This window comes from Balaenoptera borealis, assembly GCF_965194805.1.
Source record: "Balaenoptera borealis genome assembly, chromosome: 19".
NCBI classification, from domain to species: Eukaryota; Metazoa; Chordata; class Mammalia; order Artiodactyla; family Balaenopteridae; genus Balaenoptera; species Balaenoptera borealis.
In genome coordinates, this window is record NC_138878.1 from 65,855,169 (window position 1) to 65,961,883 (window position 106,715).

Here is a 106,715-nt window from a genome sequence, read left to right on the forward strand (position 1 = left end):
CACAGTATTTTAGAGCACCTCCCTGCTGAGCTGGAATCAACTTCACCTGTTTCCTGGAAGAGGAACTAATTCCTATCACGTGAGTCGTTACACTTTTGGGTCTATTGGCCGTAATAGTTACACAGCTGAAACGCACAGTGAGACGGCCTCCGCCCGGGTAAGGGCTTACCCTGCCTTCGCTGCGCAGAAAGCAGAGCCCCACACCTGCCTAAGTCTGCTCTTCATCTTCTGTTCCAGGTGCACAATGTCAGTCCGCCCAGCGTCCTCTGAATTCCACACCTGGGAGACCTCATACCTCTCTCCCTGACCCCGCCCCGCTCCATCACTGACACGTGGGCGGGCCTCATGGACCTGTTATATGAACAGATATAACCAAATATATTCTTTCCTAATGTCAGTTCACACAGATTTAGGTCCGTCCACAATTGCCCACTTGAGCCTTGTTGCTGAAGCTACAGGGCTTCTAAACAAGGCCACTCCGTGCTGTCTCAACATGGAAACACTTGGGATCTGCACGACCACGTCTCCGGAGCGGGACCAGCTGCGCCGCCAAGGACGTGGGGTCACCGGGAGCCCCTCGCCCGGAGAGCCCCGATCCCGCTGTGAGTGGGACATGTAGGTGCTCACCGCCCTACTTATGGGCTCAGACCTGCGGTTCCCACTCGGATTAAAACGAAACGTTACCCTGAAGACCCGCTAGGGGCCGCCAGCATCCAGTTCTCAATTTTTGCGTCTTGTATATTTTTTTGATAGAAACAGAAGAAACCTGCTTGCCTGTTACAGGCCTGGTATTTGAAATGTTCTTATATATCTTAAGAATATTTTAAAACTTCAGCCAGCTCTTACAATGGTGAAATGGCTATTTTAGTTCTATGCAAACATTAGCATACTTAAACTTTGTACAAATCCTCCACAGAATGCCCTATTCTTTTCCTTACTTTTTTTTTTTTTTTTAAGAAACTAGGGACTAAAACATTAGTTAACCTGCCCAAGGTCGGCCAGCTCTGAGTGACGGGGGCTGCAGGCCCATGTGGGCACCTGACTCACTGCTCTGACCTCAGGACCAGCTGCATCTCACCAGCTGGGAGGTTTCTGTCCTGGCTCAGAGGGGGCCCAGCCTTCCAACTCAGTTTTCATTAGTACTGATCTTTAATTTCCTATTTGTACTCAAGGTTAGTTTCCTCCAGAGATCTGCTTCCTAACTCAAGTCTTCATCATTGTTTCCTTGGTTCCATTCTGGGCTGAATTTCTCTGTTTCAGTCTCTCTCTCTCTCATTTTCCCACTATTACTGTATTATTCAGGATTCTCCAGATACATGGAACTGATAGGTTGTTACATAGGTTGTAAGGGTATCTGAAAGAGGAGATTTATCATGTGAACAAGCTCACGGGGTTAAGGAGGTGGAGAAGTCCCATGACCTGCCATCTGGAGCTGCAGACCCGGGAGAGCCGGTGATAGAATTCAGGGTGGGTGTGAAGGCCGAGACCTGGAGTGTGGCTGGTGTAATCCCAGCATCCGGAGGCCCGAGAACTAGGGGCTCTGAAGTCTGAGGGCAGATGCTGGACGTCCCAGCTCAAGAAGAGAAAGGGGATTCACCACCCTTGCCCTTCTTGTTCTATTGGGGCCCCCAGGAAATGGGATGGAGCTGCCCACATTGTGAGGGTGGATCTCTTCACTTGGCCACTAAACCGAAGCTAATCTCTTCTAGAATCTCCTTCACGGACACGCCCAGAAATAGTGTTTTACCAGCTCTTGGGGGTCCCTTAGCCCAGGCAGGTTGACGCATAATTTCACCATCACAGTTGGAATGGTGCATTTCCCCTAAAATCTGGCCTGACTCTGACCCCAGGTAGACCGGTGAACAGGTGGGCACGTGGCAAAAAGCAGTGTGGAGAGCTGGCGTTCCTGGAGAGGATTTCTCATTACTCTACCCCCTGGAGCACGGATGGCTGGCCAGGTCCAGCGTCTGCTCCACTGAAAAGGATCCCTATGAGTCCGGGCAGTGAGGCCACCGTGGGGAGCAGACAGGGTTTGGGGGCAAGTAAAACAAAAAGAAAAGAAAAACCTTTCCCATCTCGGGGTATCGGTGGGAAGAGGAGGAGGGCCCAGGGAGAGGACGGGAAACGGGACGCCAGGACTAGTTTCTTCTTCCTGACCCTCTGACCCAGCGGACACAGAGCACAAGCTCAGGGCCCTGGGGTGTAGGGACTTGCCTGCATGGAAGGACATCCTCTCTGCTCTGAGGTCCCCAAGTGCCAGCTGGAGGACAGCCACGTGGTGGCGCTGCGTGGCCAGGGAGGGAGGGTCTACCTTGCGCTTGGACACCTCACCCCCCAGGTGTGTCCAGGGGGGCGACCACCGGGGGGTCACAGTGGGTCCTGTCGTGGTGGGAGGAGAGATCCCACCCGGACCAGATGGGGCAGAAGCAGATGCTCAGACACTGAACCCCTGGACACAGTGGACACTGGGACGACCTGAAGGGTCCCCAAGCCCTTAGGGAGCACAGCGAGGAGGGACCCCCTGCCCACTGGGCCCAGACGTCAGCAGGGCCTCCAGCCACCCAGCGAGCAGACCCCACAGACCCAGTCAGCTCCGCCCTGGGGCCTCAACAGTGCCATCGGACAACTGCTGCCTCTACCCTGGACACCATCCTGGGAGGAGTGTGGACAGGGGGACGCTGAGACGGAGTAAATGCCAGCGAGGCTGTTTATAATGATTGGGAGGGGCTAAGTATCAAACTCCAGTACTGTGTGTGTGTGGGTGTGTGTAGGTGTGTGTGTATGTGTGTGTTGCCATTAAGTGGGGGCAGCTCCTGAGACCAGATCACTGACAAAGACTTTTCATTTCTTCTGCTGAACTGCCTTGCATCATGATCTTCTACACACACACATGCACACACACGTACACACCCATGCACACAAATACATGCACACACAGGCACATGTGCTTGCACACATACACACAAATCTAATTCATACCAATGACAGTATGTTCATTTATATGCAGTACCATCTAACTTCTCCACATTTTAATTTCCTAAGGAATGACATACACCGTGTAGGGCTTTTTTTTTTTTTTTTTTTTTTTTTTTTATAAATTTATTTATTTTTGGCTGTGTTGGGTCTTCGTTTCTGTGCAAGGGCTTTCTCCAGTTGCGGCGAGTGGGGGCCACCCTTCATCGCGGTGCGCGGGCCTCTCACTATCGCGGCCTCTCCCGTTGCGGAGCACAGGCTCCAGACGCGCAGGCTCAGTAGTTGTGGCTCACGGGCCTAGTTGCTCCGCGGCATGTGGGATCTTCCCGGACCAGGGCTCGAACCCGTGTCCCCTGCATTGGCAGGTGGATTCCTAACCACTGCGCCACCAGGGAAGCCCCCGTGTAGGGCTTTTAATGGTGCTTTGATAACACAAAACAGAGTCCTGTCAATGAGAAATCAGTGGTTCCAAGAAGGTGGTACGTTGTTTCATAATATAATAAAAAAAGATTAAATGATCAAAACAAATGATTTTTCTGAATTATAGAAAGGATTCAACAACAATATAAAATGGTATAAAATCCCTATTTCAGATGATTGTGCATTTTGTTCTGATGGCATCAAGTACCATCAGCACTCAGTAACAGAACCTCTTCCCCAAACCTGGAGCTTCTTGATAAAGAGTTAGTGATTAGGGGAAGGAGGGATAAATTAGGAGTTTGGGGTTAACAGATACACACTGCTATATAAAAAACAGATAAACAACAAGGACCTACTGTATAGCACAGGGAACTATATTCAATATCTTATAATAACCTATAATGGAAAAAATCTGAAAAAGAATATATGTATATATATATATATATATATATATATATATATAAAACACACACACATCTGAATCACTTTGCTGTACAACTGAAACTAACACAACATTGTAAATCAACTATACGTCAATTAAAAAAATTTGTTAAAGAGTTAGTGATTAATGGTTCGTTTAAATCAAATTATTCAAAATCTGAATAACTCAAATAAAAGATGCCCAGTTTGAATAATAAATGTGACACCATTGTTCTAACAGGGCTTGTTGAATAAGAGACCATGTTGTCTGAACTCTCTGAGGTCCTGGAGAAGAGAACCAATACTGAAGGTCCAGGGGCAGAACGTGAGTGAGAGTGAGGTTGGGTCGCTCTCTGAGTCTGAAACCGAACTGGACAACAGAGTGAGTAAAGAAAACGATATTCAGACAAAAAAGAAAAAGAAAAAGAGCTAGACAAATGAACACTTGTTATTATTTCTCCCAGTTTTTTTTTTTTTTGAGTGTACATATCATTGTTTTCTTTCCCACCAAGAAAAATAACTGAGAGGCCACTTTTACTGCTTTTTCACTTAAAAATCCATCCACGGCGCCCTTGCCTGTGTGCTGCTTCCATGACAGCACTCGTAGGTTTGGGGCAGGTTCCATGGAGTACGGCCCTCTGTCAGTAACGTCCCCCTGCCCCTCTCCCACCAGCCTTCCTACCTGGGGTGACATCATATCAAAATGAGTGACGGGGCTTCCCTGGTGGCGCAGTGGTTGAGAATCTGCCTGCCAATGCAGGGGACACGGGTTCGAGCCCTGGTCTGGGAAGATCCCACACGCCGCGGAGCAACTAGGCCCGTGAGCCACAACTACTGAGCCTGCGCGTCTGGAGCCTGTGCTCCGCAACAAGAGAGGCCGCGATGGTGAGAGGCCCGCGCACCACGATGAAGAGTGGCCCCCGCTTGCCGCAACTAGAGAAAGCCCTCGCACAGAAATGAAGACCCAACACAGCCAAAAATAAATAAATAAATAAATAAATAAATAAATAAATAAATAAATGCCTGTAAAAAGTGTGTAAACAAAAAAAATATATATATATATAGCAGTGTGTACATGTCAATCCCAAACTCCCTGACTATCCCTTCCCCCCATCCTTCCCCCCGGTAACCCTAAGTTCATTCTGCAAGTCTGTGAGTCTGTTTCTGTTTTGTTAATAAGTTCATTTGTATCATTTCTTTTTAGATTCCGCATATAAGGGATATCATACGATATTTCACTTTCTCTGTCTGACTTACTTCACTCCGTATGCCAATCTGCAGGTCCATCCATGTTGCTCCAAATGGCATTATTTCATTCTTTTTAATGGCTGAGCAATATTCCACTGTATATATGTATTACGTCTTCTTTATCCATTCCTCTGTCGATGGACATTTAGGTTGCTTCCAGGTCTTGGCTACTGTAAACAGTGCTGCAATGAACACTGGGGTGCAAGTATCCTTTTGGACCATGTTTTTCTCAGGGTATACGCCCAGGAGTGGGATTGCTGGATCAGATGGTAGCTCTATTTTTAGCTTTCTAAGGAACCTCTATACTGTTCTCCATAGTGGCTGCACCAATTTACATTCCCACCAACAGTGCAAGGGGGTTCCCTTCTCTCCACACCCTCTCCAGCATTTATTGTTTGTGGATTTTTTGATGATGGCCATTCTGACTGGTGTGAGGTGATACCTCATTGTAGTTCTGATTTGCATTTCTCTAATAATTAGTGATGTTGAACATCCTTTCATGTGCTTCTTGGCCATCTGTATATCTTCTTCGGAGAAACGTCTATTTAGGTCTTCTGCCCATTTTTTGATTGGGTTGTTTGTTTTGATGACATTAAGCCTCATGAGCTGTTTGTAAATTTTGGAGACTAATCCCTTGTCAGTCACACCATCTGCAAATATTTTCTCCCAATCCGTGGGGTGTCTTTTTGTTTTGTTTATGGTTTCCTTTGCTGTGCAAAAGCTTTTGAGTTTAACAAGCTTTTCTTCTGGAACTAGACAAGCTGATACTAAGCTCCATATGGAAAAATAAAAATGTAAGAATACCTAGGAAAACACACAAAGAGAAGAGCTATGCGGGTAGCGGGGACAAGCTCAACCAGAAATTAAAACACACCATACAGCCTCTGAGTCATGAGGAAATAAGAAAGCCTAGATGCGTCTGCTTATTATGACAGAAGAAACACAAGAAGGATTGGCCGTATTTTACAGGCATTTAAAAGTAGTGGGATATTATAAACCATGTGATTTCCATGTGAATGGGTGCATTTGGGAGAAGAGAAGCTTTTGCTATGGCATAGGGTCAGTAGCTGCTAAACTTATACAGTGAAAATTTAATAAGGAGCATGATATGTACAAACTCTCAAAGTACCTCCCCACAAACCAGTGATTAATTACAAAGGGCAAATAACAGCTTTACTCTGGAGAAACCTGGGGCATGCCGAATTAACCAAGTTAGGAAAGCCCAAATCACCAAAAAGGAGAAACAAGGACAATATGGCTTGAGTGGTATTCCACCCCAAAATGTACAGCTTGCATCTAACCAGGAAGTGGTTTGGGCAAACCTCCTATTCTGTGTGTACCACGCTTCCTTTCTCTGCAGGGTCCCCCCTTCCTCAGGAGCCCTCAGTCACCTCTCTCATCAATCCCAGTATGACCAAAGCTGTAAAGGAAGGAACCCAACATCTCCATTCGTGCGCTTGTTTTAAATCTCATTAATCCAAACAGGACTCCGTGATCTAGGAGCATTTGGAGATGAACACGAACCACTTAAGTGTGGGGAGAGGAAACACCTTGGGCAGGAACCATTGATCTTCTGACCGTCCAGCTCGAAACCCAGCATCGGGCTCTCGGCACTTGACGGCATATCTGGACCGTGTCTGGAGCACACATCTGGGGTTTATGACGGGCAGAAATTGTTTTCTAAAAAAGGAGACGTCATGCGTCTTATTTGGGATGGCAACAGAGACTGACGTGTAGGGAAATAGCTGTTCTGCTTCCTGTGAAACCTTTAGTGTTGAAACCCGCGCTGGGGGTGATGGGCACTTGCCCGGGGCGTCCTCTTAGTCGGCGTGGCCTCCCAGGCTCTGTCTTCTTGTCCCTCTACTCAGCCGGGGTGGGCAGGAAAGTCTTCGCGATTTCGAAACTCACCACCTGCTCTACCTTACTCCGCGAGGAAGGATACTGAGTCCTATTTGTAGTACTATCATTTTGTACTCTTAGGATGAGCCTTGAATTTCCCTTTAAGATCCCCCCAAGGCACCTTCTAAGTGGTGGGGATGGGGAGACGGTCCTGGATTACCCGGGGGGGGGGGCCCATGTTACCACCAAGGTCCTGATGAGTGAAAGAGCGAGGCAGAGGGGCCAGAGCCAAGGTCGATGGGACTCGGAAGCAGAAGTTGGAGAGACGTGCCTGCTGGCTTGGAAGATGGGAGGGTTTGAGTCAAGGGACATGGCAGCCTGCAGAAGCTTGAACACGTGAGGGAATGAATTCCACCCCAGAGCTCTCAGGAGCAACACAGCCTGACAACAACTTGACTTTAACACAAGGGTTTCCATTTGGACTTCTGACCTCCAGAATGTAAAGGTAATAAATCTGTGTTGCTTTAACCCATGGACTTGTAGTGGTTGCCACGGCAGCAACAGGAAACAAATACACTGAATATTTCTGGGGTTGTTTGCTGGTGGTCGTTGTTCAGTTGTTCGTTTGTTTGCCAATCTGAGCTCTGCAAGCTCAGGGTTTGAATCTGTCATGTCCAAGGATGTACTTCTAAGCCAGGCACATTGCAAATACCCAATAAATATGTGTTGATGCTTGGGTCAAAAAGGACTTCAGGCCACGAAGGCAGCAGCTTATGGGTCAAGTGAGGCCTCAGACGTGGTCAGATATGTCTGCAGAAGCCTGCTGCCCACTCCAGCCTGAGCCCTGCGGAAACGAGGGCCAGGCTCCTGGGGAGGGGCAGTTCCCCTTCCTGTGGGGCTGCTGACGTGACAGCCCCGTGACGGGGAGGACCAGCCTCCTGGTGGACACACCCTCGGGTCTCCGTCCTGAGGGCACCGTGGTCTCCTCCATCTGCACCGCCTGGACCACAGGGACGAGACGCCATGACCCCCAGCCTCACGGTCCTGCTCTGCCTCGGTGAGATGGAGGAGGGGGAGGGGAAGCCCTAGGCACGGAGGGACCCCCCCCACAGCCAGGCTGCTCTGTCAGGAGCCCCCAGGACTCAGGAGGCTCACGGGGAGGAGAGGCGCTGCTCAGGGTTCAGGGCAAATCTCTCACAGGGGTCTCTCTTCCAGGGCTGCGTGTGGGCCTGAGGACCCACGTGCAGGCAGGTGAGTCTGTCCCCAGGTGTCCCAGCTCCCTCCTGCTCATGCGGACAAGGGGCCACCCCCAGGCAACGGGGATGGGGAACAGCGGTTCTGGGCTGAAGGAGGGGGAGTCTGGGAGGTTTGGGGCTGAGAGCTGGGGACCTGGGGGTGAGGATGCCTTGTGACCCAGCCTCTGACGTCCTTCCAGGAACCCTCCCCAAACCCACCATCTGGGCTGAGCCAGGCTCTGTGATCCCCTCGGGGAGCCCCGTGACCATCTGGTGTCAGGGGACCCTGGGGGCCCAGGAGTTCCGTCTGAATAAAGAGGGAAGCTCAGCTCCCTGGGACAGACAGCCCCCACTGGAGCCCAGGGACAAGGGCAAGTTCTCCATCCCACACATGACACCGCCCTACGCAGGGAGATATCACTGTTACTATCGCAACCCCACTGGCTGGTCAGAGCGCAGTGACCCCCTGGAGCTGGTGGTGACAGGTGAGAGGACACTCGGGGGTCCCGGCCTCAGGCTCCGCCCTCAGGAAGGGGGTCTGCTCTCAGGGGTGTGTCCCTCTCACAGCCCAGCCCTGGGGGAGGGAAGGGGGGTGTGAGTGCCATTTCACAAGCTCCCTCCTTCTCTCCTAGGGGTCCACAGCAAACCCACCCTCTCAGCCCTGCCGAGCCCTGTGGTGACCTCGGAAGGGAACGTGACCCTCCAGTGTAGCTCATGGCAGGGATTGGACGGGTTCATTCTGACTAAGGAAGGAGAACACAAGTCCTCCTGGACCCTAGATGCACAGCGACGCCCCTATGGACAGACCCAGGCCCTGCTCCCCGTGGGTCCCGTGACCCCCAGCCACAGGTGGACGCTCAGATGTCACGGCTTTAACAGGGACACCCCCCACGTGTGGTCAGCACCCAGTGACCCCCTGGAGCTCCTGGTCCCAGGTGAGGAAGTCCCACCCTGGCCTCACGCACTTTTTGAGGCACGAGACAGATTATTAGATGCTTTGCTCCCAGGATTGTCCCAGATGAGAGGGTGGGGTGAGGGGGGAATGGGGCTCACAGGACAGAGACACAGAGTGTGAGCGACAGTGAGGCCTGTGGACCAGGATGGGAGAAGGGGCTTCACGGGAGGAACCAGCCCCTACAGCCCAGGGCTGGTCTTCCCCCAGGTGTGTCTGGGAAGCCCTCCCTCCTGACCCCGCAGGGCCCTGTCGTGGCCTCTGGACAGAGCCTGACCCTCCAGTGTCGCTCTGACGTCGGCTACGACAGATTCGCTCTGTCCCAGGAGGGGGGACAGGCCCTCCCCCAGCGCCCTGGCCGGCAGCCCCAGGCTGGGCTCTCGCAGGCCGACTTCCCCCTGGGCCCGGTGACCAGCAGCCACGGGGGCCGGTACAGATGCTACGGTGGGCACAACCTCTCCTCCGAGTGGTCGGCCCCCAGTGACCCCCTGGACGTCCTGGTGGCAGGTGAGGAGCCAGCGGGTCGGTCAGGGACCCAGACTCTGCACAGGCCCTGCCGGGGGAGCCCCAAGTGGTGATGCTGGGACCAGGCGTGCGGAGTCCCCAGGGAGGGAGAGAGACAGAGAGAGACGGGGGTGGGCAGGGAGAGGGAGAGACTCAGAGAAAACAGAGACAGACAGCGATGAGGGGCCTCAGGGAGGCCCTGCTGAGTCGCAGTTCAGCACCAGGGGGGCGGGCAGCCCCTCACCCCCCTTCCTCTCTCTAGGATGGTTCCCTGACACGCCCTCCCTCTCGGTGCAGCCGGGCCCCGTGGTGGCCTCAGGAGAGAACGTGACCCTGCTGTGTCAGTCAGGGAGCACAAAGGAAACTTTCCTTCTGTCCAAGGAGGGGTCAGCCCGTCCCCCACTGCGTCTTAGATCAAAGTACCAAGGTCGGCATTTCCAGGCCGAATTCTCCATGAGTCCTGTGACCTCAGCCCACAATGGGACCTACAGGTGCTACAGCTCACTCAGCAGTAACCCCTACCTGCTGTCACACGCCAGTGCCCCCCTGGAGCTCGTGGTCTCAGGTGAGGGGCCCTGACCCTGTCCCTTCAGACTCAGTCAGCTCAGGGATCTGTCCCCAGAAATGTCTGAGGTAGTAATGAATGAGGGGACACAGGGGGGCTCCAGAGAGGAGGACATTCAATGCCCCTGACTCCAAACTCTCATCACTGGATCCTGGGTCCTCAGCTGTTGAATCAGTGGGAACTCCCAGAAGTAGGAGAATAAGATTACAGGGTCTTCAATCTCAGACTGAACACAGGACACACAGCACTCAATTATTTCTGCATTAAGAGACCACTTCTCTCACTAATCCTGAGCACCGGGGGCACAGCCAACTCGGTTCCAGAGTGATTCAAAAGCAGGTTCTGAGTTCAAAGAACACAGGGAGGCTGAGAGAATGCAATGAGGAGGGCAGAGGGGACCTGGCGCATTAGAGGAAGGGTTCATTAAGGAACTGCGTAGGAGCTGTAATATGAGAACTGGGGGCACTGAGCACACAGAACCTGGGAGAAGGGCTCGTGTCTCCCCAGTTCCTCACTCACACCCTCACTTTGTGCTTCTCAGGAGCAGCTGACGCCATCCACCCATCACAAAACACGTCAGATCCCACGAGAGGCGAAATCACTCAGATATGGGGCTGGGCTCCGAGCGTCATGTCCTGTCAAGGGGAGGCGGGTTCCCTGGGTGGACATCCAGGATTCTGGGGTGATTCAGATCTGCTCTGACCTCTGTGACCTCTTTGTCCACAAATCCTAGCCTCACACCCCCAAGACTACACAGTGGAGAATCTCATCCGGATGGGCGTGGCTGGCTTGATCCTGCTGGGCCTCGGGATTCTGCTCTTTCAGGCTCCACACGGCCACGGAGGAACCCAAGATGCAGCCAGGAGCTGAACACAAGAGGGAACCATGCACCGTCCCGAGTGGCGGAGCCCTGGACATGACCTTACGTGCCCAGGAGGTTCTGGAAGAGAATCTGCAGCACGTGTTGTGTGAACTGTCTGACCGGGGAGGGAGAGACACGGTGTGGGTGCAGGAGAAGGTGTGGGAGTCCCTGTGGAGGCCTGGGCCTCGGTTAACCGTGGTGCCTTCCCTCCCCACCAGTGGTGACTCTCGCTGACTGCCCCGTCCCCTCTCACCCCTGTGCCGTGAGGCGCATCCCACATGGCAGGTCTGCGTCCACACCTTACGCACCTTCATGCTCTGGCCCACTTTCATGTAATACATTTGTTTATTTTTAAATTCCACCTTCGCTGGTGTGTGCTACTGACCTCCATCTCTTCACTCAGAAACAGAATATTGGACTTCCCTGGTGGCGCAGTGGTTAAGAATCCGCCTGCCAATGCAGGGGACACGGGTTCGAGCCCTGGTCTGGGAAGATCCCACATGCTGCGCAGCAACTAAGCCCGTGCGCCACAACTACTGAGCCTGCGCTCTAGAGCCCGCGAGCGACAACTACTGAGCCTGTGCTCTAGAGCCCGCGAGCGACAACTACTGAAGCCCACATGCCTAGAGCCCGTGCTCCACAACAAGAGAAGCCACTGCAATGAGAAGCCCACGCACCGCAACACTGAGCAGCCCCCACTCGCCGCAACTAGAGAAAGCCCGCGTGCAGCAACGAAGACCCAACACAGCCAAAAATAAATAAATAAAACTAAATTAATTTTTAAAAAAAGAAACAGAATATCGTTTAAAAGCTGAATGAATGGGTGAAATTGGGGCCAAATTTGGAACAGGTAAATCAAAAAGTCTTCCCTAAAACCCTCTCTTGACCCTTCAAGCCCTTCTCTCCTCGTCAGATGACACCTGGTATAGTTTCTCCAGAAACACCATCAGTGTGAAGGAACAAGGTGTCGTTTGAAGTGACAGCCAGCTGCTGTGATATTAAACAGGCTTAGGAATATACCACTTTGTAAAAAGCCCAGATTCATGACATGTCTTTCTTTAGCGTAAATACTCTCTTTGCGGCCAACCTCATGGTACCTGTGTGAATGCGCTGAAGGCAGAGTGGGGAAGTAATGAGTAGAATTCTCTTTCCCAGAGAACTGAGTCTGATCCAGCTGGAGCACAGCTCAATGTTGACCCCGATGCACACAGATGAGTCCTTTATATAAAGCATCATGATTAAATCATTTCCACGTCAGTTTGATGCCCTGGTTTCCATGAAATTATGATGCCAAACTCCTAGTCCATCCACATGAGAGGCAAAAGAGAAAACAATGGAAATCTCAGCTGTGGGAGAAACACTGAGCACTTTGAATCCCAGTACATTATTGGTAGGTGTACTACTTGCCTCAGTCAATTTGGAGAGTAAATAAGAATCATCGGTTAAAAGGAAGAGACACGCAGCTCTGACCCACAGTTATATAACCTAGAGGAACATGTGTACATAACCATGAGTATACATTCAGGAGAACTTTGACAGAGGGGTCGTTCATATTAGACGAAATCATAGAAACAAATCTCACCAAAAATTAATGGTTTGGTGTATATACTCATGTATGCAACTGAATTTTATATGACAGAAAAATACACAAAGTTAAACTGATACAATAATACGGATCAATTTTCAAGCATGACAGTGAATAAGTGAAGAAAAACTATAACGGTATATTTCATTACATCAAATTCAAAAGCACACAATCTGGGACCCGACTAAACCAAATAAGAATATGCAAGAGGAAAAATAACAATCTACCCCAAAGAAATACAAAAAAATCATAAGCTAATACTATAAACAGTTCTATTCCTACACATTGGACAACCTAGAAGAAATGGACACGTTTTAGGAACATACAGCCCACCAAAATGGAATCAAGAAGAAATAGATAACTTTGAACATACTGATCACTAGACGTGAAATAGAATCTGTAATTTAAAAAAACTAAAAAACTCCCTGCAAACACACGTCCAGGAGCAGATGACTTCACGGGAGAATCCTGCCAAACATACAAAGAAGGATTTACACCGATCCTTCTCAAATGTGTCCAAAAGATTAAAGAGGAGGAAACAGTCCCAAAGTCGTTGTATGAAGCCACCATCACTCTGATACCCAAAACCAGACACATACACCACCAAAAAAGAAAATCACAGGCCAATACTGTTGATGAATATAGATGCAAAAATGGTCCACAAAATATTAGCAAACCGAATCCAACAACACATCAAAAAGACCATACACCGTAAGCAAGTTGGATTCATGCCAGGGTCACAAGGATGGCTCAACATACACAGATCAATCAGTGTGATACACCACATCAACAAAAGAAAAGACAAAACCACATGACCATCTCAACAGATGCAGAAAAAGCATCTGACAAAAGTCAACACCCAATCATGATAAAAACTCTCACCAAAGTGAGTACAGAGGGAACATATCTCAACGTAATAAATGCTATTTATGACAAACCCACAGCCAACATACTACTCAATGGTGAAAAGCTGAAAGTCTTCCCGCTAAATTCTGGAACAAGACAAGGATGCCCACTCTCACCACTTCTGTTCGACATAGTATTGGAAGTGCTAGCCACAGCAATCAGACAAGAAAAAAGAAAAAGGTATTCAAGTCGGAAGGAAAGAGGTAAAATTGTCATTGCATGCAGATGGCATGATACTCCATATAGAAAACACTGAAGACTCCACACAACAACTATTAGAACTGATAAACGAATTCAGCAAGGTAGCAGGATACAAGATTCACATAGGGAAATCTGTTGCATTTCTTTACACTAACAATGAAATACCAAAAAGAAAATATAAAATCAATTTCTTAAAATTGCATCAAAAATAAACTACCTAGGAGTAAACCTGATGAAGGAGGTGAAAAACTTATACACTGAGAACTATGAAACACTGATAAAGGAAATTGAAGATGATGCAAAGAAATGGAAAGATATCCCATGCTCTTGGATTGGAAGAATTAATATAGTTAAAATGGCCATACTACCCAAAGCAGCCTACAGATTTAATGCGATCCCATGTCAAACTACCCATGACATTTTTCACAGAAATAGAATAAAAAATCCTAAAAATTTATATGGAACCACAAAAGACCCAGAATGGCCAAAGCAATCCTGAGGAAAAAAAACAAAGCTGGGGGCATAACCCTCCCAGACTTCAGACAATACTACAAAGCTACAGTAATCAAAACAGAATGATACTGCCACAAAAACAGACATATGGATCAATGGAACAGAACAGAGAGCCCAGAAATAAATTCACACACCTACGGTCCATTAATCTCCAACAAAGGAGACAAGAATATTCAATACAGAAAAGACAGTCTCTTCAATAAGTTGTGCTGGGCAAACCGGACAGCTCCATATAAAAGAATGAAATAGAACATTCTCTAACACCATATACAAAAATAAACTCAAAATTGATTAAAGACCTAAATGTAAGACTGGATAGGATAAAAACTCCTAGAGGAAAACATAGGCAGAATACTCTTTGACATAAATTGCAGCAATATTTTTTTTTTGGATCCGTCTCCTAGAGTAATGGAAATAAAAACAGAAATAAACAAATGGGGCCTAATTAAACTTAAAAGCTTTTGCACAGCAAAGGAAACTATAAACAAAATGAAAAGACAACCTACAACTGAGAGAAAATATCTGCAAACGATGGAATCAACAACGGATTCATTTCCAAAATATAAAAAACAGCTCATGGAGCTCAATATCAAAAAAACAAAAAAACTACCCAGTCAAAAAATGGACAGAAAACCTAAATAGACATTTCTCCAAAGAAGACATACAGATGGCCACCAGGCACACGAAAAGATGCTCAACATCACTAACGTTAGAGAAATACAAATCAAAACCACAGTGAGGCACCAGCTCGCTCCATTCAGAATGGCCATCAAAGGGTCTACAATTAATAAATGCTGGAGAGGGTGTGGAGAGAAGGGAACCCGCCTACACTGCTGGTGGGAATGTAAATTGGTGCAGCCACTATGGAGAACAGTATGGAGATCCTTTAAAAACTAAAAATAGAGTTACCATATGACCCTGCAATCCCACTCCAGGGTATATATCTGGAGAAAACTCTTATGAAAAAAGATACGTGCACCTCAATGTTCAGAGTAGCAGTATTCACGACAGCCAAGACATGGAAGCAGCCTAAATGTCCAGTGACAGAGGAATGGATAAAGAAGCTGTGGTGTACATATACAATGGAGTATTACCCATAAAAAATGAAATAATACCATTTGCAGCAACATGGTCAGACCTAGAGATTATCATACTAAGAGACAGACAAATATCTTATGATATCACTTACATGTGGAAGCTAAAATACGATACAAATGAACTTATTTACAAAGCAGAAAGAGACTGACAGACACAGAAAACAAACTTCCACAAAGTGGAAGAAGGGGGAGGGATAAATTAGGAGTTTGGAATTAACATATACACACTACTATATATAAAATAAACAACAAGGACCTACTGTATAGCACAGGGAACTATATTAATATTTTGTAGTAACCTATAATGGAAAGCATCTGCAAAAGAATATATATATATATGTATAGCTGAATCACTTTGCTGTACACCTAACACGACATTGTAAATCAACTGTACTTTAATTAGAAGGGAGACAACATGTATTATTTAGGGAGGCAAAACTTTAGTCTTATAAAGAGAGGAAGGAAAACTCCCATGTGATCCCTGCGGTCGTTACGCACCAGGTGAGGTGGGGCGTGCTGTCAGGTGGAAAGCGCAGGGGCTAGAACACGGGGCACGTCCTTCTTGGCTCTCCCGTAGTGACTCACGTCTACTCCTCATTATTGGTAAGTGGTGCACTTTGCTCTGTGACCTCTCGTTATTTGCATACAATTTAGTGAGGTGGGGATGAAGCAGGGTGGGGAAAGCCACACCCTACACTAGGGACCGAATTTATAACAAAATGGCCATCGATCAGTCACAGCAAACACTTTACACACTAGCCTTGTGTTTTCCACACAACATGACCAGCTGCTGCCCAGGTGAGAAGCTGGGCCTCTGAACACTTGGCCCAACTCCAGACGACATGCAATGCAGCCCTGAGCATGTGACCATCCAGGCCTGGGCGAAGAGGGACGCTCTGAGCTCCAGCAGAAACAGGCACCCTGACATCCCCGCAGGGGACGGCTGCAGGCGTACAGTGACCGAGGGCACTGCAAGTGCCCCCAAGGGAAAGTCTCACTGGAGGGGGCGCGGCCAGGGCAGGGGCGTCCATAGCCCACTCCCCCACTCTCTGCTCCTGTCCTCAGGCTGGACATGGGCCTGTGTCCCCCCAGGGACCCCATCCATACCAGGTCCCCTAAAGGGACGGTAGGGACCAGCACTGGGTCACCCTGCTGCTGAGCCTCACGTGTCCCCACAGAAGTGTCCCCATAGCAATGTTCCATCCTTCACATACCAAGGGGACATGCAGTGGTGTGGAGTTTTAAGGGCAATGGATAATTTGCTCCCCTCATAAGCCTCAGGAAGACATTACTACTATCATCCATGTGTCCACTTGAGGAAGGTAAGTTCAGAGACCAGGCCACAGGCTCCGAGTTACAGAGGGGAGAAGATCCAGACATGAGCCCAGCCTGCTGACAGCAGAGCCCCATCTTGCAAATACTACGCGTTTCCTCCTTGTATTAGTTTCCTAGGCCTGCCGTAACATTTCCACAATATGAGGAGACTAAAACAACAGACACGTGTTGTCTTTCAATGCTGGACGAGAACTCCACAATGAGGGTGTTCCTTTGAAGGTTCTGGGGGAGAATCCTTCCTGCCTCTTCCTAGTGACTGCTGGCCAAGGTACCTCCTCGTTTGTGGCAGGTACAACTCCACGCTCTCCCCCAGCTCCACAGGGCTGACATCTCCTTGTGTATCTCTGTCGTCACCTGGCATTCCTCTCCATGTGCCTCTTCTCTTCATCAGATCAGAATGCCAAAATCACTGGGTGAGAAACCCCCACCCCCCATCTCAGTACGATCTTCTCTTCACTTGATGACTCGGCAAAGACCATTTCCAGAAAGTCACATTCACAGGATCTGGGGCTGGTGATTTCAACACAGCAACTGAGGTGAAAAATAACAGCATCCGAAAGAAAAATATAGATAGGAATGAATTTATCAAAGGAGGCGCAATCGTTATACACTGTAGTTGTTTTTAATCTGATGAGGAAAATTTGAAAAGAGCTAAATTAATGGGAAGACATCCCAGGATCACGGCTTGGAAGATTAATGTTGTAAAGATGACAATACTCTCAAGGCAACCCCTATCAGAATCCCAAAGTCTATTTCTGCAGGAAAAAAGCCATTTCTCTGAACTCAAGGTAATTGCAAAAGACCCACAATAGCCAAGAAATCTTGAAAAACAACAACAAGGTTGGACACCACACACTTCCTGATTTCAACACTTACTACAAAGTTCCACTCATCAAAACTGTGGTGCTGGCATGAGAAGAGATATATCGATGCTTGGAATAAAGGTGAAGGCCAACATATAAACCCATATATAGGATCAGCTGATTTCTCACAAGGGTGCCACGACTATTCAATGGGGAAGGAACAGTCTCTTCAACAAATGGACTTGGGAAAGCTGGATATCCACATGCAGAAGAATGAAGCTGGACCCTTACGCACACCATATACAAAAATTAGCTCAAAATGGATCAGTTTAAGAGTTAAAATTATAAATCCCTTAGAGAAAAACATGAAGCAAATCATCTTAATTTCGAACTTGACAATAGTTCCTTTGATATGACACTAAATGGACCCGAACAAAAGAAAAAAATAGATGAATAGAATTTCATCAAAGTTTAAAGTGTGTGCCTCAAAAACCACTATCAAGAGTGTAAAAGACAACCTACAAAATTTGAAGAAATATTTGCACATCATCTATCTAATCAGAGGATAGTCTCCTGATCTGTAAAGATACCTTTAACTCGACAACAAGAAATGACCATATTTTTAAAAAATTGTCAAAGGCGTGCATAGACGTTTCTACACAAAGAAGAGATACAAATAGACAGCTAGCACATGAAAAGATGTTCAATTCATTAGTCATTAGGAAAATGAAAACAAAACCACAATGAGATACCACTCGATACCATCTAGATTGGCCAAAATTTGAAAAAAAATCAAGTGGTGTTGAGGATGTGGAGAAATCTGAACAAACATACATTGCTGATGGGAATGTGAAATGGTTCTGCCACTGTGGAAAGCAACTGGAAGTTCCTGAAAAAGTCAAACCAGAAATTCTACTTCTAGGTGGAGATTCAATTATTCAAGGTTAATAAATCCTGAAGATCTGCTGTACCACTATGTGCCTATCACTTACAATATCATACTGTGCAGGGAAATGGGTAAGGAGTGTATATCTCATTTTAAGTGCTCTTACCACGATGAAAACAAGAAAAGAAAAATAATTGCAAAAAAGCTATGCAAAGAAACTTCTACGCAAGTGTGTTCACAGAATTATTCAGAGTAGACACAAAGTGACAACAATCCAAAAGTCCATCACTGATAAACGGATAAACAACAACAACAACACACTGTTTATTGTCTCCAAATGGGGTTTTACCCAAAGCACAGAGACACCGTCCACAGCATCAGATGAGGCTTACTGTCTGGGGGACAAGAGGTGGGGAGGCGCGGAAACGACTCGGAGGTCTGGATGCAGAGGAATGACCAGAGGTGCTGCTGTGGATAGAAACAAGGAAGTCAGAGACAGGAAGGGTTTGGGAGAAACAAAACCGCGTTCCCAGTGCAGGAGGGAGGTGGCGGTTCCTCCGTGTGTCAGTGGACAGGATTAGAAGCATCTCCCCGAGCCTCCTTCTCCCCTGGCGTCATCCGTTCTGTGACAGCCCCACCGGCTCCGCTAGACAAGCAAGGCAGACGGTGGAGGAGCCCTCAGTGCTTCACCCGCTTCCACCTCACGTACAATGAACCCATCCCACAGCCCTGGCCCCGAGCCCCGCGAATCCAGGACCCTGGTCCAGCACCACAGTCAAGCTCGGCGGCAGACTCAGGAGGACTGGCTAGTGCAACCCAGCACCACCTTCCCGGCTCTTCCACCCCAGGGCCTCACTCCCAGCTGAGGAATTCGATTCTCATGGCCCCAACCTGATCTACTGCAGGACCCTCCCCTAAAACTAATTCTTCCGGGGTCTCCACCTGCCTTCAAGTAAATTCCAAGCATCTCCAGCTGACACTCCCTGAGGCTGATGCAGAAGGAGCTGACCTCTCAGGACCAGCAAAGCTAACTCCTACCTCAAAGCAAGCTCAGCCCACTTAACCACCGCCCCTCCCCAGACACACACACCTGCGTTATCACCACACTTGCGTCTCCTCAAGGGGTCATCTTTGAGCCGATTATGAAAACCAGAGACCCTTTCCAAACCACCTAGAAGTCTTCCTGATTCATCCCACTCAACTGCGAAGGTATTCTGTTGCAGGATTTGTGGAAGGGTTACATGAGGAAACCTCATAAACCACGGAGGTACTGATCCACTCCTCACCTAGTGGTCACACTGGTGCCGGGGCTGCATCACTCTTTATCACCGTCACAGCCCTGCTACAGTCCAGTCCCTGCAGAGCGGCGACCATCTCAGCACGGCTGTGTGTTCATACCTTCCTTTCCTGAAAATTACCCCCTTGTCTTAAGGATAAAACCCAGGCACGCTTGCAGCGTGCACTAGACCCTGTGTGAGCAGGGCCCAGCACCCCCTGAACTCCAGCGCTCGGAATAGCTCCCCTCTTCCCGGCCCAGGGTGCCGGCCCCTCACCACTCCTGCGCTAACCTCTATCAGCCCGGGTCTCTCCTTCGCCAGAAGGTCCCCACGCTCCCATCACAAGGCTGCTGGGCTTCCACCTGTCACTGTGCCTCACTGTTTTTCTCCTTCTGGACAACTGAACGAAAAACTAGACCCAAATTATTTATTGTCTAAATATGTGTATTGTCTGCTGTCATCATCAGAGCTCCATGAGTCCAGGGCAAGAATCGGTCACCTTCACCAATGAATCTCATGTCTGGATATAGTAACTGCTCAATAAACATTGGAAGGAAGGAACACATTCTGCATTTTCAGCGTCTCGGGAAAGGGAACGGGCTTCTCCAAGGTCACACAGGTTCTATGAAAAGCAAAATGAGAACTGGAACCAAGCAGTGCGCTGGGCGGTACCACGCACGTGTCTCTCGCTTCCACGGCGCTTGGACAGGACAGACCCAGGGACGCCCCTTCCTCCAGACTCTGACCACCCTCCAAGCTCTTCTCCAGTCACAACCTTGAACCACCCACTCAGCTCTCCTCGGCCTCCGGGACCAGCCCACACCATTTTCTGAGCTTGGCTCCGTACTGCCGACCAAGCATGAGCTCCCACATTCGTCACCATTACTCCGCCGGGTGGAGGCCGCCGTCACCCGCCTGGTAACGCGCATCTGCCGCTCTCCCACACCTACCCGTCTCTGCGCTTCTCTTTCCACCCGACGCGGCGGCTCGCGAGGGCGTGAGACAGCGTTCCGCGAACTGGCCGAGGAGAAGCCGGAGGGCCCGAGCTCACCGGAAAAGGCGGAAGCAGCGCTGTGGCCGCGCCCGCTTCCAGGACGTGCCGAAGCCGTCCCAGCAGCAGTGGGTGAAGCCCAGGACGCCACGGAAGCCGCCCGGCGGACGGAGAAGCACCCGCACCAGGCCCTGTGGCTCCGCAGGCCCGGGGCTCTCCCCGCGCAGACCCCACCTCTGGACTTCCTGGAGCCACTTCCTGGAAGAGCAGGTGAAACTCATGCAGGAGATGGGCGACCACCTGACCAACCTCCGCAGGCTGCCCGGCCCCCAGGCTGCGCTGGGCGAGCGTCTCTCCCAAAGGCTCGGCCTCAAGCACCACTAGGAGGCCCCGGAGCCCAGCGGCCTGTGAGGAGCCCCTCTGGGGTCAGGGCTCCTCCCTGAAGCCTCTCTCTGCAGCCACTGGGCAGCTTGTTAACCACCCTGGAGCCCTCGCCAAGCCTTGGGCCAAAGGGAAACAGGAAAGCTTTCTGCAGCAAAAAAAAAAAAAAAGAATCGGAGCCCAAACTGGGCTGTTCCTAGGCCCCGCCCTGCAACCTCAACTTTCTGTCCTGGCACGAGTGTCACTCTCTGTCTTTGGGTTTGGCCCGAGGGGAGGCAGAGTGCGTGGGGTCTGCTGAGACCCAGATGTGGTCTGGAAGGTCCCAGAGCCTGCTGTCTCCTGGGCCCCATCCTGCAGGGAGCGCAGCGTGAGGCCCTGGGGGGCTGTTCCTCTTTCTGAGCGGCTGCTATGAAGGGACCGGTAACGTGCAACACAGAGCCCGCACCTTGTCACCCCCCGTGCATCTGTCTGTCCTGCTGCCTCTGTGGACTCTGTAAGCCACCAGCACGGCTGGGGACCATGGGAGGCACAGCCACAACCCCGACCCTCACTGCCCTTCTCTGCCTCGGTGGGCTTTGGGGAAGGGAGGGGGGAAGGGGCCCCTCTCCTCCCAGGTCTGAAGCTGAGAGACCCCAGGTCTAAGAAGGCTCAGGGGGGGCAGAACTTGGTGGGGGAGGAAGGATGTGCTCAGCCTCAGATCTGACCCCAGCGCTCAGGGCCCAGACCAGGCCTGGAGCATCTGTGTGTGCTGGAGGATGGGCGCTCACAGGGAACTCTCTCCCAGGGCTGAGCCCGGACCCATGGGACCAGGTCCAGGCAGGTGAGCCCCCCCAAGACCTGCTTCAATCCCACAAGCCCCTGGTCATCTGAGGGGAGCACAGCAGGTCTGGGATGATGGTGACCAGTCTGGAAGGGGTCTGGGGGTGACAGCTGGGGAAACTGAGGAGAGAAAGGCACCCCTGACACTTCGGGTCTGATTCCTTTCCAGGAATCCACCTGAAACCCTCCATCTGGGCTGACCTAGGCCCCATGGTCACCAAGGGAAGCCCTGTGACCATCTGGTGTCCGGGGTCTCTGAGGGCAGATGTCCACCGTCTGTATAGAGAGAGGCCCTCTGGACTCTGGGAGGCTGAGGCCCCACGGGACTCCAGTAACAAGGCCAGTTTCCCCTTTGAATCCTCGAGCTCAAGCCCTGCAGGGCGGTATCAGTGTGTCTCTCGCAGCAGGAAAGACAGGTAGAGCGGAGTGACCCCCTGCCCCTGGTGGAGACAGGCGGGAGGGAGGACCCGTGTCCCCTCCCACTGCGGCGGCGTCCTCACAGGCAGAGGGAGCAGAGTGTGGGCGCCGGGGGACGGACGTCTCCCCTCGCAGCCCACACCTGCGGTGAGCGGGGTGACGCTCCCCCTTTAACCCAGCCCCTCCCCCTCCCTCAGGGGTGCACAGAGCCCCCCCCTCAGCCCAGCCACGCCCTGTGGTGGCCTCAGGAGGGAGCGTGTCCCTGGCACGCAGCTCACAGTCTGCAGCGGGCACTTTGCACCTGCTGAAGGAGGGAGGTGCTGACCCGCCCGACACAGGACATCGAGGACCCATGGGAGGGGACAGGCCGTGTGCCCTGTGGGCCCCGTGAACTCCTCCCGTGGGGGGACCTGCGGATGCTATGATTCTCCCAGCTCCCTCCGCGTGTGTGGTCACACCCCAGTGACCCTCTGCATCGCCAGGTCACAGGTGAGGGCCCCCAGCCCCATCGTTTCCTGGACCCCTGACCTGAGCCTTGTGCCCAGTGAGCCCTGGGGTGATGGGGGTCAGTGATACTGCCCTCCTGGGGCAGAACCACTAGCGAGAGGCTTGGCAGGACCCGGGAGAGCTCTGACTGCAGCTCCGGTGAGCACTGCGGGGTGAGCGTCCCCCTCGGTGCCACTGCCCCTCTCTGCAGGCGTGCACAGGGGGCCCTCCCTCTCAGCCCAGCCGGGCTCGCTCGTGCTCCGTGGAGACAGCCTGGTGCTGGTGGGGAGCCCCTGTCCTGCCCCACGTCCTGACTGTGTGCTCAGCGTGCTGGGCCCAGAGTCACCCCTGGTGGGGATGGGGTGCTGGGAGGGGGTCCTAGAGCAGACACTGAGATAGGGCAGTGGTCCAGGGAGAGTGAGTGAGAAAAATGGAGCGGGTGCCGGGAGATAAGAGAGACCCACACAGGGGGGCTGAGAGCAGCTGAGAGGGGTCACAGACAGGGTCCCTGGAGAGAGGATGGTGGTCCCTCAGCTCAGGGTCAAGGGTGTGTTGGGGGTGGCTCTCTACACATCATGACCTTCCTCGCCCCCAGGAATGTACAGGAAGCCCTCCCTCTGAGCCCAGCCGGGACCTTCAGTGCCCTGGGGAGAGAACACGACCCTGCAGCGTGGCTCTGAGATCTGGTCCGATCCCCTCCATCTGTCCAAGGAGGGGTCACTCACTCCTCCCCAGAACCTTCGTCTGCAGGACACGGCTCCACCCTTTCAGGCTAGCTTCACCTTGAGTGCTGTGACCTCAGCCCACAGTGGGACCTACACGTGCTACAGCTCACTCAGCACCTCCCCCTCCCTGATGTCACAGCCCAGCGACCCCTGGAGCCCCTGCTCTCAGGTGAGGAGCCCCCTCCCCATATCCATTGAGGAGCCAGACCCTCGGCTCACAGCCCTGTCCCAGGAGGGCTCTGAGCTGGAGGAGGAGAAGAGAGACACAGGGACGCCAGCCACAGGTGGCCCCACCCCACGGAGGGACGGACAGTACAGGGGGAGCCCCTGTCCCTCTACTCCACTCACCCCACCGCAGGGTCCAGGCCGTGCTAGGTGTATGCAGAAGGGAGGCGGGAGGGCGGAAGGTCGGAACTTTGAGGGCAGACACGGAGCTGAGAACAACATGAAGATGCAGACACGCCTCACCCTCCCTCTGTCCTTGTTCCAGGCAGCACTGGGGCTGCAGACTCTCACCCACAGGCACGAGCGCCGTGTCTGCTGGGTAACAGCGTCCTCTTAGCCTAGAGGAGACACCGTCTCCCCAGTCCTGGGCTGAGCTTCTGTTAGCCCTTCCCCACTAAACCTTTACAGAAGGGTCGCTTCCCACCGGACCTGGGGGTGGGAGTGGAGATGAAGGAAGGGGGCTTCATGTCTCAAGTATAACTGAGGTCACTGGCGCCTACTGGGTGGTCATAGTGAGGAGAAATGCATGAAGGGAAGATGCCCAGCTGAGAGAGGGGGAAAGAGCAGGTGCTCTCCTCGCCTCTGTCTGGGTGCTGATTTCTAGGAGCCCTTAGAGTCGTCACGACACCTATGGAATCAGCCCCACGATATGAAGGGCAGAGTGAAGGTGGCCTCTCATTTTCACGTCAAGGAGGTGGTGGGATCCACTGGAGAGCTACATGTAAGTCATCAAATTAGAACACTCCCTCACACCATATACAAAAAAGACTCAAAATGGTTTAAAGACCTAAATGTAAGATATGACACTATAGGACTTCCCTGGTGGCGCAGTGGTTAAGAATCTGCCTGCCAATGCAGGGGACACGGGTTCAAGCCCTGGTCCGGGAAGATCCCACATGCCACGGAGCAAGTTAGCCTGTGCGCCACAACTACTGAGCCTGCGCTCTAGAGCCCGCGAGCCACAACTACTGAAGCCCGTGCGCCTAGAGCCTGTGCTCCACAACAAGAGAAGCCACTGCAATGAGAAGCCCGCGCACCGCAAGGAAGAGTAGCTCCCGCTCGCCGCAACTAGAGAAAGCTCGCGCACGGCAATGAAGACCCAGTGCAGCCAAAAATAAATAAATTAAATAAGTTAATTTTAAAAAAAGATAACAGGTGTTGGCAAAACTGTGGAGAAAAGAGAACCCTATGCATTGTTGGTGGGAATGCAAATCGGTTCAGCCACTGTGGAAAACAGTATGAAGTTTCCTCAAAAAATTAAAAATAGAACTACCTACCATAACATCCAGCAATTCCACTTCCGGGTATATATCCAAAGCAGATGAAACCAGGACCTCAGAGAGATATCTGCACTCCTATGTTCACTGCAGCATTATTCACATTAGCCAGGATATGGATACAACCTCAATGCCTGTCGAAAGATGAAGAGATAAAGAAAACGTGAGATACGCACACGCACGCACACACACACACTGGAATATTACTCAGCCTTTAAAAAGAAGGGAATCCTTCCGTTTGGGAAACGTGGATGAAGCTGGAGGACATTATGTGAAGTAAAATAAGCCAGACACAGAAAGACAAATACAGCCCGAGCGCACTTCCCTGGGGTATCTAAAATAGTCAGACTCTTAGAAACACAGGAGAATGGTAGTTGCCAGAGGCTGGGGAGATGCTGGTCACGGGGAACAACGTTTCAGTTACGCAGTCGAGTAACTTCTGGAGATGTGATGTACAGTGATGCGACTAGAGTTCACAGTATTCCATCGTAGACTTGAAATTTGCTTACAGGATAGACCTTAAGTGTTCTCACCACACACACACTCACACACAAATGTTCAGTATGTGAGGTCATGGATATGTTAATTAGCTTAATTGTGGTGATTCTTTCACAAGGTAAGTGTATATAAAAACATCAAGTGGGACTTTCCTGGTGGTCTGGTGGTTAAGAGTCCACCTTCCAATGCTTGGGACGCAGGTTGGATCTCTGGTCAGGGAACTAAGATCCCACATGCCACGGGGCAACTAAGCCCATGAGCTGCAACTACTGAGCCCGTGCACTCTGGAGCCTGCAAACGCAACGAAAGATCCCGCCTGCCACAGCGAAGATCCTGCGTGCCACAACTAAGACCCAACGCAGCCAAATAAATAAATAAATAAATGAATAAATGAATGAATGAATAAATGTTTTTTTAAAAAATAAAAACATTAAGTTGTACATCTTAAATATATACAATTTTTGTTACTTATATGTCAACAAAGCTGAAAATTTTTTCTTTCATTTAATTACACCAAGCACCTTGGTAGTTATTCCATTTCTAATTTTAGGCAGTTACTCCATGTTAACACATGTATTTACATTTTTATTTCTAAACAACTATGCATTCTCCTCCTCCATTAGAGAAGACAAGGTTCTCATTGTGCTTTACCTGAAATATGGGTACTCTATATACGTGTATGTGCGTGTGCACATGTGTGTCTGTGTGCACACGTGTGGGTGCATCTGTGGGTGTGTGTACAAGTTGTGTTTGTTAATTTTTCGGTGCTTTTTTTACCATTTTTTTCTCATGTTACATCTCACTTTCTCCATTACATCTTTAGTATTCCTTTCACTGAGTGTGAAAATAGTAAAATATCTAAGAACTTGCATCTCTGGAAATGCCTTCTTTCACTCTCATTCTCTCTTTATCAAGTTACTTGAAAACATTTCTTATTTCAAACTAAGTGTGTGATTCAGCTACGAGGAGAGGAACATACATGTGATGGGTAAGGGATCCATCCCCCCGCAGAACCCTCCTTATCTCTCAGGAAGACGCAGCCTGACGTGGTGGGCTTAGCGGAATGGACGCAGCTCCCACAGGTCAGACGTGGTGCCTGGAATCTCCTCGTATTTAGGGATTTACCCTCTGATGAGCCTTTCACTTTTGTCCCTTAAAAATAATTTGGCTCAGTGTAAAATTCTTCCCAATTAATTCCCTGAAGGGATTTCTCCAATATCTTCTGGCATCGCCTTTTGGTAGGGGGTAGTCTGGTCCCAATGAGCTTGTCATTCTCTTAATGGTAATTTGTATTTTCTACAGGAAGTACTTTCAGGACATTTGTAGGGCCCCAGGACAGTCGTCCTTGATTTTTTTCAGTTGAAATTTACACAAAATAGAATTAACCGTTTCGAAGTGTACAATTCAGTCTGAGATACTTTTTTTTTTTTAATTTAACCTTCATTTTCTTAATTGACCAAGAAGGGTCAAGATACAGATGTCACTTTAAATACATGCGTCCTAGCACTTAGCTGGCCTGTCCTCATCTCTGAAAAATGTTCAATTCTTTATTTCTTTGGCTGTTGTTGTATGTCATGACCTTTCCTTCTGACACTTACAACAGATATGACGTTGGCCCTCCTCATTCTATTCCCCAAGTATCTTGAATTTCCATTTCTGGTCTCTCTAACCTTCATTCTGGAATATTTCCTCAATACTGTATTCAGTTTCATAATGGGTCCCTCAGCTGTCTTGTCCTTGATGGGATGACATTTTTTAATGTGTTGATTCTACTGGATTTTTCATCTCTACCTTTTCTAACTCTTTTCAATAACTGCCAGTTCTTCTATAAAATAATCCAAATGGCTGCCTCCCTTTCTTTTTCAGATATTTAAACACGCTTAATTTAAATCGACTGTCATATTTTCCTACTGATTCTTTTTTTTCATATTTTTATTTCAGCAAAGTCACTCATTGTGTTGTTATACAATCAAGATATTCACATCAAGTATGTTCTATATATTTTTTTCACCTCTTTATTGGCTTCCTACTGACTCTACTTCCTTGCCTAGGACACCCCCATGCGTCAGCAGACGGCTGTCCGTAGCACTGTCATCGTTACTGGGTCACTGTGATGTCCATTCCTGTTAAAGGCGCTCCCCTCACACCCCCGATCTTTCCTAGAAGGCTTCTCCCAGGGCTGTCCTGGGCGTCAGGAGACCAGGGGAGACAGCTGCAGCCGCTCCTGCCCCGGGCTCTCCACCGTCTCAGACTTAGCACCTGCTCACGGCTGTGCCCTCGGGGATGGTCCAATGGGACCCTCACACTCCCACGAGGGGACGCCCATGGCTGACAATCCCGGACTGAGTCTGTTTCATGCCACACAGGGGAGGTGGCTTAATGCTGACCACGGGCCTGGGGCAGGGAGCAGAGCCAACCCAGTGCCCGTCCAGAAACGCGGGGAAGGGGGGCCGCAGCTTCAGCCTTCACCTGGAGCCCTGACCCCTCCCCGCCTGTGAGGCCCTGGGTCCCTCTCTCTGTCCACACAGGTGGGAACCTCCTCCCTATGACCCCCTGGTGATCCCGGCCAGCGGGGGCCACTCAGCCTAGTTCCCTCGTCTTTGCTCTGGTTCCCTCTCCATTTGGGGAACTTTCTTTCTCTTTTTCTGCATGTGTCTGTGGGTACGTGTTTCAGAAATATTCAAAATAGCATTTCTCAGTGTTAGGAGCAAGGAGGGCTCTTGGGTGGGCACCACAATCACCCACTTTGCCGTGGAGTCTGAGCCCAGGGTCCTTTCCTGTCCCACCCACTCCTGTTGTCACCTGCTCTGGAAATTAACAATGACGATCCTGCAGTGAACCTGACACCACTGAGCTCACAGCCACTCCGAGGAGTGGGGCTCGTGACAACACGCAGAGGAGGAAACTCAGGCTCAGAAAGGGCACTGCCCTCAAGGTTACAAGAGCAGTGGGGACAGATTGAAATAGAGATGTTTTCCTTCAAAGTGAGACCTCTAACTCAAATCAACGTCCCCTAAGCTTCCAGGCAGGATGACAGGACGGGGAGGAGAGCCCTGTCCAAGGATCAAGGGCCACCAAGCAGGCAGGAACGACTCAGGGGCTTGTTCCCAGGAAGGTGGGGCGGACGCTGTTTCAAGAAAAAGGGAGAAGTCCCTGAAGGGGGCTGAGATAGAAAGCAAACCCACACCCCGGGGCCAGGGGAGGAGGCATGTTTCCTTCCTTATTTCCCTGAATTTCTCATCTGTGCTCATTGCCAGGTCGACCTCCACTGAGCTGTAGGTAGATGTTAAACGTGCGTCTCTGCTGATCTGAGCTCTGCGGGGCAGCAGGAACCTGCATCCTCCCTGAAGCATCTCCAGGGCCTGGGTGACCCCTGTCCATGGTGAGGCCCCCACAGGGACGTGCTGATGGACGGGCTGAGGATGAAGGAGACCCCACGGCGAGGCTCTGAGAGGGAAGGACGCGCCCGGGTCACCCTCACCTGGAAGGGGCGTCTCAGGAAGACACCGGGTCTGTCATGGGAATGAGAGCCAGGCTGTCAAGCAGGGGCAGTTCCCCTTCCTGTGGGGCTGCTGACGTGACAGCCCCATGATGGGGAGGACCAGCCTCCCGGGGGACACACCCTCGGGTCTCCGTCCTGAGGGCACCGTGGTCTCCTCCATCTGCACCGCCTGGACCACAGGGACGAGACGCCATGACCCCCAGCCTCACGGCCCTGCTCTGCCTCGGTGAGATGGAGGAGGGGGAGGGGAAGCCCTAGTCACGGAGGGACCCCCCCCCACAGCCAGGCTGCTCTGTCAGAAGCCCCCAGGACTCAGGAGGCTCACGGGGAGGAGAGGCGCTGCTCAGGGTTCAGGGCAAATCTCTCACCGGGGTCTCTCTTCCAGGGCTGCGTGTGGGCCTGAGGACCCACGTGCAGGCAGGTGAGTCTGTCCCCAGGTGTCCCAGCTCCCTCCTGCTCATGGGGACAAGGGGCCACCCCCAGGCAACGGGGATGGGGAACAGCGGTTCTGGGCTGAAGGAGGGGGAGTCTGGGAGGTTTGGGGCTGAGAGCTGGGGACCTGGGGATGAGGATGTCTTGTGACCCAGCCTCTGACGTCCTTCCAGGAACCCTCCCCAAACCCACCATCTGGGCTGAGCCAGGCTCTGTGATCCCCTCGGGGAGCCCCGTGACCATCTGGTGTCAGGGGACCCTGGGGGCCCGGGAGTTCCATCTGAATAAAGAGGGAAGCTCAGGTCCCTGGGACAGACAGCCCCCACTGGAGCCCAGGGACAAGGGCAAGTTCTCCATCCCACACATGACATCGCCCGACGCAGGGAGATACCACTGTTATTATCTCAGCCCCACTGGCTGGTCAGAGCGCAGTGACCCCTTGGAGCTGGTGGTGACAGGTGAGAGGACACTCGGGGGTCCCGGCCTCAGGCTCTGCCCTCAGGAAGGGGGTCTGCTCTCAGGGGTGTGTCCCTCTCACAGCCCAGCCCTGGGGGAGGCAAGGGGGGTGTGAGCCCCATTTCACAAGCTCCCTCCTTCTCTCCTAGGGGTCCACAGCAAACCCACCCTCTCAGCCCTGCCGAGCCCTGTGGTGACCTCGGAAGGGAACGTGACCCTCCAGTGTAGCTCATGGCAGGGATTGGACGGGTTCATTCTGACTAAGGAAGGAGAACACAAGTCCTCTGGGACCCTGGATGTACAGCGACGCCCCTATGGGCAGACCCAGGCCCTGCTCCCTGTGGGTCCCGTGACCCCCAGCCACAGGTGGACGTTCAGATGCCACGGCTTTAACAGGGACACCCCCCACGTGTGGTCAGCACCCAGTGACCCCCTGGAGCTCCTGGTCCCAGGTGAGGAAGTCCCACCCTGGCCTCACGCACTTTTTGAGGCACGAGACAGATTATTAGATGCTTTTCTCCCAGGATTGTCCCAGATGAGAGGGTGAGGTGAGGGGGGAGTGGGGCGCACAGGACAGAGACACAGAGTGTGCGCGACAGTGAGGCCTGGGGACCAGGACGGGAGAAGGGGCTTCACGGGAGGAACCAGCCCCTACAGCCCAGGGCTGGTCTTCCCCCAGGTGTGTCTGGGAAGCCCTCCCTCCTGACCCCGCAGGGCCCTGTCGTGGCCTCTGGACAGAACCTGACCCTCCAGTGTCGCTCTGACGTCGGCTATGACAGATTCGCTCTGTCCCAGGAGGGGGGACAGGACCTCCCCCAGCACCCTGGCCGGCAGCCCCAGGCTGGGCTCTCGCAGGCCGACTTCCCCCTGGGCCCGGTGACCAGCACCCACGGGGGCCGGTACAGATGCTACGGTGGGCACAACCTCTCCTCCGAGTGGTCGGCGCCCAGTGACCCCCTGGACGTCCTGGTGGCAGGTGAGGAGCCAGCGGGTCGGTCAGGGACCCAGACTCTGCACAGGCCCTGCCGGGGGAGCCCCAGGTGGTGATGCTGGGACCAGGCGTGCGGGGTCCCCAGGGAGGGAGAGAGACAGAGAGAGACGGGGGTGGGCAGGGAGAGGGAGAGACTCAGAGAAAACAGAGACAGACAGCGATGAGGGGCCTCAGGGAGGCCCTGCTGAGTCGCAGTTCAGCACCAGGGGGGCGGGCAGCCCCTCACCCCCCTTCCTCTCTCTAGGATGGTTCCCTGACACGCCCTCCCTCTCGGTGCAGCCGGGCCCCGTGGTGGCCTCAGGAGAGAACGTGACCCTGCTGTGTCAGTCAGGGAGCACAAAGGAAACTTTCCTTCTGTCCAAGGAGGGGTCAGCCCGTCCCCCACTGCGTCTTAGATCAAAGTACCGAGATCCGCATTTCCAGGCCGAATTCTCCATGAGTCCTGTGACCTCAGCCCACAGTGGGACCTACAGGTGCTACAGCTCACTCAGCAGTAACCCCTACCTGCTGTCACACGCCAGTGCCCCCCTGGAGCTCGCGGTCTCAGGTGAGGGGCCCTGACCCTGTCCCTTCACACTCAGTCAGCTCAGGGCTCTGTCCCCAGAAATGTCTGAGGTAGTAATGAATGAGGGGACACAGGGGGGCTCCAGAGAGGAGGACAGTCAATGTCCCTGACTCCAAACTCTCATCACTGGATCCTGGGTCCTCAGCTGTTGAATCAGTGGGAACTCCCAGAAGTAGGAGAATAAGATTACAGGGTCTTCAATCTCAGACTGAACACAGGACACACAGCACTCAATTATTTCTGCATTAAGAGACCACTTCTCTCACTAATCCTGAGCACCGGGGGCACAGCCAACTCGGTTCCAGAGTGATTCAAAAGCAGGTTCTGAGTTCAAAGAACACAGGGAGGCTGAGAGAATGCAATGAGGAGGGCAGAGGGGACCTGGCGCATTAGAGGAAGGGTTCATTAAGGAACTGCATAGGAGCTGTAATATGAGAACTGGGGGCACTGAGCACACAGAACCTGGGAGAAGGGCTCGTGTCTCCCCAGTTCCTCACTCACACCCTCACTTTATGCTTCTCAGGAGCAGCTGACGCCATCCACCCATCACAAAACACGTCAGATCCCACGAGAGGCGAAATCACTCAGATATGGGGCTGGGCTCCAAGCGTCATGTCCTGTCAAGGGGAGGCGGGTTCCCTGGGTGAACATCCAGGATTCTGGGGTGATTCAGATCTGCTCTGACCTCTGTGACCTCTTTGTCCACAAATCCTAGCCTCACACCCCCAAGACTACACAGTGGAGAATCTCATCCGGATGGGCGTGGCTGGCTTGATCCTGCTGGGCCTCGGGATTCTGCTCTTTCAGGCTCCACACGGCCACGGAGGAACCCAAGATGCAGCCAGGAGCTGAACACAAGAGGGAATCATGCACCGTCCCGAGTGGCGGGGCCCTGGACATGACCTTACGTGCCCAGGAGGTTCTGGAAGAGAATCTGCAGCACGTGTTGTGTGAACTGTCTGACCGGGGAGGGAGAGACACGGTGTGGGTGCAGGAGAAGGTGTGGGAGTCCCTGTGGAGGCCTGGGCCTCGGTTAACCGTGGTGCCTTCCCTCCCCACCAGTGGTGACTCTCGCTGACTGCCCCGTCCCCTCTCACCCCTGTGCCGTGAGGCGCATCCCACATGGCAGGTCTGGTCCTTACCTTTATACATATTCATGTTCTGTTTCACTTATCATGAAACACATGTTTCTTTATTTTTAATTTCCACATTCGCTAATGTGTGTCATTGACCCTTATTCGTTCATCCCAGAACACAGACTCTGTTTTAATAACTGAATAAATGGGTGAAAACAGTCTCCAGTTTGGAACAGGTAAATCCAAAACTATTCCCTAAAACTTTTCCTGGACCCATCAATCTATTCCCTCCTCATGAGACAACACCTAGTACAGTTTCTCCAGAAACACGAGGTGTCTGAATGAGCACAATGGTATTTGAAGTGACAGCCAGTGGGTGTGCTGCTAAAATGGCTCTAAAAATGTATCACTTTTTCAAAAGCCCTAACTGTGGCAATCGTCTGTTTCTTTGGTGCAAATACTCTCTTTTTGGTCAACTTCAAGGTGCCACTGGGAATGCAGTGTTTGCAGAGCTGGAAGGTGCAAGTGAGTATAAACCAGCTGCAGCACACTCACCGATGATCTCAGTGTACACATAGGTCGTCTTCTATTTTAAAATTTAGGGCTCCCCTGGTGGCGCAGTGGTTAAGAATCCGCCTGCCCATGCAGGGGACACGGGTTTGAGCCCTGGTCCGGGAAGATCCCACATGCCGCGGAGCAACTAAGTCCGTGCACCACAACTACTGAGCCTGCACTCTTGAGCCTGCAAGCTACAACTACTGAGCCCACGTGCCACAACTACTGAAGTCCGCACGCCTAGAGCCCGTGCTCCGCAACGAGAGAAGGCTCCGCAATGAGAAGCCCGCGCACCGCAACAAAGAGTAGCCCCCGCTCGCTGCAACTAGAGAAAGCCCAGGCGCAGCAACAAAGACCCAACACGGCCAAAACAAAAAAAAAAAATTAATTAATTTAAAAAAAGAAAGTTTAAAATTTATGGTAATTTCCACCTCAAGGTCATGCCACAGTGACAGTGAAAGCATGATGCCAAAATCCTATTACATCCACATTAAAGGTAAATAGAAAACAATGGCAATGTTAATTGTGGGAAAAAATATTGAGTGCCTAGAATCCCAATATGTAACTGGTGAGAGTTCAAAGTGTTAACAGTCAATGAGGAAGGTAGACAACAATTATCCATTAAAAGGAAGAGACACGCATCTCTAGCCCATTACTGTGTACCCTAGAGGAAAGTGTGTGCATATGCATATGATATGTTTGTAACAGAGAAGAACAAACCTGACTCCATATTGGACCTATTCCTTTAGCTCCAACCCTTGTGCTGTGTTGCCTGTGCTCAATCATGCACCTTTGCAAAAGAACGTTGCCTATAGCTTGAAATATACAGAATAGCCCATTCTCAAGGCTCTGACCTTTAAAGGTTTATCACTTCATACATACAGAGATAAAAAGTTGCAGAACAGAGAGCAACCTTTTCTTGTTGGAGGTTTAAAGGAACATTATGACCAGAGCTACATGGACAGCTGCAAGAACAAAGGATTCCAGCATCAAAAAGTGTTCAACAACCAGCCACACCTCCTCTGCTTTGTGTGTGTGTGTGTGTGTGTGAGAAAGTGTGAATGCACAGGTGGGTATTTAATCTGTATTATTCTCTGTTCTCCCTGGAATTTTCTTCCCCATGGGGCAAGGGCTACTTTACATTTAATAAACACTGTTTGATGCCCCCCCCCCAAAAAACCCATCTAACTCGGGTAAGAAGGTTCTTTGGGGCACTAGTCCGCCATCTTCTAGATCTGCTGGCTTTCTGAATAAAGTCACTATTCGTTGCCCCAGCACTTCATCTCTCTGTCCTATGGCAAGCAGTATGAGCTTGGACACAGAGCACATTCATGAGAATAGTGGCAGAGGTGTCATTCATTTTAGACAAAAACCATAGACATCAATGTCACAATTAATATTTGTGGTTTAACAGAAGACATACAGATGGCATATGAAAAGATAATCAACACTGCTAACTAGTAGAGAAATGCAAATCAAAACTACAATGAGGTACCACCTCACACCGGTCAGAACGGCCATCATTAAAAAGTCTACAAACAATAGATGCTGAAGAGGGTGTGGAGAAAAGGGAACCCTCTTACACTGTTGGTGGGAATGTAAATTGGTGCAGCCACTATGGGGAACAGTATGGAGGTTCCTCAAAAAACTAAAAATAGAGTTGCCATGTAATCCAGCAATCCCACTCCTGGGCATATATCCAGACAAAGCTGTAATTCAAAAAGATACATGTACACCTATATTCATAGCAGCACTATATACAATAGTTAAGACATGGAAACAACCTAAATGTCCACTGACAGATGAATGGATAAAGATGTCGTATGTGTGTGTATACATATACACACACACGCACACACACACATACACACAATGGAATACTACTCAGACATAAAAAACTGAAAAAGGGTGGGAAAGGGAGGATGGGAGGGAGGTTCAATAGGGAGGGGATATGGGGACGTGTGTATGCATATGGCTGATTCGTTTTGTTGTGCAACAGAAACTAACACAATAATTAGTGAAGCAATTATATTCCCATAAAGATCTATTTAAAAAACTGAAAGAAAAAAAATGAAATAATGCCACTTGCAGCAATGTGGATGGACCTAGAGATTATCATACTAAGTGAAGTAAGACAGAAAGAGAAAGACAAATACCATATGCTATCACTTACATGTGGAATCTAAAAAATGACACAAGGGACTTCCCTAGTGGTCCAGTGGCTAAGACTCCACGCACCCAATGCAGGGGGTCCAGGTCTGAACCCTGATCAGGAAACTAGATCCCACATGCTGCAACTCAGAGTTTGCATGCCGCAACTAAAGATCCTGCATGCCGCAAAGAAGATCCCGCATGCGGCAGTGAAGATCCCATGTGCCACAACTAAGGCCAGGCGCATCCAAATAAATAAATAAATACAACACAAATGAACAAATCTATGAAACAGTAACAGACTCACAGACATAGAGAACAGACTTGCGGTTGCCAATGGGGAGGGAGGTATTGGGAGTTTGGGATTAGCAGATACAAACTATTTATATATAAGATGGATAAATGACAAGGTCCTACTGTATAGCACAGGGAACTATATTCAATATCCTGTGATAAACCATAATGGAAAAGAATATATATAGGTACAACTGAATCATTTTGCTGTACAGCAGAAATTGACATATTGTAAATCAACTATACTTCAATAAAATTTTTTGTTAATTTTTAAAAATTTGTGGTTTATATATATGCAATGGAATATTATATGGCAGTAAAAATTCACAAACTGAAACTACAGACAGAATACAGATCAATTTTGAAACATGGTATTAAATAAATAAAAGAAAATTTTAAGAAGCATGACTGTAATATTATTCCATTAAATATATAATGTTCAAGAGGAGACAAGATTTACTATTTAGGGAGGCATAACTAATCTTGACCCTATAGTAAAAGAAGGAAACGATTTCCATGTAATTCATTAGGGTGGTAATCTGTATGGTGATGCTGGAAGCTTTAGTTCAAGATGGAAGCCACAGGGTCTTCTGGAAAACTGGTAATTTCTCACTGAATTTCTTTCTTATTGCTTTATAATTAACATACAATATTATACTAGTTTCAGGTGTACAACATAGTGATTTGATATTTTCAAACATTATGAAATGATCACCACAATAAAACCAGTTACAATCTGTCACCACACAAAGTTGTTACAGTATTATTGACTATATTCCTTATGTGTACATTACATCCCCATGACTTATTTCTTTTACAGCTGGAAGTTTGTACTTCTTAATCCCCTTTACATATTTCATCCTTCCCCCCTCCCATCCTCCCCTATGTCAACCACCAGTTTGTTCTCTGTACCTATGAGTCTGTTTCTGTTTTGTTTTGTTTGTTCTTTCGTGTTGTTTATTTTTGCTTTTGTTGCCCTTGCCTAAGGAGACATATCCAAAAAAATACTGCTTTCTTCAACGCCTTATAGATTTAAGAACACAGCTTTTTCACCTCCTCGGTTAAATTTATTCCTAGGTATTTTATTCTTTTTGAAGTAATTTTAAACAGGATTGCTTTCTTGATATTCTTTCTGATAGTTCATTTTTAAGGTATAGAAAAGCGGAAGATTTCTGTGTATTAATTTTGTACACTTTACTGCAACTTTACTGAATTCATTTATTAGTTTTAATAGGTTTTGGTGGAGTAATTAGAGTTTTCTATGTATAGTATCATGCCATCTGCAAATAGTTACTTCTTCATGTTCAGTTTAGATGCGTTTTATTTCTTTTCCTTGACTAATTGCTGTGGCTAGGACTTCTACTACTATGTTGAATAAAAATGGGGAAAGGGAGAATCTTCTCTTGTTCCTGATCTTAGAGGAAAAGATTTCAGCTCTTCACCATTCAGTATAATGTTACACTAAAGGACTTTACATCATGATCCAGTGAGATTCATTCCAAGGATGCAAGGATGGTTTAACATCCACAATCCAACCAATGTGATACAGCAGATTCACAAAATGAAGGACAAAAACTATACGATCATCTCAATAGATGTAGAAAAAAACATTTGACAAGATTCAACACCCATTTATGACAGAAACTCTCACTCAAGTGGGTATAGAAGGAACTTACTGCAACACAATATAGGCCATAATGACAAGCCCACAGGTAACGTCATACTCAATGGTGAAAAACTGAAAGCAAACCCTATAAAATCAGGAATAAGACAAGGATGCACACTCTCACCACTCTTCTTCAACATAGTATTGGAAGTCCTAGACAAAACAATTAGGCAAGACAATGAAATAAAAGCCATCCACATTTGACAGAAAGAAGTAAAACTTGTCACTGTTTCTGGTTGACTTGATTTTATATATAGAAAACCCTAAAAACTCCAACAAAAAAACTATTAGAAATTATAAACAAATACAGTAAAGTTGCAGGATACAAAATCAATATACAAAAATCTGTTGCATTTTTATTCACTAAAAATGAGCTAGCAGAAAGAGAAATTAAGAAAACAATCCCATTTACAATTGCAATAAAAATAATAAAATACCTAGGAGTAAATTTAACTAAAGAGGTGAAAGACCTGCACATTGAAAATTATGAGACATTGTTGAAAGGAATTGAAGACACAAATAAATGGCAAGCTATTCTGTGCTTATGTGTTGAAGAATATAACATTGTCAAAATGTCCATATTACCTAAAGCAATCTATAGATTCAGTGTAATCCCTATCAAAATCCCAAGCACATTTTCCACAGAAATAGGACAAAAAAAATTCTAAAATTCCCATGGAACCAGAAAAGACCACAAAGAGCCAAAGCAAGCTTAAGAAAAAAGAACAAAGCTGGAGGTATCACATTCCCTGATTTCAAACTATATCACAAACCATAGAAATCTAAACTGTATCACAGTGGCAGAAAATCAGATACATAGATCAAAGAACAGAATTGAGAGCCCAGAAATAAACTCACACATATATGAACAATTAATTTACAACAAAGGAGCAAAGAACATACACTAGAGAAGGAATAGTCTCTTCAGTAGATGGTGTTGGGGGACTTCCCTGGCGGTCCGGTGGTTAGGACCCCATGCTTCCAATGCAGGAGGCGCGGGTTCAATCCCTGGTCGGGGAACTAAGATCACACATGCCGCATGGCATGGCCAAAAATAATAAATAAACAAACAAACTAATAAATAAATAAATGGTGTTGGGAAAACTGGACAGCCACATGAAAAATAAAAATAAAAATAGACCACTATCTCATACCACACACAAAAATCAACTCAAAATCCATTAAAGACTTGAATGTAAGGCTAGAAACGTTAAACTCTTAGAACAAAACAGAGTACGCTCTTTGACACTGATGTTAACAATATCTTTCTAAATCTGTCTCCTCAGGCAAGGAAACAAAGGCAAAAATAAACAAATGGGATTACATCAATCTAAAATCTTTTGCACAGTGAAGGAAACAATTGACAAAATGAAAAGACAACCTATGGAATGCGAAGCGAGAGTTTCCAATCATGTATCTGATAAGGGGTTAATGACAAAAATATACTTAAAAAACTCATACAACTCAACAACAAAAATACAAACAACCTGATTTTAAAATGAGCAGAGGAAGGGAATAGACAATGTTTCAAAGAAGACATACAGAAGGCCAACGGGCATGTTGAAAACATGCTCAACGTCACTAATTATTAGGGAAATGCAAGTCCAAACCACTATGAGACCTCGCCTCTGTTGGAATGGCTATTATCAAAAAGGCAAGAAATAAAAAGTGTTGGTGAGGATGTGGGGAAAAGCTATTCTTCAAACACTGTTGGTGGGAATGGAAACTGGTGCCACCACTGTGGAAACCAGTATGGAGGCTCCTTGTAAAATTAAAAATAGAACTACCATATACTCTAGGTATTCCACTTCTGGGTATTTATCGATGGAATAGAAAAACACTAATTTGAAAAGATATATGCACCCCGGTGTTCATCACGGCATTATTTATGATAAACAAGACATGGAAGCAACCTAAGTGCCCATCAATAGATGAATGGATAAAGAAGATATGATCCATCAGGACTCCCCTGGTGGTGCAGTGGTTAAGAATCTGCCTGCCAATGCAGGAGACATCGGTCCGAGCCCTGGTCCAGGAGGGTCCCACATGCCGTGGAGCAACTAAGCCCGTGCGCCACAACTACTGAGCCTGCGCTCTAGAGCCTGCGAGCCACAACTACTGAGCCCGCACGCCCAGAGCCCGTGCTCCGCAACAAGAGAAGCCACCGCAATGAGAAGCCAGCGCACCACAACGAAGAGTAGCCCCCGCTCACCACAACTAGAGAAAGCCCACGTGCAGCAACGAAGACCCAACACAGCCAAAAATAAATAAATAATAAATAAATAAATTCATTATTGCGTTTTCATTTCCTGTAGGTTAAACTGTGATTTTTGCTGTTGAGACCCTTGATGGAACATCTTCCAGAGACCCATGGAACCCCTCCTTTCTTTCAACCTACAACCATCCCTCCTTCTCCCCTATATGCTCCTCAGTGCTGGGGAATCTCCTAACTTGCAGAAGAGGATGGTCTATAACAGAAGATGTAGGATGGGATCCATGGGTTTGTACAGGATCCAGAGACAGACAGTGTACGCCTGGGGTTGTATATGGGATGGTTTTTTGACTTAGTGGGGTAGACAGGCTGAGCAACCTCGGGCACACCACTACCTTTTTCTGGCTTTGGTGTCCCTGTCAAAGATGTGGGGATCTGGAAGAATCCCCCCAAAAGCCTTGACTCTCTTCCATTTGCAGATGTTGCCATTGTGGAACCAGAGCCCATGGAAGACCGAATGATGAACGGCGAGGTGAATCCTCCCAGCCCAAACCCTCACCATAACTTGAGCCCTTCCACGTATCCAATGCTCCTGCCTTCAGAGATCATGTCTCAGTACATCATTCTTACCCTTCTCCTCTCAGGACCCTACAGCAGAAGACACACAGGATGTGACATATGCCCACATGAACCGCTGCACCCTCTCAGAGAGAATATTCACTCCCATTTCCCTGAGCCCTACGTCCTCCTCTGCTGAGTCCAGTATCTAAATGGAACTCAATGTAAACCAAGACCATGCTGAGACCTGACCTGGCCCCAGGCTCTGAGCACACAGAGTGTTACAAAGCAAGGACCTGGACCTCTTTTTAAAGGGGTGTCTCCATGGACACTCTTCCTTCTCCTCAAACCCAGCCCGCCAGCTCTGAAGCTAACAGTGGAGTCTCAAGACTTGTAGGATGGTCTTCAAAATCCCACAACCACCTAGTAATCTCCCAGCTATTCTAGGACTCTATTGTAACTATCCAGCCATTTCCGGAGATTTTATTGTACTCACCCGCACATACTGGATAGCAAATCATTATCATCCTTTTTCTGAAATTCCACTGAAGCAAATCTAGAAAATCTGCCAGTTGATACTTCAAACTATTCAGTTAAAACAACGACAGCAACAACAACTATTCTGTAAAATTTTACAAAGATGAAGTATAAAATGAACTTATTTACAAAACAGAAACAGACTCACAGAATTAGAGAACAAACTTATGGTTACCAGGGGGGCAGCGTTGAGGGAGGGATAGATTGGGAGTTTGGGATTGACATGTACACACTGCTATATTTAAAATAAAATGCCTCAGACCCTTTTTTTTTTTTTTTTTTTTAGATTCCATACATATGTGTTAGCATACAGGGGCAGGACAGGAATAAAGATGCAGACGTAGAGAATGGACTTGACATGGGGAAGGGGAAGATGGGACGAAGTGAGAGAGTGGCATGGACATAATATATACTACCAAATGTAAAACAGATAGCTAGTGGGAAGCAGCCACATAGCACAGGGAGATCAGCTCGGTGCTTTGTGACCACCTAGAGGGGTGGGATAGGAGGAGTGGGAGGGAGACGCAAGAGGGAGATGGGGGTATATGGGGATATGAGGACAAGGCAATAACTCAAGTTCTCCAGCAGTTCCATGAGGGTAGGCGTTGCAGAGTACTACTGCTGCTGTCCTGCTTTCAGAAGAGGGGGAGAACCGTATACCATGCCCCTGAGATTCCAGCATGTTCTGTTGTAGGCTCCATCGTGTCATGTGTTTCTCGTGTGAGCTGACATCATTTCACTCAACGCAGGTTATTCTTCTATTCATTGTCTACTCTGTCTTGTTTTACGCAACTAATTTTACATTATCAACATCTAGTAAGAGTCCGCTAGTCGGCACTTGCTCAAAGTTCTGAGCAGATGTTTTTCTTGTAGGAGATGCCATGTCTCTGTGGCGCAGGAATCTCCATGGGGCCTGGGTTCCCCTGGTTTGGAAAGGAGCCTTAGAGATGTGGGAAGGAGGAGGAACCTCTGAGCACAGGGAGGGGAAGGGGCTCCCCATTTTCCTCTCTAAGCTGGGCCTCCTTCTCCCCCAGGTGGTCAGGACAAGCCCTCCCTGTCAGCCTGGCCAAACCCCGTGGTTCCTCAAGGACAGCATGTGACTCTTCAGTAGACTCCCATCTCGGGTTTGACAGGTTCAGCCTGTACCAGGATGATGGAGCCCATGTCCCTGGGCTCCCAGACATACTATTTCAGAACAGCTTCCTCGTGGGCCCTGTGACCTCAGCACATGCAGGGACCTACAGATGTCATGGTTATTACAGTCACTTCCCCTGTGTGGTCAGCACCCAGCGAGCCCCTGGAGATTGTGGTCACAGGTCAGAGAGCTCTTGTCTGGAATGGCTACCCATTGAGCCAATCTTCCTAATCCCAAAGTTTTCTGGTGGAAGTGTCAGTCAGGGTCCAGTCAGAACAACAGGAAATGCACCAAGTATTTTAGATAAAAGAGTATTTAATACAGGAAATTGGGTGCTATAGTGGGCAGAATAATTGTACCCCATGATGTCCACATCGTAATACTCCAAATCTATGAATGTGTCATGTTACATTCCAAGGGAAACAAAATTGGATATGGAACTAAGGTTGGTAAGCAGGTGACCTTGAGATGGGGAGAGTATCCTGGATTATCCAGGCGGGCTCAGTGTCATCACAAGGGTCCATATAAGAGAAGGAAGGAAGCAGGAGACTGAGCATCAGAGTAAGAGCGCGTAAGAAAGACTCCGCCAACCAGCGCTGCCTTTGAAGACAGACGACAGGGTCATGAAGCAAGGAGTTCGAGCTGCCTCTCAAAGCTGGAAAAGGCACAGGAACTGATTCTCCCCTAGAGCTCCAGAAGGAACACAGCCCTGCTGACACCTCGATTTTAACCCAGTGAAACCTGTGTCAGACTTCTGACTCCAAAACTACAAAATAATAGATTTGTGTTCTTTTCAGCCGCCATGTTTGTGGCAATTTCTAACAGCAGCAATAGGTAACCAGTACAGGTATCCAGGTGAAGGATAAGTTAGGAAACCAGACAGGGGAAGTGAGACTACCCAGCAATAGGTAAGGGCAGGATGCTGGTGCCACCACTAGGCTGGAGTGACATAAGGAGGGGGCGGTGTTCACAGTGCCAGTCTCAGGGGTGCCGCATGGAAGCAGGGACCACGGAAAAGGCACGGACATGGCAGGAGATGAGCCCCTGCCCTGCCCCCCATCCACAGGTACAGGCTGGATGGACACTGAGAAGTGCTGTAGTCCCTGCCTTACTGCTTAATTTTTACCTCCTACCAGGGGTTCTGATTTGTCAAAAAGAACATGAGCCTGGGGGCTTCCCTGGGGGCTTCCCTGGTGGTGCAGTGGTTAGGAATCCGCCTGCCAATGAAGGGGACGCGGGTTCGAGCCCTGGTCCAGGAAGATACCACATGCCGCGGAGCAACTACGCCCGTGCGCCGCAACTACTGAAGCCGTGCACCTAGAGCCCGTGCTCGGCAACAAGGGAAGCCACTGCAGTAAGAAGCCCGTGCACTGCAACGAACAGTAGCCGCCGCTCACCGCAACTAGAGAAAGCCCGTGCACAGCAAGAGACCCAACACAGCCAAAAATCAATAAATAAAATAAATAAATTTATTTTAAAAAAAGATAAATAATTTCTAAGGCTCCAATGTATAGCATGGTGAGTATAATTAACGATACTGTATTCTATACTTAAAAGTTGCTGAGAGAGTAGATCTAACCACAAAAAAAAAAAAAAAAAAAAAGAAATGGCAATTATGTGAGGTGGTGGAGGCATTAGCTAATGCCACAGTGGACCTCATTTTGCGGCACCGAAGTGTATCAAATCAACATATTGTGCACCTAAACTTACACAATGTTATGTCAATTATATCTCCATAAAGTTGAAAAAAAGAGTGATGCCTTGCAATGAAAATGAGACAGCCAGTAGAAAGTTTGATGTGAAATATTTGACTTCTCATACTTGAAGAACTAGTGATAGCCAGCTATCTGTAACCAAATTTATCTGTCTGTATATCTGTCTGTCCACCTGTCTATCTACCTACCTACCTACCTACCTATCTACCTATCTATCTAATCTATATTCTCTATCAATCCATCATCTATCTATAGATTACAGGTTTAAATATAGATACAGATATAGATATAGGAGGTTCTTTCTTTAGAGATGGTGAATACCTCCTGAAAAAAAATCCCTCTGCATGCCGGCATGGAGATAATCCCAAGCATAAGAGTACACTGCCTGCCTGATTGAGCCCAAACTTGGTCCATGAATTCCGGGGAGGACATGTGGGTCCATAACAGCCAAGGCCACTTGGCTTTTGACTGATGGATCAATGAAGAAATCTCTCTGTCTGTATGGCACCCATCTAATATCCTGTCCCAAGCTCTTCCATTTAGATGTGGGATCTTGTCCAAAGAAGGATTTGAGCCCCATTAGACATTGGTTAAGGAAAACACTCACTTCTCATCTGAAACATAAACAGGAAGATTGATCTCCTCTTAGACACCACCCAAGAGCTCCCCAGGATGAAGTTCTTTTGGAAGGAACCATTCCTGTGGAGAAATAGATGTAGAAATTCTCTGATGAGGAACTCTGCTCTCATACTTCCTGTGGCTCTTACTGTCTCATGAGAATCTGTCATCTGCTGATGTGCACCAACAAGAGGCTGACTGGGGTGAGGCTGGCTGTGTCAGGACCATGGCCCCCAGAGACATCACCCTCTTCTGCCTCGGTGAGTTCTCAAATGCAAGTGGGTTAGAGGGAAAGATGGGGGGGATCCCAAAATAGTCAAGGTCTCTCTTAACATGAGAACTCAGTGATTTTAGGAGCTGCCGAGAAGATTCTTATCTCCTTAGTGGAGAGATGCTCTTTGCCCAGGTATCTGTAACTGCATCTGCCCAAGTCCCAACTCCATGCTAGCCTGTAAGGCTCCATGATCAAGTGGTCAAGTTGACCTTGTGGGGTTCATTCAACCCATGCCATGCTGTCTGGAGACCCATGATGGTTCCAGAGTTCCTACAGATGAGCGTCTCAGGGCTGGAATCTGGAGGATAAAACTAAAAGATGAGTCTTGTTTACTATTTCTGCTGTAGAAGAAAGAAATGTCACCTGTGGGACTTCCCTGGCAGTCCAGTGGTTAAGAATCCACGCTTCCACTGCAGGGGGTGTGGGTTCGATCCCTGGTCAGGGAAATGAGATCCCGCATGCCCCGTGGTGTGGCCAAAAAATAAAATCATTTTAAAAAAATGACAACTGTATGTCATTATGTTGGGTGATTTATAATAAAGACTGGAAATTCGCGGATTGAGTTTTCATGAATGTCTCTCTTCCAGTGCTCTGTCTTGGCCAGAAGATTCAGGCACAAGATGGTAAGTGTTCCCCTAAGTCTCCCCCAGTCCCCCTATATCCTCATGGCAGCTCCAGGATAGAAGAGCAGGAGAAATAGTCTAGAGTCCAGATGAATACCAATTTTATTCTTTGCTCCAGCTGTCTCCACTGTGCTTCCCTTGCATAACTTCTACCTCACTTTGGTATCTTGGGAATCCCTCAAACTCATCACGTTCAGACCTGGATTTGGCCTTTGCCTCTGTTAGGCTGACTGTCCATCAGAGGTGTGCATCTTACTGAATGTTCACGACTGCACGGATGAGAAAGTCGGGAACCATCTTCCATTGTCCAACAGCCTCCCTATATCAAATGTACTTGCTTTCACAACCTAACTCTCCCCAGTTCTATCCACTTTGCTTCATTTAAAGGGACACTGCCTTAGAGAACTTTACGCAAGTAGCTTCAACTCTCAGAACCAATTTCTTTATCTATAGAAGAGAAATAAAAATAATAATGGAATCTATTTCATTGGATCATTGAGAGGCTTAATCGAGATAAACCACGTAAATAAAGTAAGTTATGTATTTGGTAAGTGTGTTACCTGTGATGATGAGGATGAAGGTGATCATGGGGGAAAAAAAGGTATTTGGACTCTATATGAAGGGCCCACCCAGTCTCCACTTTCCTTGATTCATTACTTTTTTTTTTTTTTGGTTGAGTTGGGTCTTTGTTGCTGCGCGCAGGCTTTCTCTAGTTGTGGTGAGCGGGGGCTACTCTTCATCGCGGTGCGCGGGCTTCTCATTGCCGTGGCTTCTCCTGTTGTGCAGCACGGGCTCTAGGCGTCTGGGCTTCAGTAGTTGTGGCACGTGAGCTCAGTAGTTGTGGCTCGCGAGCTCTAGAGCCCAGGCTCAGTAGTTGTGGCGCACGGGCTTTGTTGCTCCGCGGCATGTGGGATCCTCCCAGACCAGGGCTCAAACCCATGTCCCCTGCACTGACAGGCGGACTCCTAACCACTGCGCCACCAGGGAAGTCCTGATTCATTACTTTTTAACGCTAATTAATGATACAACATAAGGTTTTCTGAGAAGACGTACTTATTTTATTTACTCTCCTATCTTCCACAATGAGTAAGCCAAGTTCTATCTACAATGGATGCTTAAATTATAAATAAAAATGTGACTTTGGGCTACAAAATAAAAATAAAGGGACACTGCCTTAGTCCAACCCTCCTGCAGAATTTGCATATTCCTCTGTACTACTACAGTACCAAGCACTAAGCAGTACTAAATTGCTACTGTATATTCTGTCACCCCAACTACCTTGTCCTCCTAAGGGGTGTAACCCCTCGTCCATCCATGTCTTCTTTCTTCCAGTTCCTTCTAAAGACTGTAGCCTGGATTATTTGTGTCTTTAAAATACGAATATATTTACCTCCCTCTTACAGGTCCTCAGTAGTCAATCTTCAGATAAACCTACCCACTTGCCCAGGTCTCTCAAGCTCTGCCCACCTGGCTTGTGACCACCTGTCCAGCTCACCTTCCACTCTCCCTCTGACTCTCTCTGCTCCTCACCCGTGCTGACCTTAATCTAGCTTCTCCTTCACTCATTGCACCTTATTAACTCGGAGATGTCTCCCATTGTCCTTCTATCTATCTGCAATGCTCCAAAGCCTCCTATCCACGTTGCCTAGGCAATTCTTTTTTTTTTTTTAATTTAGGCTGCACCGGGTCTTAGTTGCAGCATTCTGACTTCTTAGTTGTGGCATGTGGGCTTCTTAGTTGCAGCATGCATGCAGGATTTAGTTCCCTGACCAGGGATCGAACCTGGGCCCCCTGCACTGGGAGCGCAGAGTCTTACCTACTGCGCCACCAGGGAAGTCCCTGCCTGGGCAATTCTTACTCATCCTCACATAGCAGCTGAACCCTCAAGTCTGTTATCAGATCTCCAAGTTCTACACCTTAAGAACTGCAGACCATATATCATGACCTACAATTGCATCCTTGTGTATTTTTTAAATTAATATCTGACTTTTTTCTACATCATCGTTCTTAAAGGTAGGGGTCTGTTTAGGTCAGCATTTCTCAACCTCAGTACTATTGACATTTGAGACTGGATAATCCTGTTTTAGGGGCAGTCCTGTGAAGTATAGGATATTAAGCACCATCCTTGGCCTCTACCCGCTACATGCCAGTAGTATCTTCCACCACAACTGTGACAGCCAAAGATGTCTCCAGATATTGACAGATTGTCCCCTGGAAGGGAAAACTGTCTGTCTCCTGTTGAGCACCACCGGTTTAAGCCATGATAGTAGATAAACAATGTGCTGAGTTAATGGAGGTATCTCTCTGTGTATCTCGGAATAACAAATACATGGAGGTATTGGTGAGTGAACGATACTGAACTAAGGAAGTCCTGCAGGGCTCGTCTTGCTTCACAACAATCCTGCTGAGGATGGCAAGCTCCCTTGTTTCCCCCTTCACAGAGCTGCAGTTTAGCACATCACTATCAGGTCTAAAATAGATGATACACCTTGACAAAGGGAACCAGCAGATTCTGAGCGTCCCTCCCCCTGTTTGCTAGTTTCTGTATAGGGGTTAAAGCCAAGGACAGAAGTCTTCAACATGCAAAATCACTCGCTTAAAGCCACTCCGTATGAATGCATTGGTGCCAAGAAGCTAACCAGCACCTTCGGGTCCCCCAAAACATTTCCAAATCCCGTTCCATCCTAAATGCCACTCCCGGAGCGGGAGTTTCCAAGTCCCAGCCTTCCCGCCCTCTCTCACAGAACTAATCATCATATCCGTCACACACTTGTTGGCTGTCCCCCACACTGCATTCTCTAACTGCTGCAGGAGAGAGAGCTCTCCCCCATCTGCAGAGGAAAGAGCAGAGAAGCTGGAGTGAGATAGTCCTAGTTTCCAAACTAGATTGCACCACTCTTCAGTTTGTGGTCTTGAGCAATGGGCACAGTTTCTCCAAGCTTCAGCACCCTTACGTTAGAGTGAAGCACAGAACTGCATGTTCATAAGGATTACCACGGCGACCAAACACCAAGCAAACTGCTGGCAGACTAGCGGTTGCTAGGGCTGCAGAGAGGGTAGGATTAATGTGTATGGGGTCTCCTTTGCGGGGCAATGAAAATGGAACTAGACAGAGGTGATGATTGCACGACGCTGTGAATGTACTAAACGCCACTGAATTGCATACGTTAGAAGTGGTTAATTTTACGTTATGTAAATTTCACCTGAATAAAAAATATATATAAAAAGGAAGGAATTCAGTTCCTCAAAAAATCCTTCAGTTCTTAAAAACTAAATATCCAATCCAGCAATTCCACTTGCATATATATAACAAAAGAAACTGAAAGCAGGGATTCTAGCAAGATATTTATACACCCATGTTCATAGCAACATTATTCACAATAGCCAGAAGGTGGAAACAACCCAAATAGCCATTGACATGAATGTATAAATAAAATGTGGTCTATACAAACAGTAGAATATTATTCAGCCATAAAAAGGAAAGATATTCTGACATGGGCTACAACATGGATGGATCTTGATGACACCACACGAAGTAAAATATGCCAGACACAGAAAGACAAATATTGTGTTATTCCACTGACACAAGGTATGTAGGATAGGGAAATTCATAGAGACAGAAAGTTAATTAGAAGTGACCAGGGCCTAAGGAAAGAGAGAGTGGAGAGTTGCTGCTTAATGGTTGTAGGGTTTTTGTTTGAAATCATGAAAAAGTCCTGAAAATAGATGGTCGTGATGGTTGCACGATATGGTGAGTGTAATTAATGCCACTGAGCTGTGCACTTAAAATTGGTTTACTGCTGCTTCCCACTAGCTATCTATTTTACATTTGGTGGTGTGTATGTGTCAATGCTACTCTCACTTCGCCCCAGCTTCCCCCTCCCTTGCCAAAAAAATGGTTTAAATAGTAAATTTTATGTTTATGTAACACATTTTATTTTACCACAATTAGAAAATACTAAGAAAATATTTTAAAGGCAGGAAATATAAGTCCATCACACCTTAATTTATTTGTTCCCCCCATAGTGAAAGAAAGAAGTACGGTTTCTCCATGGCAGGCCACCTGAGTCTGGGCTCTATTTTCTTCTAGGGAATCTTCCTAGTCCTACCATATCTGCCACGCCTGGTTCTCTGATTCCCTGGAATGAGTCTGTGAAGATCCTGTGCAGGGGAACTCCTGAGTCTTACCTGTACCAACTGGAGATCCTGGGAAACTCCACATACAAAGTGGTGGACAAGAAATTGGGATTTCAGAAGACGGCTGAGTTTGTCATTAAACACATGGATACAAATACTGCAGGACGTTATCAGTGCCGATACATGAAACAGCACCACTGGTCAGGGTACAGTGAAGCCCTGGAGCTGGTGGTGACAGGTGAGGCCACGTCCACGGTCTCTGACCCTCAGGTCTTTTTCCTTTCTTATTTTTTCAGAGATGCTATTTTTAGAACAGTTTCAGATTTCCAGGGAAATGGAGGAGATACAACAGAGCGTTCCCATATACCCAGCACCCAGTTGCGAATATTTTCCTTTAGTATGATACACCCCTTACCATTAATGAACCAATATTGATACATTATAATGAGCCGAAGTTCGTTGAGATTTCCTTAGTGTCTACCCAACATCCTTCATCTATTCTGGGATCCCATCCCACATTGCATTTAGTTGTCATGTCTCTTTAGTTTCTTCTTGGCTGTGGAAGTTTCTCGGACTTTCCTTGTTTTCGATGACCTCGACAGTTTTGAGGGGTGCTGCTCTGGTATTTTGCAGGATGCCCCACTATCGGAAGTTGTCTGATGTTTTACTCATGATAAGACAGGGGCTATGGATCACGGTGAAGACCACCAAGGCCCAGTGCCATTTTTAATCATATCACAGTAAGCGTACGTACTATACCAATGAATATGGCTGTTGATGTTGAGCTCGCGTGCCTGGCTGAGACAGTGTTTGTCAGGTTTCTCCACTGTAACATGACTCTTCCTCCCACCCTCCCTTTCCATCTGGAAGGAAATCACTACACGCAGCTCATACCTAAAGAGTGGGGAGTTACGCTCCTGCTGCATGCATCCAGCCCTCAGTTTGAAGCTCTGTCCTCAGGGTGGCCTAACCCTGTGTTTCTAGAAGGTTGCACCCTGAATTTCCAGGTTCTTCTACCTATTCTTTTTTATTTTTTTAAATGAGGAAACTTTTTTTAATTAATTTATTTATGGCTGTGTTGGGTCTTCGTTTCTGTGCGAGGGCTCTCTCTGGTTGTGGCAAGCGGGGGCCACTCTTCATCGCGGTGTGCGGGCCTCTCGCTGTCGCGGCCTCTCCTGTTGCGGAGCACGGGCTCCAGACGCGCAGGCTCAGTAGTTGTGGCTCACGGGCCTAGTTGCTCCGCGGCATGTGGGATCTTCCCAGACCAGGGCTCGAACCCGTGTCCCCTGCATTGGCAGGCAGATTCTCAACCACTGTGCCACCAGGGAAGCCCCCTACCTATTCTTTTTATACAAAGAATAAAAAGAATATCCTTCAGCCCCTGCCATAGCTCCTCAAAGTCTCTGGATACCATTCCCTCTCTTCCCCAACATATGGCTTGTGATATTGTGACTTATAATAAGAAACATATATTTGGTCTTCATCCTCGTTCCTGACACAGAGCTCCCCAAACCCTTGGGATTCCCTAAGCGATGAGCAATAAAGGTGTCTTCATTTTCATAAGAAATCCCTTTCAACCACACCTGAGTTTATGTTAATGAGGTGACTTTTGGAAAGCACCTAAGGATGGGGGCTGGTTGCCAGGGGAACTAACCAAGTCATGGGAGAGTTGCAACTTTCAGCCCCACCCACCTCTCACCTGACCTCCAGGGAGGGCAGAGAGGCTGGAGGTTGAATCAATCACCAATGGCCAATGACTTAATCAGTCTTGCCTGTGTAATGAAGCCCTATGCATCTCTTCCATCTGGCTGTTCCTGACACATGCTTTCATAATAAACCAGAAATCTAGTAAGTAAACTGCTTTCCTGAGTTCTGTAAGCCACCCTAGCAAATAAATTGAACCCAAGAACTGGGTCCTGGGAACTTCTGATTTATAGCCATTGAGTCAGAAGCACAGGTGACAACCTAGATTTCTGATTGGCATCTGAAGTGGGGGCGGTCTTGTAGGACTGAGCTCTTAACCTGGAGCCCTAAACCTGGGAGATCTGCCGTTATTGCCAGGGAGAGAGGGTCAGAATTGAGTTGACTTGTGGGACGCCCAGCTGGGGTCTCAGAATTGCTCGGCGGTGTGGGGAGAAACCCACACATTGCAATTGGGAACAGAATCGTGTGGCACTTCTGGCTTTAGAGACTAGCTCGCTATCTCTCGAAGATGGCATCTCATCTGATTGTTTGCTCAGCTCTATCTACAGTAACTGGGGACAGAGTATAGATCCTGTAGTAGTGAAATGGGATGTTACCACCTCCCATTCCATTGCAGCAGGAAATGTCAGCTTCTTCGCTTCTCTTAGCATGGATCCAACATGAGTGGCGGGGATACAGGGGAATGACACAAAATCTTGCTAACAGCTCACTCTCTGCTCTTTTAGGCTTGTATGACAAACCCTCCATCTCCACTGACGGGTGCCTTGTGGTGATGCCAGGAGAGAGTGTTTCCCTCCGGTGCAGCTCAGCACACATCTCGTTCAATGGATTTTCACTGAGCAAGGAGGGAAGGGCCGTTCTGTCACAGCACCAAAATGGGGGACGCTGGGGTGACTTCATTCTGGGTCCTGTGAACCTCAGCTTCTCAGGGATCTACACATGCTACAGTTGGTACAGTGGCAGCCCTTATGTCTGGTCAGCCCCCAGTGACGCCCTGGAGCTTGTGGTCACAGGTAAGTGCACCCCCACCCAGACGTATGTCCTCCTCCTCAGGGCTCTGGCTGGCTATCCAGGGCCTTGGCATCAGGCAGGAATACAAAGAGATGCACTGAGAAAGAACACTGGGGCAGCAGACAGTCACTACTCAGAGGACCACAAAGAGAGAAGAAGCACTTCTCTATCCATTCTTCTGTGGATGGACATTTAGGTCGCTTCCATGTCTTGGCTATTGTAAAAGCACTGCAATGAACACCGGGGTGGGTGCATGTATCCTTTCGGACCATGTCTTTCTCCAGATATATGTCCAGGAGTGGGATTGAAGGATCATATGGTAGCTCTATTTTTAGTTTTTTAAGGAACTTCCATACTGTTCTCCATAGTGGCTGCACCAATTTACATTCCCACCAACAGCGTAGGAGGGTTCCCTTCTCTCCACACCCTCTCCAGCAGAAGATGTGGTATATATATACAATGGAATATTACTCAGCCATAAAAAAGAATGAAATAATGCTATTTGCAGCAACACGGATGGACCTAGAGATTGTCATACTGAGTGAAGTAAGTCAGACAGAGAAAGAGAAATATCGTATGATATCGCTTATATGCGGAATCTTTTTCTTAAAAAAATGACACAAATGAACTTATTTACGAAACAGAAACAGACTCACAGACTTAGAGAACGAACTTATGGTTACCATGGGGGAAGGGTGGGGGGGGGATAGTTAGGGAGTTTGGGATTGACAGGTACATACTGCTATATTTAAAATGAATAACCAACAAGGACCTACTGTACAGCACAGAGAACTCTGCTCAATACTATGTAACAACCTAAATGGGAAAAGAATTTGAAAAGAATAGATACATGTATATGTATAACTGAATCACTTTGCTGTACATCTGAAACTAACACATTATTAATCGACTGTATTCCAATATAAAATAAATATTTTAAAAAATGAGAGAGAGAGAAGAAGCACTTCTCACCCACATCACATTTGACTTTCACATCCTCTCCTTGAGTTCTCCAGTGTCCTTTGAAAACACGTGGCCTGTTGAGAAAGGAGAGGCCAACGTTTGGAGTCACATTAAGGGGTGTTGTTGAGATAGGAGATGCCAGACACAACCTTTGACGAATCCACTTCCTTTTTCACATGCTTAGTTGCAGCTGAGAATCCTGAAACTAACCTATAATACTAGAATCCACTCGGAGTGGGTGACTGAGGAGGACTCTAAAAAAACTCTATCAAGGGACTTCCCTGGTGGTCCAGTGGTTAAGACTCGGTGCTTCCACTGCAGAGGGCACGGGTTCCATCCCTAGTCGGGAAACCAGATCCCACAAGCCGTGCTGTGCAGCCAAAAAAAAAAAAAAAAAAAAAAAAAAAGCCTCTATCAAGAGCTTCATTTTTGGGAATTCACTAGTGGTCCAGTGGTTAAGACTCGGGGCTTTCACTGCCATGGGTCCAGGTTCAATCCCTGGCTGGGTAACTAAGATCCCGCAAGCCACGCGGCATGGTCAAAAAAAAAAAAAAAAGAAAAAAGAATTTCATTTTTATATTGTTTGCACGCATCACTCTGCCCAGGGGGAGAAAACAAAGAGTTATAGCAGAGGAAAGCAACTGCTGATTGCTGAGTGGGATGACCACATTTGTCTCTCTTATGTACCTTGTCCAGTCATTCCACAAGCTAAGCAAATATGATAGTCATGGCACTGTAAGATCATACAGACAGAATGGTCTTTTCAATGAATGTTGCAGGGACAATTGGGCAACAGTGGAGGAGGGGTGAATTTATTAGCCTTTTCCTTTAGAGTAGATAATCAATGTATCTTGTTTTAGAAATCACCTCCTATCCGACATCAAGGTGGTCCTCTTCTGTATTATCTTCCCACACTTGAAACATTTTGCACTTTGCAATTAGGAATTCCAAATCCACTTAGAATTGATTTCTGTATTTTAACAGGAGAGAGTTACTAGGATTTCTGAGCATCGTAATTTCACAGTATTTTATTACATCCTTGAGAGGAATAGAGGCCCATGAAGTCCATAAAACAAATGGAGAAATCTTTTTAAAGGTTCAGTGAAAAGAAACGTCTAGTGAAAGGTCACACAATAGTGGAGATAAATTTTCCCTAAGTTGTTGCGTTCTGTTTTTTTGTTTTGTTTTGTTTTTGTTTTTTTGTTTCTTCGGTGGCATGGCATGCGGGATCCTGGTTCCCTGAGCAGGGATCAAACCCGTGTCCCCTACAGTGGAAGCACAGAGTCTTACCCCCTGGATGGCCAGGGAAGTCCCAAATTTTCCCTAAGCTTATCTGAAATGTTTCTCCTACTTGCTTCCCAGATACCAGCCATCCTGTACCCTTTGTCATGTATGAGAAAGGAATATACATTGTTATGTGGGGTGAAGATGACATGGAGGAGAGACTTTCAGGCTCTGGATCCATGAAGATGTTGCAGGGATATGATTAGACAGTCAGTGACACTGCCACGTGAGGAGGGAGTGAAAAGCAAACACAGCATGCCCATACTCACCTCCTCCCCCTTTTACAAGACTCCCCAGGGAACCACACCCTTGGACCTACGTTTAATATGAAGTACGGTGCTCATGAATGCATGCACGTGTGGAGGAGGGGGTCCCGGTGAGACCACAAATAGGGAAATGCGCTCCCTTTCCAGGGCTCTTGGGATGGGACGGAAGGCAACATGACCAGTGATCATTCATCTCTTCTAATTATGTCTCTAGATACCACAAACCAAGATTACACAACGGAGAACTTGATTCGAATGGGCATGGCAGGGCTGCCCCTGCTGGCTCTCTTGGCCATTCTGGCTGAAAATTGGCTTGGCCATCAGGTGCCACACGAGGAAGACCAGCAAGATTTGCCTGAACTGAGCTGCAGTAGACAGAAAACTCAGACAGAATGGACCTTTGGACTAACTCCAAAGGGTCACCAGGTAGACACCAGGCACTGAATACAAGAGCCAGCACTTGTGAAATCCTGGAAAGCTACGTGGAGAACACAAGGGAGAACGAGGTACTAACAGGCTTGGATCCCTTTGCAAACCAATCAAATGGTATTTTCTTATATGAATCTGACATATTTACAGCCCACCCTGCTAGACTTTGGTGATAAAATTCTCAGTATAGGGACTTCCCTGGTGGGGTAGTGGATAAGACTCCACGCTCCCAATGCAGGGGGCCCTGGTTCAATCCCTGGTCAGGGAACTAGATCCCACATGCATCCCGCAACTAAGAGTTTGCATGCCACAGCTAAGGAGCCCGCCTGCCGCAACTAAGGACCCCACGTGGTGCGACTAAGGAGCCAGCAAGCTGCAAGTAAGGAGCGCACCTGCTGCAACTAAGACCTGGTGCAACCAAATAAATATTTTTCAAAAGAATTATCAGTATAATCTTTGCTTAACACTTCCTGTGATAAAAAAAAATAATGCGAAGCATTCTCAATTCTCCTTGCTGACTGTTTTTCACCCCTCCTCCACAGAAGTTCTGGCTCATACATTCATTTTGTCTTGAACTTATCAGCAAAACCAAATACCGTTACATCCTCCTGATAGAAGACCTTAACACCTAGAATTCCATTAATTACGAATGCTAATAATTAATTATGAATACTGTCCACTCAACATAGCATATATTCCACGACATAACTGTGCTTCTAGCTTTCCCTACAGTAACATTTGTGCGTTAACACATGCTTTTCCGACTCTTAAGAAGGCTCTCCTGTTCTTATGAAACTAACCCACTTCAAAATGTCTCATGCCTCCAATGCAAAGTAAACAGACTTGTGAAAGCAGCCGAACAAGCATCTCCTTTGGATCATCTCAGCACTTTAAGCTACTTAGTCTATCGATTCATCTTTCTGTAGTATGCATCATGAGGTCTAGAAAACATGAAGTATTGGATATATTTATTGAGATCATGAATAAATAAGTTAGTGACTGAGCCAGATAAACAAGGAAATGTTAGTGACTGAGCCAAATATACAACAGGGAAGTGCCACAGTTGCAGAGGAGGACTAATGAGAGTCTTTATATCAGATCCAAATCGACCAGAGAAATGCAATGCAGTTTGTTTCCAAGAGAGGGAAAAGATTAGCTTCACATACGTGGTTTTGTCTATGGCAGGGCCTCGTTTGGAAAAGGGGTTCTGAGAATAAAAGGGTCCTGCACTCCTGGGAAAATGATTGATTTTTCTGTAGCCACGATGACAAGTAGCCACTAGAATGGGTTTATAACCCATCGTCAATGGCCACTCACGTTGACCATTCCACCAATCAGACAGCTCCCTGCTTCTAAATGTCAGCCAATCAGAAACAGGTTCACTCCAGTAACCACACCGGTGAGAGACAGCCAATCAAAATAGACTCCCTCGAACAAACATGCTTTTACGGATAACGTTCAAACCAGAAGAGCCCCTGAAAATCCACATTTCCCAAAAACCCTGTATAGGGTCAGCGGTAGGCTCTGCTCAGAGACACTGTGTCTGGCCAGCATAACTCTCCCTTACTATAGTAATAATAAATTCGGCTTCGCCTTTTTATTTCAGACATTGAGTGGTGAGTGCATTAGCCTTTGACAGTTTATGTGTTAGATTGATTTAAGTTAAGTATAAGCCCCTTGCTTAAGGGCAAGGTGTATGGCGGCTTATAATCCATGACTTTAAGGTTTTTTTTAAAAATTTTTATCGGAGTATAGTTGATTTACAATGTTGTGCTAGTTTCTGCTGTACAGCAAAGTGAATCAGTTATACATATACAGATATCCACTCTTTTTTAGATTATTTTCCCAGATACATGACTTTCAGTTCTACGTTAGGCATTATGCTGGTCGTTTCATTTACATGAGCGAGCATACTGTAACGCTGTGAATTTTAATTGAATCAATTTTAATTCAATCAATCATGTGACAGTCATGTCACACGAGCAAACAGAGGCTCAGAAATGGTATGATTTGGATAATGATATGATTATGTGGATACAGAGTTTCAGTTTCGGAAGATGAAAAAATTCTAGAGATGGGTGGTGGTGATGATTGCATGATGATGTACATGTCCTAGTTGCCACTGAGCTGTACACTTAAAAATGGTAAAGGCGGTAAGTTTCATGTATGTGGAGGTTTTTTACCATAATAAAAAAAAACTTTGAAAAATGGTTAAAATGGTAAATTTTGTGTTATGTATGTTTTGCCACAATTTTTTAAAAGTTCTTTGTGGTCTAGAAACTGAAAGTAGATTAGTGATTGCCCAAAGCTGGGAGAGTGAGGGGGTATTGGGCAGTGAGTGCTAGTGGGTATTGGAGGGGTTTATTTTTTTTGCGGGGGGGTGATTAAAAAGTTCTGAAATTAGATTATGATGATGGTTGAGCAACTCTGTGAATATAATAAAAACCACTGAATTCTACACTTTAAATGGTAAATTGTATAGTATGTAAATTATATCTCAATCAAGTTGAGTTTCTTCAAGTATCAAAAATGATTAAGTTATTAGTAACACCCTCAGTGGTTGAGTCATGACTTGAAATCCATCATCTCCAACAGGGCTTATAGTGTGCATACGGGGATAGTCCTAGGAGCACAGGTGTGAGCTTAAGGTGAAAACTGGGGCTGGACTAAATAGATACAGAGAAGTACCTGAGAAACCAGAGACAAACTTAGGGAGAATGGATGGCATGATTGCCCTTAGTATGTGGTGTCCAGGGAAGACACTCCAGGTTCAGAACATATTCCCCTAAGATGATCACCCAACCCCTCTAATGAGCTGGATAAAACATGGCATTTATTTAACTTATTTGTGCTTCAGTTCCTTATCTGGAAACGGTGGAGTAAATGCTATCAACTTCATCAGGTTATCATGAGAATTCAATGAATGAGTGATGACAGCCACTCAAAACAGTGCCTACACATAGGAAATGTTTTTCAAGTCTGGTTACCAGAAACCTTGCCTCTCAAGATGATTTTATCTTCAGATCTTTGCACACTGCTGGAATAAACTGTTCCACTCTGAGTTGGTGAGCTCCGTAGCAGAAAATAGAGAAGGAAAGTATCATTACTATTATGTGATGCGAGGGTAGCACTTGCCCCCATTTCCATACCAACTTCAAGAATTACTATAAATAACCAAGAGAGTGTGTTGTTGACCAAAAAAATAGACAAATAGATCAATAGAATGGAATAGATAGCTCAGAAATAGACCTATATAAATACAGTCAACTGATTTTTCACAAAGAAACAAGAGCAATACAGTGGAGCAAAGATACTCTCTTCAACAAATGGGGCTGGAATAACCGGACATCCACATGCAAAAAAATGAATCTAGACACAGACCTTACACCCTTCACAAAAGTGAACTCAAAATGGATCACAGACCTAAATGTAAAACGAAAACTACAAAACTCTTAGAAAAAAACATAGATGCTCTTGGGTTTTGTGATGCCTTTTTAGACACAACACCAAAGACATGATCCATGAGAGGAAAAATCGATAAGCTGGGATTGATTAAAATTTAAAAATTCTACTCTGTGATAGACAGTATCAAGAGAAATGAAAAGCCACAGACTGGAAGAAAACATCTGTGAAAGAATGAAATTCGACCCTTTTTTACACCACACATAAAAGTTAACTTAAAATGGGTTAAAGACTTAAACATAGGGACTTCCCTGGTGGCGCAGTGGTTAAGAATCCGCCTGCCAATGCAGGGTACACAGGTTCAAGCCCTGGTCAGGGAAGATCCCACATGCCACGGAGCAACTAAGCCCGTGGGCCACAACTACTGAGCCTGCGTGCCACAACTACTGAAGCCCATGCATCTAGAGCCCATGCTCCTCAACAAGAGAAGCCACTGCAATGGGAAGCCTGCGCCCCCGCTCGCCGCAACTAGAGAAAGCCCGCATGCAGTAACGAAGACCGAATGCAGCCAAAAAATATATATATATAAATAAATAAATTTATTTTTTTAAAAAAAGACTTAAACATAAAACCCAAAACACTAACACTCCCAGTAGAAAACATAAGAAAAAATGTACCTCAACATTGATCTTGTCAATAATTTTTTTGGATATGACACCAAAAGCACAGGTAACAAAAGCAAAAATAAACAAGTGGGACTACATAAAACTAAAAAGATTCTGCACAGCAAAGGAAACCATCCACAGTGGGACACCACCAGCCCCAGGATCCCTGGGGTCCCACAAGAAGCCACCCTGGGACCTGGGCCCACCCACCAGTGGGTAAGCAACCACCACACGAGGCAGGGCCTGGCAGTCAAACAGGCGAGGGTCCACACCACCTACCGGTGCACCATAGATACAGGGCAGACGACACACAGATGGCCAACAGGCACATGAAAAGATGCTCAACATCTCTAATTATCAGAGAGATGCAAATCAAAACAACACTGAGATATCCCCTCACACCTGTCAGAATGGCCACCATCCAAAAGTCTACAAATAATAAATGCTGGAGAGGGTGGGGAGAAAAGGGAACCCTCCTACACTGTTGGTGGGAATGTAAATTGGGGTAGGCACTATGGAAAACAGCATGGAGGATCCTCAAAAAATTAAAAATAAAACTACCATATGATCCAGCAACTCCACACCTGGGTATACATCCGGAACAAATGAAAGCACTAATTCAAAAAGATACATACATCCTAATGTTCATAGCAACACTATTTACAATAGTCAGGACACAGAAGCAACCCAAGTGTCCATCAACAGACGACTGGATTAAGAAGATGTGATATATGTGATAGATACAAACGCACACACACACAGACAGTGGAATATTACTCAGCCATAAAATAGAATGAAATTCTACCATTGGCAGCAACATAGATGAACCTAGAGAATATTATGCTTAGTGAAATAAGTCAGACAGAGAAAGACAAATATGATATGATATCACTTATATGTAGACTCTAAAAAATAATACAAATGAATGTATATGCAAAACAGAAACAGACTCACAGATATAGAAAATAAACTTGTGGTTACCAAACGGGATAGGGAAGGGGGTCCGGACAAATAAAGGGTATGAGATTAAGAGATACAAACTAATATGTATAAAATAGATAAGCAACAAGAATATACTATATAGCACAGGGAATTATAGCCATTATCTTGTAATAATTTATAATGAAGGATAATCTGCAAAAATAGTGAATCACCGTGCTGTTCACCTGGAACAAATACAATACTGTTGGTCAACTATACTTCAATTAAGTAATTAATTAATTTAAAATTATTTAGACCCTTAAAAAAAGAACAATGGACACATTTTGCATTTAAAATATTTTAAGTACTTAATATATTAATATTATACTACTTAATATTTTAATATTAATACTTAATATTTTAATATTTAAGTACTTAATATTAAAGTACCTAATATTTTAATATCTAATTTCTGCTTTATAACAGACAATATTTTAATATTAAGTACTTAATATTTTAATATTTAATTTCTGCTTTATAACAGACAATATTTTAATATTATGTACTTAATATTTTAATATTTAATTTCTGCTTTATAACAGACAATATTTTAATATTAAGTACTTAATATTTTAATATTTAATTTCTGCTTTATAACAGACTAAAGGAATGTCATTATGTAACAAATAAAATATATTTTTGCTTAAAAATATTATTTACTGAAACATTATAACAACACTTTGAAGAAGGCAGTATTATCATTCCATTCTGATGAAACCAGTTGACATCCAAGCATATGAATGTACACAGGGAAGCCAAAGTTAAACACCTATTTTTTTAATGATTCTAAGGCTTTTGCTCTGCACACTACCCTATGCCTTCCCTGGGCATAATGTCCATATTTCAAAATGTAGAAGTTGACCCAGAAATGAGTTTCAGTTCGGGCAGACAACTCTCAGAGGTTCTGGTTAGAAACCACAGATACCATCAGATGTGTCCTGGGGACCATTTCCTTTCCTTATACCCGATGGCCAGAGGTGGGGGGAGACCTTTGAATCTTCTCATAAAGAAGTCAGTGTGAAAGTCCCGTGGTGATTGGTGCTGGGCTTTACTCACCACATCCTGTGCATCTCCCTGGCCTGCTGGACTCAGTCTCCCCCCAGCTCTCCATATTAGCCAGGCAGAACCTGAGCTATGCCTTCTACACTTGCTGCCCTTCTCTTTCTTGGTGAGTTCTTGCATGGAAGAGAGATGGAATTCAGGGCTCTAGTGTGGATGGGGCAATATATCTCATTATTCCTGTTTTCCAGGGCTGTCTCTGAGCCAGAGGACCAGCACCCAGAAGCGTGAGTCCTTCCTTCAAAGCCCCAGAGTCTGGGTTGAGACTAAGTATCCACCTGAGAACAACTGGAAGAGAGGGCAGGGGCTCTGGCTTGCCAGGAGGGCTTGAGACCAGCAGCTGGGTGGAAAGTAGGGTGGGCAGGGGCTTTATCTGGAACTCCAGCCTCTGATTCCTTTCCAGAGACTCTCTCGAAACCTGTCATCTGGGCCGAACCCAGTTTCATGATTCCAAAAGGAACACTGGTGATCATCTGGTGTCAAGGAACTCACGAGGCCGTTGAGTACCAACTGCACTTTGAGGGAGGCCTTTCTGCCTTCAAGAGATCGGAGTCACCTGGAATGGTGAACAGAGTAAAGTTCCCCATCCCGTCCATGACCTCACAGACCGCAGGGCAGTACAGGTGCTTCTATCGAAGTGGGGAGCTCTGGTCAGAGCCCAGTGACCCTCTGGATCTGGTGGTAACAGGTAACTGTCCCCCTGCATAGCTGTAGAGTCAGTTCCTCAGCCTGACTCCTGGGCAGGGTCATCACTTAGTCATCTCCTTTACTCTCTTCCAAGCCTCACTCAGATACTAGTATTTGTCTTGAGGGTAACGTAGAGGGTTGATTATTTCCTACAGGGATTACCTTTAGAGAATTGTCTCTATGTCATAGAAGCAGATTTGTCTTAGGTTCTTCAGAAAAGAGGCTCTGAGATGGATATTTGTGCACAGAGGGGATTCCTGTGGAGGGTCCTCAAACACCACACCTGTGATGAGTGAGGGGGGCAGGCCGGGCAGAAGGGGAAGTTGGTCTGTGGTGCAGCTTCAACTGAGACCTCGGCCGAGCAAATGTGGGACTCTGGACCTGGGTGGCCTTTCAGAATAGTCTTGACATGAGGCTAGAAGCTCTGTACCCCCCACTGTATCAAACAGCGATTGGCTGAGAACCACTCTTAGGGAGACTGCAGACAAATACCCTTGCTTTTGTGGTTCTTGTATTCTAGCAGAAGAGAGACCATGAGTCAAAGTCAGGAAATTCAAATCAATTATATTGCATGTGAGGGCGAAATGGTGGTATGGAAAAAAGACAAAGTAAATGGGGTTAAGGTGACTGGCAGTCCGGGTAATCTTGGGTCAGATGGTTCCCTTCAGTGGAGGCATATGGTTCTCAAACTTAAGTAGATATCAGAAATCACCTGTAGGGCTTGTAGAAGCACAGACGACTTCAGTAAGCCCATGTTCATGGAAGCGTTATTCATAATAGCCAAAAGGTAGAAACATCCTTTGCCTATCAGTGAATGAATGGATGAAGAAAATGTGGTCCATCCATACAACTGAATATTATTCAGCCTTAAAAAGGAAGGAAATTCTAACACACGATACAACATGGATGAACTTGAGGACATTATATTGAGTGAAATAAACCAGTCATCAAAGGATCAATAAGTGTACGTTTCCATCTACATGGGGTACTTAAAATACTCAAATTCAGAGGCAGAAAGTAGAATGGTGGTTGCCAGGGGCTGGGGAAAGGGGGAATGAAGAGTTAGTGTTTTATGTGTACAGAGTTTCAGTTATGCAAGATGAAAAGCGTTCCGGAGACTAATGGTGATAATGGTTGTACAACGATGTGGATGTACTTAATACCACAGAAATGTACAATTAAAAATACTTACAATGGTAGATTTATGCATATTTTACTATGACTAAAAGTGATAATAATGTTTTAAAAACACAGACGGCTGCTCTTCTCCTAAGTTTCTGACGCAGTAGGTCTGGGGTACAGCCTGGCAATTTGCATTTCTAACAAGGTTCCCGACAATGCTGATGTTGTTTTGGTCCCAAGGACCAAACGCTGAGGACCAGTGATGTAGGGCAATTCCCAGAAAGAGATTCATCTCTTTTAAAATTAATTTTTCTTGTAGTATAGTTGCTTTATAATGTTGTGTTAGTTTCTGCTGTACAGCAAAGTGAATCAGCTATACGTATACATATATCCCCTCTTTTTTGGATTTCCTTCCCATTTGGGTCACCACAGAGCACTGAGTAGAGTTCCCTGTGCTCTACAGTAGGTTCTCATTAGTTATCTATTTCATACGTAGTATCAACAGTGTATATATGTCAATCCCAATCTCCCAATTCATCCCAGCCACCCTTGGTATCCATACATTTGTTCTCTACATCCGTGCCTCTATTTCTGCTTTGCGAATAAGTTCATCTGTATCATGAGAAAGAGATTCATCTTAACACTCCTGGAAGCTAGGCGAGCAACTGTCTCAGTCGTGAAGGGAGAGATCAGGGAGGGTATGTCCATGACCGAGACACATCTAGGAAACAGAAGAGACCAAGATTCTGGGGAGCAATATCCCGGTCCTAAGGAGAAGAGGGATGGGGGATATAGGAAGCAGAATAAAGATGCTCTCTACCGGGACTTCCCTGGCGGTCCAGTGGTTAAGACTCCGCACTTCCAACGCAGGGGGCGTGGGTTCAATCCCTGGTCGGGGAACTAAGATCCCACGTGCCGCCTGGCCAAAAAAAAAGAACTTATGTTCTTTACCTACCAGCCACCTTCTCTCGCAGGACTGTACGACACACCCACCCTCTCAGTTCAACCCAGACCTGAGGTGACCTCAGGAGAGAACGTGACCTTCCGTTGCCGCCTAGAAACAGCAACAAGCACCTTCTTTCTGCTCAAGGAGGGAAGATCCAGCCGCCCACAGCGCAGATATGGGAATATCCAGGCGGAGTTCCCCATGGGCCCTGTGAGCACAGCTCACAGAGGCACATACAGATGTTTTGGCTCCTATAACAAACATACCTGGTCTTTCCCCAGTGAGCCTGTGAAGCTCCTGGTCGAAGGTGAGGACACCCCCCAATTTTACCCCATGTCCTTTCTGGATCCCTAACTGACCCCCAAATAATGATGAGACAGGCAGCAAAGAGGCAGGTGGGAAGATGCACAGAGGGTACTTTTCACCAGTGCCCTCATCCACGTCGATTTCCCAGAGGCCCAGTTGATAGCTCATGAGGAATATCGCCAGAGAGATGGCGGGCGGGGGGCGGAGTGTAGAGAACAAGTGGGAAGACCAGATCCCTTGATTTTTCTCCTTGTCTCCATTGCCAGGAGATGCCGGGGACACCACCTTTGCACCCACAGAACACACCTCTTCCGGTGAGTAACACGTACTTCTAAACTTGGGGAAGGACTCAAAGCCTCCCAGTGACACTAAAAACCTGGGATTCGTTCAAAACATCCCTTGAGTGCATAGCGTATGCCATGAACTACAGTTGTATCAGTCAACCAAAGATCCTTGCTTGTGTGGCACTCGTATTCTAGCAGGAGAAGGCAGACCATGCGTCAAAGTCAGGATACATAAATCAATGACAGAGCACACAAGGAGGAAACGATGGTGTGGAAAAAGACAATGTAGAACGAATGGCATTAAGGTGATGGGGAAGAGGGCAGGTAGCAGCATTTAACAGAGTTGCCCATACTGGCCTCACAGAGAAGGAGGCTTCAAGCAAAGAGCTGAGGGACTTCCCTGGTGGTCCAGTGGTTAAGACTTCACCTTCCAATGCAGGGATGCGGGTTCGATCCCTGGCCGGGGAGCTAGGATCCCACCTGCCTCGTGGCCAAAAAACCAAAACATAAAACAGAAGCAATACTGTAACAAATTCAATAATGACTTAAAAAAAAAAAAAAAGAAAGAAAGAAAGCAAAGAGCTGAAAGAGTTGAGGGCGTTAGTCCTTAGGCCTATGCCCTAAGGCAGAAAAATGGGCAGGGTGATAAAAAAACAGCCAGGAGGCCAGTGGACAGGAAATGATGTCACAGGGGGGATGGTAGGGGTGTGGCGGGCTGGGGCGGCTCATTTAGGACCTTGAAGAAGTCTGGTTAAGACTGAATGACATGGGCTTCCCTGGTGGCACAGTGGTTGAGAATCTGCATGCCAACGCAGGGGACATGGGTTCGAGCCCTGGTCTGGGAAGATCTCACATGCCGCGGAGCAACTAGGCCCGTGAGCCACAATTACTGAGCCTGCACGTCTGGAGCCTGTGCTCCGCAACAAGAGAGGCCGCGATAGTGAGAGGCTCATGCACCGCGATGAAGAATGGCCCCCGCTCGCCGCAACTAGAGAAAGCCCTCACGCAGAAACGAAGACCCAACACAGCCAAAAATAAATTAATTAATTTAAAAAAAAAAGACTGAATGACGTGACTAGTGGGACAAAGAAGAAAGGATGGTGATTGACTTAATGAGGAAACGGAGGCTCACACAGAAGATATGCCTGGAGACACACGCTTATTAGTCCTAGAGCTGAATTCTTCCTCTGGTTTGTCTTTTGTTTTCTTTTCTTTTGTTTTGTTTTGTTTTTAATTAATTTTTATCAGAGCATAGTTGCCTTACAATGTTGCGTTAGCTTCTACTGCACAGCAAAATGAATCAGCCATTCATATACATGTATCCCCTCCACTGAGGACACTACAGTGCATTAAGTAGAGCTCCCTGTGCTATACAGTATGTCTTTTCCCTCTTCCACTCCACCTGCCAGATGAAGCCACTGGGCCCTGGAGTGCGAGGGGTGGACCTAGAAAAGCTATAGAATGTCACGGAGTATATCCAAGGGTAGGAGAGCCTGGGATGGAAGAGGCCACATCATCTCGTTTCCTCACGTCTCCTCTTTCCTTATCCTCTGCAGGCCACTGGGACTCCTACATGTTAACCACAGAGACCCAGTTCCAGGAAGGTAAGCCAGCAGCGGGGGCTGTAGGCGCTAAAGGAGATAAGATCGGGAAAGGAGAGAGGAAGAGAGATGGGGTGAGGTGGTCTTGGTAGGTTCCTGTGAGCGATCACTCTTGTTCTTCTGACCCCAGATCCTGTCCTCTGGGATCACAATGCCCAGAATCTCCTTCGGATTGGCCTAGTTTTCCTGGTCCTGGTGGCCCTTGTGTGGCTCCTGGTTGAAGACTGGCTTCATAGGAAGAAGCCTCAAGACAGAGCCAGCAGGGCTTCAAGTCAGGAATGCAGGAGAAGGTTCAGAACACAAAGAGCCCTGGAGGAATGACCGAGAGATGCAGTGGCCATAGGTAAAGCTGCAAGCTGACCCTGACCTTGGGCTGTGGGAGCTCCGAGTTGAACCCGTGGAGGAGAGAGTCATCGCAGAAAACTAAGGGAGAACTGCATGGAGTTTGGCAGAGGGTTGGGGATGAAAGCGCTAAATTTCTTCTGTAGGCAAAACCCGCTGTCTCTTCTAGGTTCTAAGTACTGTTGCACTTGCTTCCTGCGAACCAAATTTTTAACCACTCTGGTCTTTCCTGAAAACATCTTTAACGGCGTGGCCGTGAGAATATCTCCTCCCTACTTTTGTCTTTATCACTATTTCTTCTTTGCTGTCTCTTGCACACGTCATTCAAAATATTTAGCCACCAGTACAGAACAGGTGCATTTATCAAATGGAACAAGAGCCAGAGAGGCAACAACCAGTGAATGCAGGTGCAGGCTTATAAACAAACAGCACATCTACACCAATGTGTCCTGGCCGGATGGCAGCTATGCCCCGATTCCCTCTATCCTATGCCCTTGCAGGATTTCTTCTTCTCCACTTCTTTATCCATACCTTGCCTTGTTCTTTGGGTCTCCTAGTAGATATCATCTCCTCCAAGATGATTTCCCAAATCCTCCAGCTTGACTTAAGATACTACTTTCATAGTCCCAAAGCACCTGTAACTCTCTACAACAGCATTTGAACCCTAATACTGCCTACGTATCCATTTTCCTGTATCGACTGTGAACTCATGTGAATTAAATTTATGTCAGGTGTAATGGCTGTGTTCATAGTTCCCACTACTCAGAGAGTTCTCAGGAAATATATGTTGAACAAATGGATATATAAATGGGGTCAGAGTGCCCCTTGGAACTTGAGACTCCTGAGAATGGTCCTTGAAATGTTGTCTGGGCATCACAAACGCTCTCCTTTTTGAGAGTTTCTACTTGGTCAACCCATTCATATACCCATTATGTGGGTCCCCGCCGCCTCTCAATATTGTGACACCTCACACAGGTCAAATTCATTCTTAAATCTGCATTTTCTGTTAAATATCAGCGAATATTAATTCCAACCTCAAAGGGATAACATGAAGATCTGGAGATCAAGAATATCCAGAAACCAGCATACACTCTGACATGTATAAGTTACTCAATGCATGGTAACCATTATTATTCCTGATACTAAGGGCAATTAAAAATCATACCAATTATTACCTCATTACTAGTGGCCCCAATACTGAATTTTCTTCTTTCTGGTCTTCATCTACCAGGTGTTCTAAGGTCCAAGACTTTCTAGTTAATACCCACTTATAGTCTTCTTCATCTCAAGATGAGATGGACTTGTTTGGGGTGGGTTCAGGACATTCCAAACTTTCCATATTCTAGTTTATGGCAAGAAACCTAGAGTCTCAAGGAAAAAATGGGTCAGGTAGAAATATTTTAGGGGTCAAGATATAAAGGCAGGGCTTGACCTGGGCAAAGGAGCCTCCTCAAGGGGATGGAGGGGTCTTTACCACCGTGGCCCTACTGTTGTCCTTAGCAGTCCAAGTTAAAATCTTCCAAAACTGGTCAATGGGTCAATGCCAGATGTTAAGTATTGCAATGCTCTTTCTGAAATATTGAACATGGCTTGTATTTCAGACTGCAAAATGAAGTATGGGGAGAAAGAAAGGAAGGAGAGAGGAAGGGAGGGGAGGAGGGTGGGGGTAAAGTACTGGCCAATTGTTTGTGATGACGATTGACTGGAAACACTCCAAAAACACTTTCATTTATTTCCCCATGATCAGAACTTAACAGCTTTCTGCACCTAGATGCAAGGGAGGTTGAGGATGTAGCCTTTATTCCAAATAGCTCTGTGGCAAGCTGAATATTGGCACTTCCATCACCAATGAAGTGAAAGGTAATACAGTAGAGCTGTAATAAGCAATTCCAGCCCTTGTTATAAGAGCCTACTATGTGTCAGGCACTGGTGAGAGTACAACACACCAAGGCAAACATTATCCCCACCATAACAGGATTTATTGTCCAGGAGTAGAGATCTTAAAGAAGTGAGAAAATAAATGTCTTGTGAGAGAGGAACTAGAGGATGCCCTTGGGCCCTCTTCCTGTGAAAGATTCCATTATATAGAGACATTGAGGGGGACGCAGGGGTGAGGAAAGGGGAAGATGGCAGCTGTCCGTACCAATGTATCCAAAGGCTCAGATGTAAGACAGAGGGTGAAAACATTCAGTATAACTAGAGCTCTGATTGTGACAGAAAAGAGTAGCTGTGGATGACGCTGGGCAAATGCAGGAGACAGATCAAGCATGGCCATGGAAGCCACATAAATAAATGCACATTTTATCCATAAGGCAAAGGGAGCTCACTAGGCATTTTGATCATGGATGCAGTATGATGATTTCTACACTGTATGAAGACCCTTCCGGTTGCAGTGAGAAGGACATATGCAAAGAAAACAAAAGCATGGTGAGTGGGGGGAGACAGAAGAGTTGAGAATGGCTCACCTATTTCTAGTGCTGACAACCAGGACAATATAGGCTCCATAACTAATACTGGTAACCCAGATGGAGGTCCAGCTGTGAGTGATAGGTACACGTAGGTCTTGAGACTTGGTAACGTATTCTCTAGCTCTGTCCTTTTTTTTCAAGATTGCCTTGATTATTCTGCATGCTTTGGATTTCAATACTAACCTTAGGGTATCAGTTTTCACAAAACACCCACCTGGATTTCGTATGAGATCGTATCCAAGCTACAGATCAATTTACGGAGAATCATCATCTCTTCAATCTTTCCATCCTTGGAAGTTTCAAACCTTAAATGTGGTACATTTCACCATTTAACTTCATGTTCAGTAACTTCTCTAAATAATATCTTGTAGTATTCTATGTAGAGAATGTGCATATCTTTTGTTAGATACCCACCAGAAATATCCACTAGTTACATCACCTCCAGAGAGATCCCTACTTACACGACTTTTATTTTGTAAGTGGTATCATTCTTTAAATAATTTTATTGCTTCTGTTGCTTGCTGGTAGTATAAAAATAAAATTGATTTTTTAATATGGAATGTGTCTTGCAAAGCTCACTTCTTAATATTAACAGTTTTAGACTATTTAAGATTATTTTTAGATTAAAACATTTTTAGGATTTTTTTCCAAAATTAATTTCTTTTTTCTTTTACTGTCTTATTACCTGGCTAGAACCTCCAGTACATTAATCAATAGGAGTGGCGATAGCACGTGCCCTTTCCTTAGTACCAATATTATGGGGAATATTTTTAATATCTTACCATTGAGTAAGCTAATTGCTATAATTTTTTTGTAGATACTCATTGTCCAAGTTAGAAAATTCCTTTGTATTCTTCTTTTGTTAAGTTTGTTTCCATTCAAAAATAAGAAGGAACATATCCAGTGAGATCAGTTAGGAGGCTCCTACATTATTCTAGGTGAAAGTTAATAACCACTCTGAGAAGGTAGACACCTTTGACATATTTCAGGCACAGAAGCCATACTTCATGTTATTGTTTAGAAATGATGGGCGGGCAGGTGGCAGGGTCAACAAGAACTCTGAGTTTGTTATGGTTACCAGAAGGTAAGGGAGAGAGGGATGAATTGGGAGCCTGGGATTGACACATACACACTACTGTACATAAAATAGATAACTAATAATAACTAATAAGGACCTACTTTATAACACAGGGAAATCTACTCAATGCTCTGTAATGACCTATACGGGAAAGGAATCTAAAAAGAGTGGATAAATGTATAACAGATTCACTTTGCTGTACACCTGAAACTAACACAACATTGTAAATCAACTGTACTCCAAATAAAAAAAAAAACTCGGAAGTTTGTAAATTGGGCACCTGGGTGGACGAAGGGGACCTTTTTTGCCCTCATTCCCACCCACTGGCGTTGATATTGTGGATGAACCATGATAGGTGTGATAAGAAGAGGATACATTTGGAGCAACATCAAGAGACATCAGAGAGCCTCTGTTGTCCCAAACTGAAAAGTGTTTTTCTTTTAATTGAAGTATAATTGATACAGAACATTGTGTAGGTTTAAGGTATACAATGTGTTGCTTTGAGACATTTATCTATTGTAAAAGGATTGCCATTGTAGCATTAGCCAACACCTCTATCACATCACATAATTGCCACTTCCTTTTGTGGTTGGAATAATTAAGACCTGCTCTCTTACCAAGTTCGATGATGACCGTTGTCTGTAATCACTATACTGTGCATTAGGTCTCCAGGACTTATTTGTCTACTAGTTGCAAGTTTGTACCCTTAAACATTAGCTCCCCATTTTCTCCACCCCCCCCAGCCTTTACACACCACCATTCTGCTCTCTGTTTCTACGAGTTTGTTTTTTTGGATTCCACATTTAAGTGATATCATACAGTATTTGTCTTTCTCTGACTTATTTCACTTAGCATAATGCCCTCAAGGTCCATCCTTGTTGTCATAAATGGCAAAATTTCCTTCCTTCTTTCTCATGGCTGAATCATATATATCTATATCTATACCTCTATATATCTATCTATCTATCTATCTATATATATATATATATATATATATATTTTTTTTAAGCAGGCACACTCATCACTCCATCACAGCACTGGTCTAACCTCTCTCTCTTTCTCAAGGTGCCCACACGTCTGGTGATCTGTTCCCGCAGGTTGATGCTACAGTATCCTGGTCTCATGGGTATTAGGAAAGGTGAGGTTTGAAGGCTGAGATGGCATCTCCTCTCCCTACCCCAGCCCTGCCTCTCTTCCTTCTGTGTTTACCCCCCAGTTCTTCCATCTTGCCCATTACAACACTAAGACTGAACCTCCAGCCTGCCTTCCCTGCCTGCATCCGTCATCCCGTTTCATACAACAGGTGGACGGCACAATCAGGAGGTGGGGGAAAGGACCAAATTCGACCTCCATTAACACCTGTGTTCCTGAGGCAAGATATGTCCTTTCTATTTTCACCTTGCATTTGCTGAAAGGAGGGAACAATAGCTTCTTCTTAGTAATATATGAGTTCATGACATCATCCTAGGGGTTTATTTTTTTAAGATTTTTTTTTTTTTTGATGTGGACTATTTTTAAAGTCTTTGTTGAATTTGTTACACTATTGCTTCTGTTTTGTGGTTTGGTTTTTCGGCCGCGAGGCATGTGGGATCTTAGCTCCCAGACCAGGGATCGAACCCGCACCCCCTGCATTGGAAGGCGAAGTCTTAACCACTGGACCACCAGGGAAGTCCCCCATCCTAGGGATTTGTCAGTGCTCCACAGTTGTTAACACCACCACCACCACTGGCACCAAAGTTTCCTAACTCTGAGTTAGGAACAGGAACTAAAGCTTCAGAACATGGATACGATTATTCGGAGAATGTCCATCCCCTCTACTCTTCCTGGTCCATGGACGAGGCGACCAGTTGCCCTGACATATTCCCCACATGGGCGGTCTTTGCTTTGCCCCTTCACACTTGTTCCTCAACCACTAGAAACTGGTTTCTCACCCCACACTTCCTCAGAAGCTGCTTTTGTCACAAACACTAATGAGTTTCCTGGCACTCCCAGTGGACGCTCCTCAGACCTTACCTTATTTTGTTCTTCTGGTACTTGTATACGACCACTTCCTCCTTGAAATAGTCACTTCGATGGCTTTTTCTGACACCTCTCCCTACTCACTTCTGACTGTCCCTCCACCACCGAGTTTTCGGGCTCTCCAATGCCAGAGCTTTAAGGTGCTATGGTGGACCCACGTTTCTCTGAATGCAAGCCTGGTTGACTTCATTTAATGCCATGGTTTCAATTTCTCTACAATAGATGCCCAAATCTGTTTCTCTTTTTTTTTTTTAACATTTTTAAATTTTTTATTTATTTTATTTATTTGTTTTGGGCTGCGCTGGGTCTTCGTTGCTGTGCGCGGGCTTTCTCTAGTTGCGGTGAGTGGGGGCTACTCTTCATTGCGATGCGTGGGCTACTCATTGCAGTGGCTTCTCTTGTTGCAGAGCATGGGCTCTAGGTGCGCGGGCTTCAGTAGTTGTGGCTCGTGGGCTCTAGAGCGCAGGCTCAGTAGTTGTGGCGCACGAGCTTAGTTGCTCCGCGGCATGTGGGATCTTCCCAGACCAGGGCTTGAACCCGTGTCCCCTGCATTGGCAGACAGATTCTCAACCACCGCGCCACCAGGGAAGTCCTGTTTCTCTTCTAAATACAGTCACATTGGTGGGTTAGGGCTTCACCATGTGCATTTGGACACAATTCAGTGCACGGCAGGGGCTGTCCTAAGCATTGCTTGGTGTCAGCGGCATCCCTGGCCTCTGCCCACTAGATGCCAGGGCCACCCACCCACCCAATGTGTGACAACCAAAAGTCTCTCTGGACATTGCCAAATGTCTCCATGAGGACGAAATTAAGAGTGACCCAGATAAGAACCCCTGGCTTGTAAGGACATAAATAGGGTGATGGAAAAAGGTGGGTGTGATGGGGGACGGACCTCCATGAGATCTGGCGGTCAGCTGGGTGAGGACGTATTGACTGTGCTGAGAAGGGCGGCCACATCAAATACTGAAATGCCTCAAAAACGCTCACCCAGCAGACAGAGAGAACAGCAGGTGGAGGGCCCGAGGCAGGGAAGTAGCAAGACACCCAGCACGACTGCAACAGAGCGAGCAAGGGGAAAACCCACCTGAAAGGTGAGCAAAGAGGTCAGCAGGGCCAAATAAAGGACTTTTTGGTTCATCTTTTCCGTTGTAAAATATCTCGGTCTATTTATCTTCTCCAGCTTTGCTTCCTCTCTTCTCACTGACATGGAACCTATTGCCAGTCCTCTAAAAATAGGGGTGTCTTACCCCACGTGGAGTTTGGAGAATTGCCCCAGACTTGGAACCCTGCCTTCTTCCCCAGATTGAGTGGTCAGAGATGGTGGTTATCTTGGGGGCAAGAATCCTGTAAACCAGGGTTTCTCAACCCTGGCACTGCTGACTTTCGGGGCTAGATGATTCTTCATTGTACGGGGTGGGGGAGGGGCTGCAGTGTGCATTTCAGGACATTTAGCATCTCTGGACTCTACCCACCAGGAGCACCGCCTCCCCAAGTTGTAACAGCCCCAAGTGTCTCTTGACGTGGGGGTGAGGAGAGAGAAGAATCACCCCCATTTGAGAACTACTGGGCTGGAGAGAGATCCCGGAGTCTAGCCTGGGTCCCAGAACAGGAGCTGGGCGTGGTCTGAGTGAGAGTCTGAATGCGACCCAAATGGATTGAGATTTAGGATGGGATGGGATGTGGGGCAGTGGATCTGCTGGAGACAACAGATCCCAGCCCAGCCCTGACCTAAATATCCGTGTGAGTTTCGCTCACCCGTCATCGACTGTTCCGTTGGGTCACTGAGCTCTGATCAGGGCCCTCTGCCTCCATAGAAAGAATGGTATTTCCCCGCTCTATCTGGATCCATCTCTTAGATGTGCGTTGGGTCTGTGCTCTGGACACTGGAGGTTTCTCTCTACCTTAAGTGTGAAGGTTTCCGCACCCCTCGCCCCCGGACCATGATGGAATGTTCCACTTCTGGAGGACCCAGACACTTGGTGATCACAGACCTCTTGTTCGGAATCCAGGAATCGGAATTGCTGAAAGAGAAGGTCTGGCAAGTAATCCTGGAAAGAAGTATCAAGCCCTGAGTCTCCTTGGATTCAGCTCTCCGTGCCATCCTTCCGACTGAGCCTTTTATAGAAGTGACTTTATAACCCCAAATCTGTCTTTCACAACCACCTTGTGCAAAACAAGAGCGTTACTTGTTTAGCGTTTAGCGTCACCTAAACTCCAGAAGAAGCTGAGGTTCCCATTAGCCAGTCATCAGGCAGCTGTGACTGCCTCTGGTTTACCGGTTTCTGACTTAACCTTGGTTGCCCCTCCCTTAACACTGATGCTGCACCAAGGGCAAAAAAGCCAAGGGAATCCCAGCCCCTGGAAAGCTAATCAACTCTTTCCCAGTGAGAAGTAACATGGCGGTTTTGACCTCTACTTTAGCAGCTAATCCCGAGTGGACCTTGCATACTTCCGAGGTGCCTCAGAACACAGTTCTAAAGCAACAGGTAATGGAAATGGCCCAAAGTCCATCAGCAGGAGAATGAGTTTTGCTTGTCTCTACAGCAGAATGTGAAAGAATAAACAAAGAGAGAGTGTGGGACGTCTCTGGCGGTCCAATGGTTAAGACTTCGCCTTCCAGTGCAGGGGGTGCGGGTTCGATCCCTGGTAGGGGAGCTGAGATCCCACATGCCTCGCAGCCAAAAAACCAAAACATAAACAAAAGCAATATTATACCAAATTCAATAAAGACTTTAAAAATGGCCCACACCAAAAAAAAAAAAAAAAATCTTTAAAAAAAAAAAAGAGTAAACAGAGTGAACTCAGCAATAAAAAAGAATGAACTACTGAAATACAGGCATACCTTGTTTGATTATGCTTTGCAGGGATTTTTTTTTTTTTTTTTTTTTTACAGATTAAAGGTTTGTGGCAACTCTGTCAAGCAGGTCTACCAGTGCTGTTTTTACAACAGTGTTTGCTCACTTTCTCTCTGTGTCACATTTTGGTCACATTTGCCTTATTTCAAACTTTTTTATTATTATTATGCTTTATTATTCTTATTATTATTATCCGTGATCAGTGATCCTTGATGTTACTATTGTAATGGTTTTGGGGTACCAAAAACTACACCTATGTAAGAGAGAAAGCGATAAATGTTGTGTGCGTTCTGACTGCTAAAAAACCCCACAAGAGGTTAGATAACTATCCCCTTGGGGGAAGGACCCGCCCTCCCATGCCTGGGTCTCCTGGCTCATACGCATGGCCTGGAAGAGAGCCCTGGTGAGACCAACCCCAAAGCCAAGAGTTCGCCTCCACTTCTACTGATAGGTGTCCCCCACCCTCTCTCTGGGACTCACCAAGGCTCAGCAGGATGGTGAGAGCATAAGCCATGATTCTGCAACCATTCAAGCCCTCTGGCCCCAGCAGAGCTGAGCCATGAAGGGACCGAGGCCAGGATGTTGAGGGAGGCCCTCCTGACACCACAAGGCTGAGGTTTTTAACACCTACTCTCTCGAGGGAAGAAACACTACCCCTCCTAGGTCTTTACTTGACCCAGCTGGGGACCCGTGGGAGGGTGCAATATCCTGAAGACATCACATGCTGTCCATCTGCACTGGGGTTTTCAACCTCAGGGTGATGAGTGTTGTGTGTGCATTGTAGGATGTTTAGCAGCACCCTTGGCCTCTGCCCACTAGAAGCTAGTAGCACAGCCGGTTATGACCCAGAAAAATCCAGAAGAGTCAAATCCGTAGAGACAAAGTAGATTAATGGGTACGGGGTTTCCTTTTGGGGTGATGAAAAAGTCCTGGAACTAGATGGTGGTGATGGTGGCACGATGTTGTGAATATACTGAATGCTGCTGAATTGTGTACTTGAAGACGATGAAAATGGTAACACTGATGTGATGTGTATCATGCCATGATTTTTTAAAAGTCTCCAGACATTGCCAGATTGGGGGCAAAATCATGCTCAGTGGAAGACCACTGTCTTATTCTATAGCAAGGAATGGCCAGACTGTAGACTTTCTCAATTTCAGCACTATTGAAACTTTGGGTGGGGTCATTTTTTTGTTGTGGCAGGGGCTGTCCTGTGCATTGCAGGATGTTTAGCAACAGCCCTGGTCGCTACCCATTGAATGCCGGGAGCGCCCCCTAGTGGTAACAATAAAAATATCTGCAAACATTGTCCCTTGGGTGGCAAAAAAAATCCCTCCTACTGAGAACCACTGATCTACAGTGTCCTAAACTCTATGCTGCTTTACCCCCAAACTCCATAAGACTTTTAAAAAATTTCCAAAAATGGGCAGAAGACCTAAATAGACATTTCTCCAAAGAAGATATACAGATTGCCAACAAACACATGAAAGAATGCTCAACATCATTAACCATTAGAGAAATGCAAATCAAAACTACAATGAGATATCATCTCACACCGGTCAGAATGGCCATCATCAAAAAATCTACAAACAATAAATGCTGGAGAGGGTGTGGAGAAAAGGAAACACTCTTGCACTGTTGGTGGGAATGTAAATTGATACAGCCACTATGGAGAACAGCATGGAGGTTCCTTAAAAAACTAAAAGTAGAACTACCTTATGACCCAGCAATCCCACTACTGGGCATATACCCTGAGAAAACCATAATTCAAAAAGAGTCATGTACCAAAATGTTCATTGCAGCTCTATTTACAATATCCAGGACATGGAAACAACCTAAGTGTCCATCATCGGATGAATGGATAAAGAAGATGTGGTACATATATACAATGGAATATTACTCAGCCATAAAAAGAAATGAAATTGAGATATTTGTAGTGAGGCGGATCGACCTAGAGTCTGTCATACAGAGTGAAGTAGGTCAGAAAGAGAAAAACAAATACAGTATGCTAACACATATATATGGAATCTAAGGGAAAAAAAAAAAGGTCATGAAGAACCTAGTGGCAAGACGGGAATAAAGACACAGACCTACTAGAGAATGGACTTGAGGACATGGGGAGGGGGAAGGGTAAGCTGTGACAAAGTGAGAGAGTGGCATGGACATATATACACTACCAAACGTAAAATAGCTAGCTAGTGGGAAGCAGCCGCATAGCACAGGGAGATCAGCTCGGTGGTTTGTGACCACCTAGAGGGGTGGGATAGGGAGGGTGGGAGGGAGGGAGACGCAAGAGGGAAGAGATATGGGAACATATGTATAACTGATTCACTTTGTTATAAAGCAGAAACTAACACACCATTGTAAAGCAATTATACTCCAATAAAGATGTTAAAAAAAAATTTTCTGCACAAAGTGAGCTATAAGACAAGCCACAGGCTTTACAATCTGAAGAGTTTTGTTTTCAAGTCTTAATCTGCTTCTTAGACGCCATGTCCTATAGGGGTAGGGGGTCCTCTCCCTGTTTCCTTCTTTATAAATAGATAAAATAACATGATCTTTGGGGGGCAGGGGGAAATGAACTGCTGCAGAGTGTCAATCAGAATGTATTTAAAATTCTGGGAGGGTCTGGCCCAGACACTGTCAATCACAACCTCTCTCGACTATGTTTGTAGCTTTTTTAAAATATTCATTTATTTATTTATTTATTTTGGCTGTGCTGGGTCTTCGTTGCAGCAGGCGGGCTCCTTAGTTGCGGCAAGCGGACTTCTTAGTTGCGGGATCTAGTTCCCTGACCAGGGATTGAACCCGGACCCCCTGCATTGGGAGCACAGAGTCTTAACCACTATGCCACCAGGGAAGTCCCTGTATCTTTTTTAAAAAACAGAAATCCTACCCAAGAGCTTTGTACTCAAGGAGAAGGCTGAATTTTGACTCACTCAGCCTCACCTCTAATAACGTGACCACTCCTGATCCAGGATACTCAGTTCCTCCATCGTCTTTTCCCCTTGAAATCCCTGCCTAACCATGTGCCACTAAACACTGGTATCCAAAAGCCCGATTTAAGTCAGTATCAGCTGAGTGTCACCCCAAATACCACAGCAGCCTTGAGCGTTTGAGCAGATTTATCTCAATAAGGGCCTGCTAAGGATGGCAATGCAAAACAGAGAAATTGGGTCCTTCCTGGTATCAACGAGCAACTAAGGTAAGCCATAGTACCTCCATACTTGAGTTCATAGATCTATGTTAACTTGTGGTCTTTATCTTCTAGTTGATGGATGGAAAGAACTAATGTGATGTTTAACCCACAAAAAACCTGGCACAGAAGGAATAATGTGAAAGGGATATGAAAGGTAAAATGAGACACAGAAAATGGGAGACAACATATAAAGAGATAAAAGCCAAATTTTTTCCCAGAGCTCTGAATCCCTAGCATAAAAGAAAATAAAAAATAGGAAATAAAAAGAATATCCGTACTTAAACATGTCAGTACTCAAAGACAAATCGAAGAGAACATCTCAACAGCCAGAAAAAAGGGGTGATTGACTACAGAGAAATGCTACAAAGAAATGCCAATTTGACCAAGAGGAGATATTCCAACAGCAACAACGAAGGCTAAAACCTATGCAATAATATCTTCAAAATGTTGAGGGATAACGCCTGTTAGCTTTCAAGTGTATACCACCTAAATTATTCAAGGTTTTGTTTTGGTTTTTTTTTTTCCCCCGGCTGCATCTGGTCTTCGTTGCTGCGCACAGGCTTTCTCTAGTTGCGGCGAGCAGGGGCTACTCTTTGTTGCAGTGTGTGGGCTTCTCATTGCGGTGGCTTCTCTTGTTGCGGAGCACGGGCTCTAGGCACATGGGCTTCAGTGGTTGTGGCGCTCCGGCTCCGTAGTTGTGGCTCACCAGCTGTAGAGCGAAGCCTCAGTAGTTGTGGCACACGGCTTAGCTGCTCTGCGGCATCAGGGCTTGAACCCGTGTCCCCTGCATTGGCAGGCGGTCTTAACCACTGCGCCACCAGGGAAGTCCCAAGAATAAGGTTTTAAAAATACATTTCATCTCACCTAAAAATGTGAAATTTGGGGTTTTTGTAGGTATCAGGTGAAAACTGTCAGGGAGAAAAGTTCTCTGAAAACGTTATCCTAAATCCAAAACAAACTGTGTCGTTTAAGCTTTCAACTTAAATCACTAACTATAGGCCATTGTTTCTGTAACTGGGACTTTACGATAATGTCCCCTATCGATACAGACTCCCGTGTCAGTATAGGACTACTTAAGGTAGTCTTATCACCTACCTCTTAAGTTTGGTGGAAAAATTAAGGAAGGAGAGATTACCCACTTTTGTCAGTGCCTAGAAATTAGCACCAAATGGTGACTTTATTTTTTAAAGTTCGAACTGGCCTTCCAGCCTTTTCTACGAGTTACCAGCAATAGGTATGGATTACATACACACAGAATCACTGAACATTTAAAGAGAAGAGTGATGTGGTCAGATGTGTGCTTCTCAATAACGGGATAGTTCAGGACAGGAATTGGCAAACCATAACACATGGGCCAAATCTAGCCTGTTGCCTGTTTTCATAAAGTTTCACTGGAATGCAGCCCCACCCACTCACTTATGTGTTGCCTTTGGCTGTTTCACACTACAATGGCAGAGTTGAGTAGTTATGACAGACCACAGAGCCTGCAAAACCCAAAATATTGGGTTAGCCCAAAAAGTTTGTTTGGGTTTTTCCATAACATCTTATGGAAAGACCCACATGAACTTTCTGGCCAACCCAGTACTAGCTAGCTGGGCCTTTACAGAGAAAGCTTACCAACTCCTGGATTAGCATATCATAAAACTGATTAACAAAACCACAAGCCACACTGATCATGTAGCTTATTGGGCAACTATTACATTAGGCCAAGAAATACTTGCACGAGGGCAGAAAAATAGAAGAAACCCACATAATCCTCTATGAACGTTGTAATATTTTTTCCTAGACTAAGTAAGCCAAGTATAAAGTTCACCCTAAGTGAGCTGTTGGGCATATTAATAAGTACAGCAACAAACAAAGTGCTTTGCTTTTTATTATCCTTGTGAGAGAAAATATTTTAACATCAAGTGGGTCTGTGACTTGTGCGGAATTTACCAGAAACCAGAGAGTGAAAAACCAGTGCTCAATTCTACATTTTGATCCAGTAATTAACATTTGACGTTCTGATCTTCATTCATGAGATGTCTTAGAGATATCAGATGGCCCCCTCTGGGGACATGCGAGAGAGCTTTCTTCCATCAGGAAAGGAAGTTACAACACGAGGACCTCGTTGTTCTGGCATTATTGCATTCAATCGTCAAGTTTGGATTGCTTTCTTTCACATCCTTCAACAGCTTCTGGATTTCCATGGTAGATTTGTCTATCTTCAACCTGAGTGTCTTTAAGGGGCCATTCTTCTGTTTTAAAGCCTCAAGGAGCACCATTATTCCACTCTGCCCCAAGATGTTCTGGCCCAGGTCCAGAGTCTCCAGGCTCTGGTTGCTAATAAGTGCAGAGGCGAGATCCTGGCAACCGAAAGGGGTGATGGAACAGCCCCAGAGCCTGTTGAGAAAGTACAGAAACCCACTCATTTAAGCGAGTTCTTACGGAGAATCTACCATGTTGCCGGGAATACTCTTACTTGCTGAGGACCTAGCAGCAAAGAAATGAAAATTATTTTCTTCATGGAGCTTATTTTAGTGACATCAGGACACGTTATACTGAAGACGGGATAAAAGTATCAGAACAAAATAAACAGGATTAGGATTACTAGGACAGAGAAGGATTAAGTAGATTTGTGATGGTCAGTGAATTGCACATTGCAACGATGATATGAGGGGAAAAAAGTAAAATACAGAGTGAACCATTATGATATTTGGGGGAAGGAAGCCAGTGTAGCTGAAATGCCAAGCCAGCAGGAAAGTAGAAAGAGTGGCTCATATCTATAGGATCCCGGAGAATCTTGTAGGCTATTATAAAACCTTCAGATTTTATCCACAGTGATACGAGGAGCTTTTGAGTTTTCTGAAAGACAAGTGCTGTGGCCTGGCTTGCGAGTTGAAAGACACCTCGCGGGTGATGGGTTGAGAACCAACGCTGGGAAATCAAGAACCGAAACGTGCAGACTACATTCACAGATAATGCAATAAATCCAGATGACATACTGAGTGAAGTCAGTCAGACAGACAGAGACAAATATCTTTATATGATATCGCTTATACATGGACTCCAAAGCAACGGTACAAATGAACCTATTTACAAAACAGAAATTGAGTCACAGATGTAGAAAGTAAACTTGTGGTTACCAGAGGGGAAAGGGGTCGGGGAGGGATAAATTGGGAGATCGAGATTGACACATACACCCCACTATATATAAAACAGATAACTAATAAGAACCTACTGAATAGCACAGGGAACTCTATTCAATACTCTGTAATGACCTATATGGGAAGAGAATCTAGAAGAGAGTGGATATATGTATATGTGTAACTGACTCACTTTGCTGTACGCCTGAAACTAACACAACGTTGTAAATCAACTCTACTCCAATAAAAAATTTAAAAATCCCTATGACAGCTGGTCACCCAGATGAAGCATTAGTGGTATGGGTGGTGGGGTGGTAGATGGTCATCTTGTAGTACCTGGAAAGAGGTGCCTCAAGATAGTTTGAAGGTGAGGTGTGAAACGATGAAAGGAACAAAAAAGCAGACGCCTGAGAGTCAGTGAACAGAATAGGATTGTTTTCTCTCAGACGTTACAGCAAGTTGAGTTATTTAAGCTAGTAATGCATTATGTTACCATGGCCTCCATTCCTGATCTCCTTTTCCCAGAGCTCCTTCTTGACTAAAAGATGTCTTTGCCGGTGGAGGACAGAGGGAGACACTCTTTGGGGTAGACACAGCTCATGCCAGCTTATACATACCCTAGTTAGCCAACTCAAGCCAGAATGACCCCTCAGCCACGTGCCCTTGACCACTGTACCATCTGCACATCCATCTATATGTGGAGTCTCTAACCATCCTTGTGCCGCCCCAGGCACTATGGTAGCCACTGGGGATACAGAAAATTGATTCAATTTCTCTCTAAATAAAATTAACAAGTAAACGGATGAACAAAACATGGTATATCCATACAACGGGATTTTATTTAGCCATATAAGGAATGACATGCTTACACCTGCTACAATGTGGATAAACCTTGAAAATGTTATGCTAGCTGAAAGAAGCCCGACACAAAAAGCCACATATGAAATATACAGAATAAGTCAATCTTTAGAACAGAAAACACATTTGTGGTTGCCAGGAGTGGAAGGGAATGGAGAGTGACTGCTTCGTGGGAATAGAGTTCTCTACTGGGGATGATGAGAAAGTTCTAGAACTGGACAGTTGCAGTGGTTACACAAGTATTTTCAGTGCCACTGAGTTGTTTACTGAGTGTACAGTGGTTCATTTACGTCATGTGAATTTCCCCTTCCATAAAAATAAGTGTTTAAAAAATGTATAGTTCTGGTGATTGGGCAGGACAGTACTAGAGTCAGTTTATTATTTGTTATAGAGAACAGATCATGCTGCAATAGGATAGTCAGAAGACCTCTGAACTATCAAAACTAGTTTGTTCTCCCCCAAAATAACTAAGGTGAGGAGTATTGGCAGACAGCCCTGCAAACTCCAGGGTCTGTATGCTCTAGTCAAAAAAAGAAAGAAAGAAAAACCCAAGAAATACAAATGAACTTATTTACACAACAGAAATAGACTCAGACATAGAAAACAAACTTATGGTTACCAAAGGGGAAAGGTGGGGGGGAGGGATAAATTACGAGTTGGGGATTAAAATATACACGGTACTATATATAATATAGATAACCCACAAGGATCTACTGTATAGCAAAGGGAAGTATACTCAGTATCTTATAATAACCTACAACGGAAAAGAATCCAAAAAAGAAGATATATATAAAACTGAATCACTTTGTTGTACACCTGAAACACAAGATTGTAAATCAACTATATTCAATAAAAATTTTTTAAAAACACTAAGGACAAAGACCTTGCAGTGGGAGAAAGAATTGGGTGGGTTCTGGGAACTGAGAGGCTAGTTGAGTGATGTACACCAAGGTGGGGAGAAAAGCCTGAGATGAAGTTCGACAGACAGGAAGGGGGTCCGTCATAGACAATGGTCTGAGACTTGGTAGCAAATATGGATTCACATGCTTGTTATATAAAAATGTGTACAATGAGGCTGATGAGTTTACAAAGTAATTCACCAAATGCATTAATTGTGCTGTTATCAGGATGGGTCATAGAGAAGACTTGCCCATTCTGTAAGGGAACAGTTAAATGTCCTAAGTCACAGTTAATTAATATCAGATGGGATCTGAACCAACTTCTGAGCCCCTGTTCAATGCCTTCGCTATGGTGCTGGGCTCGTGTTCAGTGATCCTGAGAGATGAATTCCCATCTGTGGGTACCATGGACTTTCCTCTCCAACTTCTACTTCAGAGGAGCTCAGACTTGACTGAGTATTAGAATCAACCAGAATATCCTTAAAAATTCTGATACCTGGCTCCACTTCCTCCAAGACTAAGTTCATCTGGGGGAAGCATGACCATCAAGAATTTTAGGGCTTCCCTGGTGGCGCAGTGGTTGAGAATCCGCCTGCCAATGCAGGGGACACGGGTTCGAGCCCTGGTCTGGGAAGATCCCACATGCCACGGAGCAACTGGGCCCGTGAGCCACAATTACTGAGCCTGCGCGTCTGGAGCCTGTGCTCCGCAACAAAAGAGGCCGCGATAGTGAGAGGCCCGCGCACCTCAATGAAGAGTGGCCCCCGCTTGCCGCAACTAGAGAAAGCCCTCGCACAGAAATGAAGACCCAACACAGTCATAAATAAATAAAATAAATAATAAAAAAAAAGAAGAATTTCTTAAAAAAAAACCCACTCCCTCTGGTCTTCTGATCAACTTCATAAACACCCAGTTACCTGTATTCAATTTCTGCCGGGGTTTGCTCCTAAAACTGGACAAAGAGTGATACTATTGCAGTTTGTATTCCAAAATCTCTGAAAGATTAAATATTTCCAAAACATCTTTAAAATGAAGAAAGCAACTTACCCTAGACATTTCAGGTTACAATTTGGTTTCTTCAAAGCTTCAGAGAGAAAGCACAATCCAGTGGCTATGGGGTTGAAACCCAGGTCCAAGTGTGTTAGGCTGGAGTCTCCTTGGAGAAGCTTTGAGATGTATTTGCAGCCATGTCTGTTTATGTTGCAATGACACAACCTACAAGTATAGTCATATGAAGAGAAGTCTATTATCCCTCTGTGACACACATCCTGTGAAATGGCTGTTACTTCCAGCATCACTTATACGCTACCTTGAGCCATATGCTTTCAGGTAGGCTACATAAAAACATAAAACACATGGAATGATGATTACATTATGTCTATCCTGCCTAGATGGTAGAGTGTTAAACTGGCCTCTGTCTGCCACCTTTTATTATGGAGAAACAGACACGCATCTCCTACGATACAGGTTTTCCTAGCATGGTAGCATATCACATAGGTGAAGGGCTCTGGATTCAGACAGACCTGAGACTGAATCTGAGGCCTCACTTATTTTCTGCACGGTTAGGTCATTGGGATTCCATTCTCCCTGTCTGATGTTTTATTTCAAGTCCTGTATTAAATTGTCCCAGCATAACTGTGGTACATCAAAAGCACAACATTCCTGATATGAGTGGCTATGTCTCTAATTTAAAACACTGCCGACTCCTCCAAGCTTAGACTCCTACAAACCCTCCTGACCACAGAGAAGGATGTTCCCATGGTACAGTTAGGCAGGTGGACCTGCAATCGTCCCTAAAAAGCCTTGTGCCCCAAGTACGGCATAATAGCGACAGAGGCTGTAGAGCCTGAAGTGACATGACAAAGCGCAGCTGGTTGACAACTGGACCAAAAGATGCCATGCTTTGTATGACGTGAGACCTTACAACCATACTTGAATCTAGGGCGCCTGGGGAGAGGAGCTAAAACAAAATCTAAAATTAAGTTTTGACAGCCTACAAACTGGAGGTTTGGTCAAACATTGCCTTTATGTATTTAAGGTAATGATCATTGATATCTCAGTTTATAGAGGGGGCTTCATACCCACTACACAGATGTGACCATAGGCAAACTAAGTGGCTAAACTTTGGTTTTCTAATTAGCTAATTGGCAAAACTGAAACAAAGGTAACTACTGCTTGTGGTTGTAAGGATTAAAAAGTCTCGTAAAATTTAGTAGAGTACCTGATACACAATAAGTGCTTATACGCATCAGATGTTTGTTGTTGTTTAGATGCCTAAATCAACTCTGTAAAACAGCGCAGTCTACGTAGTGACATCATATAGGAAATTTTATATTCTTCTAATGAATACCATTGAATCAGAAATATGGCCTTCTCCTTTTCTCTCTCTGCCACTATAAATTGAATACCTAGTTTCCTTTCCAGTCTTGAACCCTAATATATAACTCAATCCACTCCCACTTGCTGGAAGATGTCATGTGAATTTTCAGAATATACACAGAACATCGGACCTGCGAGCCAGCTGCTTATCTCAAATTCTCAGAATAGGAAGAGGCTGGAAGGTCAACCTTACTCTTAAAAGACATGCAAACATTAACATCTGTTTCTAACTGTTCTTTCCCTAATTTCCACCAGGATCTTGCTGGTTTCATTCAAGTGGAATTATTAAGTACTCTTGTTTCTGTCCTACTTGAATCCAGGTGTGTGAATGTACATATAATACACACACATGTACACACAATACACACACATGCACACACACACACACACACACACACACACGCCAGCAGGGACTTACACCAAGGTCTGTAGTTGACATTCGGGGTAACTCAAGCCCTCACACAAAATTTTCACCCCGCCAACGCCAAGGTTGTTTTTGCCCAAGCACAGGTGGGTCAGCCTCTGGTTGACAATCAAAGCAGAAGACAGCTCCTTACAACAGGCTTCTGTAAGGTGACAGTTTTCCAACCTGCAAAAGCACCACGTAAGTGGTAAGACATTTCCAAAGTCCAAATTTCCCAACTGACAGCCCTTAATGCAAGTCCCCACCCTCTCTATCCTGTGCTAGTGATCAAAGCCTGAAGGACCAGAAATGAGAGAAGGGCAAGCAAAAATGCATGCATCACCCACCTGGGACCGAAATGGGTACCAGGTGTCTCCATCAGTAAGAGGTCCCATAGGGTTTGCCCTGTAAGTCTGGTCTTACTATCGCTCTTCTCTATGTGGCCCCAGACCTAAAATGAAGATGTTCCACGGGAAGAGAGGAGAGACTTACGACAATTTCTGCAGGAAACACATTGGGTGTCTCAGAGTCGAACACAGCAACTTGACACCCTCATCCGGAAACTCACTGGCTGTGAGATCCAGGCATTTCAGGGACTGGTTGATTTTGAGGGCCGAGGAGAAATCAGCCCACCGCTGAGGGGTGTCAGAACAAGAACCCAACCTGCGGGATAAATGGGGGAAAGTCATTCTTCTGGGAGGACAAAGAGACCCTGTCAGCTAATTATGCTTGGAGACTGCATCCTTGATTCTCATGTCATTCTACTCCAACATGCGTCAAACCCTGGCCTGAACTATTAGAGAACTGATCTCCTTTGCTTCTTCAAGTATCTCCGTGGCCATCTGATCATCACCCAGCCTCATCTCTAAGAGGAAAAAAAAAAATCAGTAGTGCAATTCTGTGTGAAGTTTCACCAACATGGCCAGCTATTTCTCAAACCCCACTTTTCATATCACTTTCCCTGACCTGAGTCTATCCTAATCCCACTTAAATTTAAATGTGATTCTATTGAAAAAAAAAATTTGATGCCTGGGGACTTCCCTGGTGGTCCAGTGGTTAAGACTTCGCCTTCCAATGCAGATGGTGCGGGTTCGATCCCTGGTCGGGGAGCTAAGATCCCACATGCCTCAGGGCCAAGAAACCAAAACATAAAACAGAAGCAATATTGTAACAAATTAAATAAAGACTTTTAAAATGGTCCACATCGACTTGAGGATATGGGGAGGAGGAAGGGTAAGAGGTGACAAAGTGACAGAGTGGCATGGACATATATACACTACCAAACGTAAAATAGATAGCTAGTGGGAAGCAACCACATAGCACAGGGAGATCAGCTCTGTGCTTTGTGACCACCTAGAGGGATGGGATAGGGAGGGTGGGAGGGAGGGAGATGCAAGAGGGAAGAGATATGGGAACATATGTATATGTATAACTGATTCACTTTGTTATAAAGCAGAAACTAACACACCATTGTAAAGCAATTATACTCCAATAAAGATGTTTAAAAAAAATAAAATAAAATAAAATAGTCCACACCAAAAAAAATCTTTTAAAAAAAATTGATGCCTGAAACTCAAAAAGTTCAATTTCATAAGTTATTAGGGAATATGCTAATTAAAACAAGGAGATACAATTTGACACTTAGGCAGCCAGGTGCAAAGTTTGAGTTTGTGTTGCAAGAACAAGAATAACTTCAAACTCCTTCTGTTGATGGAAATATGAATGTGGTGCAGCTATTTTAGAGAACATTGAGGCAATCCATTATACTGGGACGGAAACTCAGCTGCTCTTGTAGACACAAATCAGAGTACAGGACTCCAGGACAAGCTTGTTTGAATAATGGCTCTGCCCCTAATGTTCAAAATATTCACAAGTTAGTTAAACTTTTTAATATTCTTTTTTCCCTGCATCTGTTCTTTGGGGAGAGATGATACTTTGCCATGCAAATAAAGGATATAATAAATAAAGGATATAATCAATCCATCTGCCTATTAGAATGTATGTCATAAGCAAAACTGGAGTTCTTAAAATCAGTACCTTTCTTCCCTCAAAGCTTAACCTATAATAAGGACATTGTAAGTTTATGTAAGTTAATACAAGGTGGAATGTAAAGTGTCTCAAATCAATGAGCAAAAAGCAGATTCTGAAGCATTTTCAGAACTCTAATGAAAAACTGATGAACTCATAAAAGTGCTAACAAAAGATCAAGATGAAAAAAAAAAATTAATTACATGGGACTGAGTGAACTGATGAGGATGAGTATAATTTTTGTGACTTTTTGTTTGAATTAAAAAAAAAATCCCACAAGGACTCAGAGGCAAAGAATATACAAATCAATTTTCACTGCAAAGTAAAGGAGCTGTTACAGTGGAGGATTACTGGACTGAATGTCAATATTATGACATAGTATGAGTGTGTTTTGTGTTTGGTAATTGCAATCATTGTTGCTTTTGTTGTGGTCATCCATTTACAATGTTTGGTGTCAGTCTATTTATCTCTTGTAAAAATAAAATACAGTGTGTGTGTGGGGGGGGGGAAAGACTTAAAGTTCCAACTCATCATGCCTTACGTTCAGGATAGCAATAAAGAGTGACATCTTGAAAAAACAAAAACAAAAAAAACCAGATTCTTCTGCACCAGCCATTTGTCATTCTGCAGCCTCAGTATATCCACGTAGAAATGTCATTTACCACAACTTCAGAGTAAACATTTACTTTTATACTATGTCAGCTAGTAAACATCTTCGCCATAAACTATGAAGTATAATTTCCTCAAAAAATTATAAAATTACATTCATTCAAAATGAATGTTTTCTATATATTTGAGATTTTATAAAACACACAAACACTAAATCTAAGTCTGTAATCTGATTTTTTTAATATCATGCTTAAGACATGTACTTTCAATTGTTATTTCACTACCCACATTTCTCAAGACTCTTTTGCGTCAACTCTACTTGTCTGAATAAAAATCTAAAGAAACAAACAAACAAGAACACACTTCAGAGTAATAGATGTTTTTTCTAATTTAATGAAAGACAGCACCATCAGAAATCATCCATAATGGTAAGAGCTGCCAATTGTGCCCGGTGCCTATGCAAAGCAGTTCACATCCCATGTTTCATTCAATCCTCAAAACCCCATCTCATGGATGAGGGAACAGCTCAAAATCATACAGGTCATAAATGTCAAAGCAAGGTTCCCAAATCCAAAAACCTGTGTCACTAGCCAGTACCTCACGTTGCTACTCAACTAAGTAGAGGGGGGGGTGGAATGGTACCCTAACGATGGGTGATGATAATCAGAGCACTCATTACGAGATCTCATTGAGGATAAGGGAATCCGTCAAACCAGTGAGCTACCAGGAACCAGAACACTCGATGTTTCTACGGCATCACTGAGGGACCAGTTAAGGCTGATGGCTACTCTGAATCACAACAGGTAGGTAACATGCAACCTGAGATGCCATGTCCCTAAGCTAGAAGATGACACAAAACTCTGAGTGTTTCCTAGCATTCAGGGCTCATTATTCAATGCAGAAGGCTAGCTGGCTGGGGAAAGACTATAGGCTGACATGCCATCCATATTCTATGTGACAATGGGTTCCCCTGTTTAGCATGGTACCCAGTCAGAGTGGCCACCCTCTTCTTTCCTGTTCACAGAGCTCACAGCATCCTTTCCATGCTGAGAACAGCAATGACAGGAGACCTACCTCAGATACTGCAGATTACATCTTGGATGTTTCAGGATCTCACACAACAGCAGCAACAGCATCTCGTCACTGTGGACACTGCCTTCCAGGACCAGGTGTGTCAGCGTCTTCTTACCAATGAAAGCCAGGCAGAAGTCCCGGTAAGCATCGGCAGGGGAGACGTTCTTAATTCTAGGGAAAATAAAAAGAAGGGATTCATTCCATCTTGAGTGCTGTAGATGGTCGGTGCTGAGAACACATAGTGGGATGAGAAGTCACAAGTCAAGACAGGGACGGGGGGCTTCCCTGGTGGCGCAGTGGTTAAGAATTCGCCTGCCAATGCAGGGGACACGGGTTCAAGCCCTGGTCCGGGAGGATCCCACATGCCGCGGAGCAACTAAGCCCATGCGCCACAACTACTGAGCCTGTGCTCTAGAGCCCGTGAGCCACAACTACTGGGCCCACGTGCCACAACTACTGAAGCCCACACACCTAGAGCCCACGCTCCACAACAAGAGAAGCCACCGCAATGAGAAGCCCGCGCACCATAAGGAAGAGTAGCCCCCGCTCGCCACAACTAGACAAAGCCCGCACGCAGCAACAAAGACCCAACGCAGCCAAAAATAAATTAATTTTTTAAAAAAAGATAACTATCCTTTTAAAAAAAAAAACACAGAGTGGCAGATTGGATAAAAACAAGAGCCTACAATATGCTGCCTATAAGAGACCCACTTAAGGGCAAAGGACATACACAGATTCAAAGTGAGGGGATGGAAAAAGATATTTCATGCAAACAGAAATGACAAGAAAGCAAGGGTAGCAATACTCAGACAAAACAGACTTTAAAACAAAGGCTACAAAGAAAGATAAAGGACACTATATAATGATAAAAGGATCATTATAAGAAAAAGATATTATACTCGTCAACATATATGTACCCAATATAGGAGTGCCCAAATACATAAAACAAATAGTAACAGACATAAAGGGAGAAATTAATGGGAATACAATAACAGTAGGAGACTTTAACACCACAATGACATCAATGGACAGATTTTCTAGACAGAGAATCAATAAAGCCACAGAGATCCTAAATGATACAATAGAAGAGTTAGACTTAATTGATATTTTCAGGACATTACATCCCCCTCCCCAATAAAACAGAATACACATTCTTTTCAAGTGCACATGGAACAGGCTCTAGGATTGACCACATACTAGGGCACAAAAGAAGCCAACACATTTAAGAGTATAGAAATTATTTCAAGCATCTTTTATGACCACAACGGCATGAAAGTAGAAACCAACAACAGAAAAAGAAACAAGAAAAAACAATTACATGAAGAATAAACAAGTTGCTACTAAAAAAACCAATTGGTCAATGATGAAATCAAAGAAGAAATTTTAAAATACCTGAGACAAATGACAATGAAAACAACCCTGCAAAATCTATGGGATGCAGCAAAAGCAGTTCTTAGAGGGAAGTTCATAGTGATACAGGCCTTCAAGAAACAAGATAAATCTAAAATAAACAACCTAACCCACCACCTAAAAGAATTAGAAAAAAGAACAAAACCTAACCTAAAATAAGCAGAAGGAAGGAAATAAAGATCAGAGAGGAAACAAATAAAATAGAGATTAAAAAGTAGAAAAAAAATCAATAAAACCAAGAGCTGGTTCTCTGAAGGAGTAAACAACACTGACAAACCTCTGGCCAGGCTTACCAAGAAGAAAAGAGAACACCCAAATAAAAGAAATGAAAGATGAGAAATCACAACTGATACTGCAGAAATACAAAAAACTGTAAGAGAATGCTATGAACAATTAAATGTCAACAAATTTGATAACCTAGAAGAAATGGACAAGTTTCTAGAAACATACAGCCCACCAAAACTGAATCAAAAAGAAATAGATAATTTGAACAAACTGATCACTAGAAGTGAAATAGAATCTGTAATTTTAAAAACTCCCTACAAACACAAGTCCATGACCAGATGGCTCCACAGGTGAATTCTACCAAACTAACGAAGAACTTATACCAATCCTTCTCAAACTCTTCCAAAAGAATGAAGAGGGAGGAACACTCCCAAAGACATTCTATGAAGCCACAATCACCCTGATACCAAAACCAGACAAAGACACCACCAAAAAAAAAGAAAATTACAGGCCAATATCTTTGATGAATATGGATGCAAACATTCTCAAAATATTAGCAAACCAAATCCAACAACACATAAAAAAGGTCATACACCACAACCAAGTTAAATTCATCCCAGGGTCACAAGGATCATTCAACATATGCAAAATCAATGTGATACTCCACATCAGCAAAAGAAAAGACAAAAAACACATGATCATCTCAATAGATGCAGAAAAAGCATTTGATAAAATTCAACACCCATTCATGATGAAAACTTACAAAAGTGGGTATAGAGAGAACATCTCAACATAATAAAAGCTATTTATGACAAACCCACAGTCAATATAACACTCAATGGTGAAAAGTTGAAAGCCTTTCCACTAAAATCTGAAACAAGAAAAGGATGCCCACTCTCACTTCTATTCAACATAGTATTGGGAGTCCTAGCCACAGAAATCAGACAAGAAAAAGAAATAAAAGGAATCCAAATTGGAAGGGAAGAGGTAAAATTGTCACTACATGAGGATGACATACTATATATATAAAAAAACCCTAAAGACTCCACACAAAATCTACTAGAACTGATCAACAAATTCAGCAAGGTAGCATGATACAAGATTAACATACAGAAATAGGTTGCATTTTTTTACACTAAAATGAAATGTAAACAAATGTAAACAAACAATCCCTTTTTAAATCACATTTACAAAGTAAAATACTTAGAAATAAACCTCACCAAGGAGGTGAAAGACGTATATGCTGAGATCTACAAAACATTAATAAAGGAAATTGAAGACGATTCAAAGAAATGGAAAGATACCCCATGCTCTTGGATTTGAAGAATTAATATAGCTAAATTGGCCATACTACCCAAAGCAATCTACAGATTCAATGCGATCACTATCAAATTATCCATGACATTTTTCACAGAATTAGAACAAATAATCCTAAAATTTATGCAGAACCACAAAAACCCAGAATTGCCAGAGCAATCCTGAGGAAAAAGAAAAATCAGGAGGCATAACCCTCCCAGACTTCAGACAATACTACAAAGCTACAGTAATCAAAACAACATGGTACAGGCACAAAAAATAGACATATAGATCATTGGAACAGAATAGAGAGCCCAGAAATAAACCCATATACCTATGGTCAATCTTCAACAAAGGAGGCAAGAATATACAATGGGAAAAAGTCTCTTCAACAAATGGTGTTGGAAAAATTCAACAGCTGCATGCAAACCAATGAAGTTAGAACACACCCACACACCATACACAAAAAAAACTCAAAATGGTTTAAAGACATGAACATAAGACATGACACCATAAAACTCCTAGAAGAGAACATAGGCAAAACATACTGACATAAATCATACCAACGTTTTCTTAGGTCAGTCTCCCAAGGCAATAGAAATAAAAGCAAAAATAAGCAAATGAGACCTAATCAAACTTACAAGCTTTTGCACAGCAAAGGAAACCGTAAACAAAATGAAAAGACAACCTACAGAATGGGAGAAAATATTTGCAAACAATGCGACCAACAAGGGCTTAATTTCCAAAGTACACAAACAACTCATACAACTCAATGAACAACAAAAACAACCCAATTGAAAAATGGACAGAAGACCTAAATAGACATTTGTGCAAAGAAGACATACAGATGGCCAATAGGCACATAAAAAGATGCTCATCATCGCTAATTATTAGAGAAATGCAAATCAAAGCTATAATGAGGTACCACTTCACACCAGTCAGAATGGCCATCATTAAAAAGTCTACAAATAACAAATGGTGGAAGAGGTGTGGAGAAAAGGGAACCCTCCTACACTGTTGGTGGGAATGTAAATTGGTGCAGCCACTATGGAGAACAGTATGGAAGGTCCTTAAAAAACTAAAAATAGAGTTACCATATGACGCAGCAATCCCACTCCTGGGCATATATCCAGACAAAACTATAGTTCAAAAAGATACACGCACCCCTATGTTCATAGCAGCACTATTTACAATAGCCAAGACATGGAAACAACCTAAATATCCATCGACAGATGAATGGGTAAAGAACTTGTGGTATATATACAATGGAATACTACTCAGCCATAAAAAAGAATGAAATAATGCCATTTGCAGCCACATGGATGGACCTAGAGATTATTATACTAAGCGAAGTAAGCCAAGCAGAGAAAGACAAATACCATACGATACCACTTATATGTGGAATCTAAAATTTGACACAAACAAACATATCTATGAAACAGAAACAAACTTAGAGACACAGAGAACAGACTGGTGGTTGCCAAGGAGGAGGGGCAGTGGGAGAGGGAAGAATTGGGAGTTTGGGATTAGCAGATGCAAACTATTTATATATAGGATAGATAAACAACAAGGTCCTACTGTATAGCACAGGGAACCATATTCAATATCCTGTAATAAACCATAATGGAAAAGAATATGAAAAAGAATATATATGTATAACTGAATCACTCTGTTGTACAGAAGAAATTAACTCAACACTGTAAATCAACTATACAATAAAAATTTTTTTTTAAAAAGCATTGTTTTTTATTTTCCTGTCATCTAGCATGACTGTAGGATTTTAAATGGGATTTGAATAAATCTTAAGTGGAATATAATTTTCTCTAATCAAACTCTGGGCTTCAAGAAACATTTCAGTGTTTAAAAAAGATTTTCCCAGCACCTAACTGTGCCACCTTCTTGAGAATAAGATTCTATCAACCTCATGTTATACAATAATGAAGCTAGCTCATAAGTTTTCCTGTGTAGATAGTAGGAAGTAACCGGGGAAAGGACTTTTGTCAGGGCCCCTTTTTAAATCATGCTTAACCCACCCTAATTTGAGGGGGAAAAAAAAAAATCATCACCTGGATTACTGCCTCTTCCGCTACAATCTTATTTCATATCTTCATTTTCATTTTTGTTTTTACAGCTTCTTAACCTGGTTTTTCTTTTTTAATATAAATTTATTTATTATTTATTTATTTTTATTTATTTATTTATTATTTATTTATTTATTTATTTATTTATGGCTGCGTTGGGTCTTCATTGCTGTGCATAGGCTTTCTCTAGTTGCGGCGAGCGGGGGCTACTCTTCATTGAGGTGCGCTGGCTTCTCACTGTGGTGGCTTCTCTTGCTGTAGAGCATGGGCTCTAGGCCCGCAGGCTCAGTAGTTGTGGCACACGGGCTTAGTTGCTCTGTGGCATGTGGGATCTTCCCGGACCAGGGATTGAACCCATGTCCCCTGCCTTGGCAGGAAGATTCTTAACCACTGCGGCACCAGGAAAGTCCTCTTAATCTGTTTTTATCTAGTATCTCCAAACCTGGCAATTCACCCCCCCACACACACTATGAAATACTTTTCTCCATAAACAGGCATTTGGTCTTATAACCCTCAATGCTTCACTTTTAGATAATGAACATTCCCTGTGGCTCATTCAGAAGAAGTTCAAAATTAAATTTCAGCACAGAGAGAGCCAGAATAAGGGAGGTGCTACTGTTCAAAGCTCCTGCCTAAAGGGTCCTAAACTCTTAGTGGAACAAATTAAATGTACCTCCTAGTTTTTATTCTCTCATGTACACCTTATAAAACCAGAACAATGTAAACTTTTCAAAGTCATACAGAAGAAACTGCCACCTTTGCTGGCACCAACCTACGTTAGAGTTTTGTGGCCTTGTACACACAAGTCCTATGGCATTCTGAGATGAACCAGGTACATGTACCCTGACATCAGCAGGTACAGTCAGCTGACGTTTGGCATAGCTATTTGTCCAAGTAAATAACACAACCTTTTCAGTGTCTTAATTAAGGCTTCTAAGGTATGTTGGTTTGCGGGAAGTTTCAATGTATCTGCATAATTTTAAACATAACTTATAAAGTTTATCCCCTGAATATGTGCTGTGTTTTCCTTTTGGTTTTTTTTTCCTTTGGGGAGTGGGGGACTCGACAGCTACATGTAAAAGAATGAAACCAGACCACTTCCTCACACCATATACAAGAATAAACTCAAAATGGATTAAAGATTTAAACTTAAGATCTGAAACCATAAAACTCCAAGAAGAAAACATGCAGTACTCTTTGATGTTGCTCTTAGAAATATTTTTTTGGATCTGTATATTCATACAAGGAAACCAAAACAAAAAACAAATGGGACGACAAACTGAAAAGCTTTTGCAAAGTGAAGGAAAACCAACAAAACAAAAAGGCAATCTACTGAATAGGAGAAGATATTTGCAAAACAGTATATTCAGTAAGGGGTTAATATCCCAAATAGAGAACTCGTACAGATTAATATCAAAAAATAAACAATCCAATTAAAAATGGGTGGAGGATCTAAATAGGCATTGTTGGGAAGGAAACATACAGATAGCCAACAAATAATCACACGAAAATTATGCTCAGCATCGCTAACTGGGGAAATGCCCATCAAAACCACAATGAGATATCGCTTCACCTGACAGAATGGCTATCATCAAAAAGAACATGTGTTGGTTTAGAAGGATGTGCTAATAATCACCTGCCCAGGTGACCCACATCTTGAGTTGCTTCTGCCACAACCTACTCTACTCAGAATTTCTCAATCCCATCCCACACATTAGTCATAAGTGCACCATTGCTTCATCAACACATTCTTACTCACATATTTGAAACTTTCCTCTCTGGAATATTTCCCCAATTCCCACTCAGTTCTCCTTCTAACATGTATGTGGCTATATTTTCTATAGGCTGAGTTTTGAATACGCCCCGCAGCAGATGTACGGGAACATCCAAACTCCCAGCCAAATTTCATAAAAATGACTCAACATAATACAATTCTCCAACTAGACACATTTAAGGATAGCAATCATTTCATTTCTTTGCATTCTGAGCACCTGGCTGGTCAGAGCCTGGTTGGGCATTCCAATACTGCTCCCACATTTAAAACACCTGGGGATCACCACTGCAAGATCAGCTGCTACTTACACGACTTTCTGGAGATGACAGGTGACATGGGTTATCTGCTCACAAAGAATCCTCACTGAGGAGTGACTCAGGAAGCTTTCCCTCACATCCAGAAAGTTCAGGTTCTTGTTTGAACTGAACACAGAGCAGAGATCTGCCCAGAGATGAAGAGAATGATGGTCGTGCTGTGACCTAGGAGGAAGGCATTGACAAGAGCAGCTATGAAAAGCACGTACAGGAAAAGCAACAAGAATTGGTAGGCTGCACAGCAAAGGAAAGCATCAACAAAATAAACATGAACCTACTAAATGGGAGGAAATGCTTGCATACTGTATGTCTGATAAGGGGTTAGTATCTCAAATATATAAAGAACTCATACAACTCAACTCAACAGAAAAGAAAAACTATTGTAACACGTGGGCTGAGGACCTGAATAGACATTTTTCCAAAGATGACATACAAATGGACAACAGGGACATGAAAAATATTCAACATCACTAATCATCATGGAAACACAAATCAAAACCACAGTGAGATACCATCACACCTGTAAGAATGACTACCATCGAAGACAAGTAACGGACTTCCCTGGTGGCGCAGTGGTTAAGAATCCACCTGACAATGCAAGAGACATGGGTTCAAGCCCTGGTCCGGGAAGATCCCACATGCCGCGGAGCAACTAAGCCAGCACACCACAACAAGAGAAGCCACCACAATGAGAAGCCCGCACACTGCAACGAAGAGTAGCCCCCACTCTCCACAACTAGAGAAAGCCCGCACGCAGCAACGAAGACCCAATGCAGCCAAAAATAAATAAATAAATTTATGTATTTATTTATTTTAAAAAAAAGTGGTGAGCTGATCAAAAGGTACAAACACCCAGTTATAAAATAACTAAATCCTGGGGTGTAATGTACAGCATGGTGGCTATGTATTATAAAAAATTTTTTTGAAAGAATTGTCAGGGAGGGAAGTTATATGAAATGTCTAGAGTGTCCTGAGCCCATTTGCCACACGGAAACTATAATACTATAATACTACAGTATTATACTATAGTATTATAGTATACTATACTATAGTATTATACTATACTATACTATTATAGTATACTATACTATAGTATTATAATATACTACAGTATTATAGTATATATAATATATAGTAGTATACTATAAAACTATAATACTAAAACAAAGTAAGGTTCCAAAGCCCCCATTCCTGATCTGAACATCATGTTTCCCAACTTTAATGGCGAGTTGGCAGGAAGAAATTTCAGCCAGACATTCCAGAGAATTCTGACCCTAAGCCATAGTGAGTAGTAGGGACTCTGTCCTCTTCCTAAAAGAGTGTGGGCTGAGGCTGAAGATGGGAGAACTAGTAACATTAAAAAATATATATTTTTAAAAATGGGTTCTTACCTCTCAACCTGAGCATCTGATTTCCACGTGGTATCATTCTCCAGGAATATCCTCTTTCCTACCTGCAGTGAAATTTTCTGCAAGTTTTGACAGTGTTTAAGGCAGAAAGAAGACTGCATCATTTCAAATGTATTTGTCAAGTGGATAGAAATCTCCGTGACGGGGGCCATTGTATCCTCCACAAGCTCCTCCTCCTGAGATTCATAAAGACAATACAAAACCTCCTTCGTGTCCATGGTTGAGAAGGGTTTCTTCCCATGGGGCATTGATCTGCATTTCAGTAACTGCTGCTTGATCTCCATCGATACTAGACAGCCAAAAGTCGTCTCCAGCTCCATGGCCCTTTCTTCGTTGGAGAGGCCAAATACGAAGTAGCCCACCTGGGTCAGGCTGGGGTTCTTCAGTCTTCCTTCCTTGGACAGCAGCTTCTGCAAATCCCCAATGTGGCACCTGTGGCCACCCATGTCCTCCTCCTCCTCCTCAGTCTCCAAGACATAGAACACGGCGGCAAGAAACTGCTGGACGCTGAGGTGGATGAAACAGTAGCAGCCCTCGCAGTCTTTGCTCTTCTGGAGAATATTCTTGTCCAGGAAAGGACAGAGGGCAGACTCCTTTACCCCAAGTCTCCTGAGGTCTTCTCCATCAAACACAGATGTCTGTGTCCATACGCCCTCAGCAGCCAAGAGGCACACAGACTTCAGCGGAGCTTGGAGGCAATCACGGGGGCAGCTGCCGCGAGCTGCTGTGAATTGGCTGCAGAGGAAACGCAGGAACAGGGACGTGGTGGTCAGGCAGGTCGAGGCAGGGTCTTCCCCCTTCTCCATCTGCCGTTCCAGACACGTGCAGACAAGCCAGCACACAGCAGGCGCTGAGCCCATGCGGAACAGAGCCGCGTTCTTCTTCATCAAGTCAAAAGCTCGCAGGGCTTGAGTCTCCTCTTCAAAGTGCTTCAAGAAATATGCCTTTCTGTCCAGCTCCAAGAACCCCTCGATCTCTATGAAGAGTGGCTGTTCAACCAAGAGCTGGAGCTCCCTCAGGGCGCCCGGTCGGGTGGTGATCACTAAAGTGGACTTGGGTAACATTTTTCTCTTCAGCAAACTCCCCAGGAGGATGGGCACTGGCCTCTGCTTCCTCCAGTCGCCACATATGTCATGGATGAGCGCCCCCGAGGGGACTCTCAGCTCATCAAAGCCGTCGACGATGAACAGGATTTTCCGTGCTTGCGTGAGGATCCCCGGAATGGCATCCTGCAAATCCGGCCCGTTCGCAGATATGAGCTCTGCAAAAGTGCACGTCCCCTTGTGGTTGAGGTCCTTGCAGCTGAGATAGAAGGCGGAACTGGATGTCTTTGCCTGGTCGTCCTGTGTCCATTCCAGCAGCAGCTGTTTTGCCACCGTGGTTTTCCCGACGCCGGCAGGACCGTGCAGCACCACTGTAAGTGGCATTGACTGTATGGACGTCTGGGGCTTCAAGTACGATATCAACTTTGGGCTTCTCTGGGTAATGTTGCTGTGGAAACCACCATCATCTCCTGGCCAAAGTGTATTCTTCCAGATAGAAAATTTCTCCATCGTGTTTCTCTCTCTCCTCTTCACCTATATTGATATGTAATGGGAGAGAATTGGGGTGGCAGTGATTACATTCAGCTGGAAAATTCATATTGTAAAGGACCAGTGTCAGGGAGGAAGTAATGTTCCTCTACCCTTCTGGGTTCTTCTGGCTGGTCTAAGAATTAAATTGACATGAGATGGATTAACAAGAGAAAAAAAACAAAATTTTAATAACATATACATGACAGACACCCAGGAAAACTGAATTACTCACCAAAATGGCTGAAACCCTCACCTTCAATACCATCTCAGCTAAACAAAAGAAGATGTTGAGGGTAATGGTTTGGGACTTCAAAGGGGAGGAAGGAAATACACTTGGAAATGGAAAAGCAAATATTTGGTAGACATATGTTTGCTGGGCCGGCAGGAACGATGGGACCCAGAGTGCACTCTGATCTCCAGGTCCTGCTGAGTTTCCCCACCACCCTTAGCCCGTGTTCTTTGCAGACATCTCTGGTGATAGCTCTGTTCTGGGAACAGGGTCTCTATCTAAAGTCTTTAGGTGGTTAAGAGGAAGTCAAAGTTTCTTCCTGAGTAGTTTGGGCCTTGATCGTTTTTCAGCTTGAAATAATCTGCATGCCAAAGAGACATTCTGGGGTGGTAAATTTTGCTCTCCTATACCAGAAATGAGGAACCAAGAAGCGGAAAATTACCATGCACACAACCAAACACCAAACCTACAACTATAAGACAGTAGTTCCCTGGCGGTCCAGTGGTTAAGACTCCGTGCTTCCAATGCAGGGGGTGTGGGTTCGATCCCTGATAGGGGAACTCAGATCCTGCATGCTGCATGGCCAAAAAAAAAAAAAAAGGCAGTAGTTCCCCACCTGCATTTTCTAACCCGCAAGTCTCCTTTTGCCTCTCCCAATGATACCTAGCAGGGCCCCGTGGGACTCCTGGGCACCAAGCCTTTCTGTGTCCCCCATTTCTCGATTACAGGAAATGGCCTTCATTCAGCCTCCATGACCTTCCCTGAGCTCCAAGGAGCAGATTCAAGCGGTTGTTAATTAGGGGGAAGGAGGGGATGCGAGACCAGGGAGAAACAAATAGTCAAGAGAAACATTTGTGCAGCCTTGGGGCAAGGTCCTGGTTCCCCATCAAGGAATACATACAACAATATCTTTGAGCTGTTTTGCAGATACTGCAACCCCCTCCAGGTGGGACAAGTTAACAGTTAATGATGATATGCTGCCCAAAAGCAGGTACACCCCAGACCAGTTGTAACTTGAAGGTTGATGACACTGACTTCCACTTACCTCACCACCAACCAATCAGAAGAAATGTCTATGAGCTGATCACAGCCTCTTTGAACCATTACTAGAAAACCTCTCACTACGCTCTCCAAGGGGGCGGGCGGGGGGCACAGTTTTGAGGGCATGAGCCCGCTGTGGCCCCCTTTGCCTGGCAAAGCAATAAAGCTATTCTTTTCTACTTCACTCAAAACTCTGTCTCCGAGATTTAATTGGGTATCGGGGTAGAGGCCAGATTCGGCTGCACCAGCTTTGAGTTATCTATTCTTTGTACTGTGAACACTTCGTTAAACCCACGTGGACGAAAGCTCGACCCACAGGGCTATTTGTGCTTCCTAGATTAGACATTATTGTAGATAAAGAGAACTTTAAGTATTCCTGAGTCTACTTTATTTTTATTATGGTAAAATACACAACAATTTTAACCACTTTAATGTGTATGATTCAGTGGCATTGAAAACATTTTCAGAGCTATGCAACCCCAACACCACTATTCAGTTCGAAGACTTTCATTGCCCCAAACAGATACCCGACATGCATCAAGCATTCATTCCCCATTTCCCCCTTCCCCAGTCCCTGGCCATCAATAACCTGCATTCTGTCTTGGTGGATTTATCTATTTGGTATATTTCACACATGTGGAATTATAAAATGTGGCCTTTTGTGTCTGGCTTCCTTCACTTAGCATAATATGTGAGTTTCACAGAGATTCTACTATTAAGTCTGTATTGCCTTCTTGGCTCATCCATCTTAAACTGTGACGTCAAAAGTAAACCCGGGGCTTCCCTGGTGGCGCAGTGGTTGAGAATCTGCCTGCCAATACAGGGGACACGGGTTCGAGCCCTGGTCTGGGAAGATCCCACATGCCGCGGAGCAACTAAGCCCGTGTGCCACAACTACTGAGCCTGCGCGTCTGGAGCCTGTGCTCCGCAACGGGAGAGGCCACGACAGTGACAGACCCGCGCACCGCGATGAAGAGTGGCCCCTGCTCGCGGCAACTGGAGAAAGCCCTCACACAGAAACGAAGACCCAACACAGCCAATAAATAAATAAATAAATAAATAAATTTATTTAAAAAAAAAAAAGTAAACCCGAAGAATACACACGCTATTAGAAGTGACTGAATTGATCAGGTCTATGTGCTGGGGGGAAGAGTTACATACATATACACCAAATACCTAAGAATAAGCCTAGGATCATGCATCCGATCTCTCTCCTGAGCGCCACAAGTTTGTAAAAAAAAAAAATGTTGGGGTTAGGACTCCATGTTTTCACTGCCAAGGGCCTGTGTTCAATCCCTGGTCAGGTAACTAAGACCCCACAAGCTGTGCCGTGTGGCACACCCAAAAAAAAAAACAAGAAAGAAAGAAAAGAAATCATCAGTAAATGGAGAAATAACATTCATGAGTTGGAAGGCTCTGTATTATAGTATCAGTTCTTTCCAAATTGTTCTACAGCTTTCATTGTAAGGGAGCAAAACTTGGTACCCCAAAACGTCTCTTGAGCATGTGCATTATCTTGAGCTGAAAACAATGGAGGCCCAAAAGACTCAGGAAGAAACTTTGACTTTCCCCCTAACTTCCTAAAAAATTTTAGACAGAGGGTCTCTTCTTGGAATAGAGCTACCACCAGAGGTACGTGCAAAGAACACGAGCTAAGTGTGGCAGGGGAAACTCAGCAGAGCCTGGAGACCAGAGTCCACTCTATGTTCCTGCCTGGCCCAGCAAACACTTGTTTACCAAACATTTGCTTTTCCGTCTTCATGTGAATTGCCTTTCTCCCCTTTGAAGTCCCAAACCGCTACCCACAACGTCCTCTTTTGTCTTGAGAAATGGAATATTTCCTGCCACGTCAGTAAACAAAGGATGTCACAGTCATCAGCGATTATAGCCACCAGCCACCAGTGAGCTGGTGAGCCCTGAGGGAACTCAGGATGAGAAAACGCAGGATCCTGGCCCCAGATAGCTGAGGTGCCTATCAAAGGAATGGTTTCAGTGAGCCCAGACTCTTGCATCTTCCCATACACAGAAAAGTGCTAAGTGCCTAACTCGAGATATCTGGTTGTCTTTTATTAATGGTAACCTTTTGTTCCTACCACCTGCCCTTTGTTGCAAAACTCTCCTATATTTCCTAGCTCCCCCCTCGCCGCCTCAGAGCAGCTTTCTCAGTGTTACTTGAGACCCTGACTCCCAGGCTTGAAGTCCTCAGCATATCCCCCAAATATAACATAACTCTCAACTTTTAGGTGGTGAAAATATTTTTTTAGTCAACAGTCTTTAGCTGAAGATGGTACTTAAGGTAAGGGTTTGGGCCATTTTGGCCAGTTACGCAGTCTCCCTGACTCTCTCCCATTTATACATATGGTATCAAACAACTGTCCAATTTTTTTCTTGTTAATCAGTCTCATGTCAATTCTTAGGCCAGCCAGAAGAACCTAGAAGGGTAGAGGAACATTTCTTCCTCCCTGACATATTAAAACAAGATAAAACTCAACGGAAAGAAATCAAAAGATTTGGAAAAGGCACTTCAAAAAAGGAACGGCCAAATAGCCAATAAGCATACTGAAAGACCGTCAACCTCATTAGATTTCAGAGAAATGCAAATTAAGAACCTGATGAACAGAAAAAACGACACCCCCATCAGAATGCTTAAAATTAAAGATGGGCACAAGCACTTCACACAATGAAGAACAACTCTTACATGGTGGTACGAGTTAAACTGAGAAAACAGGGACTTCCCTGGTGGCCCAGTGGTTGAGAATCCGCCTGCCAATGCAGGGGACACGGGTTCGAGCCCTGGTCCGGGAAGATCCCACGTGCCGCGGAGCAGCTAAGCCCACGCGCCACAACTACTGAGCCTGTGCTCTAGAGCCCACGAGCCACAGCTACTGAGCCTGCGCTCTAGAGCCCGAGCTCTGCAACAAGAGAAGTCACCACAATGAGAAGCCCACACGTCGCAACAAAGAGTGGACCCCGCTCGCCGCAACTAGAGAAAGCCCGCGCGCAGCAATGAAGACCCAGCACAGCCAAAAATAAATAAATAGATAAATTTAAATTGAGAAAACACCACTGCCAAACTTGCAGGTGGTTTTCGCTACAGCTAACTAAGCACATGTGCTCTATGACACAGCAATTTTACCTCCGATTAGAAGCCCCACGATAATCAGTGCTTAGGTCTGCAAAAGATGCATGCACGTCTGTTCACAGAACCTTTATTCTTCATGTCCCCAAACTGTAGTTGTAAAAGAAACCATACAACAAGAACTCTAATTGAGTTGATTCAATGTATATGAAGTCCACAACAAGCAAAACTAACCTATGGTGGTAGTAGTCAGAATAGCGGTTGCCTTTCCCAAACAGCTCAGAGAGAAGAGTAAACATCCACAGTTCTGGAAAAGTTGTCCATTGATCTGGTTAGTGATTACATGGGAGTGTGATTATATACATGAACAAACACTGAAGTAATCGCCAATCAAGTATGATTAGCTAATTAATTATGATAGTAAATATGTACAACCAGAGATTATATTTATACATATACAGACAAATGCACACAGGAAAAAATATGTTTCAAAAAATCAAGAGGAAGTTAGCGTAGCTTTTTAACTTAGAAGTGACATAATAAAAGTAAAAGACAAAATATGACTGCATAAGATGTTCACTTTATAAACATACCCCCTTTATCTGGATAATCTCCTTTACATTTTCTGTAATCCCTGTCTTTCTAAGGACCCACTATGATAGTCAACATCTGAGTATTTACCATGTACAGGAACTATTATAAGCTCTTCTACAGATCATATTTTTTTCTTGCAAACACCTTATCGGGTAAATTCTATTATCTATGCTTCACATGACGAATCTGAGGCTTAGGGAAGTGGTTCTCAAAGTATGGCCCGCAGACCACAGCATATCTGGGAACTCATGAAAATGCAGATTCTTAAGCCCTACCCCCAGCCCTACAAAATCAAACACTCTGGAGATGGGCCCAGAAAACCGTGTTTTAACAAAGCTTCCAGGTGATTATGATAAATGCTAGTTTTAGGATCACGGGCATAGGGAAACAAAGGCCCAAGTTCTCACATTTGCTCGAGTTGAAGCCAAGATTATATCCAGGAGTTTAACTCAAGAACCTGTGCCCTCAATCACTGACACTTCCTCAATGGAACAAAAAGCAAATTAATAAACAACAATCCTCACATCCTCGGGCATTAAATGGGCAACACCAGGGAAGGTTCACAAGATGAAAAACACTGTTAAGTAAGTATGTGGGGGGAATTACACCCAATTAGAAGACTTATTGTGAAAAATGTTTCAAATCACAACATATGATCAGAGTTCACAATTGTTATATTTAATATAAAAATGCTCGTGCTAAAATGCTAAGTCAGAAGAGCACCAATTACCAAAAAGCAGCATCACACCTGTAACATGCCAACTGGAGCAACAGACAATCACTTCCTCAGACAGAAAAGTGCTAGAAGCATACACACCCCCAAAACCCAACGATGGTGTTTGAGTTTCCACGCCGTGGATGACTTTATCCAGTCATTGGCTCTTTTTTCAATGCTCTCTCTGATGAACATGCATTTGGTTTGGGGAAGAAAAAATGTTACAGGGAAATGAGTCACCAGGTCATAGAAAGGCAAAGGGTAAACACGTCTCCTGTCATGTTTTTCAGTTAAGATGAGAAGGAAGAAATTTCAGGAAGGTGGTGGGTGACGAGGTTAGAAGGCAGATCGAGTGGCCTGGGGACACACAGGCGTGATGGGGACGTGGGGACACACAGAGCTCTTCTTAGAAACCTGACAGGGAGAGTGAAAGCCTACATTTCAGGTTTAAGAGCCCACAGGTGAAGGGAGGGGTGAAGGTCCTTGACAAGCATACCAACGTGCGGGGGACACGAAGGCTGATGGAATTTTGGATCAGACGGTGAGGAGGAAAAAGGCTTGCATCTGAAGACAGAACACACAGGGCAGCACAGTATGAATGAAGCAGGCCATTAAAATAGGCAGAAAGTCACCATCTCGTTCTAGCCTGCGTGCTGCTTACAGATCAATAATTTGGTTCTCACGTAACTGAAGGACGACCAGTTAGGACTGCAGGTAACACCACGAACTGCTCATTTACTCAACGAGGCAGCCCAGCACAGCAAAGCCGCATTAGAGCCACGTGGGAAAACAAGGAAGGTAAACACCCAAGACTAAATGGTGCACAGAGGTAGTTAGCTCTCCGGACCACCCAGGAGACAGAGCATGATTCCTTGAAGGAGATATTGGGGGAGAACCCGAATGAAGTCAGAGAAGGAAACAGAAGAGGAATTCCTGGTCTCGTACAAATGGGTAAGGATGAGCATCTACATTTGAGAACCCCCAGAGTGGAGAGGGACATAAACCTCTGGCTTCCTACACTAATCCTGCTCAAGTGACAGGATAAGGCATTTAATTCTAGTTCCCACTGCTAAGCCTGTTTGGCCAAGAGCCACACCTGAAACCACGCGATCCCAGGAATATAGTGGCTCCTTCCCTGAGTGAATATGTCTTGTGATTACAGCAGCAGAGACACTCACGCTTAGGTCATTCTCTCTGCGCTTACCATCGTGAAAGCGGACTGTTCCCACCCAGAATGAATGGGTGACGGGAAAAGGGGGGAGCCCGCGACTTGGGTATATTCATAGGCAGATAAAAGCAGGACTTGAGAGGTAGCCTTGAAAAATGAATAACAAAATGAGTTGATGGAGCCAAATGGACTACAGGTGAATAGCTTTACCCTTAGCGGAAAGCAGTTCTTTGATTTGTTTCGGGGTTAATTTTTCTTTTTGTTTTTGTTTTTTTTTTCGGCCGTGCCACGGAGCACGTGGGATCTTAGCTCCCAAACCAGGGATGGAACCCGTGCCCCCTGCAGTGGAAGCTCAGAACCTTAACCACTGGACGCCAGGGAAGCCCCAAGCAGTTCTTTGTTTGAAATAGGTACAAGCAACGTAAGGGTGAAGACCAGTGCGGATAAACTTAGGACCTGAGCTGGAACAAGCCTGAAAGGCTCCGCTGTGACAGCAAAATAAAAGCAAAGGCAGGGCTTCCCTGGTGGCGCAGTGGTTGAGAGTCTGCCTGTCAATGCGGGGTCTGCCTCGACACGGGTTCGAGCCCTGGTCTGGGAAGATCCCACATGCCGCGGAGCGACTGGGCCCGTGAGCCACAACTACTGAGCCTGCGCGTCTGGAGCCTGTGCCCCGCAACGAGAGGCCGCGATAGTGAGAGGCCCGCGCACCGTGATGAAGAGTGGCCCCCACTCGCCGCAACTAGAGAAAGCCCTCGCGCAGAAACGAAGACCCAACACAGCCAAAAATAAATAAATAAATAAAATACTACTATTATTTTAAAAA

General features: G+C 45.5%; 5 protein-coding genes across 7 annotated transcripts; 4 read left to right on the forward strand and 1 right to left on the reverse strand.

Annotated features, from left to right (window-relative positions):
- The first annotated feature begins 7,783 nt into the window (after positions 1–7,783).
- LOC309616880 (leukocyte immunoglobulin-like receptor subfamily A member 6) lies at positions 7,784–10,980 on the forward strand. Of its 2 annotated transcripts, XM_082368204.1 has the most exons (7): positions 7,784–7,957; positions 8,116–8,151; positions 8,336–8,620; positions 8,768–9,070; positions 9,298–9,594; positions 9,854–10,156; positions 10,698–10,980. In XM_082368204.1, the coding sequence occupies exons 1-7, from the start codon at positions 7,924–7,926 to the stop codon at positions 10,856–10,858; spliced, it is 1,419 nt and encodes a 472-aa protein (XP_082224330.1). In that variant the 5' UTR covers positions 7,784–7,923; the 3' UTR covers positions 10,859–10,980. The 2 variants fall into 2 exon arrangements, with proteins under 2 accessions (XP_082224330.1, XP_082224331.1); XM_082368205.1 differs by lacking the exon at positions 8,336–8,620.
- An 18,087-nt stretch (positions 10,981–29,067) lies between these two features.
- On the forward strand, positions 29,068–38,910 carry LOC309616891 (leukocyte immunoglobulin-like receptor subfamily A member 6). Of its 2 annotated transcripts, XM_082368245.1 has the most exons (7): positions 29,068–29,168; positions 29,328–29,363; positions 29,548–29,832; positions 29,980–30,282; positions 30,510–30,806; positions 31,066–31,368; positions 32,102–38,910. In XM_082368245.1, exons 1-7 carry the CDS (start codon positions 29,135–29,137, stop codon positions 32,236–32,238), a joined length of 1,395 nt encoding a protein of 464 aa, XP_082224371.1. In that variant the 5' UTR covers positions 29,068–29,134; the 3' UTR covers positions 32,239–38,910. The 2 variants fall into 2 exon arrangements, with proteins under 2 accessions (XP_082224371.1, XP_082224370.1); XM_082368244.1 differs by lacking the exon at positions 29,548–29,832.
- A 3,002-nt stretch (positions 38,911–41,912) lies between these two features.
- On the forward strand, positions 41,913–58,506 carry FCAR (Fc alpha receptor). Its single transcript, XM_082368298.1, has 5 exons — positions 41,913–44,163; positions 44,765–44,800; positions 48,891–49,175; positions 51,367–51,654; positions 54,380–58,506. Exons 1-5 carry the CDS (start codon positions 44,130–44,132, stop codon positions 54,607–54,609), a joined length of 873 nt encoding a protein of 290 aa, XP_082224424.1. The 5' UTR covers positions 41,913–44,129; the 3' UTR covers positions 54,610–58,506.
- Positions 58,507–60,609: 2,103 nt separating this feature from the next.
- Positions 60,610–74,246, forward strand: NCR1 (natural cytotoxicity triggering receptor 1; the record flags this gene model as incomplete). The annotated part of the gene is made up of 6 exons (XM_082367211.1): positions 60,610–60,619; positions 60,985–61,389; positions 63,485–63,763; positions 64,029–64,076; positions 65,603–65,650; positions 65,778–74,246. The coding sequence occupies 6 exons, from the start codon at positions 60,610–60,612 to the stop codon at positions 65,966–65,968; spliced, it is 981 nt and encodes a 326-aa protein (XP_082223337.1). The 3' UTR covers positions 65,969–74,246.
- Positions 74,247–78,136: 3,890 nt separating this feature from the next.
- LOC309616949 (NACHT, LRR and PYD domains-containing protein 2-like) lies at positions 78,137–106,424 on the reverse strand. The gene is made up of 7 exons (XM_082368361.1): positions 97,475–106,424; positions 96,078–96,248; positions 88,984–89,154; positions 85,765–85,935; positions 85,288–85,458; positions 83,538–83,705; positions 78,137–79,990 (listed from the first exon to the last, which is right to left on the reverse strand). The coding sequence occupies exons 1-7, from the start codon at positions 99,043–99,045 to the stop codon at positions 79,687–79,689; spliced, it is 2,727 nt and encodes a 908-aa protein (XP_082224487.1). The 5' UTR covers positions 99,046–106,424; the 3' UTR covers positions 78,137–79,686.
- Between the last annotated feature and the right edge of the window lie 291 nt (positions 106,425–106,715).

Coding starts and splice junctions, on each gene's coding strand:
- LOC309616880 (XM_082368204.1), top strand. CDS start 7,924: ATGACCCCCAGCCTCACGGTCCTGCTCTGCCTCG. Junction 9,071..9,297: donor CCTGGAGCTCCTGGTCCCAG/GTGAGGAAGTCC, acceptor GTCTTCCCCCAG/GTGTGTCTGGGAAGCCCTCC. Junction 10,157..10,697: donor CCTGGAGCTCGTGGTCTCAG/GTGAGGGGCCCT, acceptor TGTGCTTCTCAG/GAGCAGCTGACGCCATCCAC.
- LOC309616891 (XM_082368245.1), top strand. CDS start 29,135: ATGACCCCCAGCCTCACGGCCCTGCTCTGCCTCG. Junction 30,807..31,065: donor CCTGGACGTCCTGGTGGCAG/GTGAGGAGCCAG, acceptor TCCTCTCTCTAG/GATGGTTCCCTGACACGCCC. Junction 31,369..32,101: donor CCTGGAGCTCGCGGTCTCAG/GTGAGGGGCCCT, acceptor CACAAATCCTAG/CCTCACACCCCCAAGACTAC.
- FCAR (XM_082368298.1), top strand. CDS start 44,130: ATGGCCCCCAGAGACATCACCCTCTTCTGCCTCG. Junction 44,164..44,764: donor CATCACCCTCTTCTGCCTCG/GTGAGTTCTCAA, acceptor TCTCTCTTCCAG/TGCTCTGTCTTGGCCAGAAG. Junction 44,801..48,890: donor GAAGATTCAGGCACAAGATG/GTAAGTGTTCCC, acceptor ATTTTCTTCTAG/GGAATCTTCCTAGTCCTACC.
- LOC309616949 (XM_082368361.1), bottom strand. CDS start 99,045: ATGGAGAAATTTTCTATCTGGAAGAATACACTTTGGCCAGGAGATGAT. Junction 85,459..85,764: donor TGTTTCCTGCAGAAATTGTC/GTAAGTCTCTCC, acceptor GTGCTTTTGCAG/GTTGGAAAACTGTCACCTTA. Junction 83,706..85,287: donor TGTCAACTACAGACCTTGGT/GTAAGTCCCTGC, acceptor CTATACTTGTAG/GTTGTGTCATTGCAACATAA.